Source organism: Zingiber officinale, chromosome 11B (assembly GCF_018446385.1).
Source record: "Zingiber officinale cultivar Zhangliang chromosome 11B, Zo_v1.1, whole genome shotgun sequence".
In the NCBI taxonomy this organism is placed as follows: domain Eukaryota; kingdom Viridiplantae; phylum Streptophyta; class Magnoliopsida; order Zingiberales; family Zingiberaceae; genus Zingiber; species Zingiber officinale.
Genome location: NC_056007.1, coordinates 515,176 through 659,354, shown reverse-complemented (window position 1 = coordinate 659,354; position 144,179 = coordinate 515,176). Strand labels below are relative to the sequence as shown.

At 37.4% G+C, this 144,179-nt stretch overlaps 9 protein-coding genes across 12 annotated transcripts; 4 read left to right on the top strand and 5 right to left on the bottom strand.

The window, feature by feature from the left end:
• Positions 1–12,694: 12,694 nt before the first annotated feature.
• LOC122034655 (putative wall-associated receptor kinase-like 16) lies at positions 12,695–19,995 on the bottom strand. The gene is made up of 3 exons (XM_042593976.1): positions 19,117–19,995; positions 18,863–19,027; positions 12,695–13,967 (listed from the first exon to the last, which is right to left on the bottom strand). Exons 1-3 carry the CDS (start codon positions 19,991–19,993, stop codon positions 12,808–12,810), a joined length of 2,202 nt encoding a protein of 733 aa, XP_042449910.1. The 5' UTR covers positions 19,994–19,995; the 3' UTR covers positions 12,695–12,807.
• A 9,470-nt stretch (positions 19,996–29,465) lies between these two features.
• LOC122034721 (phospholipase A1-Ibeta2, chloroplastic-like) lies at positions 29,466–31,306 on the bottom strand. Its single transcript, XM_042594058.1, has one exon. It carries the CDS (start codon positions 31,287–31,289, stop codon positions 29,688–29,690), a length of 1,602 nt encoding a protein of 533 aa, XP_042449992.1. The 5' UTR covers positions 31,290–31,306; the 3' UTR covers positions 29,466–29,687.
• Positions 31,307–34,655: 3,349 nt separating this feature from the next.
• LOC122034753 lies at positions 34,656–38,415 on the top strand. Its single transcript, XM_042594092.1, has 9 exons — positions 34,656–34,908; positions 34,976–35,252; positions 35,341–35,442; positions 35,518–35,600; positions 35,674–35,790; positions 36,569–36,671; positions 36,760–37,378; positions 37,618–37,802; positions 37,873–38,415. Exons 1-9 carry the CDS (start codon positions 34,772–34,774, stop codon positions 37,969–37,971), a joined length of 1,722 nt encoding a protein of 573 aa, XP_042450026.1. The 5' UTR covers positions 34,656–34,771; the 3' UTR covers positions 37,972–38,415.
• Positions 38,416–39,943: 1,528 nt separating this feature from the next.
• LOC122035390 (rho GDP-dissociation inhibitor 1-like) lies at positions 39,944–42,699 on the bottom strand. The gene is made up of 5 exons (XM_042594798.1): positions 42,365–42,699; positions 41,039–41,102; positions 40,724–40,942; positions 40,262–40,386; positions 39,944–40,153 (listed from the first exon to the last, which is right to left on the bottom strand). The coding sequence occupies exons 1-5, from the start codon at positions 42,581–42,583 to the stop codon at positions 40,088–40,090; spliced, it is 693 nt and encodes a 230-aa protein (XP_042450732.1). The 5' UTR covers positions 42,584–42,699; the 3' UTR covers positions 39,944–40,087.
• A 6,582-nt stretch (positions 42,700–49,281) lies between these two features.
• On the bottom strand, positions 49,282–63,280 carry LOC122034677 (phosphate transporter PHO1-2-like). Of its 2 annotated transcripts, XM_042594009.1 has the most exons (16): positions 62,907–63,046; positions 62,335–62,827; positions 62,212–62,265; positions 61,911–62,136; positions 61,465–61,828; positions 61,294–61,342; positions 61,004–61,078; positions 51,699–51,828; positions 51,520–51,634; positions 51,180–51,432; positions 50,972–51,076; positions 50,833–50,877; positions 50,612–50,764; positions 50,251–50,532; positions 50,035–50,171; positions 49,282–49,942 (listed from the first exon to the last, which is right to left on the bottom strand). In XM_042594009.1, exons 3-16 carry the CDS (start codon positions 62,239–62,241, stop codon positions 49,852–49,854), a joined length of 2,055 nt encoding a protein of 684 aa, XP_042449943.1. In that variant the 5' UTR covers positions 62,242–62,265; positions 62,335–62,827; positions 62,907–63,046; the 3' UTR covers positions 49,282–49,851. The 2 variants fall into 2 exon arrangements, with proteins under 2 accessions (XP_042449943.1, XP_042449942.1); XM_042594008.1 differs by lacking the exon at positions 62,335–62,827 and having other exon boundaries at positions 62,907–63,280.
• A 7,988-nt stretch (positions 63,281–71,268) lies between these two features.
• On the top strand, positions 71,269–73,359 carry LOC122035247 (zinc finger MYM-type protein 1-like). The gene is made up of 3 exons (XM_042594664.1): positions 71,269–71,916; positions 72,901–73,077; positions 73,303–73,359. The coding sequence occupies exons 1-3, from the start codon at positions 71,269–71,271 to the stop codon at positions 73,357–73,359; spliced, it is 882 nt and encodes a 293-aa protein (XP_042450598.1).
• Positions 73,360–90,833: 17,474 nt separating this feature from the next.
• On the bottom strand, positions 90,834–93,702 carry LOC122034586. 2 transcript variants are annotated; one of them, XR_006126730.1, is made up of 5 exons: positions 93,298–93,702; positions 93,004–93,228; positions 92,528–92,604; positions 91,652–91,732; positions 90,834–91,262 (listed from the first exon to the last, which is right to left on the bottom strand). XR_006126730.1 is itself a non-coding variant. In XM_042593898.1 (4 exons), the coding sequence occupies exons 2-4, from the start codon at positions 93,052–93,054 to the stop codon at positions 90,923–90,925; spliced, it is 468 nt and encodes a 155-aa protein (XP_042449832.1). In that variant the 5' UTR covers positions 93,055–93,228; positions 93,298–93,702; the 3' UTR covers positions 90,834–90,922. The 2 variants fall into 2 exon arrangements, 1 of the variants encoding a protein (XP_042449832.1); XM_042593898.1 differs by lacking the exon at positions 91,652–91,732.
• A 2,291-nt stretch (positions 93,703–95,993) lies between these two features.
• Positions 95,994–108,017, top strand: LOC122033342 (tRNA 2'-phosphotransferase 1-like). Of its 2 annotated transcripts, XM_042592349.1 has the most exons (8): positions 95,994–96,116; positions 96,193–96,279; positions 97,115–97,262; positions 103,905–103,994; positions 106,921–106,975; positions 107,057–107,179; positions 107,632–107,688; positions 107,772–108,017. In XM_042592349.1, the coding sequence occupies exons 1-8, from the start codon at positions 96,034–96,036 to the stop codon at positions 107,900–107,902; spliced, it is 774 nt and encodes a 257-aa protein (XP_042448283.1). In that variant the 5' UTR covers positions 95,994–96,033; the 3' UTR covers positions 107,903–108,017. The 2 variants fall into 2 exon arrangements, with proteins under 2 accessions (XP_042448283.1, XP_042448284.1); XM_042592350.1 differs by lacking the exons at positions 107,632–107,688; positions 107,772–108,017 and adding an exon at positions 107,294–107,594.
• Positions 108,018–115,012: 6,995 nt separating this feature from the next.
• LOC122034731 (sucrose transport protein SUT1-like) lies at positions 115,013–117,894 on the top strand. Its single transcript, XM_042594069.1, has 14 exons — positions 115,013–115,184; positions 115,275–115,340; positions 115,431–115,529; positions 115,610–115,674; positions 115,763–115,847; positions 115,942–115,975; positions 116,061–116,160; positions 116,262–116,337; positions 116,424–116,603; positions 116,690–116,833; positions 116,908–117,141; positions 117,222–117,285; positions 117,351–117,394; positions 117,524–117,894. Exons 1-14 carry the CDS (start codon positions 115,032–115,034, stop codon positions 117,695–117,697), a joined length of 1,518 nt encoding a protein of 505 aa, XP_042450003.1. The 5' UTR covers positions 115,013–115,031; the 3' UTR covers positions 117,698–117,894.
• Positions 117,895–144,179: the final 26,285 nt, after the last annotated feature.

Here is a 144,179-nt window from a genome sequence, read left to right as displayed (position 1 = left end):
TTAGAACTTAAGCTAATTAGCTAATTTCTAATTGACTCCGAAACAAAATACCACGAAAAAAAAACGTTTTGAATGGTGGTTGCACCAGTTCAAAACAACCCCGCTCTGATACCAATTGTTGGATCGAGATCGCGCTAGAGGGGGGTGAATAGCGCTCGTGGCTATTTCGTACGTATCGGAATCAAAAACAGCGTTAGAGTAATTAAAGCAGCGGAAAAAACAAGCACACAAGAACACAGGTCGATTTTACTTCGTTCGGAGCCTAAGGCGACTCCTACTCGAAGGCCCGCGATCCTTGATCGCTTCCGGTGGGCAACAACTATAAGCTCGATTATTACAAACTAAGTTTTACAAGAGATGCGATAAAAGAAATCTATACCGACGACGAAAACAAGAAATCTCAGAGCTCTGGGTCGTCGGAGACTTGTAGCAGCACTTCCGGGAGTCTTTCGGAGTAGCACTTTGAGTAAAGAAGACTTGGAACACGTTGGATTGAGCTGCTGGTTGAACCCCCTTTATAAACAGTGTTCAAGGCGCCTTAAACAAGCTCCAAGGCGCCTTAAACCTGAATTTTATCCCGATCTGCTCGCTGGGATAATCTTTTGACTGCCGCGACTTGAAGGCGCCCTAAACCCATTCAAGGCGCCTCCAAGCTGTCTAAGGCGCCTTAAACCCCTCCGAGGCGCCTTAAGCCTGCTCCTCGCGCCAGCTCAGGATTTTGAACCCGAGGCGCCTCCAAGCCCCATGGAGGCACCTCGGACACTGTTCATCCGAGGAAAATCATCGTTATTTTGTACCTGCAAGATATGTTAGTCCCAAACAACATTCTGCAACACAAAGTTAGCACAAAATAACATCATGGATAATAAAGAATATTTAAGATAGTCTCCGGACTGTCCGGGTCTGACTTCGGATTTCCAACCGGAAACCCTGGGTCGACCCGACGCCTACTGTTCCCTCTACGAGGAACGCGTCCTCACCTACTCCACTCAGGAGATTTACCTGTTGCCAGTACGACCCTCCAGATCGACTGGACTTTTGCTCAGCACTCGATACTTCCGGACTTTCTGCTGGACATCCGCTTCCCGGCTAGTCCAGTCTTTCACCTGGCTCGCGACACCAGGACTTTCCACCTAGGGTTACCACCCCCTAGAACTTTTTGCCTGAAGTCATCGACCTGTCAAGACTTTCCGCATAGGGTTACCACCCCCTATGACCTAGGGTTACCACCCCCTAGGGTTTTATTCCTTTGCCTAACCACAGTTAGGACTTTCCTGAAATCCTCAAGTAGACTTGTTAGAATACAAAACATCTTAACTTTGAATTCTTTACCATTATCAAAACACGAGTTCGATCGTCGAATGCTTCCCGCACCAACAAGGACGTGTCAGCCCGAGATGCGACAAAGCCAAGAGAGACCAAGAAAGCGTGAAGCTCCAGATACCAAGTGTGCGGAGCCTGCTTCAGGCCATAAAGCACCTTATGCAAACGACACACATGATTTGAAAACTCAGCACTACGCATACCCGAAGGTTGCACCATATAAACCTCATCTTCAAGGAGACCATTAAGAAACATATTGTTGACATCAAGTTGGCGAAGACACCACCCCCGATTCACAGCCAGACTAAGAACAATGCACATTGTTACTGGATTAATGGTAGGGTTGAATGTATCATGAAAGTCAACACCAGGACGCTGATGAAAACCCTTGGCAACAAGGTGAGCCTTATACCAATCAATTGAGCCATCAAAATTACGCTTAATGCGAAACACCGACCTGTTACCCATAAGATTTTTGTCTGGCGAAGGCGGGACAAGAGTCCAAGTCTGATTATGGAGAAGAGCATCATACTCTTCGTGCATGGATTGTACCCAATTCGGATCTTTGAGCGCCTACTGACAGAGGAGGGTTCACAGGGTTGTGGAAGGCTAGTATGAAGAAGATACTTTGGATTGGGTTTGTAGATGACATTTTTGGAGTGAGTTTGCATGGGATGTTGGTTATGAGAAGCGAGAGGGGGATAGAGAGACGGTGGGCTAGAGGGTCAATCGCCACCAGGCAGCGTGGACGGCCGGACAACAAGAGGTGGTGATGACAGCGGTGAAGAAGTCGGTTGCAAGCGGCTACAGCTAGTGGCAGGTTGCGGAACCAATGTTGGAGGGTCCTAGGATCAACTTCTCCTTAACACTATTATAGGTTCGATGTCTCCTACTCTTGTGCAGTTTATTTTTTCATCAACTTCATCTAGAGACGCATGGCAGACGCTGGAGAGAACTTACGCTGCTCCCTCACGTGGCAGGATTATTACTCATCATCAAAATCTTGCCAACCCTCAACAGGGTAACAGAACTATCACTGATTATATGCAGGGCATCAAAAGAAATATTTACACTTTTGCGCTTATGAATGTCAAAGTTGATTTTGATGAGCTCTCCATTCGTGTCCTGAATGGTCTTAGCCAAGATTATTGCAATATCTCACATGCTCTAATACCATGTTGATGATAGAATTCATACACTTTATTAATGATAATATATGGTATATAAATACCATTACAAAGTGAAAAATAGGAAAACATATAAAATACTATAAAATAAATAAGTATTTTCTAATAATTATTATTCTCTAATAATTAGGAAACAACTTATTTCTTAATAATAATCATTCTCTAATAATTAGGAAATAAATAAGTATTTTCTAATAATAATTATTTCCTAATATCTAACCTAATACAGGTCGGCATGACCTTCATTTGGAGGCGCCAACTAGGATTGTTCAAATTTATTTCTTTATTTATTTTTAATTATATTTCTTTTTAATTATAAAAATACTTTCAAATAATTTTAAAATCTGAAAACTTTTGGAACTGAAATTCTTAGATTATTTAAAATTTTCAAATTATTAAAATAATTTTAAAATATCAAATTTCAAATTCTTAGATAATTTTAAAATCTCAAATTTCAAATTATTAAAAAAATGCTTTCAAATAATTTTAAAATATGAAATTCTTAGATTTGAACCATAGCATAGCAGACCCTTCTTTCTCTTACCGCTAAATTATTAGTAAACAAGCATAACTCTCACTAGAATACTTAATTTCTAGAACTGATAGTTAATCTTGGGAGGAACACTTAAGATGTCAACTTTAGGGACCATTTCTTTACCTTGCACATTGAATATGCAATGCAACCTCTGAAATACAACTAGTGTTACTTGTAGACGTTTGAGCAGATGATGTAAGAGGATGGAAGCTATCGATGTCCTCAGCATTTGATGGTGTCCATGAGTGCTGCTTGAACATTCTCATGTTGTTAGCTGGTCGGCCACATCCTTCTGTAAGAAGAAGAATAGGGAGAGAGGAAGGAATAAGATGAGAATAATAAAATCTATTGTTCATTGATATTTGCCCTAAGGACAATACAATATATAATGTTCAAAAGTACTTAGTCAAATAACTAATTAATAAATAACAGAATTATTCTAAGAATAATTCTGAGAATAATTATAATAGAATTATTAGAATAATCCAAATACTAATATGATTTGATTTGGTAATTTGATCCGGTCAATTTGGATAATTCTGTTATATCTCTTTTACCCCCCGACAAACTCAGCGGGAGATCTCTGACGTTGAGTTTGCTTGCTAATTTGTTGAAACGTTGTCTGGATAGTGGCTTAGTAAAGATGTCAGCGATTTGATCTTCAGCAGAAATATAAGAGACGGATAACTGCTGAGTTGCCACACGTTCACGAACAAAATGAAAATCAATTTCCACATGTTTTGTACGAGCATGAAAGATTGGATTTGCTGTAAGATATGTTGCTCCAATATTGTCGCACCAAATTTTTGGTGCAATATTTGATGCAAGATGAAGTTCAGAGAGAAGTGATTGAAGCCAAATAATTTCTGACGTTGTATTTGCTATAGCTTTATATTCTGCCTCAGTGCTTGAACGAGATACCGTAGGTTGCTTTTTCGAATTCCATGAGATAAGATTTCGTCCAAGAAATATTGCATATCCACTAGTAGAGCGTCTATCTTCAGGAGAACTTGCCCAATCCGCATCACTATATGCATGTAAATCTCGAGATGATTGGCGATATAAAAGAAGACCATGTAGAATGGTACCTTTGAGATAGCGAGGTATTCTTTTTACATTATCCCAATTTTGTTCGGTTGGAGCATGCATGAATTGGCAAGCACGATTTACCGCAAAAGTAATATCAGGACGTGTGATAGTGACATATTGTAAGGCCCCAACAATACTTCGATAAATTTGTGGATCAGATAGAGCAGGAGAGGATGAAGCTGGAGAGTTGTTTATAGCAATTGGCGTAGAGACCGGACGTGCTCCATCCATTTTGGCTTTTTGAAGAAGTCCAGTAATGTATTTGCTCTGAGAGAGAAGATAGCCATCCTCATGTGGAATAAGCTCAATACCAAGAAAAAAACGAGCAATACCCAAATCTCTAGTAGGAAATTCTTGATTGAGAAGACTTAATAAAGTTGTGATACCCTTGTGATCATTGCCGGTTATCAGAATGTCATCCACATAAATAAGAAAAAATATCATATTTTCATCATTATATTTGTGAAATAGAGATGAGTCAGTCTTTGATCCAGAAAATCCTTGAGCTTGTAACCAATTAGATAGTCGATGAAACCATGCACGAGGAGCTTGTCGAAGACCATATAAGGATTTCTTGAGTTGGCAAACATGAGATGGAAATTGTGGATGAATGAAACCAGGTGGTTGCTCCATAAATATAGTTTCCTCAAGATGACCATGGAGAAATGCATTTGAAATATCCAATTGTCGTACAGGCCAATTAGAACTAACAGCTATTGATAATAATAGTCTGACAGATGTAATTTTGATGACTGGGCTGAAAGTGTCATTAAAGTCAATACCTGGCTGTTGACTAAATCCTTTAGCTACAAGTCGAGCTTTGTATCTTTCAAGAGAACCATCAGCTCGATGCTTAAGATGGAATACTCATTTAGAGCCCACAACATTCATTGAGGGAGTGCGCGGAACTAGAGTCCATGTTCCATTGCGAAGAAGTGCATCAAATTCTGTAGCCATTGCACTACGCCAGTTTGGATCCTTGTTTGCTTGTGTAAAACAGGTTGGTTCAATAGATTTGGAAGAAACCACTAGAGCTCGTGGAAGGGGATATCGAGTTGCATTTGGTGGGCAACGCTCATAAATATCACTAATGGGAAGCATGCGACGAGGAGCATTATCATCTGAATCACTTGTTGATGACGACGAGGAAGCAGGCTGACATGGTGATGTAGATGACGGCCTTGCATTATCCGAGGACCAGAGAGCATATTATCTTCGATCGGCGAGACTTCTAAGATTGGAGCAGCAACCGGAGGTGATTCTGATGATATAGGAGAGTTATTAGAGAGCTCCGGAGCAGGACCTAGAATTCCATCACTTCTGATAATATTAGGTGGCATTAAGAAGGTGCCACTTGTATCTGGAGGAGAGATTGAAGAAGCTACCGAAAAAGGGAATAAAGACTCATCAAAAGTAACATGTCGTGAAATATAAATTCGTCCTGTTGGTATACGCAAGCAACGATAACCATGGTGCAAATTGCTATAACTAAGAAAAATACATTGCCGTGAACGAGAGTCAAGTTTGTGTTTAGAATAGGGGCGTAACCATGGATAACATGCGCAACCAAAAATTCGAAGGAAAGTGTAATCAAGGGTTTGATTATAAAGTTTTTCAAAAGGACATTTATGATTGAGCAATGGTGTAGGAAGTCGATTTATGAGATATACTGCAGTGCTAACAGCTTCATCCCAAAATTTGCGCGGAACTGATGCATGATGAAGAAGAGCTAAGGTAGTTTCAATTATATGTCTATGTTTTCTCTCAGCAGAGCCATTTTGTTCTAGAGTGTGAGGACAAGAAACTCGATGAAAAATTCCACAAGAGACAAAATGATAATGGAGAGCTTGATATTCGCCTCCCCAATCAGAATGAAAAGAAAGTATTTTACGATTAAAAGATCGTTCAACTTGAATTTGGAAATTACAAAATAAATCAAATAAATCAGATTTCCTTCTCATAGGATAAAGCCAAGTATATTTACTAAAATGATCAATGAATGTAACATAATATTGGAAACCTTGATTAGACAAAATAGGTGCAGGGCCCCAAACATCTGAATGGATTATTTCAAGTGGAAAATTAGAAACATGATCAGATAAAGAGAAAGGTAGCTTATGACTTTTAGATTCCATGCAGGCCCTACATGAATAAGATGGAGAGGAGGTAATAGAAGTAGGTAAACCATACCTATTGATGATTGCCTGAACAATACGAAGGGAAGGATGACCAAGTCGAGCATGCCAAGCTGGTTTATTTGTGCGTTCACCAACAAAAGCTTTGATTGAAGAACTCTGAAGACAATAGAGGCCATTTTTGATTCTCCCATAAAACACAATAGCATTTGTTCCTCTATCCTTTATAAGATAATGATTATGATGAAATTCAAAAATGCCATTGTTATCAAGACAAAACTGGCGTGTAGAAAGTAAATTTTTAGTGATAGATGGAACATGAAAGACATTGCGCATGTGAAAAGTTCGATTAGATAAATGAACATATGTGTTTCCAAGATTAGCAATTTGCAAACCTGAACCATCGCCTACTTGCACCGTATCTGAGCCATAATATGACATTACGTCTGTAAGGATATTATAATCTGATGTGACATGATGAGTTGCTCCAGTGTCAATATACCAATCAGTAGATGAGAACTCTCGGTTTTTACCACAAGTAGGCACAGACGAAAGAACTTTAGGATATACTTGTGAAATAGATGGTTGTCTTGAGGCTGTAGGACCACCAATGAAATTTGAATCAAATGGACTAGGACATTGAATACCAAAATGTCCAATTCCAAGACAAATTTGACATTTTACCCTAGACCAATCAAGTCTTTTAGGGCATATATTTCCAGTATGACCAACGATGTGACAAATTTGACATCGGTCTAAACTTTGCTTTTGTCCTCTTTGATGTCGTCGAGTATTTGACATCTAAAGTAAAAAAATAACTTGTCCGGTGGTAGTGGGAAAAAAAATAGAGATTAAGGAAGAGGAAAGAGAAGTAAAGGGGTTGGCAGCGGAAGAAAATAAGTATTTTTCGTTTGTTTTGAAAAATAGAGAAGAATAAGAAAATTAAAACACGTAGGAGAAAATAAGAGGCTTGAGGGAAAAATTTAAAATTCGCCGTTTATACGATCTCTGCCTCAAGAAATTGAGGGAAGATAAAAAAAAAGAGAGAGAGAGAGAGAGGGCTCTGATACCATGTAAGAAGAAGAATAGGGAGAGAGGAAGGAATAAGATGAGAATAATAAAATCTATTGTTCATTGATATTTGCCCTAAGGACAATACAATATATAATGTTCAAAAGTACTTAGTCAAATAACTAATTAATAAATAACAGAATTATTCTAAGAATAATTCTGAGAATAATTATAACAGAATTATTAGAATAATCCAAATACTAATATGATTTGATTTGGTAATTTGATCCGGTCAATTTGGATAATTCTGTTATATCTCTTTTACCTTCATCCTAGGTCTTTTTTCTCCCCTTGCACTCAAGCACTGCACTGCCAGCTCTCCAATTCTTTCAATCAGCTGTACATCTCCTTCACCTGTCCATTGATTATTTAAGTGTTCCTCAAGTCGATCCTCTTTCTTGGCCTAAATGAAGCTTGATGCCAGAAGCGTTTGTTCACCATTTTCATCATAATAAATTGCCTTCTTACATGTCAATAATTCCACGAGCACTATACCAAAACAATAAACATCACTTTTTTCAGGAAATTTGCATGAAATTTTTTTGGCGCAATCGTACAATTTTGATTGGGTTTCTTTGTTTTCACAATACTTGATTTTATTTGGTATTCGGTTATTTGCGAACACAATTTGTTCTATCATCGTGAGTGGTCGCACTGGAGATTTGCTTCAATCCATCAATGTCTGATTGGATGGAAAAAAATTATTAGTTTTGGGGATACATTATAAAAAAAATTTTGCAAGGAAAATCTATGGGGATATGTTTCAAGTGTGCAAGCTCAACCTACGGACATTAATGATGATAATTATGCAAGGTCGTTGGATGTTTGGGAGACCGATAATGCAAAGATTATTACATAAATCGATAATTCTGTTTCACACTCCATTGGTGCTCAATTGGCCAAGTACGAGACAGCAAAAGAGGTTTGGGATCATCTGGCAAGATTATACACGCAGTCTAACTTTGCCAAACAATATCAATTAGAAGCAAATATATATACGTGCACTTCGGCAGCAAGATATGGAGATCCAAGATTTTTATTCTGCCATGTCAAAACTATGGGACTAGTTAGCACTCACAGAATCCTCAGAATTGCGAGCATTCCCAGCGGATGTCACTCGTAGAGAAGAACGTAACAACGTCTGGTCCAATTCTTGATGGCTCTTCATGATGACTATGAAGGATTCCGTGGAATAATTTTGCATCGTAGTCCTCTCCCTGCCATTGATCAATAGTACATGAATTGCTAGTTGAGGAGATTTGTCTTAAGTCTTAGGTTGATAAGAAGACTGTTGCACCATCTACACTATCTGTTTTTGTAGCATCACAGCGGTCTATGTCGCATAATTAGAGTAGGTCAACTTTGAAGGTTTCTAGTGATGAGTGTGCTTATTGCAAAGAAAAAAAACATTGGAAGTCTCAATGTCCATTATTGTTAAACAAAGGTAAACTACCGCAACAGCAAAAACGACCACCACAATAGCAATATCAACAGCAACGACCTCAACAACCACTATTGCTACATCAGAATTCTTCATGGAAATCTGGTAATCAACCACAATAGTTGCCAAATGAACTATCTCAGTCTAGTAATATAGTGGCTGCCCCCTCTTTAGATCCTTATATGCTTGAACAGTTTTAACAATTCCTTGCTTCACAGCCCTCTGCCATGTCTGCTTCTTCTCATATAGGTTTGTCATCCTCCAGTACATCAGGTATGTCTTCCTCTTTATGAATCTTAGATTCTGGAGCCTCTCATCATGTCACCTAACTTATCATCTTTTATCTCCTTATCTTCTAATTCATCTTTATCAGTTATGACAACTGATGGTACTCCAATGTCATTATTAAGTGTTGGTTCTGTTGTTACAACTTGCTTCTCTCTTCATGATGTCTATTATATTCCTAGTCTTACACTTAATCTTATTTATGTTAGTCAATTATCTGAGTCTGGATATTTAATCTCTTTTTCTTCATCCAATTGTTATGTGCAGGACCCGCAATCTAAGAAGGTGATTGGGATAGGCCGTAGGCAAGGGGGACTCTATGTCTTAGATAAGCTTCAAGTACCAGATGTTGCAGTTTCTAGTGTTGATTTGTCATCTTTCTGATTGAGTCCTTCTTTTGATTTTTATTTGTGTCATACTCGTCTAGGTCATATTTCAGCCTTTCGTTTATAATTTTTAGCTTCATCTGGAGTATTAGGAACTTTAAAAAGTCATGATATTTCAGAATAGTTGTTGTAAACTGGTAAAATTTTCTGCATTACCTTTTAATACAAGTCTATCTTTTTCTCCTAATCCTTTTGATCTTGTTCATTCTGATGTGTGGAGGTCTTCTCCTATTACTATAAAAGGGGATCAAGATATTATGTTTCTTTTATTGATGATTGCACTCGCTATACTTGGGTTTATCTTATGAAACACAGATCTAATTATCTTACCATTTTTGATAACTTTAAAGCTCTTGTCAAAACTCAACATTCAGTAGTTATCAAGTGTTTTCGTTGTGATTTGGGGGATGAATACACTTCCAATAATTTTTCTCATTTGCTTGCATTAGAAGGTATTATACATCAAACCTCGTGTAGAGAAACACCTGAACAAAATGGGGTTGCAGAGAGAAAACATAGACATCATGTTGAGACAACCCGTTCATTCTTATTGTCTGCAGATGTTCCTAGTATTTTTGGGGAGAAGCTGTTCTTACTGCTACTCATATAATTAATAGGATTCCAACTTCTCACAATTCAAGTTTGTCTCTTTTTCAAAAACTATATGGTCATGCTCCTGATTATTCCTCTTTACGTGTTTTTGGTTGTACCTATTTTATTCTCCGACCATACGTTAAGCGTGATAAGTTTTCCTCTAAATCTGCTTTGTGTGTCTTCCTTGGTTATGGTGTTGGTCAAAAGGGATATTGTTGTTTTAATCCAGTTAGTAAAAAATTATGTCTCTCGTTATGTTGTATTTCTTGAGCATATTCCTTTCTTCTCCATACCTCTTCTATCACATGACATGACTTATGCAAATCTTATTCGCATTGATCCCTTCAGTACTAACACCGACGAAACCTCCCCCACGGCTACTCTTCCACATGACGGCTTCATTGAATCTGGTATTCTCGAGACATCTCCTCCACCTCCCCCTCCTACGACTATTCCTTCACCTCCAGAGATTGCGGACAATTATATTCGTCGATCTACACGTCCTCGTAAGTCTACCAAAGTACGTGATTTTGCTTATTCTTGTTATTCTACTTCCTTTGCTTCTTTTGTTGTCTCTATTCATTATCTTTCTGAGTCTTTGTCCTATAGAGAAGTTGTTGGTAATCTTCTTTGGTAGAATGCTATGGATGAGGAATTAACTGCTCTGCATCATACTTATACTTGGGATTTGGTACCTCTGCCACCAAGGAAACGTGTCATTGGTTCTCGTTTGGTTTATAAGATCAAAACTAAATCTGATGATTTTGTCGAGTAGTACAAAGCTCATCTTATTGCTAAAGGTTACTCTCAGGAGTATGACATGGATTATGAGGAAACTTTTTCCCCTGTTTCTAAAATGACCACTGTTCATATGTTAATTGTTGTTGCCTCTATTCGTCAATAGAAGATATCTCAGATGGATGTCAAAAATACTTTCTTGAATGGTGATCTTTAAGAAGAAGTGTATATGGTGCCTCCTCCTAGAGTTGCTCACCGATATGGTGAAGTTTGCAGGCTTCGCAAAGCTCTCTATGGACTCAAACAAGCACCACGTGCTTGGTTTGCCAAGTTCTCCACGGTGGTTACCTCCCTTGGCTTTTATCCAAATAATCATGATTCAGTTTTATTTGTCAAGTACACGCATGCAGGTCGTATACTTTTGTCTTTATATGTGGAAGACATGATAATTAATGGTGATGATTTTGATGGAATTGAGTCTTTGAAGTTTGAATTAGCTCGTTGTTTCGCTATGAAAGACTTGGGTTTACTACGTTAGTTTCTGGGGATTGAGATCGCCTCTTCACCTAAAGGTTATCTCTTATCTCAGCCAAAGTACATAGACGATCTATTTGAGCATGCACGTCTTACTGACAATAGAGTAGTTTATACTCCCCTTGAAACTAATGCTAGGTACTCTCCATCAGATGGTTTTCCTTTACCAGATTCTAACCTCTACCGTACAGTTATGGGAAGCTTGGTATCTCACCGTGACTCATCCTGATATTGCGTATGTTGTACATGTAGTTAGTCAGTTTGTCACTGCACCGACCATAGTTCATTGGGCTGTTGTTCTTCGTATTCTTTAGTATCTTCCAGGAACTCAGTTTCAGAGTCTCCTATTCCATTCTACTTCCTTATTAGAGCTATGTGCATGCTCTGATGCTGATTGGGTGGGTGACCTTATGGATCGTAAGTCGACCACTGACTTCTGCATTTTTCTTGGAGATTCTCTTATCTCTTGGAAAAGTAAAAAAGCAAGATGTTATTTCGAGATCTTCCACAAAAGTTGAATATCGTGTCATGTCTACCACTACTTGTGAGATTGTTTGGCTACGTTGGTTGCTTGTAGATATGGAAATTTTTCCTCAGAAACCTACTGCTCTGCATTATAATAATTAGAGTGTCATTCAAATTGCGCACAATATAATTTTTCATGAGAGAACGAAGCATATTGAGATAGATTGTCATTTCACTCGTCACCATCTACAGATTGACACTATCACATTGCCTTTTGTTTCTTCCTCACTACAGATAGCTGATATGTTTACCAAGGCTCATTCCGACAAACTCTCGATTTTTACCAAGGCTCATATTGAGATAGCTGATATGCTTTCGATTTTTATCTGACAAACTCTCAATGCTTCTGGCTGTAGCATCGTGTGTTTGAGGGGAGATGTTAGATTATATAATTAGAATTATTTGTTTATAGGCTTAAGGACAATTTAGTTTTTTACCTTTTCAATTTAAGGTTTTGGTTTTCTGATAATTAACTATATAAGACTTTGTACTCTTTATTTTCTAATAACCTTTTTATGGATTCATTAATAAAGACGGCTGCTTTTTTTTTTTGACATCAATTCCTACACCTTGAACTAAGGTAGCAAATTGCTCGTCATCCTTGGGATTTAACCTTGAAGCTCCAAAATCAGAAACTTTTGCAATGAAATTTTCATGTAGAAGGATGTTAGCAGGCCGGGCATGCCCCTCATATGGAAGCGCCAATTAGGTCCTTGTGTTGGATCATTCAAATTTATTCATTTTGTTTTAATTCTATTTCTTATTAAATATAAAAATTGATTTCAAATAAGTTTAAAATCTGAAAACTTTCGGAAATGAGAAAATCTTAGATTTGAACAAGAGTAGACACTTCTTTCTCTTACCGCTAATTAGAAACACAAATCTCACCAGAAGACTTAATTTCTAGAACTGATAGTTCAACTTGGGAGGAACGCATAAGATGACAACTTTAGGGACCATTTCTTTACCTTGCATATTCAATGAGCAATGCAACCTCTTGAATATAACTAGTGTTACCGGTAGACGTTTGAGCATCTGATGGAACAGGAAGGAAGCTCTCAATGCCCTCAGCATTTGGTGGTGTCCATGGGTGCTGTTTAAACTTTCTCATGCTGTTTAGCTGGTCGGCCACATTCTTCATCGTAGGTCTTTCTTCTCCCTTTATACTCAAGCACTGCATTGCCATCTCTCCAATCCTTTCAATCAGCTCTGCATCTCCTTCACTTGTGACTTGATTGTCCAAGAGTTCCTCGAGTCGATCCTCTTTCTTGGCCAAAATGAAGCTTGATGCAAGACTCGTTTCTTCTCCATTTTCTTCAAAATAAATTGCCTTTTTACGTGTCAGTAATTCTAAGAGCACTACACCAAAGCTATAAACATCACTTTTTTCAGTTAATTTGCATGTTTGAAGGTACTCGGGGTCTAAGTAACCGCAGGTCCCTTGAACCAAAGTAGCAAACTGGTCTTCATCCTTGGGATTTAGCCTTGAAGCTCCGAAATCAGAAACTTTTGCAGTGTAATTTTCATGTAGGAGGATGTTGGCAGACTTCACGTCTCCATGAATGATTGGAGGCGAAGCCGAATAGTGTAAATAAGCAAGAGCATCAGCAGAATCACGAGCAATGTTTAAACGCACAGCTAAAGGGATGTTATCTATGATCCTGCTGTGGATTAGTTCATACAAGTTACCATTAGGGACAAACTCATAGACCAACATGGGAACCTCCACTTCCAAACAACAGCCCAAGAGCTTGACTATGTTCCTATGATTGACTTGGGAAAGAATAAGCATTTCCTTTCCAAATTCTTTCTTTTGTCTCTCATTTATAACCTTTGGCTGCTTTATGGCAACAAACTGATTGTCTCCCATATCTCCTTTGTAAACAGTTCCATATCCGCCTTGCCCAAGAATTCTGTTCTTGTCAAATCTATTTGTTGCCCTCTCTAATTCTTCTTTTGAAAAGATCCTAAATGCAAGACTTAGTTTTCTCATCTCTTCCAGTAATTGCATGCCCCCATGTTCACTGAAATATCTTTTCCTTGACTGGATAAGTTTTCTTCTCTGATAAATCATACAGATGCACATGCCAAATACTAGTAAGAAAGTCAAGCTGATGGAGGTGCCTGTGTAACCATCAACATCACAGAACGTGAGCATCCAAATTAAATAAAACTAATGAAAATTAAGATGCTGTAATTTGTTCTTTAACATATAATTAACCTTTTATTTTATGTTTGGTGCTTTAGTTGGATATATAGATTGGAGAGTGATCAATGTTCTATGTTGTTAAAGTTAATGTGTTATCACTTAAGTTTACTCATCACTAAGGTTACTTGCCCCCTAAGTTTCTAAGGTTACTTGCCCCCTAAGTTGCTAGGTTACTTGCTCCCTAAGTTTCTTTCAAGTCTATATAAAGGCTTTGTAATCAAAAGTTTATGAATCAAGAAAAACTATCTATTTCTCCTCAAGAGCTCTACCAAAATACTTACCAATTTCAACAGTTGGTATCAGAGCGTCCAGGTTCTACCAATCCAAATCCATGGCCAGCTCGAGTTTAACAAACATCAACCATCTCATTCCAGAGTTTAATGGCGAAGACTATGATTTCTGGTACGTGAAGATGAAGACCATCTTTCGATCTCTTAACCAATGGGAGATTGTGGAGAATGGAGTACAAGAGCCCGAGGAAGCCACTGCCCTCAATGAGGCCGGTCTGAAGAAATTAGAGAAGTCTCGACAAGCCGACGCAAGTGCTCTCTCAATCCTTCAAAGAGCAGTCACTAAGGCTATATTTCCCAGAATCATGCGAGCCAACACGGCTAAAGATGCGTGGGAGATCTTGCAGAGCGAATTTCAAGGAGATGTGAAAGTAAGAGCGATTAAGCTCCAATCACTACTCAAGGATTTCGAAAATGCCAAGATGCAGGAGAAAGAAACACTCATGGAATTCTCAACCAGAATCTTTGATCTGGTCAATATAATGAAATCTCATGGTGAAGATATTACAGATCAAAGGCTGGTACGCAAAATTTTCATCTGTCTTCCTGAGAAATATGATCCCATTATTGCCGTCATTGAAGAAACAAAGGACCTAACAACACTCACCGTTCAAGAAGTGATGGCGTCCCTAAAATCGTTCGAGCAAAGATTGTCCAGACATTCTGAGAAGCCAATAGAGGGTGCATTCCAATCAAAGCTCAAAATTGGTAACAACGAACAAGAAGGCCAATCACGATTTGGATGGAAATCAAGAGGACGAGGTGGACGTATCTCAAAAGGAAAAGGAAAAGATAACTCATCGAATTGCAGCAATTGCAATAAGCCAAATCACTCCGAGAAGGACTGTTGGTTCAAAGGTCAATCGAGATGCAAAATATGCAATCGATTTGGTCACCTCGCCAAAGATTGCCGAAATAGGAACACTTATCAGGCAAATCAGGTTGGAGAAAATCAAACAGCTGAGGAGACACATGGAACATTCTATGTATGTCACACGGCCACCAACAAGGAGCAAGGAAAATGGTTGCTGGACAGCGGATGTAGCAACCATATGACGCCGATCTCAGAAATTTTCTCTGAACTCGACATTAGCATCAATGCTCCTGTTCAGTTTGGAAACGGAGAGCAAACAAAGTCAAAAGGACTTGGGAAAATCGCCATCGAGACGAAGGAAGGACCGAGTTGCATCAACAATGTCTTGTGTGTGCCGAGCTTGAGTCAAAATTTACTCAGCCTCGGACAATTGGTGGAAAATGGGTACAAGCTCTGCTTCGATAACAATGAATGTGTTATATTTGACAGGAGAGATAAGTCAAAGGTGTTCACAAAGATCAAAATGGTCAATCGAAGCTTCGCTCTCAACATCAATTATGCCGACCTAAAAGCTCATCAAGCTTCTACCTCGGACTACCTGACATCAACCTTATGGCATCGACGACTCGGTCATCTCAATTTACAAAGCCTCAAAGAGTTATCTGGCAAGAGTATGGTGCAAGGACTTCCTCACATAGAAGGAAAGCAACATGTATGCGAAGGATGCGCGTTTGGAAAGCAACATCGATTACCTTTCCCAAAAGGAGTATCATGGAGAGCTAAAGAAAAGTTGGAACTTATCCACACCGACGTCTGCGGGCCGATGGACACCCTTTCTCATGCTCAGAATAGGTATTTCATTCTTTTCATCGACGATCACACTCGTATGACTTGGGTCTATTTCATGAGGCAGAAGTCCGAAGTATTCATGATATTCAAGAAGTTTAAGAGTCTCGTCGAAAAACAGAGTGGATGCTTCATCAAAACCTTAAGAAGTGACAGAGGCAAAGAATACACTTCTAAAGAATTTCACAATTTTTGTGAAGATGAAGGAGTAGAAAGGCAACTAACGGTAAGGTACACCCCTCAACAAAATGGTGTTACCGAGAGGAAAAACCAGACAATCGTTGAAATGGCAAAATCAATGATGCACGAGAAAGGTTTACCCAAAATCTTCTGGGCTGAAGCAGTCTACACAGCCGTTTATTTATCTAATCGATGCCCAACCACAGCCATACCAAACAAGACTCCGTTTGAAGCATGGAGTGGTAGAAGACCATCGGTGAACCATCTCAAGGTATTCGGAAGCATTTGCTATTCTCAAATTCCAAAACAGAAACGAAGCAAACTTGATGAATCTAGCGAAAGATGTATTTTTGTCGGCTACAGCACCATGAGCAAAGGTTATAGACTATTTAACCTACAGCTGGGTCAAGTTATTATTAGCCGAGATGTTCAAGTTGATGAAAATGCTTTATGGAATTGGGAAGAAAACAAAGTTGAAAAGAAAGACATTCTGATCAGTACTGACAAAGAAGATGAAATTGAGCCAAGCACACCAGATTCAAGCTCATCTCAACCCAACGAAGAAAGCTCAACTGATCCAACTTCATCAAACTCCTCATCCCCAAGCGCAACTCCAAAAAGGTACAGATCATTGAGCGATATATATGCTACATGCAATTATTGCTCAATTGAGCCTGAGAACTTTGCTGAAGCAATCAAAGAAGAACCATGGAAAAAAGCGATGGAGGAGGAAGTTCGTGTAATTGAAAAAAATCAGACATGGCAGCTCGTCGATAAACCAAGAGACAAAGAAGTTATAGGTGTTAAATGGATCTACAAAGTAAAGCACAACCCAGACGGATCCATTCAAAAACACAAAGCAAGACTTGTGGCCAAAGGATATTCTCAACAGCCTGGAATTGACTACGGGGAGACGTTTGCCCCAGTAGCTCGGCTAGACACAATCCGAGCTATAATTGCATTCGCCGCCAGCAAAGGGTGGAAACTTTATCAGCTTGATGTCAAGTCAACATTTCTCAATGGTGAATTGAAGGAAGAAGTGTATGTAGATCAACCTCAGGGTTTCATCCTCAAAGGAAAAGAAGAGAAAGTCTACAAACTTAAGAAAGCGCTATATGGACTTAAACAATCTCCTCGCGCTTGGTACAGTGAGATCGACAACTATTTCAACCGAACAAAATTCGAAAAGAGCAAGAGTGAACCAACCTTGTATGTCAAGCAGCAAGGTAATGATGTTCTTATAGTCACTCTTTATGTTGATGACCTAATTTTCACTGGAAGCAACGAGAAGATGATCGAAGAGTTCAAAGATGACATGGCTCAAAAGTATGAAATGAGCGATATGGGTCTACTTCGACATTTCTTGGGCATGGAGATCTACCAAGAAGAAGAGACAATCTTTATCTGCCAAAAGATATATGCAAAAAAGATTCTGAAGAAATTCAACATGCTGGGATGCAATCCTGTCTCTACACCACTCATTATGGGGGAGAAATTGAAAAAGGAAGATGGAGGAAAAGCAGCGGATGTCACTTATTACCGTAGCCTCATTGGTAATTTGTTATATCTCACAGCAACTAGACCTGATCTCATGTATGCTGCAAGTCTACTTTCAAGATTTATGCAGAGTCCGAGCCATTTTCATCTCGGTGCAGCAAAGCGGGTCTTACGACAACTGACCTCGGTCTAAGCTTTCAGAAGAATCACGCACTTAATCTTGTCGGATATTGTGACAGTGATCTTGGTGGATCCTTAGATGACATGAAAAGCACTTCGGGGTACTGTTTCTCCTTTGGTTCAGCAATATTCTCATGGGTATCCAAGAAACAACAAAGTGTTGCACAATCGTCTGCGGAAGCCGAGTACATCTCAGCATCAGTAGCCACTTCACAAGCAATTTGGCTTCGAAAAATCTTGGCTGATCTCGGTCACCATCAGATTGAAGGAACCGTGCTATACTGCGACAACAAATCTGCAATCGCTATGGCTAAGAACCCAGTTCACCACAACCGAACTCGACATATAGCACTCAAGCATCATTTCATTCGACAGGCAATTGAAGATAAAGAAATTCAACTTGAGTTCTGTCGATCTGAGGAGCAATTATCTGACATCTTCACAAAAGCACTTCCGAGAGAAAGATTTCAACAGCTCCGAGCCAAACTTGGAATCCGACAACACATTAAGGGGGAGTGTTAAAGTTAATGTGTTATCACTTAAGTTTACTCATCACTAAGGTTACTTGCCCCCTAAGTTTCTAAGGTTACTTGCCCCCTAAGTTGCTAGGTTACTTGCTCCCTAGTTTCTTTCAAGTCTATATAAAGGCTTTGTAATCAAAAGTTTATGAATCAAGAAAAACTATCTATTTCTCCTCAAGAGCTCTACCAAAATACTTACCAATTTCAACATATGTGCTATTTTGTTATCTTTTTACTAATTCCCTCTCACTCCTGAATTTCCATCTAAGTAAACCCAACCTCATTTGGTCGATTTCAAAGCTACAAAACATGAAAATTGGACATATTCATTCTCTTCTTTTTCTACTGCTAATATATAGAGAGGATCACTTATGATATCTTATCTTAATTATATTCTTGAGTGGATAAAAAGATGAAGAGTTGAAGAAACAACGTTAGTGACTCGGAAAGAGAGAAATAACCGTTCAGGGAAAGAACCTTACCTATAACTGCTTTCACCGCCAAGGAAAGCTTCTGATTTGGGATGCATGTTCCATTGTAAGCGTCACCGTGCTTGCCTTCGGGGCAGTCACAACTATAATTACCGGGCAGGTTCTGGCAGATGCCATCTGAGCATGGATTTGGTTGCAGATTGCATTCGTTGATGTCTAAAATTCAAGTGCAAAAGCAACAATATTAGCCACCATTGCAGGCAGAAAGGTAAAACATAATTGAAAGCAGAATAAATTAGACAGACCTTGGCATCCGTCGGAGACGTAAGGATTGCCTTGGTATCCCTTGGAACAGTTGCAGAGATAACCAGGACCATTGGAGGACTCGACACAATCGCTGCTATTGCTGATGCAGGCATAAGAGGTTAGGTTGAGCTTAGCTACCTCACAGGTCTCGTTGCCGATGGCCCAGTCTATGACCACCGGCACCCTGCCACCACTGTTAATTTGCATCAATTGGGTCGTGGTGATGTAAGATGTCTGAAACTCGAACCACTCGGCATCCAACAAGACGGCGTAGCTGCATCTGCTAAATCTCCAAATAGCAGAGTTGTTGAAATACTCATCAAAGCTAACTTCATAGAATTTGAGATTCTTGGGTATGGAAGTCTGGCAGCAACCCATGCCGGAGCAGGAGTCACTGACGATGCTCTCTTCATCCTCGCACATGGACACACAACCACTCTGGTAGCTAATATTGCTCTCGTGGGAGCCAATTATGTAGGCAAGGGTATCGCAGCCGATGGCCGTGAACTTGTTGTGGAGATCAGAGAATCTATATGGGGTGTCTTCGAAATTAATCCACCAGGATGTGTAAGTGACATTGTTGTAATTTGTATTGTAGCACGCCGAGGATATGGGGTTGAGGAAGCGTAATTGGCCCATGAGCAGCGAGATACTGTGGACCTCGACATTGAACAAGAATGGTTTCTTGACGCCGGTTTCCACCTCGTCGCAGGTTAGATTGAAACGTATTCCCCAGGAGCAGTTAATGCCGACGCCGAAAGGGTAAGGAATATCCACGTCGCCGCATTTTGTCAGGCAACTGCTGTCAGGCACAGCAGATGCAACTGCAAGCAGCAGCTGGAACAGCAAAAACACCAATGCTATTGCTGAAGACATGGCTGCTAATTCAGTACTGATAGTTGAGGCAACCAACTCAGACACAATTCTCATTATATAGATCTTAAAACCCTATAGAAAAATGCTTACATTTCTATCATATCATGTCATAGGATGTTAACTGCTTAAAAGATAAGAACTTATAATATCTATTATATCATGGCATAAGTTGGTAACTGCTTAAAGATCAGCTAGACCTGGTAATATCTAGATGTATACTAAAGTGACAGGTTGCAAATTGTTGCTTTGTTTATCCTTCTTAACTTCTCTCCTAACTAGATTACATTAGACTGCGGTGAGTATTTGGTTTGTTTCTTAAAATTCTTGACTCGATCTCCCTACTTAATGCGTAGAATTTTGGGGGTCAACTACTAAATGGCACGTGGATTTAGACCTGTCAATTTGGAAATGCAATTATGATGTTTCAGTTTTTCTTTCTTTTTTCTTTGATGATTCATATAACACTAAATTTTAGGAGTTGACCAACAACATTTGATCGGGTCTTTGTGAGTGTGATTTCTTTGTGTTATTTTTTTTCCTCAAAATTTCAGAAGGCTTGAGATATTCCTTGATTTTTTTTTCTAATTTATTGTAATAGTTTTAATAGAAAGAAAATTTAATAGGGTGATGATTTAGCAAATGGTGAAAGAATAGCTGTTTTTTTCTTTGTTAGAAATGCATATAGAAACTTTCATTGTACTGTAAACTTTCTTCATAATAGCTTGAACAAACTCATGATTACCTGTGCGCATAAAAGAAGACATATTATGGTGTCAATTTAGGTGACTATTTGTCGTGGGGATGGAGCGAATATAACCTCTTTGCATTGAGGTTTTGATATGCAACAACAGCACTAGAAGCATTAGCTTCATGCGTAAGCACACATTGAATCAGCAGACACACTACCATCTTCCCTTTCATATTTGTGTGGAATTTAGACTATGTATACAGCAATTGCATCCTATGTCAGTTGGTTCACAAAACAATTAGTGAAACTGAAAGAACAATTTACTTTACTTTTGTAGATTAGATGAAATTCTTAGGTGATATAGAACTACCAAATTAAGGATATTATTGTTAATCTTCTACTTGATTTGGGTTGATTCTGCTACCTATTTAACTTTTTCTTTTGAAATTCGCTATGAACAAAACCTAGTGCATTATTGCTTTGATTATGTCAATACACTAGTCTTATAATAGAACTCTCTCTAGAAAATGACCTTTAACCACTCCAAGTAGAATAACTGTATATGATCATTCCAAGCATGGTTAATTTGACCTTTTGTGGAGCAGTCTGATACATTATAGACCTTTTATACTGTTTCCTCTTCTTTTGCTTTTGAGAGGAATTAATGTTAGTGTGAGAATATTCAAGTTCCGGCTTAGAGAAAATCCTAATTCTTTGTTGACGAGTAGTTAATGGTGGCATTGAGGCAGGCCTAGACCAGAGACAACATAGGTCCTTGCTTAGTGCTAAATAATAAGACTTCTGTGATTAATTATATCATTAAGGCACTGAAGAAACAATGCTTAAATTAAATTAACCAAAATGTTAAGACAAGAGAAACATTGATCTACTTTTCTTTCTAATTATTACCTAGTTGCTCGCGGGAAAAAACTTCAAGAAGAACTTCCAAAATAATCTTCCATTAGTAATTATCCAGTTCCTTCATTCTCCAGTAGATATCTAGTACACTAAGTAATGTTCTGAACTTCCAAGTCTTGTATGATTTAAGTAATGTAAAAAAACATATAGATTTGCAACATGATATAGATCATAAACTAAGTCCAAAATGAATACAAAAACTCAAAAGTTAATATGATTCATATAAATTACCACCTGCACGTAAAATGGATTGAATCTTTATCTAAAGAGTGTAACAATTGTGAATAGAAACTAAGCTAATGCAAGAAAAGAAAATTTAGTGGAACCCAGATAGCTCCCTCAACTTTCCAGTAGTGTCTTCCAGAAGTCTGAATCAGGATGAACAACTACAGTTCTTAACTCCATTGGCATTAGCTTTTCTAGAGGCATATATATCTTTTGCCTCAGTGGCAAAACTTAATTTTTACTCACTTCAATCCAACCAAAGAAGCACCTGTTAATATCTCCACTAACTGATATGATCCAGCATCAACTTAGTGGTTCCCTTGCTCTTAGAGTTGGTTGATGACTTGTCTTGTGGAGATACAACTGCTCCAGCTGATTTTGTTTTTGACTTTTGCTAGGCCCAAAGGGACAGGTGAGATTCTGCAACAATATAATGTGCACTTGATGTTTATTCTCAAACCTATCATTGGTGACGCAGGAATCACAAAAGGGAAGCAGAAGCAAAAAGCTTATACAAGAATTCAAAACGAACAAAGGAATGATAACTATGATGGTATTCGATGTGCGCACATAAAACATATCTGAGCGTGACATTTTACAAGTTACAGGAATCATTCAAAAGTGGCTATTCACTATCTGGATCAGTAGTAGAAAAATAAATCTTCAATCTGAATTTATTCTAGCATAGTGATGTCCCTTCTTCCTAGCAATTTTTGTTCAAACTCTATTGAGTTTAATCGCACCTAATTGCCATCGTCTTTTGCAAGGACGATTGGATAAGCAACACTACTACAAATGCACTCTTCCTCAATCTCTGAGTTTGAGCAACCTCGAACACTCTCATGAAGGCTACTTCACATTTGTCTGCTTGAGGTCGGACCACCCTCCAGACAACTAACACTAACAAGTACTAGAAAATCCTTGTTGGTGCAATATTCCCTAGGTCAAGGTTGACCTGGTTGACTGAGCTTGAATTGGTTCAAGCTCGAGTCTTGATGTTTGGGTTTCAATGTTTGACAATACATGGAGATTGCAGGTGCAATTGTTCATGTGGGGAGATTGTGAAGGAGAGTCAAGTAGGTCAAGATTGACTAGATACTTGATTGGAAAATCCTGGTAAGTGAAGCCAGATGAAAGTCTTAACTAGGAGGTTAGGTAGAATTGAAAGTCCTGGTGAGTGAAACCAGGTGAAAGACCTAGTGAGTGAAGCTAGGCAGTATAGAAAGTCCCGGTGAGTGAAGCCGGGCAATCGGAAAATCCTGGTAAGTGAAGTCAGGTGAAAGACCTAGAGAATGAAGCTAGGCAGAAGGAAAATCCTGGTCAGTGAAGCTAGGTGAAAGACCTAATGAGTGAAGCTAGGCAGAAGGAAAGTCATAGTGAGTGAAGCTAGGCAGAAGGAAAGTCCTGGTGAGTGAAGCCAGGCAGATTAGAAGTCATAGTGAGTGAAGCTAGGCAGAAGAGAAGTCCTAGTAAGTGAAACTATGCAAAAGGAAAGTCCTAGTGAGTGAAGCTAGGCAGAAGGGAAGACCTGGTGAGTGAAGCCAGGCACGGGAAATCCAGATGGATCAAAGTTGATCGGACACCTGGCGGAGATAAGTCCAAGTGGGTCAAAGGGATTGACCGGACACTTAGCACGAGGAGAAAAGTTCAAGTGGGTCAAAGGGATTGACTGGACACTTGGTGAGGGAGTCCTAGCAGGTCAAGGGTGACCGGATGCTAGGCATGATTAACCAATAGGTCATGGTTGACCAGATGTTGGTTTAGGGGACTTTGGACTTGGTTTTGGGCAAAAACCATGAGCTGGATCGATCAGCCGATCGATTGGCTCATGCCCAATCGATCGGCTGATCGATTGGGTGAGTCCCCGCGACAAGCCTCCTCCCAATCGATCGGTGGATCGATTGGGAGAAGCTCGCGATCGCACAGAACAGCTTTGGATCGATCGGTCGATCGATTCAGAGCCTCCAATCGATCAGCCGATCGATTGGGAGCTGCGATTTCGCACGATAAGCCCTGAATCGATTGGCCGATCGATCCAGGTAATTCCCGAGAGCACAGAGGCGCTCTGGATCGATCAGCCGATCGATCCAAAGTCTCCCCAATCGATTGGGAGGCAGATAAAGATGTTGACGAGCATTTTTCTCAGCACTTCTTCGATTCCACTCCACGAGCGACACAAGCGATTTCTCCACAGCTTTCTTCTCCTCTCTCACGCCAATTCTTGAAGGATCTTGGAAGCACGTCCAAGTCAAGAGGCGAGTTACAACAAGAAGAAGAAGGTAGGGTTAGGGTTTCTTGTGTAAATCTTGTAAGCTTCTCCCTTGTATTTGCTTCTCTTTATTTCTTGTTGTATTGAGAGTGCTGTAAGGCTTCTCCGTCTTCGGTAGTTACCGTAAAAGAGTGATTTCATAGCGGAGGGTGCGTGAGTGTGTGGATCCTTGGATTAGTCACCTCTTCTTGAGGTGGATACCAAGTAAATCCCTTGTGTTAGCGTTGTGTGTTTGTTTTCTTGTATTTCCGCTGCACATCATCGAAGAAACAAGCAACGACGAGCACGAGATCGCGCCGAGCTATTCCCCCCCCCCCCCCCCCCTCCCTTCTAGCTACATTTTCGGTCCCAACAATCCTTACTATTTGAAAAGTCAGAAGCAAAAAAATGGGTTTTATTTGCTTTGATTCGACATAAACTAGTCTGAATGAATCACAATTTTAATTTTGTGAGTGTCCACTATGCAGGATTGCTGCTTAGACCAAGAGGACTACAATTTGACTTGTTCTAAGGCCTGAATGATTGAAGTTTTCCTAATTGATAACAAGAAATATTCTCCCTTAAACTAGAGAAGTTCGAGTTAGAAGGTAGCTAAATCCTAACACAACGAATGAAATACAGGATGAAAGTTTTGTTTTTGTATTCTAATAAGCATATTCTTGCATAGAGTTCTTATAATCAGATTATAGTATTTGTTGGATACTTGCATACATGGTTCAACAAGATAGCATCAATTGGCTCATGAACTATGTATGATCTTTTCATTTGAAATGATAGGTGACAAGTTTATCTTTATGTTTTATATAGTCGCATTCTTACTGTTAGAGTGTATACTAAAAGCCTAGCTTTTGGTATAAACATTTATCTAGAAATAAGAATCACATTGGTCAAATGTCTACATTTATGATAAATGAAGTTGTTCAATTAATTTATATTGTAGATAACATGGTGTGTGGTGTCACACACAGAGGATCATGTTATCAGTACCTTATAAATTATAAACAGTAGCTCACGACCATAATGGAAAGGAACAAACCATTGGAAGGTCGTAGTGTAATTAGGTATTAGTTTATCTTAACTATATAATTACACTAGTACACTTAGAGTGTATTGAGTAGGACCATTAGAGGTCGTTTCTTTTATACTGACTTTATAAAGAAACAAAGACCTCAGTTATTATGGAAGTGTGTGCTCTTAATCCTAATATAATAACAAGCACATATATTTGATATTTATTTCTTTAATTTATCAATGGGTGAGATTTAGTTCGATGAATCAATAAGCCCGATAAGTTGGGAAATGATATCACTTATAGTGTGTGTTGTTGATTATAGAAGGAAAGCGTGTCCTAGTGATCTAGGTTGAGAATGTCCCCAAGAGGAGCTCATAAGGATTGTCATGTTAAACCCTGCGGTGGACATAGTCCGACATGACGATGAAGTTGAGTGGTACTACTCTTGAGCTAGATATTAATTAAGTGAGTTGTCAGTAACTTACTTAATTAGTGGACATTGTTATCTTAAACACAGGGAGACTAACACACTCATAATAAGAAGGAGCCCAAAATGTAATTTGGGATTGGTGCGTAGTTCAATAATAGTTCTTTAGTGGAATGAATTATTATTGATGAAATTAAGTTGTGTGTTCGGGCGAACACGGGATGCTTAATTTCATCGGGAGACCAAAACCAATTCCTCCTCTCGGTCCCTATCGTAGCCTCTAGTATATAGAGATTTATACCCACCGCATACCCACCTTCTTACCCATCCAATGGGGCCGGCCAAGCTAGCTTGGAACCCAAGCTAGGGCCGGCCAAGACCAAGTGGATGAGTCATGTAGGTGGCCGGCCAAAGCTTGGGTCCCAAGCTTAGGTGGCCGGCCACTAGAATATTAAAAGGATTTTATTAAAATTATTTCTTATGTGGATATCATGATTTTAAAAGAGAGTTTAAAAATTAAAAATTTCCTTTTATAACTTTCTACAAAAAGATTAAGAGAAGAGATTAATCTCTTTCCTTATTTGTAGATTAAAAGGATGGTTTTAATTTTTGGTAAAAACTTTCCTTATTTGTAAATCATCTACATGTTTAAAAGAGAGTTTAAAATTTGAAATCTTTCCTTATTTGTTGATTAAAGGAGGATTTTAAATTTTAAGAAAACTTTCCTTTTTAACCATGTTCATGATTTAAAAGAAAGTTTAAAAATTAATAATTCTCTTTTATTAGTTTCTACAAAAGATTGAGAAAAGATTTGATATATTTCCTTATTTGTAGATTAAAAGAGATTTTAATTTTTAGAGATAACTTTCTTTTTGTCCACATGTTTAAAAGAAATATTTTAATTTATTAAATTTTCTTTTTATAAACCAATCATGAAGGGATTAAATTATTGAAGAAATTTTATAAATTTCTGGAGACAAATTAGGAAGTTTTAATTAATTAAAACTCTCCTTGTTTGTAGCTTTGGTGTGGCCGGCCATGTAAATTGAGAAAAGGAAAATTGTTTTTAATTAAATAAATTTTTCCTTTTCATGGCAAAAGAATTAAGGAAGTTTTTAATTAAATTTCCTTATTTGTCAAGACCAAGGATTATAAAAGAGGGGGTAGAGAAGGCTTCATGAGAACAACCTCTATTATTTCTCTCCCTCTTTTCCTTGGTGTTGTGGCCGGCCAACCTCTCTTCCTCTCTTCCTCTTGGTGGTGGCCGAACCTTCTCTATTTGCTTGGAGCTCTTGTGGTGGCCGGATACTACTTGGAGAAGAAGAAGAAGAAGGAGAGAAAGCTTGTATCCCTTGGAGCTTGGTTGGTGGAAAAAGATCTTCATCTTTTGGAAGCTTTGTGCTTGGCCGAAACTTGAAGAAAGGAGAAGAAGGTGCTTTGGTGGATTCTCATCTCAGAAGATCGTTGCCCACACAACGTCCGAGGTTAGAAGAGGAATACGGTAGTAGATCAAGAGGTCTTTCTAAAAGGTATAACTAGTATTTTTTCTTTCCGCATCATACTAGTTATTTTTGGAAATAATACCAAATACAAGAGGCTTACGATTCTAGTATTTCGAATATGTTTTTCGAAGTTGTGTTCTTTTGTTTTATTTTTCCTTGTGATTTGATTGTTCTTTTCGGTTAACCTAAAGTTATTTTAGGAAATTAAATATTAGATTTCTATAAAAGGTTTTGTCTAGTCGGTGGTGGTTGCTCTCATATCCAAGAAGGTCATGTGCCTCGCCACGTCAGTACTGGGAACCAATTATGGAAATTAATATTTAATGGAATTAATAACTTAAGGTGATTTGGGTCGAACGTGTTAAGTTCCGCAGGAGATCCAAGTCAAAACCTAAAAGAACAAATAGATTAAGTTTTGGATCAAACGTGTTAAGTTCCGCAGGCGATCCAAAATTTAATTTAAAAGAACACATGGTAGCTAGGAAAAGGTTCAGACCTTTGTACAAAATTTTTGTACAGTGGAACCTCTAGGCTTTCCGAGTAGCAACCAACACTTACATAGAGTTTGTTTAGTTCTAGAAATCTGAAACCTGGAAATAGAGAGAAACAATCTAACATGTAGCTTAGGTTTCTATATAAGAACCTTCAAAGCACCAACTAATCTTAAAGGATCTAGGATTGATGCCTTTATGTTGCCCTAGGACCATAAATCATTTCCAGGTCACCTTCTCGCGCAACACTTGAAATGAACCATAAGGTGAGGCATGGCCAGCCACCCAATTTGATGGCTTGTGAAAATTTTTCAAGTATTGTTAGAGTTCAGGTACAGGGCAAGTGACAAGAGTTGGAAAGTTGCATTTGTATAATGATCATAACCTTATGTGGTCTATGAAATCATGTAAAACATGTAAAATTAGCTAAGCTTTCACTACACATGATGTTTATGAAAGTGACTAAAGATTTTATATAACGTATGTTGCACATTCTCCACTCAAACCGAAAAGTGGAATATTCATCTCTCCACTATGTGTTTTATGGACAACTGAACTCAATCTTTGCACATAAAAGAAACAATTTAGCATGTTTCTTGAGTTTCTGAAAATGAACCTTCAAGCACAAACAGTCTTAAAGGTTTTAGGATTGATATGGGTAAAGTTGCACGCCGATACGAAGCCACCATCTATGATACTAGAACTCAGTCTACATTCTTAGTGTATGTATTACACTTTCAGTGGTGCTGATATCTCTTGGATATGCATATCTTTTTTTTTTTCAGAAATTGATGTGTTGGACGGTTGGATATACTCTTATGTTATGTAAAAAAGATATAGATTGGTTAAACTATGATCATGTTGTATCATATCATGTAACAAGATCATGTAAAGATGCACAGAACTACTTTGTAAGAATAATTTGATAATGTGAAACTAGTTAAGCTTTGAACAAAGATGTTTCTATGACGTAAAAAATGATATGTTTTATGACATATGTTGCACAACCTCCACTCAAACAAGAAAGTGGAAAGAAATGGATTCCTCCACTATGCATTCCATGGACAATTCAGCCATCAAGATACATGACATCAAGGCTTATTCCCCACTTTTCTGCCAATTGAGATAATTATGACCCCAATGACAATTTTTGTAACGACCCGGCCCTTTGGCCTCTTGGGCGGCCCTTGTGACGGCCCAATCGGCGGCCCTTATGTCGTCGGCCCATTTGGCGACCTCTCATCTGGCCAGTGGATTTTTGCCTTCCCCAGAATTTGAACTCTAGACCTCCAGGCTAAGTAATAGAGTTTATGAATCCTGGTAATCAAGTGAGCATAAACTCTAGTACTTAAGTCTGGAGGTCTAGAGTTCAAATCCTTGGGGAGGCAAAAATCCACTGGCCAGGGGTGGAAAGTCCTAGTGAATAACGGCACGGCCAAAGGGTCGTCGGTCGACGACATTAGAAGTCGCCAAATGGGCCGACGACATAAGGGCCGCCAGTGGGCTGCCCAAGAGGCCAAAGGGCCGGATCGTTACAATTTTAGTGCTAGTTCACCAAGTGAATTGTATGTTTATAGGACATTAGATATTGATATAGGTTAAAAAGGGTTATGGATTCTTGATGAGTTCTTTTCTCCACCTCACTTAACTAGGGATTAAAGGAGGTTTAACTATAGGCCAGGAAATCGCTCTGCCCAGTAAAGCATGAACACTTTAAACTGTTTCACAGTTATATATTGGCACCCATAATCTTGTGATTGTTTCACTTTTAGAATCCATTAACCAACTTAACTTTTCTTATTGTCACCCATAATCTTGTGAAATACAATCCAACAAATTTTAAGTTCAACTACAATTTAGGTATAAAAAATCCAAATAAATCAGCATATCATAGACATAAAACAATTCAGTTAGCACTAAAACATTATGAAGTAAATAGGTTATCAACTAACCTTCATTGAACTTCTACTGTTGTATTGAATTCTGATTCTTGTTCTTGAAACATTTGATGAGGTATGAAATTCTAAAGACATCCATATCTCAGTTCTTGGGAAGAAGTTTACATCTTTGCATATTAAGATGAAGAAAGAAACAAAATGAGGGTGCTTTCTTATGCACAGAACATGACTAAAAAAAATGCCTCCTTTGATCTCCGGCGGGAACTAGAATGTGGAGGAAGGGCTTGCGAGTTGGCCGGAGTTGCATCGGCCGAAGCTTTCGGCGGCTTGCTTTAGCCGGAGCTCCTGCGCCTGGCTTAGGTACAGCTTCTTGATGTTGGCGCCCTGCTGACTGAGGAGGCGAGCGAGGCTCCGCTTGGCGTCCTCGCGGAAAGGTCGGCCGGCAGCTGTGAAGCCGTCGACGAGGTGGAGGTAGGCCTCCAGGTCGTGGCAGCATGCCGGGTCCGCGTCCGGCCGCAGGTACGGGGAGCTCCGGTTATCCACCACCAGTTCCCGCCCCACGTGGGCGTACCCTTCGTCGCGCTTCCGCAGCGGCGCCGCCGGCACGCACGGCACCACGTCGTGGGCGTTCACCACCCGCAGAACCTTCACCCCTCGCTTCTCCACCCGCTCCGCAAACGCCCGGTTCCCCACCCGCGGCCCCCCAAAGGTGAACACTGCCGTCGCGGCTTGCTCTGGCGGTACTAGCGTCGCCACCTCGTCCGCTACTAGCACCGCCAGCGCCGCCCCCAGGCTGTGCCCCACCACCGTGATGCTCAGCTCCTCCCCTGAGTACTCCTTCCTTAGTTTCTTAACCTCCTCCACCACCGCCGCCGATAGGCTCGGCGTGTCTCCCAATCCCGGCGTCTTGTATAGGCTCCGGAAGCCGCATTCCACCTTCGGCACCGACGTCGAGGGTCCCTGTTCGTCTGTTTCCACCTCTTCCTCGTCGAGGGGGACGAGCTCGGTGCGGAAGTTCTCCGCCCACTCGAGGCAGGTGGAGGTGCCGCGGAGGGCGATGACTATGTCGCGGCGGCCCATCCGGCGGATCTCGCGCTCGTTCTCGCAGACGGCGACGTAGCCGATCCAGCTGGTAGGGTGCGCGGCCATGACCCAGGGCGCCACCGTATCGACCCACGGCGGAAGCTCGATGGAGGCGGTGGCGAAGAGGTTGCGCGTGACACGGTAGGACCGGTCGGGGAGGAGGACGTGGCGGGGGCGCCCCGGCGGCGCGCTGGTGGAGTGGAAAGCGTGGTAGGTAGCCTGCACGAACTCACCATGGCGGACGAGCTCGCGGCGGAGGTCGTCGTTGAGGGGCTCTAGGAGGCCCTCCCAGTCTCCGGCGCCGTGGAAGCGGCGCCAGCCGCCGGCGATGCTGCCGCGCGGGGAGGCACGGTTGGAGTTGGAGAGCAGGCGGCGGAGGCGTGTAAGACTCCGAGGCGACATCTCCTCGGCTCCGGCGGGTTTGTTGGAGAACCTGCCGGCAGGGAAGATGGCAGAGGTGAGATTGAGAGCCTGAAGTAGGCGGTTGCACCGTGACGACGAAGGGGCGTCATGGTCGCCGTCGTGGTTAATCTTTACCGGCGCTGGTACCGGCGGATCAGGAAACTCCTGCTTCTGCTTCTCGAGGAGGCGCTCCAAGTTAGCGAGGTGCGAGGCGGTGGATAGCGTGGTGGTGGGCATGGGAGCGGTGGCTACGTTGCTGATGTGGACAGCTGCGTGGTGGTGGCGGGCAGCGAGAGGGTTGAGAGGAGAGTTGGGGAGGGCGTTGCGTGCCTGCGGCACTCGGCGAGGAGGAGCCGCCGCCATGGCTAGGTCGATCGACATGAGAAGGGAAGAGAAGAAAAGAGGAGAAAAGAGATGGACGGAGTCGGATTTGGTAAGAGATCTATAAATAGGCGAAAACTGACGTGGTCAACGACAAGAAGGAGGAACGCGAATTGGAGTCAAAATAAAAAATCAAAAGGTCAAAATTAATTTTGGTTGGAGACAGAAGTTATCAAACTTTCCAGAGACAGCTCCAGTCCAGGAATCCGCGCGGCGTTCGAAATTGAAATAAGGCTCATTTCATTTCCTTCTCACCTTTTTCAGAGTAATTAATATTTTTTATTATAAATCAAATAATAGATGTTTAATAACTGGAAAATATAATGATCCTGTCGGGAAGATGAGAAGATGAATCTGTCGAAATGATATGTCTGAAATGTTGACCGTATTTCTATAACTTGGATGGTGAGTTATCTTCTATGTTGACCAAGTCGTCTGATGTCCTCTAGTCAACACTACCTGCGATAAGTGACCAAGTCGTCCCGGTCTCTGGTACCCCGATGCTCAAGGCGAGTCCCACGAATACATAAGTAGCTGAATAAATGAATGGTGAAATAATGAAATAGAGAATGAGTATGGTGACGTACCTTGCCCCCGGGAGGGCGCCCTTGGATGCGTTGGTGAACTGGTCATGATGCGGATTTAGTCGTCGCGGCCCTGCAGTGTAGACGAAAGTGAGACAGCTGAGGAGTCCACTCTGGGGGTGACGATATGGAGTCCGATGTAGCATGAGTCCGAGAGACGATATGTCGATCGAAATATGATGACAACTTCTGAGCCGAAATACTACAACGGCCCGTAGTATTTTTAAATATTTTACAGAGACATCATAATCCGGAAACTTAATTATGAAGGAATTGGTTTGATGAAGTCGGCTGGACATGCAAAGCATTAATAAGGGTAAACAAAGACTTGAACAAAGCGAAATTAAAGAGACGCATTTAGCCTTTGACTAATTAAATATATTTTTATTGGTAGTGTTTTGACCTTTTGTCGTCTAATATTGAAATGTTTTTGTAAAAATATATTTTATACTAACATGTGTTAATCTCATCACCTTCATGTTTAATAATTAACACCCCACGTTAATCACTTTCGATTATATTAATTAACATCTTTGCAAGTTGAAACATCATAATTCAAACACTACTTTGTCCTTGTGGGAGGTTTGCAGGAGGAGAAGGATAATAATATTCACCCTTATTAATAAAATTGTTGTGAATATGATATGAATAATTAATATTAAAATTTAGAGAAAAAAAATATATTTAAATTTACTTATTCATCCATCTAAATTGGAGTGGAATGATCTAAATTGATATATCAACGCTACTGACGCATTCTAGTCAAAAAGGTTTGTTTAGAACTAATTCAATTGATTGTTTCTTGCAATTGAAGCCTCTTTATTGTCAATAAATAAAAGTCGTTTTCCAAAATATGTAATAATGGATAAAATTAATAATATTACGTATTCGGGCAAGCCGATTCATATTATTGTTGCTAGTAACTAGTTAATAATTTTGAAACATTAAAATCTTTCACTAAATATGAGTAGACTTAAGAAAAAAAAATTAATAGTATGGTTAACGGTACAATAGTTAGGTCCTTCAACGGATTATTAAGAGATTTCAAATATTAGTTACGTTGCATCTCACAGAATATTTTTTAGAAATAGATCTAAGAATATTTGTTAGATGGATTTTCATAAGCACTTCTCAATTTTTTTGGATGGTTGATAAAATTTTTTTATAATGATCCGATGATGAGGGTCCATCCCTCGGAGGATCATTGCCACGACGGGGCTCAAAGGTCAGAGGCAGGGTGATTAACACCCCTATACCATTGGCCGGTCGGGCGACCCACTCGCCCGACCAAGTAAAGAGGGTCCGACCCTAAACAACCCTGTACCATTGGCCGGTCGGACGATTCACTTGCCCGACCAGGATAAAGAAGGTCCGACCCAACATCATCATAGCTTGACCACACATCGAGCTTCTAACGCTTAGAGTATGTCTGCGGAGCACACGCCGAGCGACCAACCTCGCTTGGATGTACCTCAGAACAAGCCCAGCGAAGACATGACTGAGCATATTACCTTCAAAGCAAAACTCAGACAGTAAGCGATTGCCCGAGCACCCATCCTGCCCGACCCAAGAACAACAGCGTCCGAGCGACTGATGGTTGGCCGAGCGACTCACCCGCTCGACCTAGTAACGGACAAAACGAAGATCCGTGATATCCTTTTGGGAGCCCGTGTCGTTGACAGGTGACATGGTCGGGCAGTGGATCGTACAACGGAAGCTTCCACTGTCATATCAGAGATATGTTCGGGTCGTTAAAGTATATTATCATGGACACTTTCTTGACATATCTTTTCAGGGGAAGCTTTGAGAAGCATGCACGTCTTGAGGAGCGTGCACACGTGCCCTCGGAGCCCTTTATAAAGGGGCCCAAGCTTCATCGGAGGTATGCATAATCTTTACTGTAGTCACACTGTTACTCTGCTTCTTCGTTTCATTGCTTCCACATCGATGACTGACTTGAGCGTCGAAGGGCCATCGTCGGGAAACTCTTTCCTGACTCGGTACTGACGTTACTGTGATTACAAGATCCTTTAACTTGGAGTCCACCGACGATCAACAAAAGTGTCACGTCTCTCAATATTCATCACCTCGACCCTCGAACATGATCACATAAGATCATATCAATCCAAGATCAGTCATTTTAAAAGGACGATACACGGTCAACTATAAAAATAAAAATAAAAATAAATTCAATAAAATGAAAGAAATTGATAGGTATTTATAATTTGATCATAATTATTTTTTAAAAAAATATCTAATGTTGGGATTTCCTTTTGAAAAATAGTTGATTTTATAAATGTCCTAATTCCAAAATGTCATGCGAAAATAAACCAATTTAATTATATTAATCGCCATGACGTCAATAATCACGACACCTAACTTGTAAACAAAGTATTTTCGTTTTCAACTTTAGGTTGCTCATGACTTGCTCAACCTTTGACTTTTAACAGGTCAAACACTTGGGAATTAATTAGAAGTTAACAATAAGCAAAATACTATTTTGGTGAAAATTAACTTGTCATAACAAAAGAGAATGATCTAACTATTTACTTTTCTATTTTATTTTATTTTTTAAAAAAATAGAAGGTCCTTTCTTACTAGATTTTGGGAAATATGCAAATTGATATATCTCTAAGGACATAAGTGCAATTTTATATATAAAAAAAGAGTTCATCGTTTTTTATGTTCGGCCTTTTTTTTAGAAGCCCAACTGCCCAAGGCCCATTAATCATAACCACACTACTATAAATTGATAGAACCCATGAAAGGTCGATTCAATTCCAAGTAGATTCGTTCCCTCGCAAATTCCATATTCCCGCCCCTGAATTAGCCGGCCTTCAGAACCCTACCGGAGTCCGGAGATCGGCGTCGGAAGAGGAGGAGGTGGAGGGTCAGACAATGTGCTCCAGCGTCGGAGAAGAAGGCGCTACTTCATCGTCCAAGCCGATCTGCGCCATCTGTTACGAAGACCTGAAACCCCTCGCCGAACACCTCCAGTGCATCCCCGTCTGCGGCCACGTCCTCCACGAACTCTGGTAACATCTCTTCTGGAAAACCCTATTCCACTTCTTTGGACGCGTGGTCTCATAGATTGGGAATCAGCTTGCAGCAATGGCTCGAGTACTGCCCCGCCCGCCAGAAGGAGGCCTGCCCCATCTGCAAGCAGTCCTGTTCACGCAGTCGCCCTACTCGCCTCTATTTCCAATCCGCCACTGATGCCGCTGCCTCCACCCAGACTACGGCTACATCCTCCGTAAACCAACAGGGGCCCACCGCTGAGGCCCTAAGAGTGGAGATCGGGAGGTTGGAGCTGAAACTTTCCTCCCTCACTAAAAACTTTGCTACCCAGCAGGACAATCTCAAGAAATTGGATAACGAGGTGATTAGTGATTGAACTTAGCTTTCTTCTGCTAGATATATATTTGATCAAATGTGGTAAAATTTGTTCTTTTCTTTCATTTACCAAGGTCTCTGTCTGGAAGAAATTAGCCAAACAGGAAGAGTCCAAAAGGGAAGAAATCAAGCTAGAGAAAGATCGCATGCAGCAGTTTCTTTGTGTAAAGACAGAGGTAAAAAATGATTGATCTTTTGGTAGCTTTGATACACTGTCTTCAAGGTTGGAATTTTGTGGTTTTCTGTGACAGGAGTTGAATAGGAAGTCATCAGAGTGTGCAAAACTAGAGGAGAGGAGTTTAGGGTTGGCTAAGGAACTTGCTACGCTTAAACTGTAAGAGAAGCTTATTCTATTGCGGCTTCTCAATTTGGATAATGATCTTGTTATGATTTTTCTGATAGTTTAGTGCAATGGATGTCAACTTGGAAGAAGGAGAGATTTTGAAGTTTGCATCACTTGGAAATGGGCGTAACCTTGAGAATATGATAGATGTCTTGCGGAGGTCTCTTGCGTTGCGTAACAAGTATGTGTTATCAATTTCAAATCATATAAAATATTTGTAGATAAATGACATATTATTGGCGCTGATGCTGTCCTAGCATCATGTATTGATATCAACACTAAAAGCAAATGATGGGCCATCCTCAAATTGTAGGTGCTTGAAGCTACAACCTCAAACCACCCTCTTTACATCAAAATCAGTAGCTTGGAAAGCCATACAGTGAAATCTGTCTGTTCTAGGAATAATTCATTAACTTTCTATACATCATGGCCCTATTTTCTTGGTGCAAAATGTGCAACTCTAGGCTTGCTGAGCTGTGTGCTCATGTTAAGCCGCACACAATGCAAAAGGCTAGTTTTGCTGGCCAGACTTGAAATATCAGTTCTCATTATCTTTAGAAACATGCATCAACTGCTCAACAAGGTGTATTGGCATTCTACAAAAGGCTAAGCATTAACCTAATGTGATTACTTTGCCATTTTAAAATTGCAGGTTTTCTGTGTAGCATGTAGGCCAAAGGATCAACTTATCAAGTAGAATACTCCATCCTTGTACACGGACAAGGAATTAGCAACATGGGCCTTTTGCATCTTCTTCTTTAATATGTGTTGCATATTAGTGAGTCGTGATAGTAATCATTCTTATGAATACTGACTTAAACTAAGTTGTTAAGACAATTCCGAGTCACATTACTTTTAATGCTGATTGTCCTCAGCATATGGCTTCCATTTATATTTTGTTGTGATTGAATGGCTTAAGCATTTCTTGATTTCCACTTTAACCTAGTGGTTGCTTGTAGGTGCTATAAAGAACTGATGGCCCAGTGCAATCTTTTGGGTAGAACTGAGAACCGTTCACGCCTAGATCTCGAAAAGGCTAATGATAAAATAAAGAAACTGAAGGTGAGTCTTTTAAGTGGTTCTGTAGTTTTGTCTTATATTCTTGCTCTTGTCATTCTGTGTAATTTTATTTTTTTCAAACTTGCATCAGGCTAGGATAATTGAACTAGGGAAGGCACTTGAAATAAAAGAAAATGACACTCTCAGGGTTCTAAAAAACTCCAAGAAGGTAAAGACTGAAGTGCATCAGCACTGTGTAGATTCCTCAGCAGGAAATAATACAATACAGATTGGTCATTCAATAGCAGTTTCTAAGGAGGTGGTTTTCCCTACTGATAGTTATTCAAACAGAAGCTTCAAAGATTGTGAGGTTCATGATGGTTTGGATTCATCTGATTACAATGGTAATAATTGGGTAATTAATCTTGATAATGATGCAAGTATGCCAGATAAGCATGCTCCTAAATACTCTCAGTCAGAATCAAAGAATGGTGCAGGTACACAGAAAAAACCTGCATGTTTGCAAAATGTATCTGATTCTCCCAGTAATGAAGGTTATTCCAACTACAAGGAAGGTAACATTTGCATTGGATCTCCAAGTCAAGGGATTTCTTTGAAGCGCATAGCAGGCACAGATGAGCCTTTCAAGAGAATTCCAGTTATGGCAGATCTGGAGAAAGAAGTATTACTTGTCAGTGATATTGCAAAGCAAGCACCACAGGAAGACAATGGAATGAAACTTCAAGCTCATGGTAGTTTTGTGTGTCCTGGTGAGTTCTAGTTTTGTTTTTCTTACTAGTTGCACCTCTGCTAAGTCTTCTCTATCACATTGCATTGTGATAGTGTTTGGAAAACCTATCAAAGTACCAAAAAAAACTAAATTAAAGTGACGCCGGAGTCAAAAATAAAATATAATAGTTATCAATTTCAGTTTGAAACAAGATTTGTTTTCTGATTTCTAGCATTTTGTTTAACTTGTTCCATAATTTCTTTCCTCGTGGCCTTCAAGGTATGGGTGATCAATGTTTTTCTGGAGCTGCTGGAGGAAATGCCATGACCAGAAATATGGTAGGGAAATGGTGCAAGCAGGGTCTTAAAATGGCATCCTCTGGTACTAGCGGTGATCTGATTGCTGTCGGAGCTGATGGGAGAGGAGGGAGGATCAAGATGTTAAGAACTCATAATGATTTCATGGTATCAAAAGAACTCTTTTTGTTTGATTATCAATCTAACAAATTGAGATCTTTGTTTATGTCCTGTGCAGGGTAGCAAGCTTAATATTTCTTCAAAGAAACCGAAACACAAACCAAACCGAACCAATCAACCTCAGATTGAGCATTTCTTTGGGAAGTCAGAAGTTTAGTCCATGAAGCAAATCGGTGCTTAATTGACGAATGCTGCAAATGCATGGAGTAAACCTCAAAAACACAACGATGACTTGGGCTCTTGCTTTAATAAACTATGGCATGCAATTTTTGGAAAGATGACGAGAGAAAATTTCACTTTTGGAAAATTTTCTTTTGTGCTTCATAGTGTACATTCTGTTTAGAAAGGTCCAACTATTAATGATGGATAAAAAAAATTCAGTTAATTAGAAATGGAAACTAGAGCTTTCAGCGGCCTTGATGGAGTATTTAAGTATGTCAGAATTTGTTATTAGATATATGATTAATATTAGGCACTATTTAATAGCAAGAGTTGACCCAAAGTATGATAAATAGAGAAAAGAGTTCAGATGATATTGAGCAAGTTCGATGAGGTACTGTATATTATTTAGTATTTTGTTTATGTGGAAACTTTTATTAGGTTGGGTGAAGTGGTGAACTATTGTCTATTGTTTAGAGGATTTAGTATTTCTTTTTTATTACTTATGATACTTTTACTACCATAGTAGATAGTTGTAATTTATCAATGGTATAATTTCAAATATTTGTTGCAAAGAAGCAGAGCTAATGTTTGCTCCAGTGGTAGGATAAACAAGTTAGATCCACAAGTATTCTATCTTAAAAGGTGCTTACACGGTAAAGATTAAAAAGAAGTGCTTATTTGTATGTTTGTAAAAGTGTAAAACTTCATGTTCAAGTGTAAAACTTGAGGAACGGTATATGATAAACAACTTAGATGTACTAAATATAGGGTTTAGATTATGGAACTCATGTTTTTTTTTTAAAAAAAAAGTTGGTATTGGGTATCCAACTTACATGATTCTTAAATGCTTAAAAAATTGAGAAAATATTTTAGTATTGATGGCAAAAAGTGAATACGTTCGCCTCCAGTACTCTCGTCAATCCGTCTCAGGGTCAACACAAAGGAGGTAAATTACAGGTGACTACTAGCTTTTGGAATAGTGACTAACATATAAGGGAAGTATTTATCTCGGCTTTGCCAAGATTCGAACTACAGACCTCATGATGACAACACCTTATGTGTTAGCCACTAGACCTATCCGAGTAGAAAAAAAAAATTTGAGCATTGCACCATGTTCGGGGGGCAATGAAACTCATGTTTGATGCTAAACTATTTTAAATTATAATTACAAAAAATCACGTGAGAGAGAAAAATTAAAGGGTATCATTATTATTGTCAAAGTGATATTGAGATAGGAAGACCAAAGAGAGGGAGAATTGCACCCAATTTGAGCTGATAGATGGAGTGAGGGAACGTTCATTAACGAAAGGAGAAGGAAGGGAAGGAAGGGGAAGTAAAGTAATTAATTTCTTCTTATTTGGGAGGGAGGGAATGTTCATTAACGTAACATGTGTTACTTTATTTGGAAGGAAAAGAAGAGGATTGAAGGTTAAATAGATAAAATTACAAAAATACTCTCACTTTTTAAATTAGACATTTTTCATAATATTAATATTTATTTTATAAATATAAATTAGATATTTTTAATGATAAAATTAATTTTTATATTATCATTTAAATTAGTTATTTTTTAATAAAAAATTAATCTTTTTATATTATTCATAATAAAATAATGAATTATCGATAATTAAATAATTAAATGAGAAATAATAAAAATAATAATTTTAGAAACTTTAAATAAAAAAATTTGAAAGATAACACTGATAACAAAAATTTCTATTCTTTAAAAATTTATTAAATTTTGATGGTAAAATTAAAAAATAGTGGATATCCTCTTAATGACAAAAATAATTTCTCCCTTCAATTCAGTTAGAAGGCGTGTCAAATTTAAGATTTAGGATTTAAAATTTAAAGACAGACTACGAGAGACATTTAATATAAACATAATCATCTTTTATTATACTAATACTAGCATGACTCATGAACTCACTGACCTGTACACCATAATGAATTCTAAATGCAAAGGAGACGTCAAAGTACACATGACGCGTACAGAGAGTTTCGATATAGATTTCAGCTATTAAAACATATGTTCCTAAAATAATTCACAGTCAGATATCTTTATACACTTTGTAGTTTGCAATGATTAATCATACGAGAGAACAACATGACTAGCGCTTCTTGATTTCAAAGGAATAGTCGAGCTCTAAGTGGCATTTCTTATCATCATCCTCGAACTGGAAAAAAAAAGTAAAGGGGAAAAAGATCAAAAGGCGGTAAATTATGCATTTGGCTGAAGTACCAGAATAGGGAGGTTAGCCATGAAGTTGAATAATCGATGCTACCTTGAGTTTTGCAGAGTAGATTCCTCGAGCAAGCACCCCAGATGGAGTAGTTTCTTCCTCCAACAAATGTTCATAAGGATCACATTGTGGAGCAAACGTGCCAAGCATTTCTTTGCTTTGATCCACTGGCAAATCATCAAATAGTTATTGATTAAGAGCTAACATATAATGTCATTGTGTAACTAATCTAAAAGTATGAAGTTTACTGAAGGAAACAACTGCTTAGTGCCAAAATAATTGAAGGATCATCAAAGTAATAAGCAATTTTGTATCTCAGATATCAATTTTAAACATAAACCTGGTGAATTATATTAATGTAGCAGCCACAACATTTACATTAGTTCACTAAAAAACCAGACTTGGCTTTTGTCTCTGAATGATATAGTTAGCTTTTGGAACAATGTGACAATTTTTTACACTAAAATGTACAAAGAATATGATTTCAGATAAAGATCAATGAACCTTTAAGCCCTCTCTTCCACACTATGTTTGAGTAAGTCAGGCCAGAGACAATATTATGCTTAACACTGAATGATAACTTAAAGTGATATTTTGATCCCTCCTTCAGAGTAAAAAGTACACGGCTTTGGTTTTCTGCTACTGGTAAGAAGGTAATAACATCAGAACATCCTTCAGATATAACTCCTATGGAATGAAATATAACTTCAGGTTCAATTTGTCCTGCAGATAAAAGATTTAGGAAAGGATTATGAGTAATGACATTCCACAAGACTGGGAAAATTGTTAACACTAATTATTTCTTTAAAAGAAAACAACCGTTTAAGTGTTCATCAACATGACCAAGTAGCTTTTCCTTCCATCTTCTCAGACTTTCATCTTCCTGGAAGATACATAAAAGCATAGTTATGTTGAGAATTTAGATAACTTCTCCCTGCACAGTGCTTATATAAACTAACAAATAGATTATTCCTGCAAACAAGCATCAGCTGATGGTTTTCATTCATTATTCTTGGGTGGGCATAGCATTACATTGACAATTAAACATAACTTCAAGCAATCTAAAGTAGTAGCTAGCAATATAAGGAGAAAGCATTTCCTCCATGGAATCAAAGAAAATAGAAGATATGGAGAGGCAATTAAATCTTCAAAAGCAACTCTAATGCAGTTACATTAGGACTCTGCAAACCTATGTTTTGATTCATTTACATCTTTCTGCAAAAAAAAGAGCTAGGAAAGCAAACAGGAGTTTGATTTTTTTTAAATATTTTTTAGAACCAAATAAACTCAAAATGACAAGCCCAAAACACAAATAAACATTTGTTTCAATGTCCAATGTTTTAATCAACATGCCAAATTCAACTTGGTTGCTACCACAAAATTGAGGAAATCAACGGATTTAACATAAAGATACCTAAATAAATCAACCATGGTAGAAAGATTACAAAGATCCATTGGGTTGCCATAAACCATTGCTTATTGAGATACTTGTTGTTGAATCTTTGAGACAAACTAGGCAACACACATGAGTCAATACCACTATTTATAGCTGTAGGGAATACTTAATGAGTATTGAACTCACGATGATTAGTCTAAAATAGGCAATGGTAATCGAATAGGATGAGTATCACAATCCTAAAGAACCACACTATGATGATAGAAGTTTCTCAAACAGTAAGTTCACCATCTAGTTAAATCAAAACAGACAACCTTTGTTACGCTGCATGTGTGGGCACTTATTTGCCTAAGCTTTTGGCAACAACATCTTACTTAACACAAATTGAGTGTCTTAAAATTCTTACTTATAGAAATTCAGTGCTTGTTTCCCAAACAACTAACAACTAAAATTAGTGTGAAAGAACCCCATATTATGAGCCACGCCAGAATAACGACGAGCCATAGTGGTTTTGAACAATGCCAAATGGCAGAAGCAATCCCATTCCGGAGACAGACAAAGAAGCAATTAACACTCGGGAAATCAGGTACAGCATTTAAGAACACGAGTAGATAGATGGCCACACAGAAACGAAGACATTAAGGAATGAGACGGGAAAAGATAAAAAAAGAGGGGAAGAATATGTAGAAAATGGATCTCAATCTGCCCTAAAGAGCTTCGACATATGAAGGGGGAAAAAAAAATCAAACCTTGTCCTTCTCAAGCTGATCCTTGAGAGGGAACAGCTGCGAGGGAACGAATCCATCGTCGGTGGCCTCCTCATCGCCTGTGACTTCGTCGTCGTTCTCCTCCACTTTGTTCTCTTCCTCGCCCAAATCGCGGCTTCTCGCCGGGGGATCGACTCTCGAAGAAGCAGCGGAAGAGGAGGAGCTCTCCGCTTCCATTCGTCGCTGCCCTCCGCCTTCCATTCTTGGACTCTTCCTGAAAGATGAGCTAAAGAAAAAGGGAAAAAAATATCGCCTTGCTTTCACACCTCCACTCGACCAACACAAGCAGCAGAAGCAGCAGCAGAAGAGGAAAGACGGAGAGTGGGAAACAGAGAAAATAATTAAACTATTTGATGGAACCATTAATAAATGAAAAGAATAAAAAAAAACATTAACGTTTGGTATGCACGTTTTTCGTTTTCATTTTTTGAAAAACACGTATTTTTTAGAAAATAGAAAATAATATTTTATTATTCTTTATTTTTCTAAAAAACACTATCTATTTTTTTAGAAAACAAGCATGAAAAACGTAAATCAAACACCATTTTTCAGAAAACGCGCGTTTTTCAGAAAATGAAAATGAAAAACACGCGTACCAAACGCACCCTTAGTTTTTATTCCGTCCCTTAATTTTGTCGAAAACTTTACATCTAATAAATTCATCAAAACAAAAATTATTATCAAAATTACCTCAATTTCATTCATTGGGAAAGTATTTAATACGCATTTTATAACATTATGATTCTCCACCTTTTATACAATCGTACGAAGTCTGTTAAATAGGTCTTGAATTTGAGTGTATAATTAGTTTACTGATTCATCATCTTATATTTTAATATTATATAATTTATTTAAAATAAAGTCATGTTTACTTATTTTTACATCGGAAGTGCCCTTATGTAATTCAATCAATTTCTCCTGCAAATCCTTTGTACTTGAGAATGGATTGATTTGATTGAGCTCTTATTTGGTTAGTCCGCATTGTAGGGTCAGAGTGGCTTTAGTATCGATCTTGACCTTCTTCATCATATGTGGGTCCTAGTTGTCGCATGTCACCAATTTTCTAATGTCGTCAAGTGGTAGGGAGAAGCTTGTTTGGATGATGATCCACATTTCTACGTGGGTCTTCAAATGATACTTCATTTGACTCTTCCAATAGTTGAAATCTTCATCGAAGAAAAGAGGTGGACAAGCGGTACTGTAGTTTTCTTGATGGGCCATAAAAGAATCTTGCACAACAAAAAAAAATTAGCAAAGTATACTAAGCCTTGGTCTTGGATTAATAGTGTGGGAAGAGAATAAGGTGAAAAACTAGCTCTGAGTGGTGTTATGCCAATTTCGAGAAAATTCGAAGAAATGACACATTTGTCAGAAGAGATCATTACACAAATTTTAAAAAAAGTAACGAAAAAGATTACTCGAACGATAGTTGTACTGATTCAGAGTTGTCCCGCTTTAATACCAATTGTTGGATCGAAAGCGCTAGAAGGGGGTAAATAGCTCTCATAACTTTTCACGTTTTTCATAAAAATTTGATTAGAATACACAACGGAAATAAGAAAGAAAGTAAGAATGACAAAAATCAATCTAACACTTTTGTTTTTACTTGGTTTGGAGACAGTGACAACTCCTACTCCAAGAATTGCGATCAATGATCAATTTTCATGGGCAATTCAGTAATAATTCGATAGTTACAAATATAAAGACAAGTACAATGAAATAATAGTTTAAATGTTATAAATGAAAATTATACCAACGACTAAAGAGTTGAAATTGTGAGCTTTCTGTCGTCGGAACAACGTTATGGCTTCGTAGAATTATCTTTGGAGCAGCATGCAAGAGAGAGATCGTGATTTGAAGTTTTGTACAAAGAGATGCTCGAACAACTCTTTTATAAAGTGTTGAAGGTGCCTCCAACAGTGTCCAAGGTGTCTCCAATTGCAGATATTATCCCCAAACCCTCGGTAGCGATAATCATTGCAATATGATATTTTTATTCTCTAGAGACCGCCTTCTATGTTCTTCGAAGCGCCTCTGCGCCTAGCTACAAGGAGCCTCCAGCCACATGGGAGGCGCTTCCGTCCCCTTTCGTGCGAGGTCTTCTACTAGGGTGTCCGAGGTGCCTCCAACACCACAAGAGGCGCCTCCAACACTATTCATCCAAAGCTTCTTTATGCATTTCACTTTCTGCAAGGTATGTTAGTCCAAAATATCAAAGATACCTTACAAAACAAAGTTAGCATAATAAAATATGACTAATTTAATAGTCTCTTGATTCTCCGGTTCTGACTTTTGAATTTATAGTGAAACCCTAGGTTGAACCGACGACTAATATTCCCTCAACGAGGAACGTGTCCTTACCTACTCATCTTAAGAGAATTTACCTTTTGCTAAATCAGTCTTTCAGACCGTTTAGACTTTTGCTCAGCATCTGAGACTTGAGAACTTTCAACTAGTGTCCTCGACCATAGGATTTCCCACCTGGTGTTCGCAACCTCTAGGACTTTTACCTAGTGTCCTCGACCCTAGGATTTTTGCCCAACACCCTCAACTTGCCAAGACTTCGTCCAGTCTTCCGGACTAAGACTTCGTTGCCTAGCTGTAACTAGAACTTTCCACCTACCCAGTGTCCACTAGGACTTCTTTGCCTAAGATCACTTATGACTTTCCTGTACACTTAGTTAAACTTGTTAGAATAACAATAAGACTTAACTTAGAATCCTTTACCAATATCAAAATTCAAGTTCGATTATCTGGTGCTTCTTGCACTAACAGTTTATTGCTGAGATTGAGAGGGAGTATGTTGACAAGACTAAAAGAGAGTCTGCTGTTGAGATTGAGAGAGAGAGAGAGTCTATTGTCAATATTGAGATGAAGTTTATTGTCAAGACTGAGAGGGAATTTGTTGTTGAGATAGAGAGAGAGTCTGTTGTCAAGACTTAGAGGGAGTCTGTTGTCGAGACTGAGATGGTGTAGAGACTTAGGAGTTGAGCCAAGATGGTTATCAGGATTTGGGTCTAGACTAGGGGCATAATAACTGACTTGCCCTTAGTTAGCTTCGCATCCCGGGAAGGAGTGTATTGGGTTCGTTGGACTCAGTTTGAGTTCCTGCTATGATGAGTTTAATGTTCCATAAGTATTATGCACCGCATCTTGACGTTAACTGACAGCTGACAGCTGACAGCTGACAGCGGAGTATTACTTCTCATCCTATGAACTCCGCTATATCAATAATAAAATTAAATAACATTAGATTTTTTTTTTAAAAAAATCTCATATCAGACCAAATAGGACGTCGAATAAAGGTTGTAGAGCCTGATCAAGTTTTGTTTCACACCCTACATAATTTTATAGAGCATGAATTTTTAAAATTTATATCTTTGAATAAATTTGGTATAAACTCTTTACTGAACCTAAGTTAATTATATTCATTCAATAATATACGACCATGCCAACATTTCATAATATGGATATTGTTTTATCATTAGAGCATTAAAGCTCTTAGCTTCAAGAGTTCCTTCGTTACCGTATTCATATTATTAAAGTAAAAAATTATATATATCTCTTCATTATTATAAAAATCTCTCAACAATAATTTTTTTTTGATCTTACACTTTTCATTATATATATTTCTCATCTCTCCTTCATATTTTACATCATACATAATTAATTTTTTATAAAATTTAAATCCATATTTTACATCATATTTAGTTTTTCTTTATATATATATATATTACAAATATTTTAAAATATAAAATATTTTAACATTAAAATAAAATAAAATATTTGAAGAAACGGCTCCATAAACACAGAGTTTTCACGAAGGAACTCTCTCTTACTATGAGAGAGAGCTTCCTTGATTATGTCATATCCCTTTGTGAGTTTGAGTAAAATTCACTAATAATCTTAGGAATATCAAAATCAATAAATCTCGCCAAAAGAAAATTAGATCTCAAATAATCAATGGTTACTTTATTGATAATTAAAAATTTAAAATGTGCAATTATAATTAAGAATAGTAGAAAGTAGTAATTTATTTTTTTTAAATAGTGAAATCAATGGGAGCGGAAAATAATAAAGTATGGATATGAAAAAAATCTCAAATATTACAATTGTTCGACCAAAGAAATTTATATATTTATGTAATGATATGATATTATCCACTTTGAATATAAGTTCTCATAAATTTATTTTTGAGCTCTACTCATAAGGTCTCATATCAATGATATCAATGGAGATATGTGAATTCTATCGGTCCAACAAGTGCTATCATAGTCATTGTCAAGATGGAACCATGTGGGGAACCTTAACATAGGAGGTGGAGGAGGTCTAGACTATGAGAATAAGGATAGGGGCTCCCAATAAAATCCATGGTAAGTCTCGAGGCAAGTGATACTTTAAGTATTTCATGTAAGGTGGATGCCCAAACATAATGGAAAGGAGTGACCTCGATTGAAGTATAGTGATTCTTAGTTTGAGGGGAAGATTATTGTTAGGATTAGAACATGATCCAAGAACATCTAGGGACACAATCTTCTCATAGCATCCAACACAGCTTTGTTCTCCTTCGAGCTATTATGAGAAGAAAATGAGACTACCAACCTCTCTTTTGGATCTTGAAGAAGGACACGATAGAGCCTACTTATAAGGAAGATGATTAGTTCATGGCCTCTTGACATTGTTGCACTATATTCGGAGGCAAGATGAGACAGAATCGATTAACCAGGTTGTCAAAACTCTAGATTGAGTCTTTTATATTTTTCTTTTATTTGTTTTAAATTTTTAGGATTAATTTTATTTTCTAAAAGGAAGTTTAGATTTTATCTTTATTTTTTGGATGAGTTTTCTTTTACTTTTACTTTTACTTTTTTTCTTGTTAGACTTTTTTTTTTAAATTTCTTAGGCTATTTAAACAAGAGTTAGAGCTCTTGTAAAAACATATTGATGTTGATGTTAAGTTTAGTTTTGATTTGAATAAAGTTTATTTTTGTTTAAACCTAGAGACGACTCTTTTTTGTTTACGAATTATCTTGTTTATGAATTATCTCCCTAAGTCTTTCTCTGTAAACCTCTAATTTGACCATCCCACTCGGAGATTCCTTCGCCTATGTCAGTTGGTATCAGAGCCTTAGCCAATGGATGGTCATCGTAGTCGTGAACATGGTCATGAAAGGTAGGTTCCTGCTGAGGAAGTCTCACACTGTAATCATAGCATCAAAGATGAGAACTCTTGCCAATTTAACACTACACTCAAGTTCTCATGGAGATGCATCGGTCCTTGCCGATATACAGTCAAAACTTACAATGCAAACTCTTGCATATTTAGCACTACACCCGAGTTCTGAAGATATAGCGGTCCTTGCTGAGACATTATAGTCAGACCCTACAACGCGTTCCTTCTAGGAAATAATATAGCATTAGCACAATAGTTTAATAGATCAATTTATTGAACATTTGCTATAATTTTATTGTTAGCTAGCAACCTAGCATAACCCTCATCCAATATTCAGATTTGGAACTAGTCATGACTGATTCATCATGGGCAAGTTAATTAGTTTCGTCAAGTCATCCCACTAAATACCATCAAATTTAGGTGATATTTTTTTTAAAAAAAAAATTAACCTTAAGGTGGCATTTGGTAAGGTGTAATGTGTCTTGTAATGTAATCAGGATTACATTACAAGACTGATTATTTTGTTTGGTTTACTTTTAAACTTGTAGGGTATGTTTGGTTCAAGTTATCATGTATAACCATGGTTATGTGATTATCAAGTAATCATATAACTAAGGTTATGAGAATAAAACATAACCAAATATTATTTGGTTCAACCTAAATAATACAACAAAAATTTATTTGTTTGAAGATTTTAATGCATAATCTATTTTAATATTTTACTATATTACTCTCAATTACAAAACCAACTATATGTATTATTATTATTATTATTATTATTATTTTAAACTCTATGTTTTTTTTTACTTTTTCTTTTTTCATGTTTTCTTTGTATGTATTTTTTTTATTTTTATTTTTTTTCCCATTTTTTGACTTTTTAAATTTTTTTAATGTTTTTTTTGACATTTTTTTTATTTTTTTACGTTTTTATTATTTTTTACATTTTTTATTATTTTTTATCTTTTTAAATTTTTTAAGTTATTTTATTTTTTAATATTTTTTTATTTTACAATTTTTTTTTATTTTTTTACATTTTTTCTTTTCTTTTTAATTTTTTTACGTATTTTTTCTTTTTTCTTTTTTTTTTAAAATTTTTTTTTTTATATTTTTCATTTTTTTTCTTTACGTTTTCCTTTTTTTATCGTATTTTTTTCTTATCCGAGCGTATTTAGGTAAAAAAAATTTATTAACCCCAGAATCAAGAAAAATGTCAGTTTTTCGATTTCAGGTTGCATACCCCTAGCGTGTTGGACAGGAAACATTATTCGGGAATAATTGATTAGTCAAACAAGGTTTTCGTTGATAACTTTAGATGGATAACCAAGGTTATCAAGGATAACCCCCAACCAAACACACCCGTAATGTAATGTAATCTCGATTACAAAAGGTGGTGAAGTTTTATAATATGGATTACAAAGTAAGTACTATGTAATCCGATTACATTACGAGGTCATCGTTTAACTAAAATTTGAATGCCGAATATACCCCTAGTTCGTCAACCGATTGTCAGCTAGCCGCTGTCGTCGCCCGCCGACCGCCGTCAACAACTGCGGCGGTCGATGGTTGCCACCGGTCGTCGCCGCCGGCAATGGTTGTCGGCGGCGGCGGCCGACGGTTGCCGGCGATGGTAGCCGACGGTTGCCGCAAGCTTCAACAGGTGCAATGACCGTCAATAGAAGTTGCAGGATATTTTGTAATTTTAATTTATGATAATATGAACACAAAATAAAAGAATGTAATCATCTTTGTAATCAAAGATTACATAGATTACATTACCAAACCTAGTAATGTAATCAAGATTACATTACATTACCTTACATTACAAATTTATATGTTACAAGCTCAATTACATTGCACTCAATCAAACACAGCCCAAATGATAAACCCTTTCCCTTCCTTCTGTCTTTTATTTTCTAAAAAGAAAATCCAAAAACTCCGCCATCATTTGATGTCGTAATTTATTACATAACCGCCAGGAAACTAATTAAGCAAACATTATTAGTCGGATCTATTTCCCCTCCCTTTCATCCAGTGCTGCTCTTGAATAAAGGAGATCACTTCACCGTAGTTAATGAGATTGATTTTCTTTATTGATCCACCTCATACAATATGGAATTAATGCAGATGCATCAGCTGTTAACTGGTCTTTAATCAGTACTGCTACCTCTACATTAGTTAATTCTCTCATTGATGTCTGAAATCCATCTTTCCATGTTCTGCCTTTAATTTATTTCTCCATCGCCTTCTTCGCTACCCCATCAACAGCTACTGCACTAACCAGTTAACTTACTGCTAATCATCCTTCAGAGACCATCTCAGAGAATGGCAATGGCACACACTTCACAGCCCTGAACTTGTCTGCATTATTCAGTTGCTCATTCTCCAATCTGTAGGTGTATATATATACACACATTGGCCAATATTATCAAAATACATATAATCATTAAATTCATTCACAATATATATGATCTGTACGTACCTGTAGAAATTCCAGTGGCCTCGTCGAATGATCTCCAAAGAAGCGAGCAAAAAATCAATCAGTCTGTGCTCGACTTGGTTTAAGCTCAATCGCATCACACTCTCAATCCACGCAAGTCGAAGCACAAAGTTCAAACACTGCAATATTTATATATAATTACAATTAATAAAAATTATATATATGTGGATATCTTAGCTTTAGCAATTATTAAATTACCATGGAAACATAATAATAGGATTTGTTTTTGAGAATAAGCTCATCTCTCAGAAAGCGGTTAGAGGATCCGAGGTCAAGGAGCCCCCAGTCCTTCACCATGTCCCAAAACAGCTGGTAAAGAGTGGCACCAGTGGAGGTGAGGATGACGATGCCTAACCACATTGGCGTCCCCTCCACTGCATACTTCAACCGTGCCGCTGCCGCCACCATTGCCGATATATACTTCCCTGCGTTCGCTAGTTGGTTCATGTCGTATCCTTCCTCCATGTACCGCCTCAAACACTTCAATTAACTCATCAGGATTAGACAATATAAGAAGTTTGATTAATAATAATTATGCTTAGTAGGTCTATATATATACCTGCATCGCACGCCAGTAATAGGGTAAGAAGGAGATGATGTAGGCCATCAGCTTGTACTGCTGGCTGCGAGTGCAAGTCTCATAAGGCTGCCCTTTAAATCCAGAAACCATGAAATAACATGTTGCCAGTTCCATATGTCTCAGTAATGGAATCTGCATTCATAATTAAATTAAGCCCTTTCCCCTAAATTTCATAATTAGTATACCTCTTAATTACGTACCTGACTGGTCAGCTGATCAGCCATGAAGAAGTCAACCATCAACACCTACAATTAATAAAATTAATAGAAATGTAACTTAATTTTAAGAATTCCTAATTAGCATACAATTTACATAATGTAGTTATTAATCTATAATTACTTTGTACAGAGGGGAGAAGATAATATTGCGAATCACACGGAGAAAGCAATAGCGTGTTGAGCGGTAGAATACATTGAAGGGCAACAAGAGCAACACAGTGAATACCTGCACAGCATATGCATGTTTAATTAGTTGATAGTGTATAAAGTGAATGAATTTGAGTAATCACATAGTATTTATTTATTTATTTATTTATAGATATATATACCAGTAAGAGGGCTCCTGGAATAGTATCCACGTGCTGTTGGGAGTATACACCAGCAGACCGGAGGAGGAGGTGGGCGACGAGGGCGGCGACGACAGCAGTCATGAGGGAGGCGCTGATGAGGAAGGCATCACGGTACTTGAGAGCGGTGTTGGGTGAGAACTCAAAGATGAAGTTATGATTAACTCTACACCCTCGCCAGGCCAATATGTTGCATCCATACAAGAATATGTGCAGGCTAATTAACGCAAACACACTGTACACATTCAATAAAACAATATATATTTTAATTAATCATCAACTTAATTATTTACATTGATAATTAAAAGGATCGATGATGTACCTGAATATAGGGTAAACTGTTTCCATGTAATCAGATTCAGAAGAAAAGATGCCACATAAATGAGCCAAGATAGCATACACGGTGAATAGTGTCACAAAACTGCCGGTGAATAAACCTGCACGTAATATCTTTCATTAATGTATAATTAATAAATTAATATATATATGAAATGTTATTACCAACTAAGAAGGTGATGATGTGAGACTCCTTGGGCTGTTGAGGTCTGAGGAATTTCATGGCTTTTTTCCTATCGTTGCTGGCGAAGTGCTTTGTGAAAATGGACTCTACCTCGTCTCCCAACTTTAACACCTACATTAATATTAATATTAAATAATTATCAAATTCCATATATCATTGCTACCTTGTGCTATATATATAGTTGATGCTCATCAAAGGTGTCTAATAATTGTTTGAAATTTAAGAATATTCCCTCCTACTTCCACATTTCTCTTTTATGTTGAATATATAAAGGCATAAAGAAAATATCGCATAACTAATATACTTAAGGTACTCTTCATTATTTTAATTTTTAATAATTTAGGTGGTCGGCATTCATTCTATTAAGGATTCAAGTCTAATCCTTCTATTTTTTTCTTTGAATATATAGTTTATTTCTGCACTGCACTTATAGTTATTGTTAGAGTTTAATGACCCAACAACTCATTAAACCGATCTGATTTCTTAATCCTATTTACACTTTCCTGCTAAAGTATATTTTTAGAGTACAATGATATTACCTTCTTTAGCCGTTATTTTTCCCTTTCTTTGAAAGTTATACCAAAATTGTTCGATAGTGAAATATTATCTTGCTCTCTTCCTGTGATTTTTCCTTGTCAAAGGTTTTCCACGTAAATCTACTTGTGTTCAGAATTTTTTTATTTCTTTTTTTACTTCATTTTTTGTTTATTGTCATAAATTTCTAACAAACTGGTATCAGAGTCTGATTTATTTTTGGAGTTATGGCGACCATGAAGTAGGATATTCTGTTGTTGGATCGAAACACCAGATTTTCATTATGGCAAGTTAAGATGTGGGATGTTCTAGCACAGATGGATTTGGATGATGCTTTCTTAGGGTTTGAAAAGATGTCATCTTTATGGAACACTGAGGAAAAACATCACCAGAATCAAAAAGTCTTATCTTAGATTCATCTACATCTGTTGAATCAAATTCTCTAGGATTGTTTGAAAGAAAAATTCGCTGTGGCGTTGTGGTTGAGATTCGAGTAGTTGTGTATGACGAAAAATCTAACTAGCAAACTGCATTTAAAGCAACGTTTGTATTCTCATCGTATGGTCAAAGGTACATCTTTAGAAGATCATTTGAATATTTTTAAAAAAATTATCTATGATTTGAAATCCATGGAAGTTAAGTATGACAAAGAGGGTTTAGGTTTGATATTGTTGTGTTCGTTGCCTACCTCGTATGCTTTTTTCAAAGATACTATTTTCTACAGTTGTGACTCTCTAATTTTAGATGGGGTTTATGATGCTTTATTCTCTAAGGAGAGGATGGATAAGCTCGTCGGTGGATTTGAGGACAAATGTGAGGTCTTATTGCATGAGGGAGACTGCTAGAAAAAAATCTAGTGGCAATAACAGAGGCAGATTGAAATTCAGGAGTAATAAGGATAAGATATGTCGATATTGCAAGAAAAAAGGTCATATTATGGTAGAGTGTTATAAGCTACAGAATAAGAACAAGAAGGCCGGTGAAAATCAAAAGAGAAAACAATCAGAGAAATTTGGTGAAGCTGATGTTGTTGAAGATCACAGTGATGGGGAACTTCTAGTTGCATCTGATGATGATTCTAAACAGAACGACGAGTGGATTCTTGATTTTGACATTACGTTTCATATGTGTCCCAATTGGGATTGATTTTCAACATATGAAATTGATTCTAGAGGTGATGTTTTGATGGGTAATAATGCATCTTGTGGAATTGCAGGTATTGGAATAGTCAGAATTAAGATGTTCGATGGAGTTGTTCAAACACTATGTGATGTGAGGCATGCCCCTGATATAAAGAGAAATCTGATTTCTCTAAGTACTCTTGACTCAAAAGGGTACAAGTAGATTGGTGAAGGAGGACTTGTAAAGGTCAGCAAAGGTTCTCTTGTGGTGATGAAGGGATATATAAAAATTATCTGTTTGTATGTTCTACAGGGTTCTATAGTTATGGGCGATGTTGTTGCTGTCCTTCGTTATCTGATAATGACATCACGAGGCTTTGGCATATGCGTTCGGGTCGCATGAGTGAGAACAACATGATTGAATTGAGTAAGAGAAGACTTCTTGGTGGGTAAAGCATTACGAAATTGAAATTATGCTAGCATTATGTTTTTGCCAAGTAGAAAAGAGTCAAGTTCTCAATAGGCATCCACATCATGAAGGGGACACTAGACTACATTCACTATGATCTTTGGAGACCGTCGAGGGTGTCTTTGAAGGGAGGTGCATTGTATATGCTCACTATTATTGATGATTTCTCTAGAAAGGTGTGAGCATTCTTTCTGAAGCAGAAGGGTGATGTGTTTCCTACTTTTAAGGAGTGAAAAATTATGATAAAAAAGTAGACTGGAAGGCAAAAGTGTCTCCAAATAGATAATGGTTTGGAGTTTTGTTCTAATGAGCATAGTTTGCAAAATCGCGATCTGAATCGTAGGATCGTACGATTCTACGATCCGGAAACTCAAAATTGATCCAGGATCGTGCAGAATCGAGTTTTGCAGTAGGATCGCAGCAGGATCGGTAGGATCGGAACAGAATCGATAGGATCGGAGCAGAATCGGAGCAGGATCGGTGGAAGCTTTGAGAGGTCATAACTTTTGACTCGGATTGAACCATGGGACCTATAATATATCAAATCAAAGCTCGTTCAGAGATCTTTAATAAATTTCAAAGTTTATCCTTAACCACCCTATTTCAAACCCAAAAAATATCATTTAAATCCTTTTCAGATATCTAGAAGATTTTATCTTTATTATTATTATTATTATTATTTCATCTTATTAGGGTTTTAAATTATTTAAACATATGTTTAACTATTTTTGAGTTAGTTTTTTATCAATAATATTCTGTCATTTCTTTTCTCCAAAATAATGAGTTTTTGGATGCCTATTATCTAATATTGTGTGGCATCAACCAGTCTTTAGAAGATTATTTCCGGTGTTCATATTTGAATCAAAGGATTCAATAGTTTCTATTATATACGTTAGGTGCTTTGTTGGCCTGTAAATTGAATTATCTTATAAACCAAGGAAATATTTGTGACATTGAATGTGTTATTATTATTGTATTAATAGAAATTTTATATTTTTTTCATTTTATGATATGAAAATATAAATATTATTACTATAAGAGAATGATAGCTGAATTACAAGTTAATTTAAATTTGTACATGTAGTAATGTAATTTGAGGTGTTGAGTGTAAATGATTGCATATATATATATATATATATACAATTAGTTATTTATTTATATGTGAATGAGTTTTTTAGATATTTTTTCTAATTATTAATCATGTATGATAAGATTTTAAGGGTTTTTGGTAGGATCGTACGATTCTACGATCCGATCCTGACCGATCCGATCCTGACCCTAAATCGATTCTACGTAGGATCACGATTCTACAAACTATGCTAATGAGTTCAATGCCTTATGTAGAACGGAAGGAATTGTGAGGCATAACACAGTTCAGCGTAACTCTCAACAAAATATTGTGGCTGAGAGGATGAAGAGGATTTTGATGGAGAAGGTTCGATGTATACTCCTCAATGCTAGTTTACCAAAGTATTTTTCGGCTGAAACTTTTACGTACGCTTGTTATCTCATCAATCACTCTCTGTCAACTACTATTGACAAGAGAACTCCACATTCTGATTTGATAATTTTTGGATGTCCTGCTTATGCTCATGTTGATAATGGAAAGTTGGAGCTCCGGTCTATGAAGTGTATTTTTATAGATTTTAAGTCTAGTGTGAAGGGATACAAGTTTTCGTATCCATAGAGACAAGTAAAGTCGTCATCAGTTGAGATGATGTTTTTGATGAGACTAGCATGCTTAATGATCTTTCTTCCCAACATATTTATGAAAAAGATAAACAAAATTCAAACACATAGGTGGAGCATCAAATTGGATCTACACCAGAGTCTACTATGTAGTCTAACTCAAATTTAGTGGATGCTAGTAGCTCCTCACAAGCATCTCCACATTATTCTATTACGAAAGATAGGCATCGTAGAGATATTATGCCTCCTCAGAGATATGTTGAGGCTGATTTAGTTGCTTATGCCCTAAATGTAGTTGAAGAGACTGATTCTAATGAGGAACTTGCACCACTCTCAGAGGTGGTTAGTTGCGACGACTCTGGTAAATGGATGATAGAGATGTAGGTGGAGATGGAATCGCTTCACATGAATGGCACATGGAACCTAGTGAAACTGGCTAAGGGTAAGAAGGTTGTTCAGTGCAAATCAGTGTATAACAGAAAAGAGGGTACACCGGGAGTTGAAGAAGCAAGGAACAAGACAAGGCTTGTTGCAAAAGGCTACAATCAAACTCCTGGTGTTGATTTTATTGATGCATTCTCTCCAGTTGTGAAACATACTTCCATTCATGCTTTACTTGGTATCGTGGCATTGCACGATCTTGAGCTTGAGTAGTTAGATGTGAAGACCGTGTTCCTACATGGAGAACTTGAAGAAGATATTTATATGCAACAACCAGAAGGTTTTGTAGTCTTAGGAAAGGAGGACTACGTTTGCCAGTTGAAAAAAAATCACTTTATAATTTGAAGTAGTCATCAAGGTAATGGTATAAGAGATTTGATGCATTTATGACCACTCATGACTTCAAGAGAAGAAGTTATGATAATTGTGTATATTTCAGAGTGAGTGGCAATGGATCATTTGTTTATCTACTCTTATACGTTGATGATATATTGATTGCAACCAAAGATCAGAGAGATGTCAAAAAGGTAAAAGTTCAGCTGAGCAAAGAAGTTGAGATCAAAGATTTAAGTGTAGCAAAGAAGATATTTGGAATGGAGATTGTGAGAGATCGATCAACAGGTAAATTGTACCTAAGTCAAAAAGGATACATTGAGAAATTCCACAACAGATTTAATATGTAAAATGCTAAGCTTGTAAGTACTTTGTTAGTTGCTCATTTTAGATTTTCATCTATCTTATCACCATAGTTAGATGTCGATGTTGAATATATATTCTAATGCGATTGGTTCCCTTATGTATGTCATGGTTTGTACACACCCTGATTTAGTATATGCAGTGAGTGTTGTCAGTAGATATATGGTGAACCCTAGTAAGGAACACTGGAAAACAGTTTAGTGGATTTTTAGATACTTACGTGATTCTATTGATGTTTGCTTACAATTTGGGACAACTAGAGATGGGGTTGTCGCTTATGTGGATTCTGATTTTACTAGAGATCTTGATAAGAGAAGATCTCTCACTGGTTATATTTTCAGTATTAGTGGTTGTTCTATTAGCTGAAAGGCTATGTTGTCAGTGATTGTTGCATTGTCAACTATAGAGGCTGAATACATGGCCATTATGGAAGCTTGTAAAGAAGCAATTTGATTGAAGGGCCAACATGGTGAACTTAGTGAAGACTTACAAACTACTATAATTTTTTGTGATAGTCAGAGTGCTATTTTTCTCATAAAGGATTAGATGTTTCATGAGGATGAAACACATTGATGTGCGATATCATTTTGTGTGTGATGTGACTGTTCATGGTGATATTGTTGAGAGCAAAGTTAATACGCATGATAATCCCACTAATATGATGACCAAGTCACTCCCTTTTGCCAAGTTTAAGAATTGCTTCAACTTAGTTGGTCTTCATTGTTGAGTTTTTCCCATAAGGGACTTTCTGTGGAAGAGGTGAAGAGTTTGTGTTCTCTTATTGAAGATTAGAATTCGTTTCATGGTGGAGATTGTTAGAGTTTGGTGATCCAAATTCTACTTTTGATTCGCCTAGAAGTTTCATGGTGCAACATTTTGGATTAACAACCTGATGCGGCGGTAAGGATTTGGACAGGATCACAACCCATTAAACTGATCCAATTTCTCAATCCATATTTACACTTTACTTATAAAGTGTAATTTTAGGGTACACCGATATTACCTTCTTTAGCTGTTGTTTTTCCCTTTCTTTGAAAGTTGCACAAAAATTGTTCGATAGTGAAATATTTTCTTGCTCTATTCCCGTATTTTTTCCCTATCAAGGGTTTTTCACGTAAATATGTGTGTATTCATAATTTTTTATTTATTTTAATACTTCACTTTTTATTTATTGTCATAAATTTCTAACAATTATGGTATACTCTTCATCATTTATCTATCAACTACTTTCATTTTCATTAATTAAAGAACCCTAATCAAATATTTTTCCTCAGTCATCCATTATTTTTAGAAGTTAATTAGCTTCAATATTGGTGACACGGTGTTTGAGTAACCAAAGAAACAACCAATTAAAGCAATGTTAAAGAGATGATGAAGATGTAAAGGATTAATTCAATGCATGCCTTACTAACACTACAAAAAAAACACCAACAAAACTATGGCTATTGAGGTGATGGGAAACCATAAACCCTAAATTTCATCCCCATTTTGTGATGAAATTTAAATTCTGTCGTAAAATTCATGATTTTAGGTTTTCCTGACTGTTTTTCCCCATTTTTTCTTCCAAACTCTCCTCTTCTCTTACTCAGCCTAGAGTAGGTCGGGGTGACCGGATATTCGTGGGGAAGGTCTGGAGTAGGTCAAGAGTGACAGGATGCTCCTGGTGAGACCCGAACCATGAGAGTAATTATGGTCCTTCATTGTGGGGAGGATTATTGTGATACAATCAAAATCCCACATTAAAAAGATATGGAAAAAATCATAGATTCAAAAGGATGTATAATATCACCATTTGACATTAGGCCTTTTGGATAGAACCCAAAAGCAAAGCCATAAGGGCTCAGGCCCAGAGAAGGTCAGAGATGATCGGGTGCTTGTGGAGAAGGCTTAGAGCAGGTCAACATGATTGGATACTCGCGGAGAAGGCCCGGAGCAGGTCAAGGTGACCGGATACTCACAGGAAGGCTCGGAATAGGTCAAAGTGATCGGATACTTGCGGGGAAGGCCTGGAGAAGGTTAGGGTAACCAGATACTCGCAAGAAGATCCGAAACAGGTCAAGGTGACCGGATGCTCATGGGAAGGCCCGGAGCAGGTCAGGGTAACCCAAAACTTGCGAGGAGGCCTGAAGTACGTTAGGATGACCAGGATGCTCATGAGGAGGTCTAGAATAGATCTGGATGACCAAATGCTCGTGAGAAAGGCCCGGAGCAGGTCAAGAGTGACTAGATGCTCGCGGGGAGACCCAAACTATGAGAGTAATTATGATCCTTTGTTTGAGGAGAGAATTGTTGGGATACAATCAAAATTGAATCAAAGTTTCACATTAGAAAGATATGAAAAAAACCATAAGTTTAAAAAGATGTATGATATCTCTATTGATAATGAGGCCTTTTGGGGAACCCAAGAGCAAATCCATAAGGAACTAGGCTCAAAGTTGATAATATCATGTCATTGTGGAGATATATGAATATCCTTTAGTCACAACAAATGATATTAGATTCATGGTTCAGACCAGATGTCATGTGGGGCGGCCTTGAACGAATTTGAGGATGGGCCAAGAGCAGGTTAGAGGTGACCGGATGCTCGTGGTAAAGGTTTGGAGCAGGTCAAGGTGATCGAATTCTCATGGGAAGGCCCGGAGAAGGTCAGGGTGCCCAGATATTCATGGGGAAGGCCCGGAGAAGGTTAGAGTGACTAGAATGCTCATAGGGAAGGCTTGGAGAATGTTAGGATGACCAGATACTCGTAGAGAATGCCAGGAGCAGGTCAGGGTGACCATATTAAGATGCTTTCGGGGAGGCCTAGAGAAAGTCAGGATAACTAGATGCTCGCGGGGAAGGCCTAAAGAAGGTCAAGGTGATCAGATACTCCTAGGGAAGGCTCGGAGAAGGTCAGGTTAACCGAATGCTTGTGGGGAAAGCCTGAAGCATGCAGGATGACCAGATACTCGCGGGAATGCCTGGAACAGGTCAAGGCGACCAGATGCTCGTGAGGAAGGCCCAGAGAATGTCAAGGTGATCGGATACTCGTGGGGAGGCTCGAAGTAGGTCAAGGTGACCAGATGCTCGTGGAAAAGGTCCAACACAAGTCAGGATGATCTGATACTCACAAGGAAACCTAAAGTAGGTTAGGGTGACCAAGATGCTCACGGGGAGGCTCGAAGTAGGTCAAAGTAACCAAAGGCTCACGGGAAAGGCTCGAAATAGTTTAAGAGTGATCGGATGCTCGTGGGGAGACTCAAACCATGAGAGTAATTGTAGTCCTTCGTTTGAGGGGAGGATTGTTGGAATAGAATCAAAGTTCTACATTGGAAATATATAGAAAAGATCATGAGTTTAAAAGGATGTATGATATCTTCGTTGGCAATGAGATCCTTTGGATATAGCCCAAGAGCAAAACCATGAGGGTCTAGGTCCAAAGTAGATAATATCATGTCATTATAGAGATATGTGAATATCATTTAAGCACAAACACGTTTCTTATGTTTGGATTGGATAGGATTGAATTTTATTATAGTTTGTCATGTTTTTGTTGTTATGTTTGGATTGTATTGTTCACGGTATTGTTAAACTTGTTTATTATGTTTGGATCGGATATTGTGGTGCTTAGTTATGTAAATATTGTGTTATTTAGTTCTATAATGTAAACGTGTCGTATTGTAATAACTATCATTTCTGATGATTTATAATTGTTATACATTATGTAAATAGGGAAAACGTTAAAACAAAGAATTTCTGGCAAAATTTTGCCAAATTTAATGATGAAAATTTAAAATTCCATTGCTAGTTTTTTTTTTTGTAAAAAATAGCGATGAAATTTTGTGTCGCTATTAGCGATGGAATTATAAAAAGTCATCACTAATAGCAACGAAACTTTATAATTCCGTCACTATCTTACGATAATTAATGATGAAAATCTTAATTTTTCGTCACTAATCTAGATCTCAAACTAGTAGTTAACCAGAAAAACTATTTAAGATTAGCAATAGAATTTATATTGCGGTTATTCATTAGTGACGGAATATAAATTATCCCCCTCTAAACTCAAGATAATTACATGATAAATTAGTGACGGAATATAATTTACATCGCTAAATATAACAATGAAAATTATATTCTATTGTTATATTTAATGACTAAATATAAATTTCATCTCTAATTTAAGATAGCAACCTAACTAATGGGGATAAAAAAATTCAGTCGCTAAACTATCACTAATTACGATTAGCCATGGGAATTTCCGTTCCTATCTGCGGGATCTTTCGCAGTGTATAATAAGTTAAACATATCTAAATTTAGAAAATGTTTAAGTAATCTTATATAAATTAATATTTACCTTGTCCGAGCTGACGAAGTGCGATCTTTTCACCTTCCTCGAGAACGAACCCGCTTCATGTCGTTGATTTGACACCTTTAATTAAATAAATTAAATAATTAATTCAAGTCCAACATGCAACAAGCTATATATATAATGTTTATACATGGATCACTTAAATTCAAAATGCCACAAATCTAGTGAAGTAAAGGATGTTAATTAAATCAAGAACTTCATGTTGACCAAATTCTCGTAAAGTTTACATCAAAAGATAAATTAATAAACTGAAAAAATTAAGAACCATGAATTACCTTTTCAAATTTCTTGAGAATCTTCCTGAAAGCTTCTATGTTCAAAGAACTGCACGCCAACATAAACACGTAATTATGTATCTATATTTGTTTTTTTTTGCACGACACGTCTTGATAACGAAAATAATGAGGGATTTATTGTTCATAATGATTGGAGGATTAATCAGTGACCTGTATGTGTTGAGGTGGCCGACGCCTTTGTAGAGGTGTACGAAGGCCTCTCTGATCATCTTCTCCGCCCGCTGCAGCTTCTTTTTATTCACGTAGTCACCTCCTTCCTTGCGGGAGCTGCTGCTCTTCACCATCTCTTCCCACACCATCGATATCGACCTAGCCGGCGTAGTCGCCGGGATGTCGATCCGCAGCGTCGCCGCCGCCCGCAGCCTCCCCGTTTTCTTCATCTTTGCCTTCGCGCCAAGACCCAGGAAGCTCACCCCGTTCCTCTCCAACGTCGCTATGATCGCCTCCTCTGTTACCCCTGTTTCCCTTCCCGGCGCAACGTCCCCCAGTGGGCTCCCTATCTCTGTCTCTGTTTCTGATGAATACACAAATCAATCAATCGATTATTTTCTCTTAACTAATCTAATCAGTTACACGGATGTGCATCTGATCATCACCGGAGAAGGAGGTGGAGTTGGAGAGGGAGGCGGGAGGGGAAGTGGGGCTGTGGCATTGGCGGCGGCGAAGACGGTGATGGTCATGGTAGAGCTGTTTGAGGTCCAGCAGTATCTGGAGCTGCTTGCTCAGAATTTCTCCGCGCTCGCAGAACTCTCTCTCCGTGTTGATGTAGAAGTTGTTCACCTTCTCCAATTCAACTTCCAATTTCTCTAAGAACTCCCTCACCTTCAATTCAATTCAATTCAATTCAATTAAATTCACACGCCAAAAAAAAAAATGCGATATGGATACGTATCATACCTCGTCTTCTCTAGATTGGACGAATATCATTTCGAATAGATTCTCCTCGTCCGCCTACAGTGATAAACGACCAAACAGTGAAAAAGAAAAAACAGAGCAGATGAAAAGAATTAACTGAACAACTTTTTGCTAATTCCACTACGATCATCCGCTATTGCCAACTAATTGAGATGGAAATTCCTGCCCAGCGCCGGAAGGTCAAGGAAGTTGGTGACCTGATGATAGAGAGCCGGCGACCGAAGCCCCGGTGAACGGTGGCCGTAACTATAACGGTCATAAGGTAATGAAATTCTTTGTCGGATAAGTTTCGCTCCGCACGAAAGACGTAACGATCTGGGCACTGTCTCAGAAAGAGGCTCGGTGAAATAGACATGTCTGTAAAGATGCGGACTATCCGCATCTGAACAGAAAGACCCTATGAAATTTTACTGTAAAGCGGAGAGAAGGAAAACGTATAGATATGCACATAGATATATGAGAATGATATAAACAAAAAAAACACGCTGTTTGCGTGAGAAGAGAATGTAGATAACCAACGCTCAACAATGGCGTCACGGCGGTACGAACTCTCCGCTTTTTAAGCGCAAAAACCTCCACCTTTTGCCTATTTACTCCCCTTTTCTCGCGAAAGGAGGAATTGTAATGAGCTAGAAAGAAACAGGACGATATTGACGTTGGATCTACGAAATGTTTACCGGAATGGGATCGTCACGCCGGCGGCCGTGAATAGAGAAGAGGGAGCGAATGGGGTCAAAGAGAGAGAATCCATAACTGTCGTTGCTGCAGCCGCCGCCAGCGGCGGAGGCTGCGTTGTGCTGGTGGTCGTCAGAAGAAGGAACTGAGGAGCGGAGATGAGCGAGCTTGATCTTCTTGACGTGCTTCTTGAGCTGGCGGTAGTTTACGAACTTGTCCTTCCATTCTGGGATCAACTGTGCTTCCAACTCCCGTGAAAACTTCACCATAGTTTTGCTCTTCTTCTCCTTCTCCTTCCCTCTTTATCAGTCCTGATCTGTTAGATGGAAAAAGAGAGAGGGAGCTGAGGAAGAAGGAGGTGCATTAAGTGGAGGGGAGTCGTAGAAGAGAAAGTTATATAGAGAGAGATTAAGACGCCAATTGTGATGACGTCTAAAAGGCAACATTGATAGGCCAATGAAATCTTATTTTTGAGGGGGAAAAAAATGAAAGATTAGGAGAATATTTTCCTTGTATACATGTCAAGAGAAAACAAGAAATGTCTTAAGTAATAAACCTATAACAATGGCATCCACCTCTTTCCTTTTCCTGGCAATGGGAATACACACTTTTGTGAAGTGGGGCAGAGTTAACGTAACCTAATAGTTCCAAAATGTTGATATGATTATGTGTTAAAGAAGTAATCATATTGGGATCAAAAGCACGTAAATTGAAATGCCACTTGTTGTATGTATACCAATCTGAGATGTGCTATTGTTGTTAAAGGTAACTGATGCTGTCCAGATGCGGTGAGTTGTGTATTGTAGGCGAACTGATTGAGAATTTGCCTAGAAGAAGACTCCAGCAAGGGGCGTTGAGGAACACCTGTGAATATCATTAGGAAGAAGGGAAAAAATTGTCAGTAAGCAGGTCAAGGGAAGATCCCTAACGTAGCTATTGGGGAAATAACTGTGAGTGAAAATTAACGTAGCTATTGGGGAAGATCCCTAACGTAGCTATTGGAGAAATGGAGAGGTTGGTTTTAGGGGTGAAAAATGTTAGGATTTCAATTTCATTATAATACTTGTTAGTGTCCCTATATATTGTTCATCTACCTAACTTCATTCTTATATTCTTGTAGGACTTCTAACTAAAGTCTGACACAATCCACACATGTCGCACCAGAGAGTTTACCTAGGTTCTAACGCCATTAAGTAAAGAAGCAACTCTAAAAAGTCTGGTTAAAGGGATATCTTAAGGCCCCCTCCCCGTGACTATACAATTTCTAGAGTTAACCGATTTACTTCCTAATAGTAAATTAATGCAATTAAGTAAAAAAAGTAATCTAAAAAATCCAGTTAAAAGGATACTCTCTATCACAATACCCTCGATCATATAATCGCTAGGTTTTATAAATCACTTCCTAACATTAATTTGAGAAAAATCTTCTAAACTCTAATTAGCTTTCCTTATAGGGAATTGGCTCCCATTTCAAGGGTGATTGATGTAGGCTCAACCTGTGTTGAAGTCCAATATGAGCCTTCACACTTCAAACGAACATAACTTTTGACTCGAGACTCGGAATCAAGCTCTATCTATTGACACGCATACAGAATTTGAAAACCTATGTTTGTTACAGATAAAACCATAACCATCAAATTTTCAGCTCCAAATTTTAACATTTAAATCATTTTCAGGGTCTTTTTACTATTTTTGATCATTTTTTTTTTTTGGATATTTAGGATAATTTTCATATTTCTGATATTTTTTAGAGAGGATTTGTTTTTATCCGCGTCTTGATTTGAGTTAAGATCATTAATTTAATTATTTTTATTTTTGGGTAAAATATATTTTCTTTCTTTACAATATTAGAATTAAGATATGTTAATTGTAATATTTTTCCTTATTTGAGCCTTAAGTTGCTGTTTATATAAGAGTCATGTTTAGATGTTGAGGGATTAAATCTCTAGTTTTAATAAAAAGTTTCCTTCTTAGAGGTCCTCTTCTTATCTTTTCCTCAATTTTCCTCTTCTTGTCAGCCCGTAAGATAATCACTATCTTATCCGACATCAGTGATACTTTAGAAAGTAAGGGATAACCTCTATCACAGGGTCCCTGATTAAATAAACTAGAGTGTCTTCTACACAGTGAACAAAACTTTACATCTACATGAATTGACCTCACACACATTTCGTCAAACACATACAAGGCACAACATATATAGAACATGGTATAAACATAACATAGCACAAGAAAATGTCTAAATACATAGTTCATACATCAACATTACATCATAACTACTTCATACATCCTAGATTTAGAGATTTACTCTATTGTAAAGGATTTACAAATAAGAGATAAAAAATTAAGCATCCTAAAAACCAAAACACAAGATAGAGAAGAGATGAATGCTTATTTATACATCACTAGTCTTCTTACTAGCAATCCTTGCTCTAGAACCAGATGGATCATTGAAAATGGAAGCTCTATGGCTCCCCCAAGGGAGAACCCTTCCCTAAGGAATGGGGACAGAGCCCCAAACCAAAAATTAGTCAAAAGGGGGAGAAAATCCCCTTTTATAGGGCAAGGCACAACTCCAGGCATGGGTCGTGTCACGACTGTGCCTTTTGGCATGACTAGGGTGTGAATGGCCTCGAATGGGGAGGCACGGTCGTGCCAATTAGCAAGGCCAACCCTTGGTTCAACCCTAGAAGGGGCATGGCCGTGTGGTATCACACGACCACCCCTTGTTGGCTGCTGGTGGGAGATACGGCAGTGTCTTTAGGCACAACCTGCCTTGGCTTTGCCTCGGGACAGAGCACATGATTGTGCTAGGACAAGTTGCTTCAATGTACCTTTCCACTCCATTTTTGCTTCAATTTGTGTCCTGTCAAATAAAAACATGTAAAGAGCAGATCTCTTAACAAAATAGAATGAAAGTATGACATAACAATGAAATATGGTGTAACTAACATAGATTATATTCATGAAATATAAGTAGATGTGTGTTAAAGAATACCTAAAAACTTATATAACCTATGCACATCACACCCTAGACTTATATCTTTACTTGTCCTCAAGCAAAAATTGCAGCTAAACTTATGTGATTAAATAGTACATAGTAATTTCTAGTGAATTAGTCTAATCCTATCAAATAATTTTATTGGTGAGCAAGATATAAAAATAGTTTGAATATGACCTAAGAAAATAGTTCTCCGTGCTCAGTACAATAGTGTCCTAAGTTTATCAAGTTTCAAACCCTAAGTCTAGTCAAATCATCATATCACTGTGCTCCTTATGCTCCCAGTGATAGACATTTACTTGCCACATTCTTGGCTTATCCTTTTCAATCTACATAAGATCTTAAAGGTGTGCTCGATATCAAGAAAAACATAGTAGTTATTTCTCCAATAACCTAACTCAATTTCAAAGGGGTAACTCGCTAGTTTTCACTCATGGCAACTATTTTTTATATATCCTTTATTCATTTTTTTCGTAAGAGGTTGTAAGGTGCAATACTTGAACACAAATGTACATGAATGCAAATGTAGAGATATTTTAATTTTTTCAAATGAGTTGACATGATTCGAGCCTCATCTAGTAACCAAAATGTAGTTTGAGAAATCACCATGGAAGCACTAATACTAATTAAGTTTTATGAATCATGACTATTTTTAGAGTTATTTACCATCAAAACTAGGCAAAGTGTGGGGAGATTTTAAAACAAGGTCAATACTTAAACTCTAAAAATATTTACTTTATGCTATCATGAATAGAAAAAGATAGATCACTAAACATACTATCATCATAAATCAACAATAAACCACATGAAATTTAGAACAAGCATGCTAGTATTTTGCATTAAGGACAAACAATCATGATATGATGTGTGATGCAACTAGAAACATTTTATTATGCAAAAAAAATAAAATATAACAAAAACTAAACTACAACCTAACACATCCACCTAAACTTAAACCTTTCATTGTTCCAGTGAAGACTGGAGATGTAATATGGAGAAAGTTTTAAAGTAAGAAAAGTTACCAAGTTATGAGTTCCAAATGGTTGAGATATTTATGTGCATAAAATACTCCTCCATCTAATATTCACATTTCTTCATAACTTTGAATCCTACAAAAAGAAGATAGACAAGAAAAATTAAGTAGAGAATTTGGATTATTATGAATAAATAAAATAAACTAAAAACATAAATGAAGACAAGGAAAAATTTGGGTTACCTCCCAATAATCGCTTGTTTTAGGTCATTAGCTTAACCCCTTATTTGGTTCATCTAAATCTCAATATATGAGGGGCTAGAAATTTCATAACCCTTTTGCAAAGGGTTCTTAGCTCCTCACAAATTATACTCTCCTTCAAATGCTCTTGCCTTCAACCCCCCGTGTGGCTGCCGTCCACTGGACATCGCTGGACGGCAAGAAAATTTCCGAGAGATGCAAGAGGATGAGAAGGCTTCAGCCTCCCCCACCTGGACGTCGCCCACGGGCCACGGCGCTTGCTGCCAATACCGGTGTGGGCACGGTGCCGCGGTGCGCCGTGCACCAGTGCGGCGGTGCCGCTGTGGCTTGCGGGCCTGTGGCGCTTGGTTGCTACTTGGAAAACCTATAGGTTCCACTGTACAAAAATTTTGTACAAAGGTCTGAACTTTTTCCTAGCTACCATGTGTTCTTTTAAATTAAATTTTGGATCGCCTGCGGAACTTAACACGTTTGATCCAAAACTTAATCTATTTGTTCTTTTAGGTTTTGACTTGGATCTCCTGCGGAACTTAACACGTTCGACCCAAGTCTCCTTAAGTTATTAATTCCATTAAATATTAATTTCCATAAAAGGTTCCCAGTACTGACGTGGCGAGGCACATGGCCTTCTTGGATATGGGAGCAACCACCACCGACTAGACAAAACCTTTAATAGAAAGCTAATATTTAATTTCCTAAAATAACTTTAGGTTAACCAAAGAGAACAATCAAATCACAAGGAAAAGAAAGAAACAAAAGAACACAACTTCGAAAAAACATATTCGAAATTCTAGAACGTAAGCCTCTTGTATTTGGTATTATTTCCATAAATAACTAGCATGATGCGGAAATAAAATTTACTAGTTATACCTTATAGAAAAACCTCTTGATCTTCTACCGTATTCCTCTTCTAACCTCAGACGTTGTGTGGGCAACGATCTTCCGAGACGAGAAACCACCAATCACCTTCTTCTCCTCCTAGCTAGGTTCGGCCAACAAAGAGGAAGCTTCACCAAAAAAAAAAAACAAAATACTAACCAAGCTCCAAGAGATGCTAGCTTTCTCTCCTTCTTCTTCTTCTTCTCCGAGTAGTATCCGGCCACCACAAGAGCTCCAATAGAAGGGTAGGGTTCGGCCACCACAAGAGGAAGAGAGGGAGAGGTTGGCCGGCCACACCAAGGAACAAAAGAGGGAGAGGAATAATAGATGTTATGTCTCGTGAAGGCACCCTCACCCCTTCTTTTATATTCCTTGGCCTAGGCAAATTAGGAAATTTAATTACAATAAAATTTCCTTAATTTCCTTGACATGATTTAATTGAGAAAAATTAAATAAAATTTCCCAATTTAATCTCTAATGGCCGGCCACTTCTAGAGGAAATAATTTAGACAAGTTTTAATCAACAAATTAAAACTTCCTAATTTGTTTCCGGAAATTTTAAAAATAAAATTTCTCTTTAAAAATCTCTTCATGGTTGATAAAGGAAATTTCTATAATTTTAATTTTATCAACATGTGGATAATTTTTAAAGAGAAAATAAAATAACTCATCAATCTACAAATAAGGAAAGAGATCTAATCTCTTTCTTTAATCTTTTGTAGATCTTTTACAAGAGAGATATTTTAATTTTAATTCTCTTTAAAAAATTATTTCTTCCACATAATAAAAACTAAAATTAAAATCCCTTTTTAATTTAATTTGGCCGGCCCCACTAGCTTGGGTTCAAGCTAGGGCCGGCCACCCAATAATATACCTAGGCCGGCCCTAGCTTGGTTCCCAAGCTAGCTTGGCCGGACGCTTATTAGTGGGTATAGAAGGTGGGTATAGGTGGGTATAAAACTTCTACAAATAAGAGGCTACGATAGGGACCGAGAGGAGGAATTGGTTTTGGTCTCCCGATAAAATTAAGCATCCCGTGTTCGCCCAGCACAACTTAATTTTATCAATGATAATTCATTCCACTAGAGAATTATCATTGAACTACCGCACCAATCCCAAATTACATTTTGGGCTCCTTCTTATTATGAGTGTGTTAGTCTCCATGTGTTTAAGATATCAAATGTCCACTAATTAAGTGAGTTACCGACAACTCATTTAATTAATATCTAAGTCCAAGAGTAGTACCACTCAACCTTATTATCATGTCGGACTAAGTCCACTGCGAGGTTTAACATGACAATCTTTATGAGCTCCTCTTGAGGACATTATCAACCTAGTATCTCTAGGACACGGTTTCCTTCTATAATCAACAACACACACTATAAGTGATACCATTTCCCAACTTATCGGGTTTATTGATTCAACGAACTAAATCTCACCCATTGATAAATTAAAGAAATAAATATCAAATATATGTGCTTGTTATTACATTAGGATTAAGAGCACACACTTCCATAATAACCGAGGTCTTTGTTTCTTTATAAAGTCAGTATAAAAGAAACGACCTCAAATGGTCCTACTCAATACACTCTGAGTGTACTAGTGTAATTATATAGTCAAGATAAACTAATACCTAATTACACTACGACCTTCCAATGGTTTGTTCCTTTCCATCATGGTCGTGAGCTACTGTTTATAATTTATAAGCTACTGATAACATGATCTTCTGTGTGTGACACCACACACCATGTCATCTACAATATAAATTAATTGAACAACTACATTTATCATAAATGTAGACATTCGACCAATGTGATTCTTATTTCTAGATAAATGTTTATACCAAAAGCTAGGCTTTTAGTATACACTCCAACAGCTGCTCGCCTGTGGCACTGTGCGTCTGTGTGCGGTGCGTGCAGGTGCGGTGCAGAGAAGAACGAGACTTTTTTTTTTTCCATATTCTTGCATTTTTAATTAAATAGTATATAACTTAGTAAGTGGGCCCAACATTAAATAAATGAAATAATAATAATAAAGTAAAATATTAAACACGACCTCTGCCTCTTATTTTCTTTAAGTTTTTGCCGATTTGCCCTCTTCGCTGCTGCTTCGTAGAACGACAGCGTCGCGGCGGAAACCCTAAATCCCTAACCTCTTCCTCTCCCACACCAACTCTCCTCCAAGGCTCTAGAGTAGAGTTTAAGGCTCCAATCCTCCAACCAAGTCTCCAAGTGCGGTAGTCGGTGCCTCTGAGCCTCGGTGGAGTCGCAGACCAACGGTCTCGCTCGCGAACAACCAAGCGGCAAGCGGCGGCAGTAGTCTCCATTCTCCAACCGGCAACCGAATCTCTAAGTCTCCAAGCTCCAACGTAATTTCTCCATAAGGTTTGAACTTAGATTTGTTGTGTTTTATTTTTTTGTACAGTTTGATTTTTTTTTGAAAATGTACAGCAGTACAGAATACTAATATACCATTTTACCATTGAATGGCATTGCAATAGAATTGCATTTTTTTTACAGTGCGGTAGTTTTCCATTATTATTTGATTTTTTTTTAAATGTACAGAATTGCATTTGTACTTTGTAGTTTCGTTTTCCATTACTATTCTATTATATTGGTACTTGGAAGTGGTAGTTTATTAAAGTTTTAGTTCAACATATATTTTTCCATTGCATAATTTATTTTTAGTTATTTATTTGTGTAGGATATGGAGAGATTTTTTAAACGAACTCGTAGTTCCGGCTCTGGCTCCTCTAATGAGCCGAATGTTATTGAACAAGTGAAAAATCAATCCCGTGTAGAATTAAATTTGGATGATATTGTTAGTGATCCGGGATTACGAAAACCAATTGAAGAATTTGATATTGCTATTCGAGATCAAGATCGAAGAGAGTATGTGCTCCGAGGGCCTTGTCAACCAAATGGTCATGTGTATCCGAAAACAACTTTTGGTAATCAAGAAAGAAGTTTTCAAGGAACTTGGTATAAAAAAATATACATGGCTAGAGTATAGCATATCAAAAGATGCTGCATTTTGTTTTTGGTGTTATCTTTTCAAACCGTTAAATAAAGAAAATGTAGATAATGCCTTTATAAAAGATGGATACAACAATTGGAAAAGGGCATTAGAAAGATTCAATTGTCATAAGGGGAATGTGAATAGCTGTCACAATGAAGTTAGAATACAATTTGAAGCTTTTCAAAATCAAAGGCATAGTGTGGGGAATATTTTACGAGTACATAGTCGCGATATGAAAATTGATTATCGCACTCGTTTAACAGCAATGTTGGATGTGACACGCTTTCTATTGAAGCAAGGGTTACCTTTTCGAGGACACGATGAGTCAACTAGTTCTTCAAATAGAGGTAATTTTCTTGAGTTGCTTGAATGGTATAGTCAACGAAATGAAGAGGTTTCTAAAGTTATAAAACAAAATGCTCTTGGAAACAATCAATTGACTTTCCTAAAAATTCAAAAGGATTTAACACGTGCTTGTGCTTTAGAGATCACACTTGCTATAATCAATGATATTGGAGATAAATTCTTTTCTTTGATGGTTGATGAGGCTTGGGACAGTTCAGTGAAGGAGCATATGGGAGTTGTTTTGAGATATGTGAATAAAGAAGGATGTGTGATTGAACGATTTCTTGCGGTTGTGCATGTGCCTGACACTAGTTCTAATTCTTTGAAAATGGCTATTGATGCTTTATTTGTGCAACATGGTTTATCATTATCTAGATTGAGAGGCCAAGGATATGATGGAGCTTCAAATATGCGTGGCGAGTTTAATAGATTGAAATCCCTGATACTACAAGAAAATCCATTTGCAATGTATGTTCGTTGTTTCTCTCATCAGCTTCAATTAGTTCTTGTTGTTGTTGCCCATGACAATTTTACTGTGAGTGAATTTTTTGGGTATATAACCATGATTGTGAATATATCTGGAGCATCTTGTAAGAGGAGAGATCAACTTAGAAAGATTCAACATGATAAGATAATTGCTGAATTGGAAAGTGGAGAAATTACTAGTGGAAAAGGAAAAAAATCAAGAAACTAGTTTAGCAAGACCTGGAGATACTCGTTGGGACTCACACTACTTAACATTACTTCGTTTATGCTCTATGTGGTCTTCAGTAATAGAAGTGCTAGGAAATGTACATGATGATGCCTCTTATTCTGCGAATAAAGGTGTTGCCGCAGGTTTAATTGAGAAGATGGAGAGTTATCAATTTATTTTTGTGTTACATTTGATGAAGTATATATTGGGAATTACAAATGAGTTATCACTTTCCCTACAACAAGGGGATCAAAATATTGTTCAAGCCATGTCCTTGGTTAGAAGTGTGAAATGTCGACTACAAGAATTCAGGGAATATGGATGGCAGATAATTTTGGAACAAGTTAACACATTTTGTGAATTGAATATGATTCCAATACTTGATATGAAGGACAGCATGCTAACTCGTGGTCATGGCAGGCGTAGAGGGAAACTCATCACCAATTTTCATCATTATAGTGTGGAGATTTTTTGTCAGGTATTATTTCTAAAATTTTATTTTTTTTGTTAAAGAGATTTCATTGATTATTAATGTTATCATGGTTGCAAATTTGAATGATAGGTTGTTGATTTAATTATAAAGAGATGAATAATCATTTTTCAGAAGTTAGTACGGAATTGCTTGGTTACATATTATGTCTTCATCCAAGAAATTCTTTCTCTCAATTTGATGTTCACAAACTCATCCATCTTGTTGATTTTTATCCCGAGGACTTCTGTGATACTGATTATTTATTTTTGGAACAACAACTTATGAGTTACTTTTATAATCTGCGGGATGATCCTTACTTTTCTTCAATTGGTGACTTGGGAATTCTTGCTCAGAAATTGGTTGAGACTGAAAAATATTTGGTGTTCCCATTGGTTTATCATATGATAGAGTTGGCATTAGTTTTACCAGTTGCAACTACTTCGGTTGAACGAGTTTTTTCTGCAATGAAGACTATGAAGACTGATTTACGCAATAGAATGGGAGATGAATGGATGAATGACAGTCTAGTTGTATATATTGAAAATGATATTTTTTTCTACAATTGAAAATGAGCAAATATTACAATATTTTCAATGAATGTAGTCTCGTAGAATCCAATTATCTCCTTTTGTACTGACTCATTGGCCGTCGCAGACTTCTGTGCCAACCGGGAAGAAAGGTAGACTAATCTTTCCTAAACTTCTAGTTTTTTTTCTTACAAGTTAGATCAAATGTTCTCAATGTTAATTTATCAGGTTATGGAGATTCAGTCGAGTATTAAGCGGGACAAGGGAAAGGCTCTCAAGTTCTAGTCTCTTGGACTCTTGGTAAACTCTAACAATATCATTTCAATCACATATTATAAGTATTAGTACTGCAGTCTGTTATATGGTTTAAATGAGAATCCTAATTATTCAACAAGATCAATTGGTTGCGATTAACTTAATAGGCTAATAGCTTTTCCATGGAGAGTGTTTCATGTTGTTAGTCATCAAGTGAGTTGCAAAATGAGATGTACAACTATTTCTTATTGCTTTTGTATTGGCAGAAATATTTGGTATTAAAGTGTTCTTTGTTCATCGTTGATTCCTCAAAATTCTGAACCTCTTTTTTTGCTATGTTCTACACTATCTGTCATGAGAATTTCATGCATATTATGATTTATGTGAGTGGCGTTCATGTTTATTTGGCTGCAGTTTCTGCAGCAACGTATATTATGCAAGAATTAAGACTTAAGAGCCTTGGAGGGAGCAACACACTGAAAATGAATAGGCTAGAGCTTAACTTCTTTGTCAGTTAGATTTCAGACTTTATGTGTATAGTTTCTGCAGCATCGTATATTATGCAAGAGTTGATGTAAAACTTTAATTATTAAATATTTTTATTTAGTCACAAAAAAAATATCTATGCAACTCAGCCCCCCTGAATTTTATTTTCTAGTTCCACCCCTGCTTGATTGCTATGCAAAAGATGTCTTGCCACCAACATACTCAAAAAAATATTGGTTCTTAGATTTAGAAATATTAAATAAAATCTTACTACCACTAATTACCGAAGAGACTAAATTATCGAACATGTCCTCAGATATGGGTAGGGGAGGCTCTTCTTGGACCTTGAGATGTGGAGGTATTTGAATTTGAGTAGTGCACTCCATTGTCAAAGCCTCACTTACATGTTCCTCAAGCTCATCTTCATGAGCTTCACTTATTTGATACTCCTCCCAAGTTGAGAGTTGAGTTGACATTCTAGTGTAGAGTGAGTCCATATTATTACACTTAGAATTCATTTGCTTGATTTCCTTGTGCATTTGAGGTTGTGAGGTTAGGATGTCCTCCACCATCTTCTTTATTTTTTCCCACTAAGATAGTGGTTCATAGTTGTTCTCCTCTTGGTATTTTATGAACAAATTCTGAGGGCTCCTCCAACTAGGGCTACATGTGTGAGAGTGTGATGAGACCATTACATCAAGCTTTTTGTTGAGTTCATCTATTGATATTTCTAACTTGTGTAGCTTAATGAAGTCTTCAATTGTATGGTCTATCTCTTTACAAGTTTCACAGTATTATTTGGGTCATTGATTGTAATTAGGGAGGTCACCCCATGTCTAGGTGAACAGTCAAAATGTAATGGACAATTCTCGTTCAGATGGCTTGTTACCCCATAACTATGACAATAAACATTAATAGACTTCATAGCAGTCATTTGTATGGTCCTTTGAATTGAAGTATACATTATTTCATTCAAGGAAAACATGTCTATCTAAAGAAATAAAAGTCAGAACAAGATAGATATGTAGTAGAAATAAAAACAAAAATGTAGAATTAAAAACAAGAGGAAGAAAAATATAAAAAGAAAAATGTCTAGAGTAACTCAAATGTTAATTAACTAATGTTAATCGAAAATAATCCCGGACAATAGTACCAAAAACTTATTATACAATCAAGTGCATGATTGTTGTCAAGTAATAAAATATTAATTCCACAGGGACTGTTAATTAAGCACTAGTTAACTTTGCACAATGAATTATCTAGACAATCGAAAGGTGGTTCACAAAGGCTAGGAAGAGAGAGATTGAGAGAAGAGAGGGAAAGAGAGAGTGCAAGGGAGTGAGGAGAAATGGAGAAGTTGGTTTTCGAGGTAGAGATGTTAGGATTTCGATTTCATTATGATGCTAGTTAATGTCCCTATGCATTGTTCATCTACTTAACTCCATGCTTACATTCTTGTAGGGCTTTTAACTAAAGTCAACACAATCCAGCATAGGTCATACTGGAGAGTTTACCCAAGCTCTAATACTATTAAGTAAAGAAGCAACTATAAAAAGTACGGTCAAATAGATACCCTTGAGCCCTCGAATCATACAAACCCTAGAGTTAACTGATTTACTTTCTAATGATAGATTAATGCAATTAAGTAAAAGAGGTAATCTAGAAAGTCTGGTTAAAGGGATATCCTCTATCACAGGGCCCTCGGTCATACAATCGCTAGATTATATAAATCATTTCCTAACATTAATTTGAAAAAATCCTCTAAACTCTAATTAACTTTCCTTGTAGGGAATTTCCTCATGTTTCAAGGGGATACCCTAGAAAGTAAGGGAAACCCTATGTCACTGGGTCCCCGGATAAACAAACTAGAGTGTCTCCTTTTCATGGTGAACAAAACTCTATATCTACATGAATTGACCTCACACACATTTCCTCAAATACATTCAAGGCATAACCCTCTATGTCATAGGGCCCCTGGTCATACAATCATTAGATTACATAAATTACTTTCTAACAATAATTTGGGAAAAACCTTTCTAAACTCAAATTAGCTTTCCTTGTAGAGAATTGTCTTCCAATTCAAGGGTGATATCCTAGAAAGAGAGGGATACCCTCTATCACTGGGTCTTCGGATAAACAAACTAGAGTGTCTTCTCTACACGGTAAACAAAACTCTACATCTACATGAATTGACCTCACACACATTTCTTTAAACACATACAATGCATAACCCCCTCTGTCACTGGACCCCAATCATACAATCACTAGATTGCATAAATCACTTTCTAATAATAATTTAGGAAAACCCCTCTTAACTCTAATTAGCTTTCCTTGTAAGGAATTGCCTCCCGTTTTAAGGGTGATACCCTAGAAAATAAGGGATACCCTCTGTCACTGGGTCCCCGGATAAACAAAGTAGAGTGTCTTCTCTACATGGTGAATAAAATTCTACATCAACATGAATTGATCTCACACACATTTTCTCAAACACATACAAGGCACAACACACATAGAACATGGCGTAAACATATCATAGCACAAGAAAATGTCCAAATACATAGTTCATACATCAACATTACATTACAACTACTTTATACATCCTAGATTTAGAGATCTACTTCATTGAAAATGATTTACAAATAAGAGATAAGAAATTAAGCATCCTACAATCTAAAACATAAGATAGAGAAGAGAGGAATACTTATCTATGCATCGCCGATCTTCTTACTTACAATCCTTGCTCCGGAAGTGGACAGATCAGTGAAGATGGAAGGTCTAGGGCTCCCCCAAGTGGGAGAACCCTTCCCCAAGGAATGGGGGTGGAGCCCTAAACTAAAAATTGGTCAAAAGGGGGAGAAAATTCCCTTTTATAGGGCAAGGCACAACCCCGAGAAAGGCACGACCCCAGGCATGGGCCGTGTCATGATCGTGCCTTTTGGCACAGCCAGGGTGTGAATGGACTCGGGTGGGGAGGCACGACTGTGCTATTGGCACGGCCAACCCCTGGTTCAACTCTGGAAGGGGGATACGACCGTGTGATTCCACACGATCGCCCCTTGTTGGCTATTGGTGGGAGACACGACGGTGCCTTTAGGCATGGCCTACCCCGACTTTACCTCAAGAGAGAGCACACGACCATGCCAAGGGGCACGACCAGGTTGTTGATTTTTTACAAGTTGCTTCAATGTGCCTTTTCACTCCATTTTCATTTTAATTTATGTCCTACCAAATAAAAACAAGCAAATAGCAGATCTCCAAATAAAATAAAATGGACTTATGACTTAACAATGAAATAGGGTGCAACAAATATAAATTATATTCATGAAATATAAGTAGATATGCTTTAAAGAATGCCTAGAAACATATATATAATATACGTACATCAAGTTCCAAAGATATCCGATTGGGGAGTTTGTTGGAATGTATACTAAAAACCTAACTTTTGTAAATATTTATTTTGAAATAAAGAATCACATTGGTCGAAAATATCTACATTTATGTTAAGTGTAGTTGTTCAATTAATTTATATCGTAGATAACATGGTGTGTGGTGTCACGCACAGAAGATCATGTTATCAGTTCTTTATAAATTATAAAAGTTGCTCACGACTAAGATGGAAAGGAACAAACCGTCGGTAAAGTCGTAGTGTGATTAGGGATTAGTCTATCTTGACTAATAAATTACACTAGTACACTCTAAGTGTAATGAGTAGGACCATTTTAGGTAAGTTCTTTTTATACTGACTTGATAAAAGAACTAAACCTTAGTTATTATGGAAATGTGTGCTCTTAATCCTAATATAATAACAAACACATATATTTAGTATTTATTTCTTTGACTTATCAATGGGTGAGATTTAGCGCGATAAATCAATAAGCCCGATAAGTTGTGAAATGATATTACTTATAGTGTGTGTTGTTGATTATAGAAGGAAACTGTGTCCTAGTAATCTAGGTTGAGAATGACCCCAAGAGGAGCTCATAAGGATTGTCATGTTAAACCCTGCAGGTGGACTTAGTCCGACATGACGATGAGGTTGAGTGGTATTACTCTTGGACTAAGATATTAATTAAGTGAGTTGTCAGTAACTCATTTAATTAGTGGACATTCGACATCTTAAACATAGGGAGACTAACACACTCATAATAAGAAGGAGCCCAAAATATAATTTGGGATTGGTGCGGTAGTTCAATAATAATTCTTTAGTGGTATGAATTATTATTGATGAAATTAAGTTGTGTGTTTAGGGCGAACACGGGAAGCTTAATTTCATCTTCTTCTTCTCCTTTCTCACATTTGCTCCTTTTGTGCATCTTTGTCTTGTTGCTCTACACGATCTCTCTTGATCTCTTCCTCTTCTTCTGCATTAGAGGTTAAGAGGTGTTGTCTCCTCTTTACACAACAAATGATATTAGAGTCATGATCTAGACCAGATGTCATGTGGGATGGCCTTAAACGAAGTTGAGGGTGAGCCCGGGGTAAGTCAGGTTGACCGGATGCTTGCTAGAAGGCTTCGAAGCAGGTCAGGGTGATCGGATACTCACGAGGAGGCCCGGAGCAGGTCGAGGTGACTGGATGCTTGCGGGGAGACCTAAAGAAAGTCAAGGTGACCGGATACTTACGGGGAGATGAGTAGGTCAGGATGACGGAATGCTCGCGGGGAGGCCCGAAGCAGGTCAAGGTGACCGGATGCGGATGTTTGCGGGTAGGCCCAAAGTAGATCAAGGTGACCGGATGCTCGCGGGGAGATCCGGACTATGAGAGTAATTGTGGCCCTTCATTTGAGGGGAGGATTGTTGGGATTCAATTAAAGTTTCACATTGAAAATATTGTAAAGATCATGAGTTTAAAATGATATAGGATATCTTCATCGACATGAGGCCTTTTAGGGAGAGCCCAAGAATAAAACAATAGGGGCATAGATCCAAAATAAATAATATCAGATATATGAACATCTTTTGTTATAGGGTATAACAGAGACAATGCTCAAGTTTTGTATAATAGTTATTAGATATTAGAATAATCTATCTACGTATAACTCTTTCAGGTGAAAAAAAAAAAACATGTGTATGTGAAATTATCAACTCTATTATTCAGGAAAAATCATATATAGGTGGTTGTGCTAAAATGACCGCACTAATTAAAGCTTAGGAACAAGAATCATAATCGATGGAGGGTGACACAATGTTAACACTAGGATCATGCATGCACTAGAGATGAAAGGGACACATATACATCCCAAAATCTATAAATATGAATCAACAGACATTTAACTTTTGGAGGAGAGCGAATCAACTTTAATATTTATAACTTGACCAAACTCTTTCCTTTCATTCAGTGGCCGGAACTTGACAAACTTACAATGTTAATTAGTCTAGCTGAATTTTTATCATCTAGCTAGTCACTTTAGAACTAAATAATCGAATTCAGCATTCTTTAACATAGACAAGTTGCATTTTGTTCCTGAAATGCAAAAAAAAAAAAAGAAAAAAAAAAGAGGTTATTCTCACTTCTGTCAACTTGGCATGCATTTGTGCGATATATACAAGATTGACTCATCCATCACCATGCAGTGAGAGTGGGATCCAACAGATCATCCCACCAGACATATCATATCCCATGCTTAATCTATCACTTCCTCACCACACCATTATCAGCTTAATTATGAGAATTCCACAATTTAATTACATCTCATCTAACTGTACAACTTAACAGTTATATACAACCTAATGCGTGGCCAGGGACTGAGAGCCAAGGGGGCCTATCATTTTGAGAGAATATGATCGATTGTGATTTAAAGATGTTTAGGTATATTGCTCTGATGCACTTTGCACAACTTTTTTTTTTTTTCTTGTAAAGGTAAACAGTGCGATTCGCGTGCTTCAATCTTTGTGCCCCTCCCATTACAAAGGGCCTCTCCTACAGAATCCAATATTATTCACATTACGGTATGAAATAATTAATTGACTTTTAAATTAAGGGGGACCCTTGTCTATATATATATGACAAGGGTCCCCTTAATTTTGGTGTAGGAAGAGAAGAATAATGCTGGGTGCATCCGCGATGTTGCTCTCGCATGAATGTCCACTTTAAAACAACAGTACATTTTGCATGTTAGTGATGGTGGATGCATGCTCATTGGCTCAATGTAACATGCTTTTTGGCAAATGGGTCGATGGATTGTTCCACTACTACTACTACTACTGATTCCTCATACCATATGTTTTTTTTTTCCATCGAGGTGTCAGATAATCCTCTCCTTTAATTGCCCTCGTAAATTTTCTCTTCTTTCTTAGCTATTGTACTTTATAGATCAATATCTAGTGGAGGGTTATCCACAGCCAGCCACCTTCATAATTAATAGCTAGCTGAATAAGTCTGTGAGTGTTTGATTGCCTTTATCTTTATAATAGCCGATTCTGAGATTTATGATTTAAAATATTAGATGGTACTATTTATATTATCAAGGTATATCTTTCTTTTCGAAAACTCAAATTTAAGAATTTTAAAATTAAGCGTACTTGACTTGGAGAAATATGAAGATGAGTGACCTCCTGGGAAGTTTTTCAGGGTACGTACGAGTGAGGACAAAGCATGTTGAAAGTACCTTCGCTGGTCTGTGGAGCTAGTCGTCAACCCGATGGACAATTCTGGTGGCATTCCCGGTTCGGTCCGGGTGGAGCCCGCTCGGGCCAGGGTGTTACAGATGGTATCAGAGCGACCTTGCGACCGTGAGTGCGCCTGTGGCAGGAGCACCCAGGGCACCACCTAGCGAGGGAGATTTTGGGATTTGCTTGTGGTGTGATTCGTGGTTACACAACGAGGATGTTGTGTCTTTAAGTGGGGATGATTGTAATTAATACCCCGGTTCTGAGATTCTGGTTAAGTATGACTTAAAAGGTTAGATGATACTATCTATATCACCAAGGTGCACCTTCCTTTTCGGAAGCCTAAACTTAAGAATTCCAAAGTTAAGCGTGCTTGGCTTGGAGAAATCTGAGGATGAGTGACCTCCTGGGAAGTTTTTCAGGGTGCGTGCGAGCGAGGACAAAGCACGTTGAAAGGACCTTTGATGGTCTGTGGAGCTAGTCGTCAACCCGATGGACAATTCTAGTGGCATTCTCGGTTCGGTCCGGGTGGGCCCCGCCTGGACAAGGGCGTTACAGATGGTATCAGAGCGACCTTGCGATCGTGAGTGTGCCTGTGGCAGGAGCACCCAGGGCACCACCTAGCGAGGGAGATTCTGGGATTTACCTGTAGTGTGATTCGTGGTTACTCAACGAGGATATTGTGTCTTTAAGTGGGGGTGATTGTAATATCCCGGTTCTGAGATTCTGGTTAAGTATGACTTAAAAGGTTAGATGATATTATTAGTATCACCAAGGTGCACCTTCCTTTTCGGATGCTAATTCCAAAATTAAGCGTGCTTGGCTTGGAGAAATCTGAGGTGGGTGACCTCCTAGGAAATTTCCAAGGTGCATGCGAGTGAGGACAGAGCACGTTGAAAGGACCTTCGGTGGTCTATGAAACTAGTCGTCAATCCGATGGACAATTCTGATGACGTTCCCGATTCAATCCGGATGGGAATCATGATCATATATCTTCTTCTTCTTCCTCTACTTTGTGAGTCGTCTAAGTTCTTCTTCGTTAATTAATGACAACAAGAGCAACTCGAACTCTGCAAACTTGCCGTGTTTATCAGGCATGCTGTTGTAGTATCACGTACTCTTTAGCACTCGGTGATGTAAATCCATTAATCAGTTTATTAAACGTGTGATTAACTAGTAGAGTTTCGTCTTCGATCGTCCAAATTCTTAAGCTAATGCCATCGATCAATAAAAAATGTCCGAAAATATAATTATGTTTGATGTTTTCTAAACTTTGGAACCAAATCTTATTTCATGAAGGTCAAAGGAATGCATGGGATTTTCCTCTTGAGTTTTTTTTTCTCCTTTTTCTCATTTTCATTCCTTTTAATTAGCATGTTCTTTCAAGTCCTAAAAATAACAAGACCCTTATGTGTCTCTTAGCACCTCATTAAACTACCTTGATATTTGCTAATGGATGCAGATCGTACGCAAATGATCACTGAAATTGATTATATTATCTAAAAAGACTTAGAGAATCATAATGGATGGTGGCATTTAACACTAATGGTTCAGTGTCCTTTTCTCTTAATTAAAAATGAGTTAGTGCTTTTTATCACTTCCCAAGTTATTTGCATTTCATTTGTTGCTAATGGAGAGAAAAGTTCGAATTTTCTATTTCAGAGATCATTTTTTTTATTTCTAATGTTTATATTTTTGACACTATAAAATCCATATAAATGTTAGAGCATTCACATTGCTTTCCTATTCAAAATTAATAATTTAAGATAAAAAAATTATTTTATTAAATTTAGATATCCATTTATCAATACATCATATATCAGCTTTTCTATTTTTTCTCTCTCCTTTATAATATTTAAGGAATAAAATCCATTAAATTTAGAGAAGTACTGTTTATAAATTTATAATTTAGGGAATATATAAGGTAATTAATGTAAAGATTTTTTAGCTACCTTATTTAAAATTTAGAGTAAAATTGTTAAATAGAGTATATGATGTAAATGCTCTTAAGAAAATAATGAGAGTTTAGAAAGTCGAGATAACCAAGGAGGATAAATTTTTTTCTCAATTCATTTAGTTGATAAACAAAGAAATTATTTATAGACAAATACATAACTCATTAACTCCTTAATTTTAGCAGATATTGTAAAAATCACAAATGCAAGATGATATCTTCTATTGTAAATAATATTTTCTGAGGAAAGTTTTTATAAGGAAAATTATATTTTATTTTAGTGTGAGATATCTTCTATTTCTTTTTCTCCTTTATTTTTGATCTATGATAGATTGGGCTCCTTGGCATGTTGAATCGATCTTCATCTTGATTTACAGATTGAGTTTTGCCTATTTTTGTGCCTAAATAATAAATTTGCGCGCGAATTGCTGGATCGGCCTATTATGCGCAAATCAATCAATGAGAGTGCAAAACTCTCAAAAGAAGAAGCTCTAACTCCATTGGATTGAGCTCCTCTATATGGGCACTTATGAGAGACTACTGTGAGCTCTACCCAACCAAGAGCTCTAATAAAACTTGATAGTTAGGTATAAAAGGGGAGAATATATAGAATTGCTTGAAGGGGTGGAAGGCCTTAGAGAATATGTAGAAACAAAAAGAGTCAAAAAGAGAATAGAAGGAAAATAGTTGGGAGTATTTTTTATATTCATGGACAAATAGAAAAAATATATATAGACATTTAAGAGAACAATGCTTTAATTTTTTTTTTAGAAAAAAAAACAAATTTTCCATTAAACATGTTAAATTATATTTATATATCATTTAATTTTGTTTTAACAATTTTGATGTATTATCATTTTCAATTCATGGGATATATATTATGTATTAATTGTAATTAATTGTAGTAAAAGGATGATTATATTTATTTCAGGTGTTTTTTATTGTTTGATTTCAGATTATGTGTAGGAAGATAAATTATAAGGTAAATTTAGAGTGACTATCAAGTGGTTAGAGAGTAAAAGTTTTTTTTTTTAATTGTGACTAATGAAAACATATCTTTATGAACGTATTTGTTGTGATTTTTTATCTCTTCTTATTTTCATATTTTTAAATTAGGATCACAATATAATTTTACGTATTTTTTAGTCATTACGTTGCAATGTCTATAGAATCGCGTAGCTATTATAATAGTAATTGAATATTAATGAATATAATTTTATTTCAGAAAAAAATCTTTTTCTAAAATTCTCTTATGGTAACAAAGATTATTTCTTGTATCTCATCCGTATATCATATGAAGAGAAGTAAATTATAAGATCAATTTATAGTCGATCGTCAAATGACTAGGGAGTGGGAAGAGTTTTTTCTAGAATGTATATACCCATTGAGAATTAATCCATGTCCTATTATAGTAAATCTGTCACTATCTAGCTAATTGGACACTCATATGGACATGAATTAAATTCACTTATGATGGTAAAAGATGAATATGCTCGCCCCCAGCGTCCCCGTCAACCCATCTCAGGAATTAAATTCACTTATGTACTATGGAATCAAGGTTTATAATGAATGTAAATAATATGGTCTATCAGTTTAAGAGTAATGAAATGTGCTTATCCACCGAGACCCTCGAAGGAAGAACCATCGGCCAATTAAAGGTGGTGTTGATTGGAGTCATTGGGTGCCACGAGAAGAAAGATCCATCGGAGAATAAGCCAAACCTGAGAGGGAGAAAAAAAGAAAGGAAGGGAGTTAGAATGATGGCTGGAGATACCTCAGCGTCGTCACTCCGACACTCGAGTAAGTTTCGATGGGTGATGTACGTATGAAATGGTGGAAGATGGAAAAAAACATTCCTTCATTCGCAGACACATACGTATTTTATAACACTACCTCTAAATATCTCTCTCCTTTATGTTAGTTGCATATTAATTATTGATGTGATACGTATTATACTGTGGTAAAGAGAATGCCCCATCGTACCAGTATCATTTGGATTAAGATACAGGAGATGATACCCCACGTGCTTCGACAACTCGTATATTGTGTCAGCACAGGCATTGTCCTCTATAATGGGCTAACCCATGAGACCCTTGGGTCATGAGATAATTGAGCTAGGGGCTGGGGATCTGTTAAATAGAAAAGCGTTGGATCACTAGGGCTAAGCGGAGATTGACAAGGCATGCCTAGTTAGTGCGAGTGGTGCGCCCCTGATCAGTATGGTCAACCATGGATAGCGAATCACATCTGATTGGAAGGACTATCCAGGGAGAAGCCAAATGCACCCGATTGGTGGAACCTATCGAAATTAAGAGAATAAAAAAAACTAACCATATTATTAGATCTTAAAATTGATACAGAGTATAAGGTCTTATATAGTTAAGTTAAGAAACCCTAAATTCTATAAAAAAAAGGAAAAAGTCCAAATTGTCCTAAAAGCTATAAACAAATAAATATATAATCTAACATTCCCCCTCAAACTCACGATGCTACAGTTAGAAGCATTGAGAGTTTGTCAGATAAAAAATAAAAACGTGAAGCAAAATGTACCTTGGTAAACATATCAGCAATCTATAGCTTTGAAGGAACAAAAGGCAATGTGATGGTACCAATCAAAAGATGGTGATGAGTAATATGACAATCAATTTCAATACGTTTCGTCCACTCATAAAAAACTAAATTGCATGTAATTTGAATTGCACTCTGATTATCACGATATAACGGAGTAGGTTGATGAAGAGAGACACTCATATCCGCAAGCAACCAACATAACCAAACTATCTCACAAGTAGTTAAGGCCATGACACGATACTCAGCTTCTGTGGAAGATCTAGAAATAACATCTTTCTTTTTACTCTTCCAAGAAATAAGGGAATCATCAAGAAAATGCAAAAGCCAATGGTAGATTTATGATCCGTAGGATCACCAGCCCAATCCGGATCAGAGTATGCATGTAGCTCAAGAGATGAAGTAGAAATAAATAAAATGCTTTGAAATTGAGTGCCCCGAAGATACCTGAGAATACGAAGAACAGCAGCCCAATGAACTATAGTTGGTGCAGCGACAAATTGATTAACCACATGAACAACATACGCAATAGCTGGATGAGTCACTGTGAGATAAACCAAGTTCCAACAATAGTTTTGTACAAACTAGGATCCGACAAAGGTGATCCATCAAATGGAGAATATCGAGCATTAGTCTCAATAGGAGTATCAACAACTCTATTATCAGTAAGACGAGTACGCTCAAACAGATCAGATATATACTTTGACTGGGATAAAAGATAACCTTTCGGGGAATAAGCAACCTCAATGTCCAGAAAGTAGCGCGGTATACCCAAGTTTTTTCATAGCAAAATAATGAGCCAATTCAGACTTCAAGGAAGCAATTCCATCAGAATCATCACCAGTAATAATCATGTCATCAACATATAATGATAAAAGAATATGACCTGCACTCGTACATCTAACAAACAATGCTAAATCATGATTACTAGGATGAAAACCAAACAAAGTAATCATTGTAGAGAACTTCTCAAACCAAACACGAGGTGTTTGTTTGAGATCATAAAGCACTTTACGAAGCCTGCAAACTTCACCAGGTTTGTGTGAAATACTAGGAGGAGGTGTCATATAAATTTCTTCATAAAGATCACCATTTAGAAATGCATTCATGACATCCATCTGAGATATTCTCCATCGACAAACAGAAGTAACATCAATCACAGTACGAACAGTTGTCATTTTTGTAACAGGAGTAAATGTTTCTTCATAATTCATGTCATACTCCTGAGAATAACCTTTAGCAACAAGACAAGCTTTGTATCGTTCGATAGATCCATCAGATTTAGTTTTGATCTTATATACCCAACGAGAACCAATAGTATGTTTTCGTGATGGCAATGGAACCAAATCCTATGTATGACTCTGATGCAAAGCAGTTAGTTCCTCAGCCATAACACTCTGCCAAAGTGGGTTACAAACAACTTCTCTATAGGATTCAGGCTCAGAAAGACAATGAATAAATGTAACAAATGAAGCAAAAGAACGAGAATAACAATAGTAAGCAAAATCTGGTAGTTTAGTAGACTTACGAACACGAGTGGATTGACGTCGGTGGAGAGAAGGATCATCCGCAACCTCAGGAGATAATTGGGTTGTGGCAGAAGGAGGAACATGTGGAGCAGATATCTCGGGAACCAAAGTACTAGATTCAGTTGAATTACCAGTAGGATTTGTGGGTGAATCTTCCTCAGTATCAGTATTGAAAGGATCAATGCAAAGCAGATCTAACTTTGTCATATTATGCGAACTAGACGGAATAGAAAAGAATGGAATATGCTTAAGAAATACAACATGACGAGAGACATACAATTTTTGACTAATGGGATCAAAGCAACGATATCCTTTTTGACTAACACCATAACCCATAAAGACACAAAGAGCAGACCGAAAGACTAATTTATTACGCTCTGCATGTGGACGAAGGACAAAGCAAGTACAACAAAAAAATATGCAAAGAGGAATAGACAGGAGCATGCCCATACAATTTTTCAAAATGTGACAAACCTGAATTGTGTGAGTTTAGAATTCTATTAATTACATGGGCAGCAATAAGGATTGCTTCCCCCTAAAAGGCACTAGGAACACTGGTAGACAATAAAAATAAATGTGTTATTTCAATTAGATGTCTATGTTTCCGTTTAGCCACGCCATTTTGTTCAGGAGTATCTGTACACGAGGTTTGATGAATAGTACCATCAGAAGCAAGTAAATGTGAAAATTGATTCGAAGTGTATTCACCCCCTAAATCATAACGAAAACACTTTATGACACTAGAATGTTGAGTTTTCATAAGAGCTCTAAAGTTATTGAAATTGTAAGATAATCAGACCTATGTTTCATAAGATATACCCAAGAGTAACGAGTGCAATCATCAATGAAGGAAAGATAATACCTTGAACCTCCTTTTGTAGGAACAGGAGAGGGTCCCGACACATCAGAATGGATAAGATCAAATGGAGTAGAAGAAAAAGAAAGACTTTTAGAAAATGGTAAGCTAGAGAATTTGGCCAGTTTACAACCACTACAATCAGAAATATCATAACTTTTTAAAGGTCATAATGCTCCTGTAGAGGTTAAAAACTACAAACGAGCTGCTGAAATATGACCTAAGCGAGAGTGCCACAAATAAAAATCAGAATATGAATGACTCATATGAAAAGATGATAAATCCACATTCGAAGCTACAACTTTTGGTAATTTAAGTTGATCTAAAACATAGAGTCCTCCTTACTTATGACCTATCCCAATCAACCTCTGAGATTGCGGGTCCTGAACATAACAATTGGATGAAGAAAAAGAGACTAGATATCCAGGCTCACATAATTGACTAACAGAAATAAGATTTAAAGTAAGACTTGAAACATAATAAACATTAATAAGAGATAAAGAAGATGTAACAATTGAACCAACACATACTAATGACATAGTAGTACCATCAGCAGTCACAATAGATATAGATGAACTGGGAGAAAAAGAAATAAAATATGACAAATTGGATGACATATGATGAGTGACACCAGAGTCCAAAATCCACAAGGATGAAGATATACCTGAAATACCAGACGACGACAAACCTATATGAGAGGAAGCTGACATGACAGAGGGTTGTGAAGCAAGGAACTATTGAAACTGCTCAAACATATATGAATCAGATTTCCATGAAACATCTGCATGACTAGGCATGATACCAGAACGAATAATTCTCAGAATAACCAAACTGTAAGGATACACATTTGTATGATCTGCAAAAATTGATATCAAGACGACTTGTGGTTATACAAGAATCTGAGGTAGAAAATGATGTCAAATGTAGAAATCAGTAGCACAGAGCATTGGTGTCAAAATCAGTAAAAAAGGATGTCAGTGCCGAAATCGGCAACATAGGGCTTGGGAACCAAAATCGGTAGAAAAGAGAGTCGGCGTTGAAACTGATAACACAGAACGTCTGTGCCGAAATCGACAGAAAATAGCGTTGGCGTCGAAATCGACAGAAAATAATATCAATGTCGAAATCGGTAGGACAGGATGTTGGCGCTGAAATTGATAGAAAATAGATGTTGGCACCAAAATCAATAGCAGCAGTAGGAGACGACAGCTGCAACAGGAAGCAATAACAGGGGGCAGTAGAAAAAATTAAGTCAAAGAAGGAGAATCGCTCTGATACCATGTAGAAATTAAGAGAAGGAAAAAAACTAACCATATTATTAGATTTTAAAATTGATACAGAGTATAAGGTCTTATATAGTTAAGTTAAAAAACCCTAAACTCCATAAGAAAAGGGAAAAGTCCAAATTGCCCTAAAACTATAAACAAATAAATATATAATCTAACATAACCGACCGGAGAGATGTTGAATGCACCCAATTGGTGGGGCAGAGAGAAGAGGATCGGGCATGATCGATGATTTTGATAAGGAAGAAATGGAGTGTGCTCGATTGATGGGATTGATTGGACAAAAATGGAGCACACTCGATTGGTAGGACCGATCAAGGACAAGAGGAGCGCACCCGATCGGTGGGATCAGTCGGCGAAGGGTAAATTTCATCTAATTGGGACTAAAGAAAACTACCCAAACATATCTGCCCTATGTTAACTTGTCTTGACTTATCTCCATCTGAGCATGATGCTTAACCCTTGGGGCACACGCGACGGCTGCCAATGCTCAATGTATCAGAATGCCATGCTGATAATAATGGTAAATTAATTGCCTAATACAATGTCTACTGTGTGGGGAATCACAAACGGTGAGAGGCTCTTGGAACTGTTGTGTTGGTGAGCTAGTAGAATATAAATGGTACAACAGAAACAATAAAACTGGGGCACTGGAGTTGAAGAACATAATGAGGCCTACATATTGGGAATGTTTGACTGGGTGCTGTGGTTGCTTTCAAAATCATATATTCCCGACAAAGACCACTGTTTGAGTGACCAGCTAGTGCCTGGTGATGACAATTAAAGGTTCCATGCATGCTCACATCATTAATGGACTGCAGGACATATATTCCAACATCAACATGACTTCACTTCTTCCTCCTCCCTGTCTCTCTGATATTGATGTCAAATTCTTGAACAGAACTCTGCATTATGTATTATTGAGATTGGATACTACATCACCAACGCTAAGCATGCATGGAATCAACTAGCCCTCACCTGTTGTATATTTGGTATCTGCATAGTGATTGATATCTGCATGGTGATTATTTCAATAGGTATTGAGATCTATAAAATGTCTCGCTAGTTATATGTCTAATCTCTCTGGTATAAAGGATCCTTATACTTAGATAAATATCGTATAATTTATCTCCTTCTAAAGAGTACGAAGTCATCTGAAAAAAAATCTGTAAGATAACGACTTCATCTTTGCTCCCATGCATGGAATCAGTTATATATATATATGAATGGTGTAGAATTAGATACAGTGAAATTGTTATGTCAGCAATTTGGGATCACCTGATAGGTAGTCTTGATTCTTTATTTAGTCAAAGAAATCCCACCATGGAAGGACATGGTCATAGGCATGAGTGGGGAAAATATAATGCTCCAATATTGGTAGAGGACTCATTCACGGCCACTAGCTACGCACCACTAGCTCAAGGAGATTTACACAAACAGTTTTAGAAATGATAGAGACGTACACATCAAACGATCGCTCAGTTGGATATATCATAGTAGAGAATGTAGCTGTTCATGATGGTGGGTTGTACATGCATAAGATATGAGGCAGGATTTTCTGGACCACTTTTTATGGTCCAGGGGATGTGTCACTCATATTTACGATCGGATCGTGGTCGCAATCCGACGGCAAATGGTTGCGATCCCTTCCTGGGTTCATCGTCCCCACTAGGTTATAGTTTTTATTCGGAGTGAGCGGCCGAAGGCCGCTCAGAGGACATCCTTGCTAGGCGTCCAGTAACCTAGCCACTTATCCACCACCGGAGGCCTCCGGGCGGCCTCCGACCGCGCGCTCCGAACAAAAACTACACTACAAGAAAAAAGCTAATAGACAACGCTTTTAAAGCGTTGTCTTTGTGCCTGAAAAAGCGTTGTTAAAGGCACTGTTGTTAAAAGTCTGCTCAACGACAACGCTTTTAAAGCGTTGTCGTTTGTAGCTAAGACAACGCTTTAAAAGCGTTGTGTATTTTTTTGTAAAAACATCATCTTTGCAACGCTTTAAAAGCGTTGTTGTTTTTGGCAAAGACAACACTTGTGCAGCGCTTTAAAAGCGTTGTCTTTTTAAAATAAAAATTAAAAAAATCTATTAACAAAATCATTTTTTTATATTTACAAAACTATTAATTTTTTTTTACCATATCTAGATTTGAATTTGACATATAAAATAACATTAATTAGCTCAACTAATGATTTCAAACTCGTACCAAAACAATAGAATTCAATTACAAAATATTAGTATTTACAGGAGAATTCAACTATACACAAAGACTAAATAGTTCTGTTTCAAAGTATAGTGACATTCGAATTTAAAACAAAAAAAAACACAAAATAGCTAGTCGGCCTCGAAGAATGATGCGGTGAGGAGTACACTTTGGCCTTACGCATTGGACAAGTTTTTCACGATATTTACCCGGCCTCACGCCTTTTTTCGGAGATTTGGTGCTCAGGTTCATGACTAAAGCCTCCACAGAGGCAGTCTCAAACAAGTCTTTGCCAGCCATCTCTTGTTGCCTCCACTGATGGAAGTGTTCCAACAATGCCTGCACTGACTCCCGCAACTGCTGCAGAACAGAGTGTAGGGCATTTGGGTTCAGAGACGACCCTTCTACCGTTCCACTCATTGACATCCAAACCACCAATCGCTTACTAAAAGAAAGGTAAACAAGCAGATCATAATTGCAAACAGTTATTTGTAGAGAATGTAGAATGTCATGCTTCATAATTGCAAGAGATGGACACTTTACTAATGGAAAAGAATGAAATCATAATGTCTAGAAATGATGGTAAAGAGGTGTTAAAGTTTGTAATTTGACACTTTACTACACCTTGTTGAAACAAATGGTTCTATGTTCTAGAGTGGAAGTTGTACCAATTATATATTAGTAGCTCTCAATTCAGCATAAAAGATGAACACAGTCTAATTCCAGATTGTCCATCTTCAATTGGACAATATCACTCACACAATCTTGATATGAGCAAAGAGAACAAAATGATATCATTAGCAAAGGTAAGGTAAGAAATCAAGTTGCTGCTACCTTGTTCTGAAACTTTGTCAAAGATTGTTGTTCGTCCTTGAAGGATCAATAACATCAAAATACTTTGAAACAAAGGGTTGGCTGTGACAGCAAAAATAGTCAGCAAATGGACAGGTATTCCTATATCGAAGCTGCAATAATCTGAGAGATAAAAGCTACTGTATCTGGAAATTCAATTTGTCAGAAACCTTCCACGAAACAGAACTAAGAGATACAATGTCCATGACCAATCCATTGAAAATATGAGAGTGCAGGAAAAAACTAACAAGCATAGCTGATAATGGATTCCAAAGAAGCAAGAAGTTGCTTCTTGTTGTTGAGGAGCCTATGGTAATAAGATACAAATTATTAATGATAAACATACACATGAAGGAAGATTGTTATATATAATTACACATACCTTTACTACTTCCCACATAGCCTTTTTTCTACCTTTCCTTCCCTTGTATGAATTAAACAATCTTAAGGCCTTTCATATGTTAATGATTTTTTATATATGAGTTTTGTATTAACATAAATGCTTAATAAAAATAAATATGAACTCACATTTCCACTATATATTTCCAATCCTCATCATGAATACGGTGCCTTAGAGAATCCAACAAACATCATAGGAACATAAACTAGAGCATGTGACAAAACCTAAACTAATTACATTCAAATAAAGAACAAACATCATAGGAACATAAATCACTAAACTAACAAGCATTACTTGGAATTAAACTAAAGAAATTGTATCAACTAAAACCTATACAATGGAAGAGAAATTTAATCAAACACTTGATGGGCATGAGTCAATGAAATCATAATGTGTGCAAATTGAAATCATAATATCAGATATATTAATCAAAATATTATAAAAGGGCTAGGTGAAACCTGAAACAGAAGAGACCGTTGTTTTGTCTCTGGATCAAATTGCTTTGAGACCCTATACCCTGGCCTCCCAATCTTAACTGCAAGGATAGTGCAATGTAACAACGAAGCACCAGTAATTGATTTGATAGAGTTCCAGAATATATAGATATATTAGTTGTAATGTCCCTATGTTAATCTAACTGAGCATTATATAAAAGAGAACATGGATACAACTTACAAGTAATAAAAGTGTCAAAGTACAAATTTCTCGAGCAGAAATAAATTACTCAAAAATAGAGAAAAGAAAAGAAACTGTAAACAAAACAACTTGTCCGCACAATTAACTACTAAATGATCAGATTACACCATGATCTAAATTCAACTACACATGTGCTATTCTAAATTCAATTAACCAATGTGATCCAATTTATCCCTAATTCAACACATAAACCTATCTAACAATCATCTACATCATGTATCAAAACCCCTACACATACCTCAAGCTCAGCCCCTTCTGTTGATCCCCAATCCAGAATCGTTACTGCCATGAAAGAGTAGTTGATGGGACCAAAGAACACCACAGAACTAAACTTCCCTGCTGGAATCTTTCTCACGTAAGGTTTAGAGGCAATCAACAGTTCACTTTCTGCTGATCCTCAACCATAGATGGTTGCTGCCGGAAGAAGACTCCCCCACCAGATTACCTCAACAATCGAACGTCTCTGGCGAGCAAGGGAAAAGAAGAATCGGTCACACAACATCTCAACAACCCACAGAGTACGATGCCTTACCTCCAAGATCCGGCTAGGGCACAGCGCCACAAGAGGAAGAGGAGGAATCGAGGAAAGGTTCGGCGCTGAGGTTTGCGGGAAATCAAAGAAGAACAAGATAGCTCATCCTTGAGGCTCCGGGAATAAATCTACACCGGCGGTGCCGAGGAAAGAAGAAAAGGTCCGGCGAGAAGCAGGCGATCAGTCGTGCCCTAGGTATCGATTACTGAAGATGGCTTGGACTCCGCCGGTATCGTCGAGATCCGAAGACTTCCTCCTCAAGTGACACTGTCGATCACCGAAGGTCGAAGCTCCGTTCCGTCGTCTTCGAGTCGTCCGCGAGAGAGAGCGCGTCAAGTAGAGGGGAGATATGGGAAGAGAGGAATCGGGCGCGCAGAGCAGAAGTCGGGTTCGGGATTAAAAGGATCGGCGTCTTTGACCCACTAAAAATCAAGAAGCGTTGTCATATACACTAAAAAAAATGGTAATAGACAACGCTTTTCAAGAAGCGTTGTCTTTGACCCACAAAAATCATTAATAGACAACGATTTTTAAAAAAGCATTGTCTATTAGTAAGAACATAAAGAAATAGACAACGCTTTTCACTAAAAGCGTTGTAAAAGGAAAAAAGACAACGCTTTTTAAAAAAAACGTTGTCTTTTAAGTGTTGTAGAATCCCAATTTTCTTGTAGTGTTATAACCTGGTGAGGACGGTGAACCCAAGAAGAGATCGCAACCATTTGTGGCCAGATCGCGGTCACGATCCGACAATAAATGCAAGTGACACATCCCCTGGACCACAAAAAAGTGGTCCAAGAGATCTATGCTCATAAGACATATGGCTCAAGACCACAAGTTTCGATTGATCGAAGCTGACATGGATGATACGAGAGCCATGAAGACCACAAGTTCCAATTTATAATTTTATTCTAATAAATAAATTTAATAGATTTGTCTATATTTTTCATAAGTAAAGTGTAAAATCTATAAATTCAATATCAAAATTATTATTATTATTATTTAAAAGTTGATTCATGAGTTTAACAAACGTGTTCACAAGCTAACGAGTCGAGTATTGTGAAACATGAGCTTGGTTTGTTTATCTTAACGAGCCTCATTAGACGAGCTCAAACAAGCTTTTATCGAATTGAGCTTCGAATAGCTCACGAGCGGTTTGATTCATTTACACCCCTACCTGCATGCACAATGTCGAATCATCACCCGCCGTCGCAAACAATTTCTCAGTTTGCTTTCCTCTTTCCCAGCGCACTACAGACTTCACTGCTGGCTGAATAGACGTCATAGAACGACATTTCAAAGCAAGCCACGTTATTTATTATCGGAACTTTAGAATGGCCTGAGACATTAGGAATGTAAATGAACCAAGCCACTCATGAACTATTCGAATCTCGATTAGATAAAAACTTGTTTGAGCTCGTTTAATGAGGCTCGTTAAGATAAACAAACCAAGCTTAAGTTTCACAATATTCGGCTCGTTAGCTCATGAATATGTTCATGAAACTCATGAATCAATTTTTAAATAAAAAAATAATAATTTTTATATTGAATTTATAGATTTTAAATTTTATTTATGAAACATATAGACAAATATATTAAATTTTTTATTAGAATAAAATTATAAATTTTAATAGGAATATTATAATTTTTTCTAAATATATAATTTAATTTTGAATGAATATTTAAATTCATAATTTATATTATTAAACTCGTCTATACATGATAAAAACTCGAATAAACTAGTGAACCATAATATATTCATTAAATGAAACTTTAGCTCGGTTGGATTCTAAACTCTCGATAAAAGTTTGAGAGTGTGGCTCGATTACACGGAATGCCAGTTCCGACCGTTCCACGTTAGTTCCGACGAACTATTAATTCCAGGTCCGACTCAAGGCATAGGCCATTAAAGCCTATGCCTAGGGCCCTAATATTATTAGGACCCATTGATTAAATAATTAAGTAAAAATATTATAAAAAATTAAATTGAGTCATTACTATTAATCAATGATAGCATACACATTAATAAATATCATGCTAATCCATTAATGACATCTTATTAATTCATTAATTATTCCTATTTACACATTATATGTATCCTTATTTCCTCGTAATTACAATTAATCAAGATTTTATTTTATTTAATCTTATTTCCTCATAATTGCACTTAGTCAAGATTTTATTCTATTTAATTATATATCTTATAAAGCTAATAAACTCTTTCTTTCTCAATATCTCTAAAAAAATTCTAATGGTTCTTTCACCAATGCTTGCCTATTTCTTTTCTCCTCGTTAATTTTAATTATATGTTTATATTCTCTCGTCGTTGTATTTTTTCTTTTCTCATCAATAATTTTGTACGCTTATGCTCTCTCGCCGGTAATACTCTCAGAGATTTTTTTTATCCATACAACTTAAAGTAAAATGCTTCATAAAAAAATTTCAAAATTAAAATTAATAAAATTTTATTTACGTTCAGTGTCTAAAAAAAAATTAAATAATTTAACAATGTTAAAAAAAATTATCTAAATATTAGTAAAAAAACTAAATTTTATATAAAAAAATATTTTATTTTTTAAAAAATAAATCAATTTTTTTTTTAAAATCGATCATTCTCAATTTCAAATTTAAATAAAAGAAACTTGAGAATTTTTTTAAAAATATATTAAAGATTTTTTTTTTAATTTATTTTTGCCTTGGCCTCCTTCCTGCTGCCGGATCGCCGTCTCCTGCTGCTGCATGGCTGATCGCAACCTAGGTGCTCCCTCTTCTTTCAAACCCTTCTCCGCCACGGCTTCTTTCTTGCATCCCTCAAGGAAAAGGTATCTGTCCCTCACAATTACATCAGGGAAATTTCTGAAGATGTGTTTCTTGGCCTAATTGATTTCCTGATTGCAGCGGGAGAGGAAGGGGAAGAGGCGCTGGAGGGAGGGGGAACGGAGCTGATGCTGCCAGTGATCGCATCGATGCTCTTGGTCGTCTCTTGTAATCTGCTCCTCCTTTCCTTTACTCTTTTTGTTCTCCTTTCCCATCAATGTTTCTGAATTAGATAATGTACCAAACTCTATGAACTTTCTGCTGAACAATGTTTCTTTGGCAAATGGGATGACTCGGTGCTACACAGCACTGTATTCGTGGCGTTACCAGGTTTTAGTGTCAGCAAGTTTCCCAAATAACTTGATTTTCATGTCGGTGGTGTTGTCGGAGATTTGATTGTTTTTTCCTGCTGTTTAGGTTAATGGCTGTGTTTCTGTATCTCAAATTTGGGTACATATTTACTTTGCTGACATTTCAAAATTGATTTTCTTCACTTGTTTGTATTGCTTAAACCTTGAGTTGATTAGATGAGTAATCTTGACCCCTTAGGTAATGTCCTAAGGGTGCGTTTGATTTAAGTTATCATGCATAATCTTGGTTATAGGGAATAAAACATAACTCAATGTTGTTTGGTTCAATCTTTGAAATACTCATGGGAGAAAAATTTAGAAAAAAAATTTTGGGAAATTTTTTTTGTTAACCTCGGAATCATGTAAAACCTCACATTTCCAAGGTAATTCCGGGTTATATCCCCATTTTCTGATGTGGCATACATGCTCAATTACGGAATCACTCATTACTTGAACCACACATGATTAAATAACAGAACCTTAGGTAGATCATTAAGGTTATCAACAATAACCTTCAACCAAATATGCCCTAAATGATTTTTGCAATTGTTGGTGTATATAAGGCTTATTGATCATATTTTTGTTGAGCTGATTCTTTAAGGCTGGCAACTAGAACTATTAACACTAACCCAGCTTTTCTCAAATAATTTCAGGACACGAATTTTACGCCATATGGCTTCTGAGCTAAATCTGGATATACAAAGTGACGGGTATGTTAGAGTTGCTGACCTATTAAAGTTGAATTTATCAACATTTGCGAAACTTCCATTGAGGTCACACTCACTTGATGAAATTAGGGAGGTGAGTTTCTTAAACTTTTTTCAGATAGTTATCCTAGTCATGGTTACTAAGTTGCATGGCATTGAACTTCTGATATCAGAATTTTGCACTGAGTTTGTGTTCATTGTATACTTGCAAAAATCCTCTCTAGATTTTATTGATTCCCATTCTTGTGTCTTATACAAAGTGCAGATCTGATATTTTGATTGCATTGACTTGATCATCTCCATTTTGTATCCTACGACCACAAATTTTTATTTATGTAGAACCACTTTTTTTGAATTTTTGAACTCTGAAAGAAAAGGAATGCATCTAGTGTATCAAACTTAAATTGCATTTCAGTATATTAAACAAATCAAATTGACAATCTGTTGCCTTATCGTGCTCATAGTTACAATATAATACATCTCTAGTATTTTCTACTTTTAATGATGACATGAAAGTTTTCATGTCAATCTTTGTGCAAGTCACTCTCATGTCTTCCTTGAATGCCCCCATTGTCAGTCTAATGTTGGCCTAACTAAAGGTCTTGAAAGAATTTAGTCTAGGTTTGAGTCTCAAGGACTAGCGTACTGCACTTTTCATTGAAATTAGTTGAACTATGATTTGTAGAACATGATGCAAATTTCAGGAACCTGATTGTCTGGGAACTTAATCACAATAGGTTTTCATCTAATTGTAGCCATGCAACTTAATTTGATTTATTGTAATTATGGGAAGAGTTGTATTAAAACTTGGTTTGACATTGGAAATTTAGGATGAATTATCATCCTTAGACCTCATTACTTGGATGGAAGTTATGAGGGAAAGAAGGAAAAGGATCACAAAATTGCGCATGGAGTTCTATGTTTTCTGTGTATTTTTTTGTTACTTTTCCTTGTCTCCCTCATATTTTCCATCCAAATAATTGAGACCTTAAAGTCTACATCAATTTTTTTTTTGGAATTCTGAGTCAAATAAATGGAACTATAATTAACCACAATTGTTCCTAGGGCTGTAAACGAGCCGAGCCGAGCCGAGCTTTGGGGTGTTCAAGCTTGTTTGATAAGATAATCGAGCCGAGCCGAGCCGAGCTTAAAATGAACCAAGCTTTTGAAATGAGTGTTCAAGCTTGGCTTGGTTTATTTTTTATGAGCTTGAGCTTGTTTGAAGCTTGGCTTGAGCTTGGTTCGTTTAGATGTTATCAAGCTCTCAATTCAAGCTTGGCTTGAGCTTGATTCGAGCTTGGCTTGAGCTTGGTTTGAGCTTGGTTTGTTTAGATGTTATCAAGCTCTCAATTCAATCTTGGCTTGAGCTTGGTTCGAGCTTGACTTGAGCTTGGTTTGAGCTTGGTTCATTTAGATGTTATCAAGCTCTCAATTCAAGCTTGTTTGATTGTTTGAAACTTTTAATTGTTTGATTGGTTATTAAGATTGATAATTTAAATTTATTTATTTATTATATTTTATTTTATTGTTTATTTAGCATATTGAAAAGAATTTTATTAATAAATATTGTTCGTGAACATTGTTCACGAACGTTGTTCACGAACATTGTTCACGAACGTTGTTCACGAACATTGTTCACGAACGTTGTTCACGAACGTTAACGAGCTGAACACATATGTGTTCAAGCTTGTTTGTTTAGCTTAACGAGCTGTTCAAGCTTGTTTGTTTAACTAATCTAATGTATATTGAACGAACATAAACAAGCTCTTACCAAGCCGAACACCAAGCTTGTTCATGAACGCTTGGTTCATTTACATTTGTTCCCATATGGAGGTATTTTTATGCAAATTAGAAATCTATTGTTGTTTTAATTCCTTCTTTTTTCCTTTCTCTCCTCTCTCTGTATTTTCTAACTCTCTGATTCTATCTCAAATTCTATCAACTTTAACTTCATGAATATAAATATTATTAATTTATTTACTAAATACATGCTCTATTTTAATGTTTATTTTTTTCCTATTAATCCAACATTTGGAACCTGTTTTACCTATCTCCTTAGCTTTTCTCTTATTCTCTAACACGGTTGCTCATGCATTGTTCTTTTTGAGATGCAGATTATTAATTAACATTTTTGGTATTTTTAAATAAATCTTTCCTATAAAATAAACCAGTGGAAAGTCTGCTATTTTGGACAAAGTTATTTTTTTTTCACTAATTCTATTAAACACCTATTTCCTTCTGAAGAATAAATTATTCATATCTCCACCAAGTTGTTTTGTGAGATTGGATCTTCCATTTTGTGTGACAAACCAAGCATGATTGCGATTTATGCTTAGCTTAAGGGGAATGCTATAACTAATGAACCAACTCCCCATATATTTGTCTAATATATACTATTTATTAATTACTGCAAATATCTGGGAATTTTATAGATTTTCTTTATGGCGATCAAGTTACTCTTTTCTTTTAATTGTTCTAAATAAGGACCTGTAAGGGCAGACTTATAAAAACTAGGAATGGGAAAAATCACAAAAATCTAATCATGTAATCAATCATTCTAGTTCTTAACGTTAAAGATATCTGCAGTAGCAGAAAGCCTTCTAATATGATTCCTGATCTAAGAGTTATTTTCATATTTGACTAATCTAAAATTTTCATTGCAGATGTAGATCCATCAGAGACAATTAATCAAGTTTGTGTGGGAAAAATTAATGAAAATATTGGATGAAAACAACAAAAAAAAAAGTAGACACATTTGTATAATTAACTCCTAAAATTTGGTAATCTTCAGAAGTTTGATTGGTGTCTTTCATTGATGATCTTTTGGCCTCATTATCATCTTCATAGATTATTAAATAATCCCACCAAAATAGTATGATCTAGTCATTCTGTAGCAGACATACAAAAATGCCTTGAGGCATCTAACCCTTGCTAGCTCAAACAAGTTATGGATCAGGCATTTCATATTCAAAAGTCTGGCTGACCTAGACTATCATTGTCAATGCCTAGTTGAGTGCAAAACAGTAATGATTTTGCTGCAAGGATCAATTTCTATTCCATGAGCATGGTAGTTAAATGGGGAGTTGGTTAGTTGCCATGTGTAAGTTTTTGTCACTTCTCTGCCAGGAGTATTTCCATGTGTTGTAAAGCTTACCATTTAAAGTCTTACTGTAATAAAGTAAACGAGGCACAAAAATAATGCCTGAATTGCAGAAGAAAGCTAGGCATACATCTCTAACCTAAATGGTACTTTATTTTTTATATATTAGTTTTTATAAGCATCTTTACTTTTTTTTCTTCTTCTATTTATATATTGTTTGACAAGTTCTCTCAACATATTTATAGTAATTTTTTCATCTCTCAATTATCCTGTTCAGACTTTCCTAATAACCCATTTTGAAGTTAATGTTGATTGCCTGATTTTTTCATCCACAATCCTTTCTAAATTAGTCATAGCTTACCTCTTTTTTCCTATCGATTCTACTAGTATATAGTTAAGAAGTAAATAAATGTTGTTACCATTTAGTAGGTATGAAGAAGAGGAGCCTTAGCACAATAGTAAAGTTGCTGCCGTATGATCTTGTGGTCACGGGTTCGAGTCATGAAAATAGCCTCTTCCAATGCTGGATAAGGTTGTGCACAATACCCTTTCCTGTGACTCCGCATTGGTGGGAGCTTCGTGCACTAGACTCTCCTTTATTTTTCTAAAGTTTGATTGGTATTTAAGCCCTAGTTCATATTCTAATTGTGATTTTGGCTAAATAGTACCAAAAAAAGTACTGCAATTAGTAATGGATGCAAATTCTTTGAAAGGGAAGCAGTTTGATTAAAAAAAGCCCTAAGGTCATTGATTTTATAATACTCTATTATGATTAGTACGGGGAATGTGTTCTTGTCTGAAGTTCAATTGTGCTATATTAATAGATAGTGAATTGTTGGCTCCCAAAAATTTTTCAATGCATGACTCTAGGTTTTGGAACCTGATCTTCTAATTTTACTGCTTCTTGCCGTTATGAATCTGGATTTGCTTGAGGCTGATCCTGATTTTGGTCATTACCATAAGACTGAGACAGACTTTCATTGCACCTAGTGAGGCAGGCCAGGCCTTGGGTCCCTGATGGAGGAGTGAGCCTCAGTCGAATGAACTAGTTTGTTTTGTGTTGATTAAGCCTCCTACATAAATAATGGCAACAAATCTTAGGTAAACCTTTGGTGGTGATGTAGCATGAATGTGCTGGTGGGCTCGCTTGGATTTTGAAATGAGGAGAATGAGATCAGATGTTGCTCTAGGAGACTCCAGTCATTATCATAGGAAACTGAGTGTTGGTAGGGATGGTAATGGGGTGGGTACCCATATTTTTTGGGTACTACCCAGGGAATGAAATGTCATTCCGTGCCGCTCGGCACGGATAGTTTTTATCATTCCGTCAGGCAGCCGAAACCGACACCGAAGGCGTCCCCGTCTTGACGCCGTCGCAGACGGCGCCGGAGGAGTTGCGAGACACCTCCGGTGGTGCCGGAAGAGGCGTTGGAAGCGTCCACGACGCCTTCGGCGGGGGACACCACCTGCAGCGCTGAAGGAGTCGCGGGATGCCTCCGGCGCCGGCGGAAGCATCCTATGACGCCTTTGGCGCCGGCGGAAGTATTCGACGACGCCTCCGGTGCCGCCGGACACGTCCTCGTCCTCCCTCGTGATCCGCTGTGCCTCGCCTCGCCTCGCGTCATTTTTTTTTCTTTTCCTTTTTTATTTATTTAATTAATTTAAATAATTCTTAAGGTAAGTGTGATATTTCGAACAGACTTTTATAAGAAAAATAATATGCAGAGAAAAAAATCTCAAGAAAAAGTTCAGGGATAGACACATAAAGTAATGGGGCCCACAAAAATAAAAATGACGGGTTTTTAATTTATGTGTCTATCCCTGAACTTTTCCTTGAGATTATTTCCCTCTGCGTATCATTACTCCTTTTATAAACCCTAATTAAATTATCCTAATAAAATATATAAAACATATATTTAAAATTAAAATAAATTTAATAAATTTTATTAATTAATATTCTTAAAATTTATTTTTTAATATTTTAAATTTCATTAAAAATTTTAAAAAATATAATAATTCTATTTATATTCTAATATTTTTTTTATTATTTTAAATTTCATTTAAAAAATTCAAAAAATTCTAAATTTTTTTAAAAAAATCTAATAACTTAGATTTATATTTTGACAATTTTTTATTATTTTATAAATTTTTTACTTGATATTTTTTACTATTTAAAATATATATTATTTAATTAATAATTAATTAAATGAATAAATAGTTATTTATATAATTATTATATATCTTTGTATTAATTATATACTTATTATTATAGATAGATTAAAATTAAGTTGTTGATAGATCAATTTTATTTAAAGAAAATTATATTTAATTATTTTTTCTAACAATATTAAGATGTCCAATAATTGAGAATTTATACAAAATCAATATACAACTTTTTTTTATACACACCATAAACATATTTATTTTATAATTACTATATATAAATAAAAAATACTGAAACCGTATCGGCACGACACGATATGATACCGAAATTGTATCGTTACGGTCTGAGACTGAAATCTCGGCATGAGTCAAAATTTTAAACCTTGGTACTACCTGTACTCATTTAAATATGTGCCACTCAAATGCATTTAAATCAGTCTCTGGATGATGGAATGGGGATGTGTGCCTATCTTAGAAAGGTTGGGGTCCCATGGATACCCAAATATGGGGTACCTATTGCCATCTCTAGTAATGGGTTCTTATTGTCCTTTACATGGGATGATGAGAGTGAGCCTCACCCAAATGAGCTCATACTTCTTCAGTAAATCGACCTTCTGCACATTAGAGATAGTAGCATCCTTCACCTTGGCTTCCTAGTCCTGACCAACACCAAATCAGTTCCTACTAAGTAGGTCTACTATTCTTGCTGATGGGATGATGCTAGGGTGATGCCAGTACAAAATTTGAACTTGTGAAATATGATATTTGAAGAAATGACATCCTGTTGGAGTTTGTTTCAGTAGTAGAACAGAGCTGATATGTATTTTTCTATATTTGTTTATATTCTGTACTTATTTCCCTAGCTTCCTAGTTTCTTTTTCTGATAGATTGTATATGCTTTTTTGTTGGATGTATCTACAAAATGTTGATATTTATTATAGGACAAAAAAGGATCTCTATATTCCTGCATTCTAATGCCTGCTTTTGTTGGTCATGTCTTTCCATTCTATAGATCATAGAATATCTGCTTGCTGGATGAGTAGTAATGAAGCTCTTTCATGCTTAAACAATCTACAATTAGAATAGAAGATAAATAAATTTTGAAGAAAAGAACATAACATTGTGTATAATTTTCATTAAAATATGATATTTTGCATGGAATAAATAACACAATCGCTATTTTTTAACCCTTTACTTTTGAAGTATTGTTCACTAGTTTAGCAAATTATTGAGACCACTATGGAACTAGTATCAGATACTTTAGCTTAAGTTATATCACTTTGTTTCCATCATTAAAATGATTTTCTTTGATTGAACTGGTATCCTTTTCTTTGATCATTAAAATAATTGGGTTATTCATCTGTTGTTTAATGAATCTTTTATTTCATGCTCAACCTTAGGTAATAATGGATTTTGTTTTGAGTTTACTGGTTCAATCTTGATACATGCTATATTTGGCTTATTTACGAACAGGTTGTCAAGAGGGATAATAAACAACGGTTTAGCCTTTTGGAGAAAGATGGGGAGCTCTTAATTCGTGCGAACCAAGGACACTCTATTAGGGTAATTTATCTTCTTTTTTTTTTTGTCATTCTCTTGATTGTACATGTGATCTATAAGTCTGCTTGAAATTTAGAAGCTTTGTACAATAAATAATTAACTTTATCTCCAAGGTGAATAATATATATTTTATGTTAATTTTTGAGGGAAGGATGTGGAAAACTTATATATCTAAACCTCCAATATGAGGCATGAGAAGAATTTTGAAAGGAGAACCATGTCATAATAACAATTGCATCCACTTCCTCCTTTATTGTAACTACTCAACAAATATATAGCTTAAATTAAATAAATATATTTGTTAATTATGTTTAAAAATCTTTAATATTGTTTTAAAGATTGTCTTGAAATCAGGTATGCAACGGAATATAAAGTTGAATTTTCAAGCTTAAGTTTAATTTTGAAACTAAATGTGTTTTTTCAAAACTTTGTGTTAATGGACTAAGTGCAATAGGAAGATAGAAAGGATACAATGATTTAGGTGAAACACTCTTTTTTAAGTCACCACCATACTTTCTCCTCTCTGAATACCTTTCATGAATATATTTAAAATAAAACACATAAAACAAGGTAAGAGAGAAGTAATAATATGACAACAAGCGAGTAGAGGGCTTTAATTGTATGATATTTCATAATGATTTCTGATTATTTGTTAATGTCTTGGATGAGCAACAGAAGCCTCTATTTATAGTCACAATTTAGTATGATTTGGTCAATCAATTTGCCCATTCTAGCCAACCAATTCAAGAGATTGTCATTATCCGCAACGTACTCTAATTAACTAACTTTGTTATTCTGGTTGTCTAGCTTTCTGGTCAACCACTTTTTGCAGTTTGGTTGGCTAAATTGGTTACCACGTATGCCGCTTCATCTGGGTTGGTTGCTAACTGTGTCATCTGGTCGACCACTTTGCACATGCTAGTTAACTAAACTGGATCAATTTTGTTGTTCAAATTTTATCTTCTTGCTTTGTTTGCTATTGACTGAGCAAATGGTCGACTAATCCACATGCTAGTTAACTAAACTGGATCAATTTTGTTGTTCAGATTTTATCTTCTTGCTTTGCTGGCTATTGATTGAGCAAATGGTTGACTAAAATAAGTTTCGAATTTTGATCTTTATCACTGACCTTGTCTCTGGGCAATTGCCAACCGAGCGAGGGGTCAACTAAGTTTGCACATGTGGTTGACCAAATATGACTTTATCTGTTGATTGATCTTCTAATGATTTTTTCATGTGGTAGACTATTTGTCACCATATGGTTTGCCAACTTTGAATAAATCAGACTATCTTGTTTTATGTATCAGTTTGGTCGATCGCCTTGTGAATTTGGTTGACTAGCTCAAGATAAAATTGAGTTTTGAATTTTGGTCTATTGACCGCCACTAATGTGGTTAACTAAGTCCTGAAATCTGGTCGACTAAGTTTTTATTTTTTTGAATATAGAATGTTTGAGATAAAATAATTAGATAAAAATGAGAGAAAAATATAAATCATTTCGATCAAACTATTATTAAGGCTGAAGAAGCCAAATTTAGTTAACTATTTACTGCTCAATTGACTTCAATCAATTGCCTATTTGACTTTAGCTTCGAACTCTTGTTGGTTTCTTGGTCAAGTGCCTAGGTTGTAAGAGGCTAGCCTCGTTTCAAAATAAAAGTCACTCCCTCTCCCTTACCCTCTTCTTTGCCTAAAGGTCCTATTTTGGTATCCGATAAGTCACTCTTTTTCCCTTGCACTCTTCTTTGCCTAAAGGCTCTATTTTGGTATCCAATTGTCCTCGACCTATTGGGACTTCTTACCTACTGTTCTTGAACTACCGAAACTTCCCCCTAGTATATTCTTGATACTGAGACTTCTTCCTCTTGCTAAATGTCCGCCTGACCCATTTGATTTTTCTTTTTTTTACTTGTCAAATGTCCACTCCTCTTGTATTGCTCCTACAATGTACATGTATGTCAAGTTTTCTTGTACTCTTGGCATACTTGTTAGATCACACAATAACTAACTTTAAATTTCTTGCCATACATCAATACATCAAAACCGAGGTTCAATTATTTGTTGCTTACTTGCACCAACAAATTATAAATTCTTTTATTATAAATTAAAAAAATATTAATTATAACACATCAACTCAACTAATACTAAAATTTAATTATCAGTATTAGAGAAATTGTGAACTTACAAAGCAATCTAAAATATATATTTAGTTTTTTAATCTATAATTTAAATAATTCTAAAAATATCTAGTTCTAAATTAATTATATAAAGAAATTAAATGGTAGATATAAACATCTAAGTATCAGTATTAACAAAAATATCTTTTACTAGATTTTTTTACCATTCAACTAAACTTATAAAAACATAAAAATTATATAGTCCTAGAGAGATTGTAGATTAATTATTTTATTGCAATCTAAATTGCTTAAAAATTTTAACAGAAAAATAAAAAAATTTTAGACATTATTATCTAAATTTACTTATAAAATATAAAATGACAATGAAATCTACAACTTTTAAATCCTGACACTTTCTAAGTGAAATTTTAAATTAATTTTAAATAAAATATTATCATAATTTTAGATTTATGCAAATTTCACATGAGTTTATGATTATTATATTAAGGATTGAATGTTATCCTAAACCACCATAGAGTTTTACTAACTTTTTTCCATTGTCTACTAGAAAGCCTACTAGTGACTCTAAGAAACATAATATGGGCAAATATGAACTTGAAGGATCTCGTATGAGAGGTCTATTAGTTTTGGTTTTGGGTGGGCAAGCTGAAGAAGTGCATCCATGCTTTTCTACTTAACAAAAGCTAGTTTTAAGTTTTTCCCGAGTCTGGATGTATCAGTTGACACTGTCTATCACATGCTTTGGGTTCTTGCCTTTTACTTGTTTGTTTTTTGTTTAATTCTTTTTGTAGACTATCAGCTCAGAAAGTCTACTGAAGCTAATCCTATCAGCCGATCAAATTCCAGGTAAAGATAATAAACATAATGACCATTGGTTTTTATTATAAAGATATTATTAACCCAACTGCTAATTGATTTTGTTTACAGTTTGTGTTCATGGAACTTACAGAAGAAACCTGGAGTCGATTTTACAATCTGGTCTTAAGCGAATGACACGGCTACATGTACACTTTTCAAGTGGTTTGCCTTCAGATGGAGAAGTCATTAGTGGTATGCTCAAATGAATTTTTTTTTTGCTCTAGTTTGTGGTAATTTTGTTTCTTACTGAAATATTTGGGCATGGGGTATTCTACTTTTTGGACTCGTCATTCATTTCATTGGAAGTGTTGGGGTCCTGTACAATTCAGAAGTACCATGAGAACCATTTCTTGACAACCTTCTAATCATGAGACATGGGACACCAAAACATTGAAGATTTCAGACAACTTTTGAGCTTGTTGTGATATGCCCTTTATTTTTTATGTTGGTGAGATTCTATGTTTACATTCAAAATCTTTGAATCCAGCAAGTTTGTTTTAGGTTATCGGGGTCTTTCCTGACATTTCCAGAGTAATTGGTGCGACGTGTGATATTATAGTTAGGTTTTTGTTTGTTGTTTTTTTTGACAGCTTGCATTGTTATCAACAAATCTACTATTACTATTATTGCCTTTGTCATCTCAGGAATGCGACGGGATGTCAATGTCTTGATCCATTTGGATGTTAAAAAGGCATTACAAGGTTCCTTCATGTCACCTGAGGTTTATTCTGGGTCCTTGCCTTCCATCAATGTTTTGACAACATTTGTTATGACTGATTCACAGAGGGAATGAAACTCTACATTTCTGATAACAAAGTGATTTTGACCGAAGGCTTTGATGGTGTTGTACCTGCCAAATACTTTGAAAAGATAGAAACGTGGCCTGTGAGAGAAATAATTCCATTTCAACCATAACTTTAGGTAAACCTTATCTGTCTTATCTTTTTCTTGTGATTAAATGGAACATAAATGGTATGCATATCAACTGAGAGAGAATTTAATGAATTGCTAGCTATATCTTTCTGTTTCAGCTTTGTGTTCGTTGAACGATTTTAAGTTGTATCTACCCTGAGAATAGTTTCTTGACAGCTGACCCATCCTGTAGATGATGACTAATCAGTTGTATCTAATAAGCAAAGACTATTAGGACTGGAAAAGGCATATGAGAATTTCTTTCACAATAAAATAATTCTGAACGAAGTGCTTATGAAAAGATGAGAACTTAACGATTATGTAATTTGGAATCAAAGAAAAGAATAAAGAAATAGGAAGCCATCTAGCTGATACTTGCTGCCTCAATTTAGGACAGTGAAGTGCCTTTATTGTTCACCAAAAATGATACATGTGTAATCATTACAACAAAATTTCGATCGTCTGTTATTTAAAGGGTTGGAAATACAGAAAATGGCCATCGTCTAAAATCTTTTTGGAAACCTGTGGCATTTTATTAGTAATGCCTCCCCATCTTTTTGGAAACATGTGTAATCATTAGCCTTGCGTCCTCGGATGTCTCCTCATCTTTCACGTTTTGCCTTCTGGAGCTTCTATTGGTCTTGTCATTATTGTCGGGTCTTCCTTTGCCAAGAGGTTGTGCCTCCGAGACTTCATCCATTGCCAAGTCACACTTGGATTTACGTTGCCAAGACTACATGCTTGGACTTACACCGCCAAGACTCATCCTTGGACTTTCCTCCTTTGCCAAGATCACACTTGGACTTTCCTTGTTGCACCTATATCCTGCACACTCACAATACATATCAAATACAATAATAAACCTAACTTAAATTTTTGCCCAAACATCAAAATCTAGGGCACCTAGATTGCTCTAACAAAGGAGACTTACTTGGTTTGCAATCAGAAGATTGCTAATCCAAGGAAAATGAAGCGCACTTTATGACGATCTCCTTCGGGTGGAGTAGCCTCTTACAACGTTAACAGCTCACAAATGAAAGTAAAAAAGAAAAAAATGAATTACAAGTTGTTCTTTGAACTACTAAAATCAGAACTATATTTATAGCACTGTTCCGGGCGTCTGGAAGGGTTCCGGGCATCTAGAGTAGGATAGAATTCTATCCACAATGAGTCGGTCAACGTACATATCGATTTTGATAAGAGCTGAGTTCCGGGCGCCCGGACCCACAAAAGTCAGCATAGTTGACTTTTTTGGTCTGGGCCCTTTACTCCGATTCTGCTCGCCTCGGTTCGGGTCTTTCATTCCGGTTCCGCTTGCTTGGGTGATCTCGGTTATCTGGAATAGGGCTCACCTGAACTCAATTTCTGGCCTTCTCCTCGAGCAGCCTTCCTCCCTGACTTCTTGTCCCTCGAACGTCGCGTGCGTTTTTCTTGTCCATTGGTGTACTCTTCCGTGACACCTCGTCCCTCGGACACACCGAGCCCGTCGGCTCTCTCCCGTGTCGTCCTTCTCGCTAGCTGCGTCTTCCGCTCGACTTCCTGTACTCCTAAGCTCCTGCATACTTAGACACAAGGGTTAAACCAAACAGAACCTAAGTTAACTTGTTTGATCACATCAAAACAACTTTGGGGTTCCAACAGATCCCTTTCGGTCGCTCGGACTCCCTTTTTTCAACAGCTTCTTCCTTGCAAAAAGGGTTAGTCCATGCAAAAAAAAATATGTTTATCTTGTAAAATAGAGTTAGCATGCCATTAATAAAATAGAAGCAGTAATTAGATCCTGTCTCCCCGAGACCAGGATCTAGTCAAGGTCTCGACTTAGGTCTCTCAAATGGACTTAAGTTGAATTGGCGCCTACAGTTCCCTCAACGGGAAACGCGTCCTCACTGAATCTCTCCTACAGTTACTTACCTCCATTTACTAACTACAGTCACTTGACTTGCCTTTGACTTACTAGGTCTTTCCGTCAGTTGTCAAGTCCGCAGACCCAACTGAACTTCGACCGATTGTCAGATTCCGTGGATCCAATCAGACTTCCCGCTACATAGCAGGCCCCGTAGACCTATTTGGACTTCCCACCAGTAATCGGGTCCCGCGGACCTAGTTAGATTTCAGCCTAATGTCAAGTCTTTTAGATAAGTCAACTCCTACACACTCGATAGAAAAATTAAACAGATAACATATATATCTAACTTTAATATATTTATCATACATCAAAATTTTATTATCACTATAACCTATACAAACACATATACAAACAGAGTCCTCGTAGATCTCCCGCCAAGTGCCCTTATCCTTGTGAGCCTTGGGACATACCAAAACTGGAGGAAGGTGAAAATCGGCGCAATAATAGATATTGTTTAAAAAAATTCTGAATTACTTATGGGAATTAATCATGTAGTGCTCGCTGCAAGTTTGTGCACGTGGTGAGATTGATTTAACGACCGAATTTAAAGTTTTGATCGCTAAATTTAAAGATTAAAATAAAAATAATGTCTAAATTTAGTAAATGAATTTAAATCAGTTGCTAGTTTAACCATCAATTTTATTTTGGTTGTAAAATTTAGTGACCGATATAATTTTGATCGTTAAAATTAATGACTGAGTTTTGCTTCTCTTTGTTCTTTCCGGAATTCATTTCTGTCTCTCAAACCTTGCTCTTAGTCGATTAAGGACCAAATTTAAGCTCGGGGCAGCACACGGCCTCGTCGCAAGTGTGGTAAGGCCGCATGAGTTTGTGGCTACACGACAAACTCTGGCCTCTCTACAACCGACTAAGTTAACCAATTGAACTTGAACTCGAACATTAAGAAAATCATCATTTTATGATGACCAATTCCATCACTAATTGATCAATTAATGACTGATTTAGTCAGTCATTATATTTTTTTTTGGCTAATGGTTAGCGGCCAACATAAAATCAGTCTCAAAATTTAACAACTGAATATAAATCAATCCCTAATTCAATTGTTGATTTATTGATCAATTTTATTTTTTGCATTAAATTTAGCAGCCACTTTTACTTTGATGGTCAAATTTAACGATCGAATATAATTTCTTTAATGGTTGGATATAGTCCCCTCGGATGGATCTAGTGGCTAGCATATGAGATGTTATTACAATGAGGTTTGAGGTTCGAATCTCAGCAAAGCTGAGGTAAATACCTCCTTTATGTACTAGTCACTATTCCAAATGTTAGTAGTTGTCCATGATTTACCTCCTCCGTATTGGCCTTGGGACGGGTTGGTCCATGATTTATCTCCTTCGTGTTGACCTTGGGACGGATTGACAGGGACGCTGGATGAATATATTCATCTTTTGTCACAATTTAATGGCCGGATATAGCTGTACAATTGTGTTAATTTCTGTGAGTTTTGCAAGAACACAGATAAGTGAGTTTTGCCTCTCTTTATTCTTTCATATCTATTTCTATGTCTCAAACCATGGAACTCTGTCCTCAGAAAAGACACCCACACAAATAAGAAGGAATTCTTTGGTGTGACCGTCAATATAAATTTGAGCTTTAGGCCAGCTCACGCCTAGCTGCAAGTAGATGGTAAGGTAGTATTACACTACAAACTTTCTGCGACCAACTATGCGAGCTTGAGCTTGAGCTTGAGCTTGAGCTTGAGCTTGAGCTCGAGCTAGGTTGCACGGTGCAACTAGACGGCCAACTTATAGCCACCTTGAGTTCGTGGCCATTGTGAAAAATTAGGCCTTTAATAGTTTTTTTTTTAAAAAAAAATTTCGCAACCTTTCATTCGAACTTGAAATCAATAACAACGGCCCCCAGGGCGTAGCGCAGACGGTGGATGCATGATATCTTTGACGTGATGGTCAGGGGTCGATTCTTAGGAACTGACGACCTGGGGTTTACCTTGCCATGCGCCTATGACCTGTGTACCTGCATGAACCTCCCTCCATATCCATGGGGCCGATACTAGAGGGGCCGCTAAGGTAACGGATCTACCTTTGAAATCAATAACAACGGATTTAATTTTTTTTTGAAAAAAATAAAAAATTAAAATATTAATTTTGTTAAAAAGTAGATTTTATATAAAATATAGCTTCCTGTTTTTTAATGTACAATTATTAATTAAATTTTTATATTTAAATTTGTATAATAATTTTTTTTAATCGATAAAATTATTAAATTTATTAATCTTTCTTAAGATATTGTTAGAGCAGAGACTTTATTATTTTTAATTTTATTTTATTTTTATTTACTGAAGCTAACATGTATGATTAATAATATTCTTAATATTCTATAAGTTATGCGTATTGAGAAAATAATTTAATTTTTTTATAAGATTCAATTATATTATTTTATGAGTTTAATTTTTAATATTAGTAATAAATCTATCGAACATCTTTTAAATTAAATATTTTTTTTTATTTTTCTTATCTTTTATATATGCATAATCATTTTTTAGAGATATATTTATATTTAAATAAAAATAATAATCATAAATATAAGACCACTACCTTATCAAAATAAAACTGCTCAAAAATTAAAAGATTAAACATGATTTTTATTGTATAGTTTTAATTGATGATATTTAAAAATTTGATTATTATATGTACAAATATAATAAAAATATATAAATATTAAATTTTATTTAAATCGATTAATTTAAGTAGCATAATCTATCAGATAGGATTACGTTGATCCTAGGATAGTAAGAGCAAAAGTAATCATCTTTTACCACATAATATGTCATATAATATTTATAAATAATTCTTTTTCAATAAATAATTGAAAGTAGAAACACAGTCACACATGTCAAGTTAAGCCTGCTAATAAAAAAAAAAAGGTTAAGTGTGCTAGTATGGAAACACACTTGATTAGTTATCTATACCAAAATTGAAAAAAGAATATTACATATAACACTAAAATGCTATGTATAAGAAAAAAAGAGTGAGAAAAAAATATTATCAGTAAGGAAAGAAAAGAATATCCTCTAAGAATATCATAGTGAGGAGGAGAAACGTAATATAGGAAAAGTTAAGTTATTAGATTAACGACATGTAAAATTCTGTGAGATATTGGAAAGGAAAAAGTTTTTTAGAAGTTATAGTTCTTATAGAATAAGATATATAATTAAATGGGATATTGTTATCTATTTTCAAAATATGGCGGGAAGAAAAAATAATAATAATAATAATAAATAAATAAATCAATTAATCAAGGAATGAATTATATAATGACATTTATTAAGAGATAAATGGAAGGTGTTAATTGAGAATCGTTCGACCAAAAAAGCATGCCATTTATTAATGTGAACACGCATACCAACGTAACGTCATTAATTTAATTAATGGCAAAATTAAAATGGGTGGCTTAAATGTTAAAATTAATGGAAAATTGGGAGCCATAGACGGCCTCTGTGAGCCGGGCCTGGTTTAAGGTCTTGCTGTGAGTTTACAACAAACAAAGCAAACTTTCCTGGTCTCTCCACAGTCGGTCAAGTGAGCTCGAACTCGCAACTGTGCACCCAGTTCACATCACGGCTGCTGTGAATTTACAGCCTTGCCCCGAACTTGCTATACTCACGGCTAATTCTTTCTATAAGAGGAAATTATTTCCATTCTGAGTAATAAGCTCAAATATCACACCGAGTAGAGAGGTTGTATGCACCACTATAGGCCTTTTAGTTTATTATCTTGAATCATTAGTATCAAAAATTGTCACGGTCCCTCTAAAATGACCCCAGTATTTAGAATATTATCTTGAATCATATATTTATGGGTGATAGTACTGGAACCCTCCAAGCTATCCGGAATATTATTTTGAATCATATACGTATACGTCAAGAGTAAAGTTCTCGTGTCCCTCGGATTGATCTAATGATTAATGCATGAGGTGTTATCATCATGAGATCTGAGGTTCGAATCTCGATAAAGCCGAGGTAAATACCTCTCTTATATGTTAGTCACTATTTCAAAGACTAGTAGCCATTCGTGATTTACTTCCTCCGTGTTGATCTTGGGACGGGTTGACGGGGACACTAGAGACAAGCGTATTCACCTTTTGGCATCAAAAGTAAAGTTCTCGTGATTTATCATCCTTAGTAAAAGTCTAAGGATAGATTATGAGAAATCTTTGAGATGAGTATAATTAATTTTTATCATAATTGAATAATATATTTATAGATGGAAGTAGAATGAACCATTTTTAAAAAAACTCATGCATATTTCATTTGATAAAAAAAACTAAGAATTTAACAATTGGACTTGGACAGGGAGAATTGTTTGAGATGAGAATTTATTTAAAAAAGGTTACCTTTTATATCCTCAATTAAATATATCAACTTGAAACAATTGAATATCATATTATATATATAATTTGTACTTTTATTTAATTCTTAAAATATTACAAATAAGAATGAATAAATGAATGGTAAAATAAGCTAAGCAAGCACGCACGCGCGTCACTTATGGTTAGAACTAAATAAGGTCTTTATGATTTAAGGCCAGCATAACTGCAGGACCTAACTTATAGTAAAAAATAAATAAGGTATTTTCTATTTAAGGCAAACACAACCTCTGCATAACTTGACATGCTATGAAAATGAGTTAATTGGGCAGCCTTTATTATTTTAAAAACCAAATGTAGCTGATAAAATATTTATAATTAATCAAGTGCTTATTTAAGAATTTTGATTTTAAAAAAAGTTAAAAAGAATGATGGAACATTACGTTATTAAATTGGATTGAAGGTATACAATATAATCATCAAAATTTTTAATTTATATTTTAAAATTTATTATTATTATTTTTTCAAGAGCAAATTAAAAATCTCTGTTCACTAGACACAGATATTTTAAGTGACCGATAAACAAACTGTGTAATCACAAGTATTGGATTTCAAACCTAGAGTTTATTAATTACTATTTTATATATTTGGTTTTGGAAAATGTGCATAAATTTATGACAACTGGAATTTATAGCAACATTAATTACTAGTTACAACCAAAACAAATGTGCAGATGTCATCAATTCCAGTTTTGGTAGATAAAAGCTGGCTAGCACTTTCAATGTTTACGCGCTATACAAAATTGCTCCAACCATATCATTGTTGAAGATGGCCGGGGTGGGTGAAGCGAGCGGGCGAGGTCGCGGGTTGGAGATAATGGTGCATGATGGAGAAGCCTATGACGATGGGTCTCCAGCGGTGGCGGAGAAGCACATCAGCTTGACAAGGCTCGTCTTTGCTTGTATGGTGGCTGGCGGTGTGCAATATGGCTGGGCGTTGCAGCTTTCCTTGCTCACACCCTATGTCCAGGTTTAAGAAGCACATTATTATTGCATAGTCCTGATCGTTATGACTCATATACCTTTGCGAATGATCGATCCCCAACTCTATTTTGGACAGACGCTAGGACTATCACATGCTCTATCTTCCATAGTATGGCTTTGTGGTCCTGTTACAGGCTTCGTGGTAATTATTTTTTCATATAAATTTCACTTTTTAAAAATCTAAATTCTCGATATGAGTTAGACTCATCATAATTAAAGTAATTTTGTGTAGGTGCAACCTATTATAGGCTTATGGAGTGATAGGTGTCAATCGCGATTTGGAAGGAGAAGACCTTTCATATTTGTTGAATGCATATTGATATCCATCGCTGTGAGCAACCTATTAAACAATTATGATTTGATAATGATGTAATTAATTACTAAGATTTTCGATTCATGTTGATGTTTTAGGTGATTGTGGTAGGATTTTCCTCAGATATTGGGCATGCACTAGGTGATACAAAAGAGCATTGCAGGTGAACAAAGAATTTATAATTTTCATGCTTTAACATTATATTTACAACTTAATTTTAGTTAACCTGATATGCTAATTAATTAACGCAGCGTTTATCATGGTCCTCGATGGCATGCAGCAATAGTCTACTGTTTGGGATTTTGGCTATTAGATTTTTCTAATAATGCAGTTCAAGCAAGCGAGCTTCTTTCTAATTAATATTAAGAGTACTCCAACATAAAATCATTCCATTTTGCATAATTAATTATATATAAAATTTAATTTGCAGGGTCCAGCTCGAGCACTTATGGCCGATCTCTCAAGTAAATATTTACTTGTTTATATATTTTCATAAAACTTTATGCTAAAATATATGTATCAAACTAAATTGAGCTACATGTGTAATAGGTCATCATGGGCCTAACACAGCAAATGCTATATTTGGCTCATGGAAGGCAGTGGGAAATATCTTGGGATATTTATCTGGTTCTAGCGGGATTTGGCATAAGTTTGAACCAAACTTCACGAGTCTACTTAAACAAATTATCATCACAAATCAATACTATAATACAAAAACTAATCTTTCCTAATTTTCAATTATTGTTAAAGGTGGTTTCCTTTCTTGATGACCAATGCATGTTGTGAAGCTTGTGCAAATCTGAAAGGTGCATTTTTGGTTGCAGTGGTAGGTCCTGAATCCTAATGAAATACTGTGAAATTGAATTTGTATATTTACTTTACCTTTTGATGAATTGTTGTTGTTGGAAGCAGGTTTTATTGTTTATTAGTTTGACGGTCACTCTATTTCTCGCCAAAGAAGTTCGTCTATGTGACTTGAATAGATATGTGAGTGTAGATCAACAAAACACAAACTTTTTTGATGTCTTGAGGGCCTTTAAGAATTTGCCTCCTGGAATGCATTCAGTGCTTCTTGTCACTGCCTTGACTTGGGTATAACGGGCTAAAACTATAACTCAATTATAACATATGCATATATACGATAGATGTGTTGATCATGTTGCATTTTATCAATGTAGTTGTCCTGGTTTCCCTTTATACTGTACAACACTGATTGGATGGGTCGAGAAATCTACTATGGAAATCCTAAAGGAACCAATGAACAAAGTGATGCTTACAATCGAGGTGTTAGAGAAGGCGCCCTTGGATTGCTCTTGAATTCTGTAAGGAACTATTTCTTTATCTAATTTACAACATTCATCTAAAACTCATCTGATATATGATTCCATATTGTCAGGTTGTGTTAACCATATCATCTTTCTCGATCGCACCAATGTGTCGAAAGTTGGGTACAAAAGTAGTTTGGGCAATCAGCAATTTGATCTTGTTCATTTGCATGGCTGCCATTTGCATCATAGGCATTTGGTCCTCAAAAGAATTTCATTCTTCAGCACAACCGAGACTCACTGCAGATCCAACCATTAGAATTGTTGCTTTGGCTTTCTTTACAATTCTCGGTTTTCCACTAGCTGTGAGTATCACATTTTCTTACCTATCACATGTTTTCTAAGCAATAAATTATGTTGAATTCTTATCATTCTTTCTCAATAGGTTGTATACAGTGTTCCTTTTGCTGTAACAGCACAATTAACTGCTAATGTGGAAGGTGGTCAAGGTAAGTTGAAATCACTAACTATATATTAATTTTCATCCCCCTTGCTGAATCAACATCCTTCGCAGGACTTTGCGCTGGAGTTTTGAACAATTCAATCATTATTCCTCAGGTGTGTTCCTATGCTATTTTAGTTCAAGCTATTTATCTGAACTACAAAATTTTGTCATTTAGCTTTGTAGTTAGTTTTGAACTGTGTAGACCTTTTGCTAACTCATTACTACATGCTTTGATTCTGTAGGTGATCGTTGCTCTTGGAGCAGGTCCATGGGATGCTTTGTTTGGGAAGGGGAACATGCCTGCCTTCGCTTTGGCTTCTGTGACTGCTTTTGTATGCAGCATTGTTGGACTTCTCATACTTCCACAACTCTCAAAGAGTGACTTTAAGATTTCACGAGTCTCCAGCGGCCACTGATCTTTAAATTGTAACTAGGAATAGGCTGGCGGAGGTACTGAAATGAGCGAATCGTATTTTTCCACCAGATAGACCCAATCCAATATGACTTTTTGAATTTTAAAGGGTCATAACTTTTGACTCAGGACTTAGAATCGAAGATCTACAATTATTACCGGGACCATGTAGCCATCAATTCTTGGACTCAAATTCTACTGTTTAAGCCATTTCAGAGTCACTTTACTATTTTTGGCAATTCCCATTTTTATAGTATTTAAGATAAGTATTTATGGATTATAGTTTGTCTTTATCAGTGTACTGTTTTGGGTGAATCCCTTACTGTTATGTATTTTCATTTCTGTTTCTTTACAACATTGGAATTAATGTCTGTTTATTAGGATTTTTTTCTTTTATTTGTGTCTTAGATTTGTAGTTTATATAATAGTCAAGTTTAGATGAAGAATTATCTGTTTGTTAGTCCTAGGAAGATCATACCGGTTCCACTGTACAAAAATTTTGTACAAGTGTCGAACCTTTCCTAAATAACCTATTGTGTTCTTTAGAAGTTAAATTAGGAATCGCAGACGAAACTTAACATCATTGATTCCAAATTTAACTTATCTGTTCTTGATGGTTTAGATTTGGATCGCAAGCGGAACTTAACACTATTGATTCAAAACCACCTATGTTATTAATTCCATGAAATATTAATTTCCAAATTTGGCTTCCAGGACTGCATGGCGAGACACATGACCTTCTTGGATATGGGAGCAACCACCACCGCCTAGACAAAGCCTTTTAAGGAAAGCTAATATTTAATTTCCTTAAATAACTCTAGGTTAACCAAAAAGAACAATCGAATCACAAATTCGAAAAATAAAGAAAACACAAACTCGAAAAATAAATTCGAAAACTCTAGAATCATATGGCTCTTGTGTTTGGTATTTCCAAAAATAACTATACAAAGAAAACTAGTATGATGCGGAAAACAATTACTAGTTATACCTTTCTTTGTTAGCAAATAACCTCTTGATCTTCTACCGTATTCCTCTTCTTATCCCGGACGTTGTGTGGGTAACGATCTACCGAGATGAGAATTCACCTAAGCCACCTTCTTCTCCAAGCAAGATTCGGCCACCACATAAACTCCAAGAGATGTGAGGTTCGGCCACCACCACCAAGCTCCAAGAGATGCTAGAAAACAAAACCTCCTCCTTCTTCTTCTTCCTCAAGTAAAATCCGGCCACCAACCAAGCTCCTAGAGAAGTTGCCGCCGGCCACAAAAAGAAGAGAAGAGGGAGAAGCTAGAGCCGGCCACCAAAGAAGAAAAGAGAGGAAGAATAGAATAGAGTTGTTAGCCATGAAGGCACCTCTACCCCCTCTTTTATAATCCTTGGTCTTGGCAAATAAGGAAATTTAAATCAAAACTTCCTTAATTCTTTTTCCATGATTAAGAAAAATTAATTAATTAAAAAACAATTTTCTTTTCTTAAACATCATGGCCGGCCACTTTAAATCTATAAATAAGGAGAGTTTTAATTAATTAAAACTTCCTAATTTGTCTCCGAAAATTTATAAAAATTTCTCCAATAATTTTTCCCTTCATGGTGGATTATAAAAAAGGAAATTTTATAAATTAAAATCATTCTTTTAAACATGTGGATAGTTTCCAAAAAGGAAAGTTATCTTTAAAAATTAAAATCTCCTTTCAATCTACAAATAAGGAAAGATATCAAATCTTTTCTTAATCTTTTGTAGAAACTTATAAAAGAGATATTTAATTTTTAAACTCTCTTTTAAATCATGAACATGGTTAAAAAAAGAAAGTTTTCTTAAAATTAAACTCCACCTTTCAATCTACAAATAAGGAAAGATTTCAAATCTTTTCTTAATCTTTTGTAGAAAGCTATAAAAGGAAAGATTTAAATTTCAAACTCTCTTTTAAAATCATGATATCCACATAAGAAATAATTTTAATAAAATCCATTTTTATTTTCTAGTGGTCGACCACCTAAGCTTGGGACCCAAGCTTTGGCCGACTACCTAAATTTAGCTTCACCATTAGCTTTGGCCGACCCTAGCTTGGGCTCCAAGCTAGCTTGGCCGACCACCTTAAGGTGGGTAGAAAGGTGGATATAGGTGGGTATAATTCTCTATATATAAGAGGCTACGATAGGAACCGAGAGGAAGAATTGGTTTTGGTCTCCCGATGAAATTAAGCTTCCCGTGTTCGCCCCGAACACACAACTTAACTTCATCAATAATAATTCATACCACTAAAGAATTATTATTGAACTACCGCACCAATCCCAAATTATATTTTGGGCTCTTTCTTATTATGTGTGTGTTAGTCTCCCTGTGTTTAAGATGTCAGATGCCCATTAATTAATTGAGTTACTGACAACTCATTTTAATTAATATCTCAGTCCAAGAGTAGTACCACTCAACCTTATCGTCATATTGGACTAAGTCCACCTGCAGGGTTTAACATGACAATCTTTATGAGCTCCTCTTGGGGACATTATCAACCTAGATTTCTAGGACACAGTTTCCTTCTATAATCCACAAGACACACTATAAGTAATATCATTTCCCAACTTATCGGCCATTTTGATTTATCGAGCTAAATCTCACCCTTTGATAAGTCAAAGAAATAAATATTAAATATATGTTCTTGTTATTATATTAGGATTAAGAGCACACACTTCCATAATAACTAAGGGCTTGTTCTTTTATTAAGTCAGTATAAAAAGAACTTTCCTTAAATGGTCCTGCTGTTAGTTAGAGCTCTAGAGCCAATCATTTGATGATTGTATGGACTCATTGTATCATATTCTTGTATATTAATAAAGGCATTTATTTGGTTATTATACTTATTTGTATTAGTGCCAAATAGACTAAGTATAATAGCGTCCTTGAGTAGAAGATTCATACCTATATCAATCGATTAGTTGAATCGATAGTGAGATGATATAGGGAACACTACTCTAAATCATTCATAGTCGAGTATTAACATTCTGGGACAATGTTAATGCAATAAGACTAGCATATAGGTCAGCTCGATGACTTGATCTCACAAGTCATGGATATAGAGATATCAAGCTGACACATGGGTATACATTGGAGAATGTATACTGAATGACCCGCCATGAGAAAGTATCATGGATCGTTATATGAGTGTCATATACTTTCTCATGTGGCTATTAGTATGACTATTAGTCTTTAGACCTGAAGTCACCATGGATCCCTACATAAGGAGTTATGTACTTTGGTTTCGTCAAACGTCACCCGTAACTGGGTGGACTATAAAGGCGATTACTGGGTATATAACGAATTATGTAGAGGGATGTGAGTGATGTAGATGGGATCTATACCTCCCATATGACGGGAGCGACATCGGTATTCTTGATAGAGTGAGACCACTAAGTGCATGACCATGCCCAAATGAGTCAACATTAGATGTTGAGCTCATTTGATCGAGTGAGTCTACTTTGAGTTCAAGATTTAGATTGATTAGAGGATGACACGGTCTATGCCTCATATTGATCAATCTAGATGTCTAGGATAGAAGGACAATGTCACATATTGTGAGGAGTCACAATTAGTAGTCAAAAGGTGATGTCGGATCTCGACATTCTTGTAACTTGGGTAGTAATGTGTTGCTAGATACCGCTCATTACTTATGCTCCTAAATGAGTTTAGGGCATTGCCAACGTTACAAGAACCTATAGGGTCACACACTTAGGACAATTAGATGGAGATTAGGTTCATATGATGAACCAAGAGGATTAGATTCATTTGATGAATCAAATTGGATTAAGAGTAATCCTAATTGGGCTAACTTGAGTTTGACTCAAGTTGATTCATGTGTTCAATGAGTCTAATTTTGATTTTGACTCATTGAATCAATTTAATTAAATGAATTAGATTCATTATATTAAGTTGGCTTGAATCAAATGGTTAGATTAGATCAACCATGGAAGAGATTGGGTCAAGTTTGACTTGACTTAAGAAGGAAGACCAAAGGTTAATTTTGACTTGACCTTTTGCCACCTCATTGGTGAGTTGGCATTAGGTGGACCAATGATGATACTCCACATCATCATGGGTGCCACCTCATGGAAGTTACAAAGCCATTCTCTTTAATGGTTTCATATTAATTGCAATTAATGCAATTAATTTGGGGGTTTTCACCATGGAGAGTGGCCGGCCACTTTGATTTTGAATGTGAATTCATTTTTCCATTCAAGTGGTGTATCTTCTTCTTCTTCCTCAAGAAGCTCTTCCTCTCCCTCTCCTCCTTGCCTTGGCCGAATCTTACCAAGGTGCTAGCACACCTTTGTGTAAGGTTTTCTCCACCTACGTGTCCGTGTGGATACTTCTAGAGGACCGACGCTTGACGGTCTAGAGATCCGGCAACTCCTTGGACGAGCGGGAACGCGAAAGGCACGCAACAAGGGTAAAGTTCTTAACATGTAGATCTAGGAGTAGATCTAAAAGGTTTTTCAAACTCGTACTCGTATTTATTTTTGTTTTTCCTTGCACGGATCCGTTGGCCTTGGGTGATTCGGGGTTTCCGCGATGTGAAAAGCGGTTTTCGCGGCCCGAAAAACCCAACAGCTCAATACACTTAGAGTGTACTAGTGTAATCTATTAGTCAAGATAAACTAATACCTAATTACACTATGACTTTTCCGATGGTTTGTTCCTTCCCATCTCAGTCGTGAGCTACTGTTTATAATTTATAAATAACCGATAACACGATCTTCTGTGTGTGACACCACACACTATGTTATCTACAATATAAATTAATTGAACATCTACATTTGATATATATAAATGTAGACACTTGACCAATGTGATTCTTATAAATGTTTATACAAAAGCTAGGCTTTTAGTATACATTCTAACATTATCCTCTATTCGGTATAAAATTTCTAATTTTCGGAACATCTAAAGAATGATGAATTTCTCTTCATGTTAGACCGATCCTCTTCTTATCTTCTCTTAAATTCCTCTTTCTCATCAGCCCACAGGATAATCGCTATCCTACCCGACATCGCATTCACCTATCCTTTTATACTGGTGAGTGATCCTATCTGAAGGCGATGAGATGGTGCGCTGGCTCCAATGGGTGGTTGATCGACGAACAATGAGCTTCTCGAGATCGGAAGGAAACTCCTCAATGATCCTGCGCACAATCAGACGGGCCAACAAAGCGTTAGTGACCTAAAACCAAGGTGGAAATCCCTGACTTTAACATCCACATCATCTCCTGAATTCGTTCTGCATAATCCATATCAGTAGCCTCCCCTTCAAGTATAGTCGAAGGAAGTATAACCAACTGATTGGAGTCAAGTTCTAGTCTCACTTATATACTCTTCCTTTGTGACTATTCTCCAAGCCATCGGAAGTGTAATCAATCCATTCATTATTTGTTCTATCGATCTCGGGAAAGGGGCAGCTTAATTTTTTACAAGAGTTAACTCCCCAACTCTTCCTTTAAAAGAGGATGCCCTAATACCCGCCGTTGTATATCTTTCATCCCCTAAAAATATGGCGTTGATTTCCGAAATTGATGAACTACAACAACTTCATCAGCGGTTGGATTATATGGATCGACTACTCATTCAGAAGGACACAACCCTTATAGAGGCACTGCAGGAGAAGGACTTTCAATGTTCTTTTTGAAAGGAAATTGAAGAACGTTGTCTGACCGCTAGATCTAGAGTCCGTGCTGAGACAACATTGACGATGACAACCTATTCAGATCTAGAGAGTTAGACCCAAGCCATGATCTTTTTAAAAGGGAGACACGAATCTTCCCTGTCCCTCACAATCGAAGAAGCGAAGGCTAAGGATCAGTTGATTGCGCAACCACAACAAAACTTGAAGTTAACCCAAGATGAATTGGCACAAACTCGGATAATGATTATGGAAGAAAAGGAGAAAATGAGGCATATAGAACATTTTTGCCCTAGGTGCTAAGCTCATGGCGGGAATTAGAAAAGAAGTTCACCCATTCCCGAAACTCTTATATTTATACTAATCATAAATGAGGGAAAATTTTGAGGGATGATCAACTATACTTCAATGAGCTAATTTTATCATGTGTCAATGAAATCCAAATTTAAGCACTTCCTAGTTTTATTCCCGCTCACTTATTTTTCTTTGATCTTAAAGTCCTCCTACAACTCACGTTCTCGATCATACCTTAGGTACCTAGACATTTGCGCCTTAGGCACTTAGTGAATTTTTCATAAAACAGTCCACATTCTGCTAAGTCGAGTACCGAGGATGTGCAAAAAGGCATTTTTGGCTACCAAAACATTTCGCTAGTCATGCTCTTTATAAATGTCTATTCATGGATGATTGTCATGTGTCACTACCACTCATTTCTTGTGACGTCTGATGGCATCTATCACCTTGTGAGGTACAATTGCACATTCGCTTAACTCTACAAATCAACAATCCATCTTATATGGGTTGTTCCAATCTGACAGTGATGCTTGAACTTTCCTCCCATAAAACCCTAAATAGCATTAGTTCTTCACATATTGCTTCTCATCTCTTCCAGTATGTTCTTTCTGGCGATCTCTCCTCCTATGCATTTCTTTCTTCTTGATTTCCAGCAAACACAGTAAGTTGCTCGTCTTTTGTTTAGACCTGGTTCCACCATGACCCAAGAATCTTTCACCCCTTGGTATGCCTCCACTTCTTCGAGATTCGATGCGTCCGATCGAGCCCATCTTTATTCCAAGTATGGAATACCCCGTAGTAATCGAATTCATCTCCTTCTCTGGACGAGTGATAAACCCTAATTTTGTCGTGAAATGGGTATCAAAAGAATTAAGTGTCTGAATCCATTCTACACTAATGTAGCATAGAGATAACTCGGGTCGTCTCCCAACGAATGTAGCCAATGCTTAATATTTTTAGGATTGAATTGTTATTTCTCTTGGGGTTTTTGGGTTTTATTGACTTCTTGGATTAAAGAATGAAATAGCAAGACAAGTATGAAACTAAATCTAATGCAATGGAAGAAATCCTATCTATCTATCTATTAATCATGAACCTACAACATATTGTCACATTATGCTATGAATTTCATCATTAACATATCCAAACAAATTAGAAACTAAACAAGAGTAAAATAAGAACAAGACAAGAACAAAAGATCAATTCAATGGATCAAACCACCATTTGTCAGATGATAGAAGATCTATTCAGATTCATGCAACTGAGTAGATAAGAAACCAACAATACTAAACAAGAACAAAACCTAATCAGATTCAGTCAATTACTGAAACAAGAACTTGAATTCGGATGAACAGTAGATGTAATCGATTCAAGAACAACTTACCAAACACTTCAAATCTAGACGCAGAGATTCAACAAGCATACAACAGAATCAAAGAAAAGAAACATATCTAAGAATTCAGCTAACTCAAGCAATGTAAATCTACAAAATTAAACGGCACAAATCATAAACTTGAACTAGAAATAGAGCAAAACAAAACTCAGTAATGGAGATTGGGGAAAGTGATGAACCAAAGTGAGCTGGGCATTCCCGAGTACTCACTGATCTTGACGAAGATGTCAAGATATTGCAGACGGGGAAGAATCGAAATAACGATCTCTGAAACTGGCAGATGCGGTTGGAAATGGTGTAGAAATCAGAGAAGAAAGCAGAAGCAACACTCATGCCCCTTTAGATGGTTGCAGAGCTTCGAGGAAGAAGATCGTCGGTTGGAAGGAGGAAGAGAATTCGGCTGAAACCACCAAATCGCTCCACTTCTCCGTTCTTCTTCTTCTTCTTCTCAGAATTGCAGCAGATCAGGGATGAATCAGATGGTTGAAATGGCGTCGCCGACTTGAAGATGGATGATGATCGGAGGAAGGGAAACGCCCTTGACCTCAGTAGCTCGCCGGCGGTGGAATGGAATCGAGATCGCCGAAGCCGATCGCGCTCCTCTGTTCTTCGTCTCACACTGTAGAAGTTGACGATCCCCCTGTAGCTTCTCATTTCCCTTTTAAATCAAATCTGAATCTGTGATGGACGGCTGTGATTTCTCCGGGTAGATCCAACGGTGAAACTTGTTCCAAATCCGATCCAAATCTTCAGATCTTGATCACTGGTTGAGATTTACTTCCCTTTGTTTTGGATGGAACAGATTCTCAATGGATGGGTTAGACCCGCTCCGTTCTTGGATGGACGGTCCATATTGCTTCAGAACTTGATCTCTTTAATTAGCCCTAGATTTGAATCCAAACTTGGTATGATTTGCTCAAGTCCATGACCCTTTTGATCCTACAAAACATATAACAAAATATTAGCATCAAATACCACAAATATGGTGTAATTTGCAATTAAGTTCATAAATGGCTCTAACTCATGAAACATGGTGTAAACATGACTTTAACATATGAGAAGATTAAAAAGTATGCTTATATGGATCAAAATGTCATAACAAAATGATAGTTATCAACGAGCACCCCCATTTTCCTCTTGATAATCACCTCACTTTCTTCTCTGACCAAGTAGTAGCTAGCTTATGCTTCCTTATCCACCCATTTTTTATAGTAGTAAGCTAATACTTTCACATACCTTTACAACAATTCGTCCCGAATGCTTTCCGGTATATGTGCAGGATGTTTATGTTATTTCACTTGTTTGGCATTCCTCCCACTCCCCACAATCTGTATTTGTTTGCATATCCTAAAAAGTCAGAACATGTGACTTTCCTTTTCCAATCTCACCCAAAGGCAGTTTTCTTTATGGACATGCCGTCCTCGATCAAGAGCTGAAAGTCTCATTTCTCTTCCTGGAGATGCCCAACCCTGCCACTTGGTCTACTGTATGACAATCTTATTTCCCCCCTCTCCTAGATCCCACTAGACTTAACCAGGATCCGATTTTTATTTCTTATCTTTCTAAATTGAATAGTCAACAATTCAAAATTCACTAGTGGTTGCATGATGGATTTTTACATCTTTTTGGTTTAAGTCCCGTCTACAAGAAATTGTCATGTTCCTTTGGTAAGTTTTAATATTTCAATGTTTATGTTATCACTAATTGAGATGTTATCTATTCTGTACAGTGGACATAGTTTTGAAAGCTTCGATTACTAAAACGATTGCCCTTTTAAGGAGGAATAGGAGCTATTGGCCGAGTGGGGTTTAACCTCAACCACTAGTTCCGACTAGGCTATGACAACTAGTGCAGATACAGTCTCTATGGATCCTGCCCCTACTTCACCATCCCTACCAGAGGATGTTCCTTCAGAGCTAGAAGTGACTCTAAAGAAGAAAGCCCAAGGGGTGAAAGCTCACCCTCACTCCTTCCCCCCGAAAGGTAGGTAGTAACTATCCCTGAGGATGTCATTCTCGAAGAGAGGCGAGAACAGTCTCCGGAGCCAACCTTGTCTACTCTTTATCCAACCCTCTTACTGTCTAGTCCCCTGTGAACTGGAGAAGACTCCTCCTTGCCGAGCGATCCTCCAGCTTCCAACCTTTTACCCTCTCCTCAGGAAAAATCTTGTGACATTGTGCCATAAGAATTTGCCCAGCTATCTCCCTTCTTCTGCTTACCTTCTGTACCTCTTCCGCCTTCTCCTTCATCTTCCCTACCTTCTCTTCCTATTTTGTTAGCGGGTCACTTGATGGATGCTTGGTCAGAGGCCCAGAGAAAACTTAGCGAGCTACCTCCCAAACTGCTAGCAAATGAGTTTGCTTATGAACAACCCTAGGAACTATTATTTTAATTGATTATTCTCACATTTTTATTTAGTCACATATCACCCTATTTATTATTCAGCATTGGGCTATTAGAATGCACATTTCCCAACAATTATATAATCTAGCACAAGAAAATAAATTGTTAAAGTAACAATCTTCTGGGGTAGCGGGCGCAAGAAAATATGAACAAATAGAACTGTTATCTGCTTGACTCCGAGAGGCTCAGGAACTAACTAAAATTGAACTTCGAAAGACAACTCAATGGAAGACTATATTAGATGCTGTTGAGTCCCAACTTTAGAAGGAAACAAGTCTTCGAGTCGAATTACAAGCAAACCTGATCAAGTTAATTAAAAAGAATGTACAACTATCCGATCGACTATAAACAAGAGAAGTTACCCATACTACTGAGCTAGCTGCCAAGACATCAGAACTAGCAATTCAAAAGGCTAAACGAGATTCTTTGGCCTCGGAGCTGGCAACCACCCAAATTGATATGGTGTCTACTCACGTGGAATTTGCGACCATCTAAGCAACATTGAAAACCTATCGAGCAAAAGAAGAAGAACGGTTTAACATAAAGAAAAATGAGCTCTTCCAAACACAAGAGTTCAATACGCCAATTGCCCACTCTATTATTTGGGCACTCATACTGGGAGCACAAAGTGCTATGGAGCAACAAAAGGAGGGTGGCCACTTTACCTCTGATCCTCCTATTATCTCCTTAGATTATGATCGAATAACTCAGAATGCTCCCCCAAATTTATTTCTTAAATTCTCATGATCCATCTTGTTCCTTATCATTTTTTGTATGCCCTACACCAAATATTAGAATTTTCAGTGATAAGTCCTTATCTTGTACTTAATTTCAACAAGCATTTTTATCTTACTGCAGTTTCATTCTTTAATGACTAATGCTTGTTCAAGGTATAAAGTCTGTCCAGGTTATAAACTGGATTAGATAAAATGGGGATTGCTTAAGACTGAGCGGAATACAATAAGTGGGGCAACGTATGCCCCATTCTTAAAAACTGAGCGAACTATGATATGGGGGCTAACATACATTTGACTCTTAAAACCGAGCAAAATATGATACATGGGGCTTATTTCTCCACGCCAACTAAAATTCGCTCGAGTTGATTTTCGTTTAAGTCTACGTGAATAATCGTTCCTACACGAATTTAACTTATTATTTTTTCATTTAAATCATAAAGCTCATTCATACCTATGACAAAGGAATTGCACAAAAAACCAAGTCCACCTGGGCAAAAAACACTAACACCTCGAGATAATTGCCTGTCAATTCACCTATCACCACTAGCTTTGTGTTGAGGACACGTGTGCGTATGCTATTGGAGATGTGCAATTCTTTCTTTTTCCACCACCTCACCCTCATCATCACACGGCTCACAATCAATCTTGCCTCTTTTACTTTTATGATCCAATGACCCAACTTAGAAAAGCCTTTTTTTTGTGGAATCCCTAGTGATATGGGTTAGGTTTCATGGATCCCCGATAAGGAAGGAAAAGAAGATAACCAAGTGGAGAAGATAGATCGATATTGGCTGGGATATACTTCAAAGGAGGTAGGCCAATATCGATCGGGATATACCTCTAAATAAACAGGCCAGTACCGATCGAGATACACCTTCAGGGAGGAAAGCCAGTATCGACCGGGATATGCCTCCAAGGAGGCAGACTCATATCGATCAGCATATACCTCAAAGGAGGTAGGCTAATACCTCAAAGAAGGTAGGCTAATATCAGTCGGGATATACCTCAAAGGAGGTAGGCTAATATCAATCGAGACATTCCTTCAGGAAGGAAGGCTAATATCGACCGAGATATGTCTCCAAGGAGACAGACCCATATAGATCAGCATATACCTCAAAGGAGGTAGGATAATATCGACCGGGATATACCTCAAAGGAGGTAGGCTAATATCAATCGAGACATACCTTCAGGAAGGAAGGCTAATATCGGTCGGGATATGCCTCCAAGGAGGCAGACCCATATCGATTAGCATATACCTCAGAGGAGGTATGCTAATATCGATTAGCATATACCTCAAATGAGGTAGGCTAATATCGGTCGGGATATACCTCAAAGGAGGTAGGTCAATATCGATCGAGACATACCTTCAGGAAGGAAGGCCAATATCGGTCGGGATATGCCTCCAAGGAGGCAGGCCCATATCGATTAGCATATACCTCAGAGGAGGTAGGCTAATATCGATTAGCATATACCTCAAAGGAGGTATGCTAATATCGGTCGGGATATACCTCAAAGGAGGTAGGCCAATATCGATCGAGACATACCTTCAGGAAGGAAGGCCAATATCGGTTGGGATATGCCTCCAAGGAGGCAGACCCATATCGATCAGCATATACCTCAAAGGAGGTAGGTCACTATCGATCGAGGCATACCTTTAAGAAGGAAAGCCAAATATAGGCCAAGCTGAATAATACCTCAGAAGATATTTGATAAAAATTACATACTTGATAAAATATAGCTCAGTGCTAGCCGGGATAACAAACATAGAGGAGCACGAACGGGCATTGCCCAAGGAGCCTCATGAGAGGTAATAGTAATTGATCAAACCTAATTAAGCTTAGCCCCGATCAATACAAGGAACATTGGTATATTAAGCTATCTATGATGTAACAAAAACAGGAGGGGCGAGTAGGAAAGATAGAAACACTTTAAAAGAACTTGTGAAACAGAAGAGAAGTAATATTTCAAATAAAGTAGTTTCTAAAGATATTTGCAGTATGTGATTATATAACAAGTGTTAGATATTTGCCGGGAAATGTGCTTTTAGACTATTTTACAGGTACTAGACGACAAAGAAGGTACATTTGGGGTACAAAAAAGATTCCTTAAAAGTCATTTACCACAAATATGCAGCTTACATCATCTCACAACAAACTCTAACAAACCGGGGTCCACTTCATGACTACGGAGGTTATATGAAGTGGTATAAAAAGGGGAATCCTCTCCGTTGGCTAGGTAAGTTCACATCATTGCTCACATTCATAACCCTAGTTTTCCACTACTGTTCATCTTCTTCGTTTTCCTTCTTCCACACCGAGAGAGATCACTGACTTGAGCGTCGGAGGGCCTAGCCAGGGATTCCCACCCTAGTCTTAGGTCACTGACAATAGTGTTGGTTGGTCTCTTGTGCACAGGAAGCTCTGGAAGTTCCGGATCTGGGTTCTCTTTGATTGGATTTCTCTCTCGTCTTTGGATCTTTGCACAAAGAGGGCATTCAGTGACTCCATTCTTTCCGATCCGCTTTGGGTTTCTCGGATCGGTGTTCTATAGGTATTATTCTTCACCAGCAGTAGGTTTTTTCCTTCTAGCTCTCTGTCTTGTCAAGCTCCTCAGACAGGATCAAATTTGGCGCCGTCTGTGGGAAACTTCACCTGAATCTGAGACTACAAGATGGAAGAGGCTGGAAAATCAAACCTACTCACCATTAGTCGTGAAGATCTGGATTTCCTCATTAATTCTCATGTACAGAAAGCCTTGCAACAACAACAACAACAACTTCAAGCTCATACTGGAGCTACTCTGCCAACAGCTCCTAATCCAGTGATTTCAACTACTGAGCACCGGAAAGGAAAAGAACTAGAAGAGGAAGAACATGCATATTTTCCTCCAGTTACGATTTCTCCGACAAGGCATCCACGAGCCTTTCTTCGAACGCCCATGGAGCAGGGAGGTCGAAGGCCCGTGTTCCAAGAATCTTCCGGCGAAGCACCAGATAGAGAAAAGCGTAAGATTAAAATGATAACTAGTTATAGCTCACCAGAAAAAGTCATCTCTCCCTTCTCTCAAAGTGTACTGGATGATCCGCTTCCTAAGCGGTATCAAAATCTTCAGATCGGTGAGTACACTGGAACCACAGATCCAGAGGATCATCTATTGAAATTTGAGAATGTAGCATTATTACAACAATTCTCTGATGGAGTGAAATGTCGGATGTTTCTTACTACACTCGGGGGAGCCGCACAACGCTGGTTCAAGAGACTACTAGAAAAATCTATCCGAAAATTTAAGGACTTCAAGAAAGTCTTTCTACATCATTTTTCTAGTAACAAAAGGTATCATAAGACTCCCTGGAGTCTATTTTCAATTAAGCAAGCATCCAAAGAGTCTATCCGAGCCTACATCAAAAGGTTCAATCAGGTAGCTATCGATGTACCCAATGCTACTACTGAAAGCTTAGTGAGCGCTTTCTCTCAGGGTTTAAATGATAATGATTTCTTTAAAGATCTAGTAAAAAATCCTCCTGCCAATTTTGACTCCTTAATTGAACGAGCCACTGAATTTATTAATGTTGAGGAAGCTCAAGCTGCTTGCAGAAAAGAGGGCACTAATTCTTCTCCTACTCCGATTAAGGAGAAAGCTCCTACTCCTGTTCCCCCACCTAGAGGACCTCGAGCAGTTCATCCACCTCATCGCCATCCAGAATATCGTCCGCAAGCGGTGCAGCATGTGGAGATACAACCAGAAGCACCGAGAAGATGGTGCACTTATCATAAAACTAGTAGCTATCATACTGAAGACTATTTTGTTTTGAAAAATAAAAGAGCAAACAGGGAGCGCTACCAAAGGTAAAACTATTATCGGCAGCAGTACCCTAGGCAACAAAGCCCGCTCAAATTGGAATATTGCCCAGTCGAGCCTCGGCAGGATGCGTTGCCTACCCCGGCCGGTACAAGCCAGGTGTCGGAGAAGGCTCCTTCTAAAACCATGACAGCCAGACAAGAAGAAAATAGGAGTAATGCCGCCCGGGGCAATATCAATATGATCGCGGGCGGACCCACTGATGGAGATTCTAATAGGGCCAGGAAACCACTGTTGGGTTTTTCGGGTTGCGAAAACCGCTTTTCGCATCGCAGAAACCCCGAATCACCCATGCCACCGGATCCGTGCAAAGGAAAAATTCAAAAAATTTCGAGTACGAGTTAGAAAACTTCGATTTACACTAAATCTACAAAGGTTAAGATGTATATACCCTTGATGCGCGCCCTACGCGAATCTCGCTCGTCCAAAATGTCGGATCTCTAGACTGTGAAGCATACGGTCCTCTAGGAGTATCCACACGGACAACTTAGGTGGAGAAGACCTAAACAAAGGTGTGCTAGCACCTTGATAGGCCACGGCAAGAAGAGGAGAGGGAGAGAGCAAGAAGAACTCAAGGAGGAAGAAGAAGGAATCAATGTGCCTTCAATGAGGAAAATCAATTTGATTCCCATTCAAATTGTGGCCGGCCACTTTCAAGTTGTGTAACTCCCAAAAATTGCATTAAGTGCAATTAATGTGAAGCTATTAAAGAAAATGACTTTGTAACTTCCATGAGGTGGCACTCATGATGATGTGGAGTAATATCATTGGTCCACATCAATGCCAACTCACCAATGAGTGGCATAAAGTCAAGTCAAACTTGACTTTTAATCTTCCTCTCAAGTCAAGTCAAACTTGACCAAATCTCTTCCATGGTTGATCTAATCTAACCATTTGATTCAAGCCAACTTAATATAATGAATCTAATTCATTAAATTTAGTTGATTTAATGAGTCATAATCTAAATTAGACTCATTGAATACATGAATCCACTTGAGTCCAACTCAAGTTAGCCCAATTAGGATTACTCTTAATCCAATTTGATTCATCAAATGAATCTAATCCTCTTGGTTCATCATATGAACCTAATCTCCATCTAATTGTCCTAAGTGTGTGACCCTATAGGTTCTTGTAACGTTGGCAATGCCCTAAACCCATTTAGGAGCATAAGTAATGAGCGGTATCTAGCAACACATCATTACTACCCAAGTTACAAGAATGTTGAGATCCAACATCACCTTGTGACTACTAATTGTGACTCCTCACAATATATGACAAGTGTCCTTCTATCCTAAACATCTAGATTGGTCAATGTGAGGCATAGACCGTGTTATCCTCTGACCAATCTAAATCTTGAACTCCAAGTAGACTCACTAAATCAAATGAGCTCAATATCCTATATTGACTCATTTGGGCATGGCCATGCACTTCGTGGTCTCACTCTATCAAGAATACCGATGTCTCTCCCGTCATATAGGAGGGATAGATCCCATCTACATCACTCACATCCCTCTGCATAATTTGTTATATACCCAGTAATCGCCTTTATAGTCCACCCAGTTACGGGTGACGTTTGACGAAACCAAAGTACATAACTCCTTATATAGGGATCTATGGTGACTTCAGGTCTAAGGACTAGTAGTCATACTAATAGCCACATGAGAAAGTATATGACACTCATATAACGATCCATGATACTTTCTCATGGCGGGTCATTCAGTATACATTCTCTAATGTATACCCATGTGTCAACTTGATATCTCTATATCCATGACTTGTGAGATCAAGTCATTGAGTTGACCTACATGCTAGTCTTATTGCATTAACATTGTCCCTGAATGTTAATACTTGACTAGGAATGATTAAGAGTAGTGTTCCCTATATCATCTCACTATCGGTTCAACTAACCGATTGATATAGGCAAAAACCTTCTACTCAAGGACGTTACTATACTTAGTTTATTTGACACCAATACAAGTAAGTATAATAACCAAATGCCTTTATTTATATAGAATATGATACAACAAGTCCAAAATATAACCATCAAATGATTGGCTCTAGGGCTCTAGCTAACAAGCACATGCCCGAAAACTGGAGATTCATGCGGTGGGGTGCAGCATGGAACGAGCAACTGGTCCTGAGATAAGTTTTGGACCTAAAGACCTTGAAGGGGTAGAAATACCCCATGATGATGCATTAATAATCAAGGCTGTGATAGCCAACTATGCTATTTCTCGTACCTTTATAGACACCGGTAGTTCTGTCAACATTATCTTTAAGAAGGCTTTCGATCAATTGCAGATCGACCCGAGCGAACTTCAACAGATGGTAACCCCTCTATATGGGTTTACTGGTAATGAAGTGCAACTGCTTGGTCAGATAAAACTGGCCATATCTCTAGGGGAGGAACCCTTAATGAGAACAAGAAGATCTTATTTTATGGTGGTAGACGCCCTGTCTTCTTATAATGTGATACTGGGTCGACCGGCTTTAAACGAGTTTAGGGCGGTCGTTTCTACTTTCTGTCAAAAAATTAAACTTCCTGTTGATGATCAGGTTGGAGAAGTACGAGGTGATCAGAAGACAGCTCGAAAGTGTTATGTAGAGATCGTGCGGACCAAAGCTAATGCTGCCCGAAAAATTCAAAAGATGGAAGTCAATGCCATTCAAGAAAAGACGCCTGTGCTGGTCTATGAAGAAAAGGAAGAAGTCCAAATTCAGATCGGGCGACCTGAAGCTACTACTTATGTTACAGCTGATCTTGATCCCACTCTAAAAGCTGAGCTGGTACAGTGCCTGAAGAAGAATAATGATGTGTTTGCCTGGACGCCCAAAGAGGTCTAGGGCGTTTCTCCTGCAGTCATGGAGCATTCTCTGCACATTTTCCTAGATGCTCGGCCGGTCTTGCAGAGGAAAAGAAATTTTAGCGCAGAGCAAAACCAAATCATCATGGAAGAAATAACTAAACTCATGGAAGCTGGTTACATCAGGGAGGTACAATTCCCCAGCTGGTTAGCTAACGTGGTGTTAGTCTCTAAGCCAGGAAACAAATGGCGGGTATGCATTGATTTCCGGGATCTCAACAAAGCTTGTCCAAAAGATTATTATCCGTTACCCCGGATCGATCAACTGGTAGACTCCACTGCTGGGTGTGAATACATCTCTATGCTAGACGCTTATCAAGGCTATCATTAGGTCCCCCTAGCCAAAGAGGATCAAGAAAAGGTCAGTTTTATAACATCTGAAGGTACTTATTGTTATAATGTTATGCCCTTCGGACTAAAAAATGCAGGAGCAACTTATCAGAGGCTTATGAATAAGGTCTTCCAGAAGCAAATTGGAAGAAATATGGAAGTATATGTCGATGATATTTTGATTAAGTCTCTTCAAGCTGTTGATCTGTGCAGGGATGTAGAGGAAACCTGCAAGACATTGAGGCAATATGGGCTTAAGCTGAACTCAAGAAAATGTCTATTCAGAGCAAAAGGGGGAAAATTCCTGGGATATATGGTGTCCGAGCGAGGAATAGAGGCCAACCCAAGCAAAGTTAAGGCACTTCAGAACATGGAGCCTCCGCACAACATGAGGGAAGCTCAAAGACTTACTGGCTGAATTACAGCCTTGTCTAGTTTCATTTCCAGGTTGGCCGATCGTAGCTTCCATTTCTTTAAGATACTCCGGAAGGCAAACAAATTTCAGTGGAACGAGGAATGTGATAAGACCTTCCAAGAGTTAAAAGATTACTTGTCTACTCTTCCTGTATTAGCTAAGCCTATAGTAGGAGAGACCCTCTGGGTATATTTGTCAGCTAATGAAAATGCTATATGCTCTGTATTAGTTAGGCAAGAGGGCAAGGAACAACAACCTATATATTTCTCTAGCCATTTATTAAAAGGAGCTGGGTGTAAATATACTACATTAGAAAAGTTGGCTTATGCATTGGTGTTGACTGCTCGGAGGTTACACCTATATTTCTTAGCACATGAAATTGTTGTATTGACCAACAGCCCTCGGATGGGTGCTACTCAACCCAGAGGCATCAGGTCGACTCATCAAATGGACGACTGAACTAGGTGAATATGACATACAGTATCAATCTCGCTCGGCCATCAAGGCACAAGCTCTAGCAGATTTCATTATAGAAGTACAAGGCCCTAAGGAAGAAAATATTTGGAAAGTCTATGTGGATGACTCCTCAACCAGACAAGGTAGCGAATTGGTGTTCTTCTTATATCTCCAAGGGAAGATAGACTTCAACTCTCTATCAGATTGAATTACAGAGCTACTAACAATGAGGCAGAATATGAAGCCTTGATAGCCGGATTACAAGCCACTCGGCATATAGGAGCAGCTCGAGTCCTTATCTATTTTGATTCTCAATTAGCAGCCCAGCAACTATCAGGTAATTTTGAAATTAATAATAATAGACTCAAGTTATATGCTGAGGCATTTGATAAGTTGAAGTCCCAATTTCAAGAAGTAAATATACAAAAGGTTCCTCTATCTGAAAATCAGGTAGCAGATGAATTAGCTAAGTTGACCTCTGCTATAACACCATGGAATTTGGATCGGCCGGTAGAACAAACTCCGTTAATATCTTGTATCGATAGACAAGCTGATGCAGAAATACAAGGCAATTGGAGGGCGCAAATCATATTGTATCTACAGCAGGGTATCCTTCCGAGTAATGCAGAGCAAGCAAGGATATTTAAGAAAAGAGCTACTTAGTATACTATGATAGGAGAACAGTTATATAAAAGAGTTTTTTCTAGACCTCTGCTCAAGTGTATTGGCACAGAAGATATATAATTTATTTTACAGGAAGTTCATCAAGGCTCGTGTGGTAGTCATATAGGAGGAAGATCTTTGGCTTGTAAAATTTTACTAGCAGGATATTTCTGGCCTACTCTACAAGAGGATGCTAACAAGTTGGTAAGAACTTGTATTTCTTGTCAGAAACATCAAAATATTTTGCATCATCCTACCCAGTTATCGAGGACCTCTATAGTCTCATGTCCCTTCGATCAATGGGGCATGGACATAGTAGACCCTTTTCCTATGGCAGCTGCGCAAAGAAGGTTTTTATTAGTGGCAGTGGATTATTTTTCTAAATGGGTAGAAGCAAAGCCACTTGCCCGGATTACTGAAGATGCAGTTATTAAATTTCTATGGAAAAATATCATATGCAGGTTCAACATTCCTCATAAATTAGTTTCTGATAATGGAAGGCAATTTCAAGGGGATAGAATCTTAGATTGGTGCAAAAGTTATGGTATTATTCAGGCCTTCATCTCTGTAGCTTATCCGCAAAGTAATGGTCAAGCTGAAGTAACGAATAGAGAAATTATAAGGGGTTTAAAAACTAAACTGGATCATGTCGGAGGTAGCTGGGTAGATGAATTACCCAGCATTCTTTGGGCGTACCGTACTACACCTCGAGAAGCTACAGGAATTACTCCCTTTCAATTAGTTTATGGAGGAGAAGCAATAATTGCCATTAAAGTGAGAGTAGAATCTGATAGAAAGCAATTATATGATGCAGACAATGATGATCGACGACTCATGGAGCTAGACCTGATAGAGGAAATTAGAGATAAAGCTGCAACTCGTCTCGCCTCATATCGACAATGAATGAGACAAAATTATAACAGAAGAGTTATTCCCAAAATTTTCCAAGTGGGAGATCTAGTATGGAAGTGTATTAAACCTGTCGGGGATGTTAGTAAGTTAGCACCACAATGGGGAGGACCTTACAAAGTGGTGGAAAAGCTCGCATCGGGTTCATATTATCTCCAGGATACTGAAGGAAGAATTCTCGAACGTCCCTGGAGTGCAAATCATTTACATCCTTACCGAACCTAACAAGGTCATACCATTCAAGAATACATCTGAAGGAACAGATCGTAATTATTTGAAGTAAGTTCCCGGGGAACCGAGGACAAGTATGCTTACAGTTTATGTACTCTATTTCTTCCAATAGATACAATGCAAGACAAACATCACCAAAGAAATAAATGTGGTTCACACAGATTGACAATTATCGGCAGAACTTTTATAATCTATTCGAGCGATCAACGGTGGGGAACTCTAAGGATCTACTTAACTCCCCTAAGAAAAACTCAAAAGTTTTAAAACCATTACAAGGTAAGTGCAAACATTATAATTTTGCATTAAAATATAGTCGATCGGGAAATCTCATGAAGTAACTCGGACGGGTCTTCATGGGAGGAACCAGAGTCTTTAAACTATCACAGAACATAGTCGATCAGGAAATCTCATGAAGTAACTCGGACGGGTCTTCATGGGAGGAACCGGAGACTTTAAACTATCACAGAACAGAACATAGTCGATCAGGAAATCTCATGAAGTAACTCGGACGGGTCTTCATGGGAGGAACCGGAGACTTTAAACTATCACAAAACATAGTCGATCGGGAAATCTCATGAAGTAACTCAGACGGGTCTTCATGGGAGGAACCGGAGACTTTAAACTATCACAGAACATAGTCGATCGGGAAATCTCATGAAGTAACTCGGACGGGTCTTCATGGGAGGAACAGGAGACGTTAAGCTATCACAGAACATAGTCGATCGGGGAATCTCATGAAGTAACTCGGACGGGTCTTCATGGGAGGAACCAGAGACTTTAAACTATCACAGAACATAGTCGATCGGGGAATCTCATGAAGTAACTCGGATGGGTCTTCATGGGAGGAGCCGGAGACTTTAAACTATCACCGAACATAGTCGATCGGGAAAGCTCATGAAGTAACTCAGACGGGTCTTCATGGGAGGAACAGGAGACTTTAAACTATCACCGAACATAGTCGATCGGGAAATCTCATGAAGTAACTTGGACGGGTCTTCATGGGAGGAAGCAGAGACTTTAAACTATCACAGAACATAGTCGATCGGGAAATCTCATGAAGTAACTCGGATGGGTCTTCATGGGAAGAACCAGAGACTTTAAACTATCACAGAACATAGTCGATCGGGAAATCTCATGAAGTAACTCGGACGGGTCTTCATGGGAGGAACTAGAGACTTTAAACTATCACAGAACATAGTCGATCGGGAAATCTCATGAAGTAACTCGGACGGGTCTTCATGGGAAGAACCAGAGACTTTAAACTATCATAGAACATAGTCGATCAGAAAATCTCATGAAGTAATTAGGACGGGTCTTCATGGGGGGAACCGGAGACTTTAAACTATCATAGAACCTAATCGACTAGGATTATATTGTCGACGTAAATTCAAAGTCATACAGATTTCTTCACAAAAATCGTTTGACATTCTATACTGAATCAGAAGCAGAGGTTCGAGGGGGATTCTATACATATATACATATGTTACATTTCCTATATGAAGGCCTGTTTACATGGAGCTCTTTACTTAAAGTCGCCCGAAGTATTATACCTAGCACGGAGCTCAGGAGTCTTATAAAGTTCCTTATATGAAATCGCTCGAGATTACTCATTCTTGTGAAGTATGAAGCATACTCGGCACATGCCTATCTGAATGAAACTTAGGGAGATTATGGAAATTGTTGCTGATTAAAGTTATATGATCGTGGAAGATGTCATCAGCAAAGAAGTTTATTAAGACAAGATTTAATCTCAAAAGTCAGGCAAGGAATTCTTGAATAAAGTAGCACTTATACTCAATATTCGGAAACATTTCAAAAGGAGCCATTTCAGGCTAACACAAGCTGGAAAAAGAAACAGGTAAGTACCAAAACTTTCCCCCATATTACAATCACTTAATTACAGAGTTTTCAGTTACAATTATTTCCAGTACAAATCTTTTCATTACCAGCTTTTTCAGTGCTTATCTTCCTGAATACATAGCCATACTTACCTAAAATGACTCATTAAATCTTTGGGTAGTTCTTTGTTAAGTCTGCGATGGCTTATGAATGAAGAAGGAGGCTGCTTAGGTAGATAACCACCCTCTCTCAGTTGTTGTAGAATGCCTGACACAGAATGATTTAAAGCCCCTACCATTCGACGGACATATTCTTGAACAAACACCGAAGACTTTAGATAGGCTAGGCACCACTCTTCCCATCGTTTCTTCTCCTGCTCCTTATAACTGTGAAAATCAGCTTGTAGTTTAATGTTTTGATCTTTTAAAGGATCTTTCTTCGATTCGAGTTGTTCCAGTTCCTTTTGGAGCAGTGACAGCTCGACATCTTGAGCCTTTCTTTGCTCTTGTTCCTGTAGGATAGCGAAATCATGAGAGGCTAGGTCTTGAGCTTGTTCAGAAAGACAAACATTATGAAGCTTCTCTACTTTCTCTAAAACAAGGCTTTTATGAGAAGCATCTAAGAGAGCTTTTTCCTTTAAAACAATTTCCAGTCGAAGACCAGAATGTAATCGGTCCACCTGTAGCTCTAAAGTTCTCCTTGCAAGCTCTTTGTCTTTCAATAATTGTTGTGATTCCTGTAACTCCTACCTCAATACCCTTAGTTGTTGATCTTGCAAGACCACTTTCTCTTGCAACTGAGTCAGGTCATCATGAGAAGGAGGTAGAGTAGCTTTCAATGTCTCTATTTGAGCTTTTAGCTTATTGTTCTCCCGGTCCCGAGCCATAAGTAGCTGATCGATGTGAAGACTCGAGGCAAGGAACTAAACAAAATAATGATACAGTTAAAGATAGTGATAAGAAGTTAACAACATATAACCAAGAATACTTACAGTGACTGCCTGACGACTGTGGTGGTCGGCTCGATTTGAAAGACTAATGCCCCTTAGTTGTTCTTGGCCCTGTAGCCAAGATTCAGCCAATAGACCTTGTAGTTATAGGGAGCCATAACTAGGCGGATCAGAGGCTTGCCCCATTTGGGAAGGTAGACCCACAACTTGTTTGAATAAAGATGGGGGAACGGAGGAAGAAGGAGGTAGGGAGGAAGAAGAGGCAATATAAAGGAAAGAAGTAGTAGAAACAAGAGCAGCAGAAGAAGAACTAGATGGGATGGAAGGTGGCAATGCAAGGGATACTGACTCAGTCGTGGAAATGCGAATCGCTGAGGGCCCGACACTAGGAGAAGATCTCCGGCAAGGTGTTCATTTTGCTCGTGGCCCAGAAGCCAAAGGAGGCAAGGCCAATGCAAGAGGTGGAGAAGACATAGAAGGGATAATGACCATCTTAGAAGCAGAAGCAGAAGCAGAAGGAGCTGAAATAATAGCACAAGAAGAGGGGATGAGTAGACCAGGTCTCATCATCCTAAGAGTAGGATTAGAGATAATATGGGTAGGAAAAAACAAAATCAGACTTGTGTCTAGTAAGTCGTCTACACCTCCTTCGACTAAACTTGAAGGGAAGGCTAGTGATATGGGTTAGGTTTCATGGATCCCCGATAAGGAAGGAAAAGGAGATAACCAAGCGAAGAAGATAGATCGATATTGGCCGGGATATACTTCAAAGGAGGTAGGCCAATATCGATCGGGATATACCTCCAAATAAACAGGCCAGTATCGATCGAGATACACCTTCAGGGAGGAAAACCAATATCGGTCGGGATATGCCTCCAAGGAGGCAGACTCATATCGATCAGTATATACCTCAAAGGAGGTAGGCTAATACCTCAAAGGAGGTAGCCTAATATCGGCCGGGATATACCTCAAAGGAGGTAGGCCAATATCGATCGAGACATACCTTCAGGAAGGAAGGCCAATATCGGTCGGGATATGCCTCTAAGGAGGCAGACCCATATAGATCAACATATACCTCAAAGGAGGTAGGATAATATCGGCCGGGATATACCTCAAAGGAGGTAGGCCAATATCGATCAAGACATACCTTCAGGAAGGAAGGTCAATATCGGTCGGGATATGCTTCCAAGGAGGTAGACCCATATCGATTAGCATATACCTCAGAGGAGGTAGGCTAATATCGATTAGCATATACCTCAAAGGAGGTAGGCTAATATCGGCCGGGATATACCTCAAAGGAGGTAGGCCAATATCTATCGAGACATACCTTCAGGAAGGAAGGCCAATATCGGTCGGGATATGCCTCCAAGGAGGCAGACCCATATCGATCAACATATACCTCAAAGGAGGTAGGCCACTATCGATCGAGTCATACCTTTAAGAAGGAAAGCCAAATATAGGCCAAGCTGAATAATACCTCGAAAAGATATTTGATAAAAATTACATACTTGATAAAATATAGCCTAGTGCCAGCTGGGATAACAAACATAGAGGAGCACGAACAGGCATTGCCCAAGGAGCCTCATGAGAGGTAATAGTAATTGATCAAACCTAATTAAGCTTAGCCCCGATCAATACAAGGAACATTGGTATATTAAGCTATCTATGATGTAGCAAAAACAGGAGGGGCGAGTAGGAAAGATAGAAACACTTTAAAAGAACTTGTGAAACAGAAGAGAAGTAATATATCAAATAAAGTAGTTTCTAAAGATATTTGCAGTATGTGATTGTATAACAAGTGTTAGATATTTGCCGGGAAATGTGCTTTTAGACTATTTTACAGGTATTAGACGACAAAGAAGGTACATTTGGGGTACAAAAAAGATTCCTTAAAAGTCATTTACCATAAGTATGCAGCTTACATCATCTCACAATAAACTCTAACAAACCGGGGTCCACTTCATGACTACGGAGGTTATATGAAGTGGTATAAAAAGGGGAAGCCTCTCCGTTGGCTAGGTAAGTTCACATCACTGCTCACATTTATAACCCTAGTTTTCCACTACTGTTCATCTTCTTTGTTTTCCTTCTTCCACACCAAGAGAGATCACTGACTTGAGCGTCGGAGGGCCTAGCCAGGGATTCCCACCCCGGTCTTTGGTCACTGACAATAGTGTTGGTTGGTCTCTTGTGCGCAGGAAGCTCTGGAAGTTTCAGATCTGGGTTCTCTTTGATCGGATTTCTCTCTCGTCATTGGATCTTCGCATAAAGAGGGCATTCAGTGACTCCATTCTTCCCGATCCACTTTGGGTTTCTCGGATCGGTGTTCTATAGGTATTATTCTTCACCAGCAGTAGGTTTTTTCCTTCTAGCTCTCTGTCTTGTCAAGCTCCTCAGACAGGATCACCTAGAAACATTCTATGAAAAAACCTTAAGGTTCTTCTCTTTTCATCCTTATCTTCATCATTTCCTTTTCAACTTTCCGTTACTCCTCTTCTTCACTTCGCGTAACTCTACCCTTCAATAATGGCGGAGAACCAAGAGTGGTATGCACAATGCTCTTTCGAATTCACTCTTGAAGAAGCTTACCATCTCCAGGTCAACTATGACCATCCTTCTGAGATAGTGATCCCTACTCCCGAAGATTGTCCCCATCGTCCTCCCCTGGAAAGTGTCACCTTTTTTTGTAAAACAAGTTGTGTCAGGACTTCGTTTCCCCTTGACCCCTTTTTTTTGTTACTATTAGCTGCTACTTCAACATCCCACTGAATTAACTTATTCCTCAATCCTCTAGTATATTAAGTGGTTTTGTCTTCATTTGCTGCTTATTCAATATTCCTTTATCAACTCTTCTGTTTTACTATTACTTTCTTCCCCATCTTGTATCAAATGACCTTTTAAAATTTTAGTCTTGCCCTAAGGAAATTTTATTTAAGCAAGTACCAGCTCAAGAAGAATGAAGAGATAGGTATTTCTTCATTCGTCTCCCAACTCCTTCCCCCTATCCTACAACTTGGCAACAAAATCTTCCTTCTATCCCCAATTTAAGGAACCTTCATACATACCCCACCTTAGGTCCGACGATATAATATTTGAAAGGCCTAAAGTTCAGCTTACCCGGGTTAACTATAAGAGTCTATTATATATTTTTGGCCTTACTCCGGTCAACCTTGAGCTAAGTGCCTCATTTGGTAAGAAGAGATTTTTCTCTTTTCTCTTAATTCATTTACTATGATTTTTTTTAATGTTACATTCTTGCAGCGGAGGCTATCAATGTGGCTTTTCTCTTAAAAAAACCCAGAATAACGACAGAAACTTTAAATCAAATAGGTGAGAATCAGCTGAGGGAACGCCAACGTGAACAAGATTCCTCCTCTGCCGGGTTACTTCCCCTTGCTCCATGGCCCGCCTCCAGCTCCTTCGATTCAAATGCCCCTCTTATTATCAATCGCCGATTATCACAATCCTCTACTTTAC

Excerpts from the sequence above, each read along its gene's own strand:
- LOC122034586 (XM_042593898.1), bottom strand. The coding sequence starts at position 93,054 with ATGGCAGTAACGATTCTGGATTGGGGATCAACAGAAGGGGCTGAGCTT. Across the intron at positions 92,605-93,003 it reads CAGAAGGGGCTGAGCTTGAG|TTAAGATTGGGAGGCCAGGG; the intron begins GTATGTGTAGGG and ends CTATCCTTGCAG. Across the intron at positions 91,263-92,527 it reads AACGGTCTCTTCTGTTTCAG|TAAGCGATTGGTGGTTTGGA; the intron begins GTTTCACCTAGC and ends CCTTTCTTTTAG.
- LOC122035247 (XM_042594664.1), top strand. The coding sequence starts at position 71,269 with ATGAAAATTGATTATCGCACTCGTTTAACAGCAATGTTGGATGTGACA. Across the intron at positions 71,917-72,900 it reads TTGCCCATGACAATTTTACT|AAATTGGTTGAGACTGAAAA; the intron begins GTGAGTGAATTT and ends ATTCTTGCTCAG. Across the intron at positions 73,078-73,302 it reads GGATGAATGACAGTCTAGTT|GTTATGGAGATTCAGTCGAG; the intron begins GTATATATTGAA and ends TTAATTTATCAG.
- LOC122033342 (XM_042592349.1), top strand. The coding sequence starts at position 96,034 with ATGGCTGATCGCAACCTAGGTGCTCCCTCTTCTTTCAAACCCTTCTCC. Across the intron at positions 96,280-97,114 it reads GATGCTCTTGGTCGTCTCTT|GACACGAATTTTACGCCATA; the intron begins GTAATCTGCTCC and ends AAATAATTTCAG. Across the intron at positions 107,689-107,771 it reads TGTTAAAAAGGCATTACAAG|AGGGAATGAAACTCTACATT; the intron begins GTTCCTTCATGT and ends ACTGATTCACAG.
- LOC122034655 (XM_042593976.1), bottom strand. The coding sequence starts at position 19,993 with ATGTCTTCAGCAATAGCATTGGTGTTTTTGCTGTTCCAGCTGCTGCTT. Across the intron at positions 19,028-19,116 it reads CGTCTCCGACGGATGCCAAG|ACATCAACGAATGCAATCTG; the intron begins GTCTGTCTAATT and ends CTTGAATTTTAG. Across the intron at positions 13,968-18,862 it reads GGCGGTGAAAGCAGTTATAG|GCACCTCCATCAGCTTGACT; the intron begins GTAAGGTTCTTT and ends ATGGTTACACAG.
- LOC122035390 (XM_042594798.1), bottom strand. The coding sequence starts at position 42,583 with ATGGAAGGCGGAGGGCAGCGACGAATGGAAGCGGAGAGCTCCTCCTCT. Across the intron at positions 40,943-41,038 it reads TGTTGATGAACACTTAAACG|GACAAATTGAACCTGAAGTT; the intron begins GTTGTTTTCTTT and ends TTTTATCTGCAG. Across the intron at positions 40,154-40,261 it reads TCTACTCTGCAAAACTCAAG|TTCGAGGATGATGATAAGAA; the intron begins GTAGCATCGATT and ends TTTTTTTTCCAG.
- LOC122034731 (XM_042594069.1), top strand. The coding sequence starts at position 115,032 with ATGGTGCATGATGGAGAAGCCTATGACGATGGGTCTCCAGCGGTGGCG. Across the intron at positions 117,286-117,350 it reads TAATGTGGAAGGTGGTCAAG|GACTTTGCGCTGGAGTTTTG; the intron begins GTAAGTTGAAAT and ends CATCCTTCGCAG. Across the intron at positions 117,395-117,523 it reads ATTCAATCATTATTCCTCAG|GTGATCGTTGCTCTTGGAGC; the intron begins GTGTGTTCCTAT and ends TTGATTCTGTAG.
- LOC122034721 (XM_042594058.1), bottom strand. The coding sequence starts at position 31,289 with ATGTCGATCGACCTAGCCATGGCGGCGGCTCCTCCTCGCCGAGTGCCG.
- LOC122034677 (XM_042594008.1), bottom strand. The coding sequence starts at position 63,173 with ATGGTGAAGTTTTCACGGGAGTTGGAAGCACAGTTGATCCCAGAATGG. Across the intron at positions 50,878-50,971 it reads TCTTCTCCCCTCTGTACAAA|GTGTTGATGGTTGACTTCTT; the intron begins GTAATTATAGAT and ends TATTAATTGTAG. Across the intron at positions 50,533-50,611 it reads ATTACTGGCGTGCGATGCAG|TGTTTGAGGCGGTACATGGA; the intron begins GTATATATATAG and ends AGTTAATTGAAG.
- LOC122034753 (XM_042594092.1), top strand. The coding sequence starts at position 34,772 with ATGTGCTCCAGCGTCGGAGAAGAAGGCGCTACTTCATCGTCCAAGCCG. Across the intron at positions 34,909-34,975 it reads CACGTCCTCCACGAACTCTG|CTTGCAGCAATGGCTCGAGT; the intron begins GTAACATCTCTT and ends ATTGGGAATCAG. Across the intron at positions 35,443-35,517 it reads TTCTTTGTGTAAAGACAGAG|GAGTTGAATAGGAAGTCATC; the intron begins GTAAAAAATGAT and ends TTTCTGTGACAG.